This window comes from Electrophorus electricus, chromosome 25 (assembly GCF_041902795.1).
Source record: "Electrophorus electricus isolate QZ-2024a chromosome 25, ASM4190279v1, whole genome shotgun sequence".
Lineage (NCBI taxonomy): Eukaryota > Metazoa > Chordata > Actinopteri > Gymnotiformes > Gymnotidae > Electrophorus > Electrophorus electricus.
This window is the reverse complement of record NC_137521.1, coordinates 48,575-189,567: the sequence shown is the minus strand read 5'-3', so window position 1 is coordinate 189,567 and position 140,993 is coordinate 48,575. Positions and strand designations below refer to the sequence as shown.

General features: G+C 39.9%; 12 protein-coding genes across 33 annotated transcripts; 5 read left to right on the top strand and 7 right to left on the bottom strand.

Annotated features, from left to right (window-relative positions):
- Nucleotides 1–9,343: 9,343 nt before the first annotated feature.
- On the bottom strand, nt 9,344–25,845 carry kcnc4 (potassium voltage-gated channel, Shaw-related subfamily, member 4). Of its 3 annotated transcripts, none has more exons than XM_035522162.2 (5): nt 25,678–25,845; nt 24,552–24,858; nt 13,904–14,837; nt 13,524–13,718; nt 9,344–11,098 (listed from the first exon to the last, which is right to left on the bottom strand). In XM_035522162.2, exons 2-5 carry the CDS (start codon nt 24,753–24,755, stop codon nt 11,031–11,033), a joined length of 1,401 nt encoding a protein of 466 aa, XP_035378055.1. In that variant the 5' UTR covers nt 24,756–24,858; nt 25,678–25,845; the 3' UTR covers nt 9,344–11,030. The 3 variants fall into 3 exon arrangements, with proteins under 3 accessions (XP_035378055.1, XP_081563929.1, XP_035378054.1); XM_081707803.1 differs by lacking the exon at nt 25,678–25,845 and adding an exon at nt 24,951–25,059; XM_035522161.2 differs by having other exon boundaries at nt 24,552–25,845.
- A 1,126-nt stretch (nt 25,846–26,971) lies between these two features.
- Nucleotides 26,972–30,662, bottom strand: hspa1b (heat shock protein family A (Hsp70) member 1B). Its single transcript, XM_081707688.1, is given in 13 exon segments — nt 26,972–27,208; nt 27,211–27,256; nt 27,258–27,314; nt 27,316–27,569; nt 27,572–27,706; nt 27,709–27,897; nt 27,900–27,943; nt 27,945–28,180; nt 28,182–28,329; nt 28,331–28,400; nt 28,403–28,630; nt 28,633–28,849; nt 29,196–30,662. Coding segments are annotated over 13 exon segments (1,740 nt in total). The 5' UTR covers nt 29,223–30,662; the 3' UTR covers nt 26,972–27,119.
- A 432-nt stretch (nt 30,663–31,094) lies between these two features.
- ahcyl1 (adenosylhomocysteinase-like 1) lies at nt 31,095–44,932 on the bottom strand. Of its 4 annotated transcripts, none has more exons than XM_027007039.3 (17): nt 44,425–44,932; nt 38,150–38,267; nt 37,348–37,491; nt 36,367–36,467; nt 36,060–36,162; nt 35,571–35,665; nt 35,252–35,358; nt 34,813–34,929; nt 34,624–34,687; nt 34,390–34,478; nt 34,028–34,098; nt 33,487–33,581; nt 32,961–33,059; nt 32,804–32,872; nt 32,584–32,662; nt 32,363–32,483; nt 31,095–31,993 (listed from the first exon to the last, which is right to left on the bottom strand). In XM_027007039.3, exons 1-17 carry the CDS (start codon nt 44,608–44,610, stop codon nt 31,987–31,989), a joined length of 1,665 nt encoding a protein of 554 aa, XP_026862840.1. In that variant the 5' UTR covers nt 44,611–44,932; the 3' UTR covers nt 31,095–31,986. The 4 variants fall into 4 exon arrangements, with proteins under 4 accessions (XP_026862840.1, XP_026862842.1, XP_026862841.1 ...); XM_027007041.3 differs by having other exon boundaries at nt 38,150–38,264; XM_027007040.3 differs by lacking the exon at nt 31,095–31,993 and having other exon boundaries at nt 32,359–32,483.
- A 487-nt stretch (nt 44,933–45,419) lies between these two features.
- Nucleotides 45,420–53,792, bottom strand: nfyal (nuclear transcription factor Y, alpha, like). Of its 11 annotated transcripts, XM_035521965.2 has the most exons (11): nt 53,645–53,792; nt 52,681–52,777; nt 52,235–52,321; nt 50,936–51,082; nt 50,606–50,737; nt 49,330–49,432; nt 48,766–48,938; nt 48,145–48,318; nt 47,689–47,796; nt 47,424–47,466; nt 45,420–46,389 (listed from the first exon to the last, which is right to left on the bottom strand). In XM_035521965.2, exons 2-10 carry the CDS (start codon nt 52,753–52,755, stop codon nt 47,464–47,466), a joined length of 1,002 nt encoding a protein of 333 aa, XP_035377858.1. In that variant the 5' UTR covers nt 52,756–52,777; nt 53,645–53,792; the 3' UTR covers nt 45,420–46,389; nt 47,424–47,463. The 11 variants fall into 11 exon arrangements, with proteins under 11 accessions (XP_035377858.1, XP_035377854.1, XP_035377856.1 ...); XM_035521961.2 differs by lacking the exon at nt 47,424–47,466; XM_035521963.2 differs by lacking the exon at nt 47,424–47,466 and having other exon boundaries at nt 52,238–52,321.
- A 92-nt stretch (nt 53,793–53,884) lies between these two features.
- On the top strand, nt 53,885–57,315 carry ngrn (neugrin, neurite outgrowth associated). Of its 2 annotated transcripts, XM_027007103.3 has the most exons (5): nt 53,885–54,085; nt 54,444–54,550; nt 55,392–55,637; nt 55,726–55,836; nt 56,004–57,315. In XM_027007103.3, the coding sequence occupies exons 3-5, from the start codon at nt 55,432–55,434 to the stop codon at nt 56,602–56,604; spliced, it is 918 nt and encodes a 305-aa protein (XP_026862904.2). In that variant the 5' UTR covers nt 53,885–54,085; nt 54,444–54,550; nt 55,392–55,431; the 3' UTR covers nt 56,605–57,315. The 2 variants fall into 2 exon arrangements, with proteins under 2 accessions (XP_026862904.2, XP_026862903.2); XM_027007102.3 differs by lacking the exons at nt 53,885–54,085; nt 54,444–54,550 and adding an exon at nt 55,036–55,204.
- A 222-nt stretch (nt 57,316–57,537) lies between these two features.
- On the bottom strand, nt 57,538–71,163 carry sort1b (sortilin 1b). 2 transcript variants are annotated; one of them, XM_027007106.3, is made up of 20 exons: nt 70,586–71,162; nt 69,257–69,316; nt 68,335–68,408; nt 68,093–68,195; nt 67,637–67,798; nt 67,281–67,354; nt 65,742–65,791; nt 65,062–65,189; nt 64,707–64,851; nt 64,374–64,529; nt 63,895–64,001; nt 63,536–63,638; nt 62,585–62,756; nt 62,152–62,342; nt 61,705–61,894; nt 61,237–61,353; nt 60,888–60,996; nt 60,534–60,646; nt 60,297–60,426; nt 57,538–60,133 (listed from the first exon to the last, which is right to left on the bottom strand). In XM_027007106.3, the coding sequence occupies exons 1-20, from the start codon at nt 70,835–70,837 to the stop codon at nt 60,119–60,121; spliced, it is 2,451 nt and encodes an 816-aa protein (XP_026862907.3). In that variant the 5' UTR covers nt 70,838–71,162; the 3' UTR covers nt 57,538–60,118. The 2 variants fall into 2 exon arrangements, with proteins under 2 accessions (XP_026862907.3, XP_081563606.1); XM_081707480.1 differs by lacking the exon at nt 57,538–60,133 and having other exon boundaries at nt 60,534–60,642; nt 70,586–71,163.
- Nucleotides 71,164–73,326: 2,163 nt separating this feature from the next.
- On the top strand, nt 73,327–78,663 carry sypl2b (synaptophysin-like 2b). Its single transcript, XM_027007084.3, has 5 exons — nt 73,327–73,505; nt 74,344–74,459; nt 74,604–74,805; nt 76,680–76,868; nt 77,428–78,663. The coding sequence occupies exons 1-5, from the start codon at nt 73,437–73,439 to the stop codon at nt 77,548–77,550; spliced, it is 699 nt and encodes a 232-aa protein (XP_026862885.1). The 5' UTR covers nt 73,327–73,436; the 3' UTR covers nt 77,551–78,663.
- A 115-nt stretch (nt 78,664–78,778) lies between these two features.
- On the top strand, nt 78,779–85,657 carry atxn7l2b (ataxin 7-like 2b). 2 transcript variants are annotated; one of them, XM_027007074.3, is made up of 10 exons: nt 78,779–79,448; nt 80,571–80,639; nt 80,838–81,156; nt 81,533–81,741; nt 81,889–81,971; nt 82,426–82,637; nt 83,003–83,186; nt 83,407–83,528; nt 83,827–84,658; nt 84,767–85,657. In XM_027007074.3, the coding sequence occupies exons 1-10, from the start codon at nt 79,352–79,354 to the stop codon at nt 84,782–84,784; spliced, it is 2,145 nt and encodes a 714-aa protein (XP_026862875.2). In that variant the 5' UTR covers nt 78,779–79,351; the 3' UTR covers nt 84,785–85,657. The 2 variants fall into 2 exon arrangements, with proteins under 2 accessions (XP_026862875.2, XP_026862876.2); XM_027007075.3 differs by lacking the exon at nt 78,779–79,448 and adding an exon at nt 79,469–80,430.
- A 175-nt stretch (nt 85,658–85,832) lies between these two features.
- amigo1 (adhesion molecule with Ig-like domain 1) lies at nt 85,833–92,573 on the bottom strand. 2 transcript variants are annotated; one of them, XM_027007076.3, is made up of 2 exons: nt 91,777–92,573; nt 85,833–91,341 (listed from the first exon to the last, which is right to left on the bottom strand). In XM_027007076.3, exon 2 carries the CDS (start codon nt 91,224–91,226, stop codon nt 89,745–89,747), a length of 1,482 nt encoding a protein of 493 aa, XP_026862877.2. In that variant the 5' UTR covers nt 91,227–91,341; nt 91,777–92,573; the 3' UTR covers nt 85,833–89,744. The 2 variants fall into 2 exon arrangements, with proteins under 2 accessions (XP_026862877.2, XP_026862878.2); XM_027007077.3 differs by having other exon boundaries at nt 91,782–92,573.
- A 16,761-nt stretch (nt 92,574–109,334) lies between these two features.
- Nucleotides 109,335–115,521, top strand: gpr61 (G protein-coupled receptor 61). Its single transcript, XM_027007038.3, has 2 exons — nt 109,335–109,506; nt 112,237–115,521. The coding sequence occupies exon 2, from the start codon at nt 112,534–112,536 to the stop codon at nt 113,899–113,901; it is 1,368 nt and encodes a 455-aa protein (XP_026862839.2). The 5' UTR covers nt 109,335–109,506; nt 112,237–112,533; the 3' UTR covers nt 113,902–115,521.
- Nucleotides 115,522–118,723: 3,202 nt separating this feature from the next.
- gnai3 (guanine nucleotide binding protein (G protein), alpha inhibiting activity polypeptide 3) lies at nt 118,724–132,889 on the top strand. 2 transcript variants are annotated; one of them, XM_081707357.1, is made up of 9 exons: nt 118,724–119,410; nt 124,758–124,800; nt 124,951–125,092; nt 125,190–125,347; nt 126,473–126,601; nt 126,725–126,854; nt 127,331–127,484; nt 128,859–129,071; nt 130,139–132,889. In XM_081707357.1, the coding sequence occupies exons 1-8, from the start codon at nt 119,263–119,265 to the stop codon at nt 129,047–129,049; spliced, it is 1,095 nt and encodes a 364-aa protein (XP_081563483.1). In that variant the 5' UTR covers nt 118,724–119,262; the 3' UTR covers nt 129,050–129,071; nt 130,139–132,889. The 2 variants fall into 2 exon arrangements, with proteins under 2 accessions (XP_081563483.1, XP_026862864.1); XM_027007063.3 differs by having other exon boundaries at nt 118,725–119,380.
- Nucleotides 132,890–133,133: 244 nt separating this feature from the next.
- Nucleotides 133,134–139,543, bottom strand: gnat2 (guanine nucleotide binding protein (G protein), alpha transducing activity polypeptide 2). Of its 2 annotated transcripts, none has more exons than XM_027007066.3 (8): nt 139,245–139,543; nt 136,682–136,724; nt 136,180–136,321; nt 135,819–135,976; nt 135,480–135,608; nt 135,130–135,259; nt 134,660–134,813; nt 133,134–134,353 (listed from the first exon to the last, which is right to left on the bottom strand). In XM_027007066.3, exons 1-8 carry the CDS (start codon nt 139,360–139,362, stop codon nt 134,163–134,165), a joined length of 1,065 nt encoding a protein of 354 aa, XP_026862867.3. In that variant the 5' UTR covers nt 139,363–139,543; the 3' UTR covers nt 133,134–134,162. The 2 variants fall into 2 exon arrangements, with proteins under 2 accessions (XP_026862867.3, XP_081563484.1); XM_081707358.1 differs by lacking the exon at nt 139,245–139,543 and adding an exon at nt 137,148–137,785.
- Nucleotides 139,544–140,993: the final 1,450 nt, after the last annotated feature.

Here is a 140,993-nt window from a genome sequence, read left to right as displayed (position 1 = left end):
TAATTAAATCAAAATATGAAAAATTCAAATAGAACAATAGTAAATAAATAGTAAGTAGTAAATAAACAAATAAGTATTTAATTAAAAGTAGTAATAGCAAAGATGTAAGTGCATAGAAATATGAAAAATTAAAATAGAATGATATAAACAAAATTATAATCAAAATAGGAACAATAGAATTAATAAGATAATTTTAAATAAAAACAAACATAATAAAACAGTAGCTAAGAGAATTATAAGCTACATAAAAATGTTTTCAGCTGCTTTTTAAAGCTGGTAACATGGTGCCTGATGAATATTCATTGGTACCATACTTTTGGTGTGTAAGTCGCTTCAACAGTCCTAGTCATTACAGGAATTTTCAATAAAGCATTTGAGCATGATTTGGAGCATATTCTGTCAGGCATGTAGGTGCTAATCCATTAAGAAGTTTATAAACCAGTAAAAGAATTTTAAAATCAATGCTAAACAATAGAGGCAGCTTGTGTACTGAAGTTAATACATGCGTTATAGGTTCTCTATTTTTCTGTGCGCTTGTGCTCTAAACCGTTCTGAACCAGTTAAACTTGGTCAGTTGTGGTCTTAGGTAATCCAGTGCATTACATATTACAGTCGTTTAGTTATGATATTTTGGTGAATAAACAAGTGGTGTGAGCTGAGTATCAGTTCACCTCTCTTCAGCCCAAGTGCATGGCTTTCTCAACACTTTGCATGTGCCTTTTAGGACCATCGGAGTAATTGAATTAAATTGCCACAGGTTTGCCAGTCGGGACTGAACCTCCAACTTGGACATATAGTTTTCAGGGGCATTTGTCCACATATAACTGTCACATGGGGCAATTTCAGCTCCCCACCGCCAGCACGGAACCCGGCATTAGCGAGGCTCAATATCTCAGCTCTGACACAAATTACCCTGCATGAGTGTGATGAAGGCAAGTGACCCTCACTCAGCATCAGCCAGCATTATCCACTCTGGCTGACCATGGGACATAGACAGCAGTATGAGCTGTTTAGTGCTGACACTCTCCTGTGTAGGCAAAAGCATGGGGACTGACTAAAGAGCAGAGGAAATCTGAACAGCTTTAGGAAAAGCTTCACACAACAGAATCAAAATGTCAACAGAATGAAAATGGCAAAAGGAGCAGTTATGGCCCTGTAGAGGAGTTTTATTTTAATCTCCTGGAAGACCCTGAGTGATTGATTGGTTTCTGTGTTTTATTATTATTATTATTATTATTATTATTATTATTATTATCATTATTTATTGTTTTCACAGGTCCATCTAGAGAACTTCGACCGTTCTCTGTTCAAAAAGACACATATCCATGATCACCTGTGTAAAGTATGCCTATTTTTCCTCCATTGCAAAAACAGAGATTGTCAGAACCATAAAGGATATAAGAGACATTCTTGACATGGCTTATGGGCACATTTCTGTTTTTCACTGTAGGTGCGTCATGCCTGAACTTTCACATGCTGTCCTGTGTTCTCTTTGAACTGCATCCTTCTCATCTGTATCCTGTAAAAACACCTTGGTCTCCTAGTGCTTCTCTCACATACACAAGCATACACATACACACATATACACACGCATCCTCTGTCTCTCAATCTCACACAAACAAAACACACAAACACACACACACACACACACACACACACTAATGCATCCTCTGTCTGTCACTTTCACACACACACATGCTCTGTTTCGCACTCACATAAGCACACACCCACACACACACACAAAACACTGTCAAACACAATCACACAACCACAGACATCCTCTCTCTCTATTTCTCACACACACACACACGTTACAGCTGGGACTGACATCCTGATATGCTAATTAAAGAAGAGGATGCGCTGGATTGCAGGTTCCTCTGTAGATGTTTACTTGGCTGAAGGGCCAGTGGCTGTTTCCCCTTTTCCCACCACTGGGACACCTGATTTAGCCACAGTCTCTCAGAAGCATCTGTCTGATTCCCATGATTCTTCACAACAAAATATTCCTAGCAAACATCACTCGTCACCTTTTCCTTTACTCCAACAATACCCTCACCTCATGTAAGACAAATCCATCAGTCTGCCACTCCTTTTCTACCACTACACCCTCACCACAAATAAGCAATGGTAGAAAAATGACACTTCAAAATCTTATACAACCTAATTAATGGAATACTTTATATGTATATCTAATTGTACATATATGCAAGATCCTATGTAAAATTAATTACTATATAGGTTTTGTGATGGCTATTTTTTAGAAAGAGAGACGCGAGAGAGAGAGAGAGAGAGAGAGAGAGAGAGAGAGAGAGAGAGAGAGAGAGAGAGAGAGAAATCTCATGAGAATAATTTGTATCTTTGAAGGGGAACAGGTAGAACAGAGATGTGAACGGAACACATACTAATTTTGTTTTTTCCTGTTGGCGGTGCAGAGCAGTGCGTGACTTTTCCTCCATAAGATAGCTAGATATGTTTCCCACAACCCATGGGGAGTGGGGCATGTGAGGGTGTGCTGGACCGGGAGAAGGAGCTGCGACCTAGGCTGCGCTGATGGCCTCTCGCCTGCTGCCTCCCACCTCCAGTGCTTATCATCCACTCACACCAGACGCGCTCGGAGAGGGCTGAGCTCCTGCAAGCCAAATAAACTCAAAACCCAGTTTATGGAAAGGTTCTTATACAGAGCTGTGGCATTACTGTGTTTCTAGGGTTGCTGTTGTGGAAGATGTTCTGAAAGAAGTAATCGCATCAGAGGCAAAACCACTTGATTCTCGATTGAAGGGAAGTATAACGCAATCACAAAGGATGCACCAAATCTACTTACTGACTGTCCCAACTACCACTCTGTTTTATCAAAATAACTGCAGAACTAAGGAAATTTTGATAATTGCAACGACATATGTTCTTCTGGCACACCCCAGCATTAATGTTTATGAAAGCCACCTTCTCATTTTATGTTGTTTTTCAACTGCTAGAGCAGTTGCTACAGCATGGTGCTGACATGTCATGATTTCAATTTCCAGGCAACGCATATACTGTCATACTGATAAATAAGTCGGTCTGGACAAGAGTGCATTTACGTCAGGGACATTTGTAATTTCAAAACTTTCCATATCAGCAGAAGGAGAAAGAGGACACTCACTCTACACTTCACAGTTAAGTAATGAGGACCCAGTCAATGTGTCTTCTTAGTATAAATATCTCAGTTTACTCAGCTGGTTGACAAAAAAAAATTGCATTTGCTTATTTCAGTTGCCCCTTTTTAATTGTGCCATGCATATTAAGAAATACTACATATATAGAAATACTAACAAATTAAATTATTTTGCTTCATCAACAGGTAGCAACATATTTAATTATTAGTTAAATAAAAGCGGTTTTATTGAAATACAGTGGCCAAAACAATCACTATGAACGCATACTGAGATGTACTTTAAAAGAAAATGAATTTTAGATGTCATTAGGATGGTGGATTTCATAATGGTCTCCTGACCACTGGCTATGTGTCACACTCCTGACCTCAAAAAGTGCATTAGAGGAGTTGAAAGCAGCAGGACCCAGACTGCAGCCATTATCCCCCTGTCACTTACCTCCCACAAAGCACCATTAAGAACTGCTGCTTTAGCCATCTTATGTGCTGCTAGCCACCGTTCTAGTGGCTGCACTACAGCCAAGGAACTTCACAAAGAAATGTAATATAGAATTTAATTACATAACCAGAGAAACGGTCTTTTCTCTTCAAAATGAACCACAATGTTCTGGTTGAAAGGAAAATTAAAACATTTCATAGACCACATTGCCTTAAAATTTCTTTTTGTGTATATGCATGCTTCTAAATCCAAATACAATGAAATAATTACCTTTTTGAAGTACAGTGCAAATTACCTTTCTAAAGTATTTATTTCTAAGCTTCCACTGGGCATAAAATAAGACAACAGACATGCTCTTTTAAATGTATATTGCTAGTGCACTGGTGCATTATTCTCCAACAGTCCTGCTGTCTTAATATGACTTATGACTTATGACTTAAAGTCTAGTAGCACTGTACTGCTTGATTTGACTGTTATGGATAATTATGAGTCATCTTTTTTGTCTGAGCGTGTGAAGCTCAGAGTTTATCAGCAAGAGTTTACAAGCTCAGGGAGCAGGTAAACAGGTTACAGGTAACAGATAACAATTAAGCAGTTAAACAGGTTACATATAACAGATAACAGGTTACAGATAACAACAAAAAGATTTTAACCCCAAAAATCGACGCATTTCAAAATGTTTATTTATTGTATTTTTATTTATTGCATTTTTTAAAAACCATTAGAATTTCCTACAAGGAGAATTCTTTTCATGTAGATAAATATTTTCTATGCAGCTGCATCAAAGATCTATCCTCTGTCATGTCTATTTTTAGGTAGGAGAACAGCTATATCAGATATGATCTGAGTTAGCAACAAATGTCTGTCTTACTTCAGATACTGTACATCCTATCATGTCTGAACATGTTGCACCTGCTATATAATTTACATATTTTCACTTAGTCGTCTGCTCTGCTATCTACATATACTCATGCAACTCTGAATAAAGTGAGTGTGCTTCTCAGCATAGACTCTGTGTCACTTATTCTGAGAACTGAACAAGAGTATGTTGCCTGTTATTAAGATGTGCATGCGTTTCCGTGTGTGTGTGTGTGTGTGTGTGTGTGTGTGTGTGTGTGTGTGTGTGCGCGCGTATTTATGTGCATGCTTTTGCATTTGCAGTAAGTGTGTGTTGCCATGGACATTCCCTTGGCTTGTCTGGATGCAGGCTAGATTGGAGTGAGCACTGATTAAATGATTAAACCATAAGCAGCTCTGCTCCATCCTCTCCATCATTAATTTTAAAATTACTGGGATCTTTTCAGCTCCCATAGTGGAAATGGGTCTACCTGTGCTGTGCAGTATATCAGTCACCAATGCTACAAACTTCAAGTTTCTGCACTCATAAAAGCTATTAATGTTGCAGCTGTACTGGTGAAAGTAAATATCTAGACCACATAATCATAGCCCTTTAGTACTGCATCTGTCCATATGCATCATATTGGCATCCAATTAGGCTGTACTGATTTATGTGAAGCACTTGTACACCAAGTAAAAGTCAAATTTGCTAATGGCTCTCTGTTCACCTATAAAGGTCAAGATCCCAGGACAGAATGCATGCAACATGCAGAACTTGAACAACCAAAATGAGATTAATTTCTCTAGAACCAATGTTATGATGTTCTTTTATTTGGTTTGGTAATTCAAATCAGAATCAAATCTGGGCAGTTTTTCTTCCTTTTTTAGAACTGAGAGAAAGGTTCATGCCAGATGTTTTTATAACAGAGCAGACTGGGCTAAAGACACCAGCTAGTAGTGCAAAAGAATAAAAGAACTGGCAGCTATGCAGACCCTTCAAACCTTACACTGAATGGGGCAAAATACAAACAACTCATTAGCTTTATTCTTGTGGTACAAGATAAAGATGATGTTCTGTATGTCAATGTGTGTATACAGGCCATGTGCAGGTGTGTATGCTTGTCACAGTCCAAATGACAGCTAATGAACAACATGCATCTCAATTTGAATTTCTGTTGTTGAGCTATTAAAAGAACTTTGCTCACTTTCATTATTTGGCAACCTGTCAGTTTACATTTTAATGTCATGTTCGTCACACGAGTTTGAGAAAGCCTATCACCTGCAAAACAGACTCCATCACAATAGAAACTGTAAGTCCGAGTCCTGCCTCTTTTTGGCAGGCATGCAGTCTTTGATATCCAGCCACACCCGCAAACTTCTCCACCCAAATGGGGTCATTATTTTGTGGTTTGCTCAGTTTGTTATGTGTATATGAGGGACCTTTCATGCACATTTCCATATTGTCCCAGGTTTGGCTTTCATCTGTTATATCTCTGTTGTACCTGGGCCTTCAGCCAAGGTAATTGGCTCATGTGCTGTCATTGGCAGCAGTGGGCAGGCCTTCTCTTCCAAACCTGGTACCCAGCAGAAATGTAATGCAGTTGGATCTGTAGGTGACATTTCACAATGCATAGATACATGCACAGAAATACAGGGTTGTCAATACCTACAATAAATCTGTTGTCAGGACACAGCAATAGCTTCTGTTCTTTTTAACATAATTCAACACAATACAGTTTGATTGATCACATGTAAACGTTAACCATATTTTTACTATATATTATAAAGTACTGCCTTTTTTTACTGGAATATCTAACCGAAACATTTTAGCTTTAAGAACATATGAGGAATGCAGTGTATAGGAGGTAATCAGCAAGTGCACACACATACGAGCACAAATACATGTACACACACACACACACACACACACACACACACACACGTGCACACACAAGCAGCAGGGCATAAACACATGAAACACATTTGTTTATTCACCAAAATTTTAACGTTTGGGTTCAGAGCTGAGCTGTACGTTAGCGCTGAAATAGAAGTGACGGCACATTTTTCATTTATATAGTTTTATTTTGCAGAAGCATGCGTGCACACACGTGCACACACACACACACACACACACACAGAAACACACACACACACACACACACACACACAGGAGCTGGGCTACAAGGTAACACATAAGGTAGACAACAAAAGCAGAGTTGTGTCTATTAACCAGCTGGGGGGGAGGTGGGGCTTTGTCTCAGTCAGCAGTCTGTAGCTGATGATATTTTCCCACTGGCTCTGTAATGCAATTCAACAGTAAAGAGCATGTTGGCCTAGCTCCTAACATCCCCATAACAACTGTAGACTAGCACTCCCTGGCTCTGCTTCAAGTAGCACCCATTCACCACTGTGATTTAGATTTTAAATCCAGCAGTGCCATGTGCTGTCCATGGACAGGACTGCTTGAGAAAGTTCTCAGGTTTAGTTTCCTTCTGGAGAATTTAAAAACTCTTCAGAGAAAAACAGTATTTAGGACTATGAGCTATCGGTTGGAAGGCTGTGGATTTAAATCCTGGTTCTGCCATGCTGTCACTCTTGGGCCCTTGAGCACGGCCCTTAACCGTCTCATCTCTAGGAGCGCTGTACAATGGCTGACACTATGCTCTGTCCCCAGCTCACAAAGAAGCTGGGATATGTGAATAGAAACATTTAATTGTACTGTACACAAATAAAGGCATTCTATCTGGCCTAGATCATAATCATCATTACTTGTGCTGCACATAATGAATGAGGTTTAGTTATTCACAGCTGTTTACACACAAAAGGCCAAATCTAAGAAGACTTCTGCCTTTTATGTTTATGTGCTATATATATATATATATATATATATATATATATATATATATATATATATATATATATATATATAATATATATCTTCAAACTAAAATACAATAATAAGAAACTGATATGAAATATGAGTCCATATGTGGCGTTAACAAGGGAGTTAACTTGTCCATGAAACATTCCAAAACAAGATATACTGTGAGAGAAACAGTTGAGATTAGGTGACTCCACCTGATTTGAGATTAGGTGACTCCACCTGATTTGAGATTAGGTGACTCCACCTGACTCTTGAAGGTGGTGGCCAGAGTTGTCACTCTTGACTTACATTGCGAGGACAAGGAAAAAGTGAAAGAAAGAATGGAGTGGAAAAAAGATGCCTCAGAGCACTGTTACCATGACAACTTCTTTGTGCCACATGGAGCATGTGTGTGTGTGTGTGTGTGTGTGTGTGTGTTTAAGTTGGTGGGTGTTTGTGTATGCATGTGTGTAGTTGATTAGCCACATAAATAGGCTAAGGGTAAGAGAATAACCTGAAGACACTCTGCTGCCATGTCACATGCATCAATTCACAGAGGCCAGTACTCGCAGTCTGTCTGTCATGTCAATATCTACCAACAAGCAGCTCAGCAAAGCTCATAACTATCCAATAACCAATAAATGTTTATGGTACAGTCATAAAAGAAGCATTGCGATAATGGTGTATTTAAATGTTGAGAGAATAGAATAAAATGATTATAACAGACAGGTATGGTGGAGACAAAACTGAGGTGAATAAGGCTGGTCTTTAGTCTGGAACTCTGCGCCGTAACAGGCACAAGTGCAGAGCCGGGTCTTCCGCCTGGCTGCCCTGGATCTCTGCTGTGAAAACCTTCCACTTTCTCTCCTGAGCTTACAAACATCTACCCACTTTTTCATTGGAAATGTCTTTTCTTTTTTTATTTCCAATTGGCCACTTTTGCGACCTGGCCGAAGCAGCAGATGAGCATCTCCCCATGGCAACCATGTTCACTATTGCCATGACAACTAGTTTTGAGGGGTAAAAAAAAAAACAAAAAAAAAACAAAGGTTGAACGAGGGCACACCAAAATGAAATGGTGAGGGGATGACAGCTGATGTTTCTGACAGATATTACAACATCTCTCAAAAGCAGAAAGCCCTTTTCTCTGAAAGCTCTTTTGAGCAAAGTGGACTAAAATGGACAAGTTATGCTGTCATGCAGCTGGTGAATCACTGGAAAAAAGTGAGTTATCCACTTAATTATCCACAACTACTGTGTCCTTAGTGGTGTGTATACTGGTAGTGTTAAGAAGTATCCCAAATAATGCAAAGAATTTAGACTAGCAAAAATCATCAGTACAGATAACATCAATATAGAAACACTGTAACTGCATAATTAGTGTAATATACTGAGTTGCAATGTGTGACACAGTGATGCTGTACTTAATATGTACAATGAGATAATTTTGATATTTTGTTTTTGATTATGTAAATAAAGAGTTATGTAAATAAAGCCAATGCATTACTCACAAAGATTATTTTGAAGAACAGAATAGAGTAATTTAATAACTAAAGTGTACCAATTGCTAATACTTAGATTGCTTTATTTGAATTGCTATATGACAGATAGTGTTCCTAAATACTCCTGAAAAGCAGCTCACTATCATCAATCTCTATATAGGACAGAATGCTAAATAAAAGAGATAGACCACGCAATGAGAGCAAGGGGGAGAGACAGAGAGAGGGAGAAAGAGCAAAAAAAGAAGGGAGAGGCAAGGAGAAAGATGGAGGGAATACAATAATTAGAAAGGCTTATCTGTCCTGATCACCATGGCGACGTGTGTATTCTGCCGCAGTTAGTGTTTAGCATTTGGCAGCTGAGGTCGACAGGCAGGCAGACAGAGGGAGGATTTGGCATCGCTCTCATTTTACACGTTCAAGTCACAGCAACATACCAAAATACACACTGTCGCCAGGGTGCAACTCCTGCCTCTGAGCTACAGGAGGAGGAGCTTCATGAGGAATTGGAAACACAAGTGAAGATTTTGGATTAAGAACAACATTCCATCTTTCAGTACTGGGAATATTTTATTTATTTGTCTTTCTGCAGAGGTGCATAGAAACACATGCCTACATGATACAATATATTAACAGCATTACCATAGACAAACATGATACAATTTCATTAACAGTTACTGAACTGTACCCTACAATCCTATATGAGGAAAATTCCATTTATGTGTTGTCTTCCCTGATACACACAGATGTTTGGGAGAGGCAGCAATAAAAGTAAATACAATATAAAAAATAATCTCTGTTAATTTCATATATAGTTACTGTAATAGCAGATAATGCATTTTGTGGCAAGATTATGCTATCTCTATAATATATGCAATGAACTAACATATTGTGCTACATATGACTGTGTTTTTATTTACAAATTACACTTCCTATTTAAATGCGGGGTTGTACATTAAAACTAACATTCTGTTTGTTTCTTAAACATAAGGCAACTATGGCAGACTATATACTGGAAAGAGCAAACAAACAAAAAAACAAAAGCTAAACTCCCACTTGCATGAGACTATATTCTATATTCAACTGTTCATGAAGGACATTTTGATCACATTCACAGAGAACAATGGACAGTTGTGCATTTTTTTTCTCTGTTACCTTACAGGTACAACTGGGACAGATTATAACATGGATATCCATTAAAGAGGTTCAGGTAGTTCTCTTAGATAACGAACACACACTTTACCAATGCTTGGTCCCCTTTTAACCAGTAACAATAGAAATGGTCAACGAAAATTAAGATAAGTGATGCAAGGTTCTTTTATGATAAACTGATTGGTGGACATTTGATTTAAATCCATAAAAATTAGCCTGCTTACACATTCTACACTTAATAAAGGTGCATCAAAGAACCTTTTTTAATCTCTAAAATAACCCCTTTCAAATGGTTCTTCGAAAAAAAGAAAAAAAAAACCTTTTATGAATCAAAATGCCTTTGGAAAATGGTTCTTCAAAGCAGTTGTCTGAAAAGGTTTTCCCAGAAACAAAAGGCTTCTTAGAAGGCTTCTTTAGTTCAGAGAGCGGCTGTCTCTGTAGCGTAGCTCCGCTCTGATGCTGATCAGACCCAGACCCGCTCCCACTGTCATACTTTAGTCAAAACAAAGCCGGCCTCCCAGTCTGCATTGCAAGGAGACTGATGAGCCATGGTTCTAGACCAGTCCAATACTAGTACACAACTCCATACAGTAATTACCAAGCACAGGTTTTGTTGTACTCCACTACGTTCCATTTTCATGAGTTGCATTCATTTTTAGAAAACACTACTCTGACATCTGATATTGCACGCCTCAGAAAATGCTGCCCCTCGCAAATGTGTTGACAGTTTTAGCAACACCCTGAGGAGTCACTTCAGGAAAGACGACAAATAGAGTACACTCAGGGTCTGATGTGCCCTACACATTATGTATATCAATGTTATGTGTTGACCAAGGTTATACAGTGCTAGGTCACTCAAAGACATGCTGGGATACACAACAGACAGATGTGTATGGGGAGACGCCATTGGAAGCTTTACATATACTACCAGCACACAAATGTGTCGTCCTTTAAGGGACACGGAATTGGATTTATTTTGTGGGTGTGACTGCTAGAAGAGAGACTGACTGCCCCTGACCACCACACACACCCCTACACAGACAGTGACATAACCCTCTCGACCACTTATCCGGCCATGCTGCATGTGCCTCTTCAGGTCAGGGTAGTCACTTCAGGCTGGGTGTAGGTGGCTGCAGCTGTAAGGGCATCTTTGCAGCTCTCTGCAACCAACAAAAGGAACGATTGAAAGAGGTGAGACAGTCAGTGCACTGATGCATGCACACACAAACACACACACACACACACACAGAAGAGCTGGAGACCACAGCAACATTTTGTTTGTTGAACTGAACACCTAGCAGCCCCAGAGGCATTTATATAGTAATGTACACAGAGGTACACTCCTGTATTGCAGTGCAGGGCTGATTTAAGCCAGACCACATTTGGCCCTTGTAGACACCAAGCATTCTCTCAAAATGCACACAGCTGGGAAGCCATAAGGTTCACACGTAACGCTCGTGGAAACCTATTAAAGCAATTAAAATGGAGCTCTCACTCGGGACCAATGGCACATCCATAACTTGTGTCTTGCCTGCTGCTGTTGCTTTTCACAAGAGGCTGACATCTCTGCTGCACCATTACACACCCATCAGAAAAGATCCAGCTGCCATGCTAATCAGACAGAGAGCTGATGGGTGAACAGCAGCTTTCTGCCATTCATGGCTGTGCCATACTAGACGGTCATCATTTCTTTGTTGTTTTTTTGTAGGAGAGCAAATATCTGCAGCATCTGTTGCAAGACTAAAAAAGATGTTTTAGTCAACAGTGAAACTTAAGCAAAGGAAATAACTACTGTCTTTTGCACAATGTTAGGTGCTACCAAAATTTTAGGCCTCATCAAATCGCACAAGATCCAATAGCTAACATTTATTATAAATAAGAAATAAGAAACACACATAATAATATGTTTTCCGACTGGCAGGATAGCACAGATAAGTACATCTGTGTAAGGACAGAGCAGCGGTCATGGACTGTGTCACTAATCACAGCTCATCCTCTGACAAGGCCACAGCTGCCAATGTTGCCAATGCCCAGCCTCTTACAGATTCCCACAGTGCATCTGTCTCATCGCCATGTGGGGAAATTACACGGCATCTCAAACAGTCCATTGTGGCATGTCTGCCTGGTAAATTTGACTGAAATGTAGACTAAAATTATAATAAATATTTAGAAGTGAGAGAGGTTTTGGTGCAGCCTGACTGCAGCCCAGTGCAATACTGAGATGTCATGAGTGTGGGGTGTGATACAATACAGGTATTTAGTTGTTTGTAGAGAATTGTCACCCATGTGTATTTCAGATCAGTTTCTGTGTCAATCCGGCACACTTTTATGTATTTGTTTAAAAGTAATGTATAATCTAAGATCAGCCTTGTTAACACAACCTATTTCAGAAATAATCAAATGACAAATTGTCTAGCTAACAAACTGTCTATATCAATGCAGAGATAGAAAAAAAATTGCCATTGAAATAGAATGTTTAAGACCGAGATTGTTCATCAACTCTGCACGCTGTGCAAGCCAAGTACTTCACTGCCTGCACAGCTGAGATATATATATATATATCTCAGTTAATTAAAGTTGTAATCTGGGTTTCAATGAGTGTTTCTCACTTACTGGCTTGCTGTTTTCAAAAGAAATGTGTTAATGACTTTCTGCCATTTATCAGCCTTTAGGTTCCCTGTCCAGTCTCCAAGGAATTCCAGTTACCACCCATCTGATACAAGATAATCAACCTTCTATATACCATGTCTCAGGTGTGTTGAGGAGAAGAATGTGATTGTTTTCAAGCACTGGATTGGAAAACTTCAAGCACTGGAACCTGGAAACTCATCAATCAGTCAAAAACCTTCTAGGATTTAGTGGGGTAGTGCAAACTCCAGCAGTGTGCTGTAGGGCTCATTATTTGCAGTTAATCTGGCCACTATCTGTCAGAGCAGAGTGAAATTTCAGGCCTAAGAGGAAAATTAGGCCCTCATTAAGAACAATTTCAGGATTTGAAAAACATATGAGTAGACCCAGGAGTGGCTCTTATAGTGCAGTGCTAAAGGCACTGCTTGATCTTTGTCAGTTTTATTTTTTTCAAATCCAAAAGCAGGAGTTGAAATAAGATTTTGGATATTAAGAGAAGCATCTTACATCTGTGATCCATTTATTGCATTTACAGAGTAACAAGGTTTCCTGGTCTGGAGCAATAACAAAGAGACAAGTTGGAAGTGCTGACGAAACCAAAGAGAAGAGAAAAATACCACCTCTACTAATTCTGAGAGCTGATGCCCTAGCCAAAGGTAACCAACAGAATCCAGTCTCCCATTCTTTTTTGACATAGCAGACTGATGGTTTGAACAGAAACACTCTTAGCTGTAAGAGTCTGCAATCGTTGCTCTCAAGCCATGCATTTGTATCCAACCACACAATAAATCATGAATCATCCTCATATTGAGGGTAATGCAGTTAAAAGTCCCAAATGGGTTCGGCTCAGACTGACCTTTCCTTTTTGCTTTAAACTGTGCTGCTTTCTGTATCTTCTAATGACAGCATAAAATTACTGTAGATGCCTGATTTGTGGTTCTGGTCTGGCTTCTGTACCTGTGCGGATGGTGGGATCAGCTGCACAGGAGAAGTCCCCGGAGGTCAGGAGGAAGCACATGCCCTCTTTCTTGCCCTTCTCCCGGTTGCGTGAGCGGCAGAGGGACCACCTCTCACTGGGGGAGAGCGGCTGGGTCAGGCTGCAGCCCTCTTCCTCCACCAGGGCTGTATTGGCATCCCCGTTCTGCTTTGAGTCTAACATGAGAACCAAGGATAAAAGGACACAGACATCAGCACTAATGGCTATGCTTAATTCAGTTTCACACTTACGGTTTGGTTTTGTTTCCCACACATGTGTTTAGCTATGTTTACTGTTGTCCATTTGCCTATTTTAGTGCAGTTTCATTCTAGTTCAGGAACTGAGGGGACAGTGTTTTTACCTGACCGATTCCTCACAATGTTTTCCTCAGCTGCAAGAGGGCACGTGTCACTCTGCGTGCTGTTCCTGTGCGAGTTGCTCTCCGATTTTCCAAATGAAGCTGAGTCCAATGCCATGTCTGGGTTTGGGTGGTGCCTCTTCTTTTTGGGCAGCTTCTGCTTGGCCATGGCCAGAGAGTAGTACATCCCAAAATTGTTGACAATAACGGGTACAGGCATGGCAATGGTCAGCACGCCAGCTAAAGCACAAAGAGCCCCAACCATCATACCCAGCCAGGTCTGAGGATACATGTCCCCATAACCCAGCGTTGTCATAGTAACCACAGCCCACCAGAAGCTGATGGGAATGTTCTTGAAATGAGTGTGGTTGCTTCCACTGGGGTCGGTCGGGTCAGCACCAATGCGTTCAGCATAGTAGATCATGGTGGCAAAGATGAGGACACCGAGGGCGAGGAAGATGATGAGGAGGCAAAATTCATTTACACTGGCACGCAGAGTGTGGCCCAGCACCCTTAACCCCACAAAGTGTCGGGTCAGCTTGAAGATGCGCAAAATACGTACAAAACGGACCACCCGCAAGAAGCCAAGCACATCTGTGGCAGCTTTGGAGGACAGCCCGCTCAGACTCATCTCCAGGTAGAAGGGCAGAATGGCCACAAAGTCAATGATGTTCAGAAGGTTCTTAATAAAGAGCAGCTTGTTGGGACAGCAGATGATGCGCACCAGGAACTCAAAGGTAAACCACACCACGCAGATGCCCTCCACCAAGGTGAGCACAGGCTTGGTGACCACCTCCAGCGTGAACGTCACCTTCGTGATGTTGCCATCAGAAATCACACTGGTGCGGTTCTGGAGCTCATTGAAAGCCTCGTGCGTCTCGAGGCAGAAGTTGGTGATTGAGACCAAGATGAAGAAAAGAGAGACAAAGGCAATGATCTGCAAGACACATAACCATCATGTTTAGCTAATAAAACATCTGGATTGAGATATTACATACTTTGATTATTTCTCAAATTCCTTTGTTATGATAATGTTATGCCAAGCCATTTTAATGAGTCAAATTTTAATGGGATTACATGTCAGGAGTAGGAAACAATAAACAGTTTTATTACTGATTTACCAATTCGCATAATGTGTTTAGGAGCCTGCCAAAGTTACATATTCTGTTAACTGTAGCTATTTACATACTAACCTTCACAAATATATAGTGTACAGTATATAATCTATGTAGGTTATATAAGGTATGTGTAATGTTAGAATTACTACATATTAAAAGTTACAGTATCTTGTCCATTATCTGAGCCCAACCCTGAAACCCAATAACAGAAATATCATGGGAGCAAAAACTCTATTTTATTATTCATAATACTGAAACTTATACATCTCCCTTCAAAATGTGGCTTTCAATTTATCTCGTCAAACTCTTTATTTAGCAATAACAATTAAACAGCTTTCAGAAAATTGTCTCTTCATTTAAACTAATCAAAGCAATAAACCACAATAACGCACACTGAGACGCTGTGTGAAATAATTTTTCCATTAGCTCAAACAATTATGGCCTCCTCAGTTCTAACAGGCACAGTGGGTGGGTCTTCATATCAACTGAAACAGTAATAAGTAACACAGAGAAATGAAGACAGAACACCATCTGACATCAGAGGGAAGCTTTTCTCAATGATTGTTATAATTGGTGGGCTATGATGTGAAGAAACAAGAATCTATGTTGTCACTAAAATGTTCAGTAATAAATTATTTTATTAATCCAAAAGTTCAAGCTTCAAACTCAAGCTTCAAATGTACCTAAGAGTACATTTGACTTATTTTATTTTAATAATCAATTTGACAAGAATATAGGATTTAAAGATGTCATCAACACAACTATGAGTTTATATTTAACATTAGTATTGGTTAAGTATATTTCAGTGTTTGGTGGTGACAAAAGTTGAGAGTAGAACAAGGAATAAAACAAGTGAAGGTCTTTAGATGCTGCTGCTGCAGCATTGAAGACAATCGTCTAAATGAGACTCTGCTACAAAACCTGCAAACAATATAGACAATAAAAATTTGGCTATTGCAATGACTGATGTGCTTTACCAAATTTAGACTCGTAAAATCACAGCTATTCACAAATAAGAAGAGTAAACAATTGGAATATTGCTGGATTTGTCAAGCCAGGAATACTGGAAGGAAGATGATAGCTTGAGGAAAAAGCACTCATTATTCATAGAGCACAAATCTCTAAGCAGGTTAGCCATGCCACTGGTAGCCCTCTGAATGATGCTGTTAGCTGTAGTCGCAACCAACTAAGTGAATTTTGAGGGGAGAGAGAGGGAGATGGAATGAATGAATAGAGACTACGGACAGGAAGAGGAGGACGAGCAAAGTGACCATGACGACTGTGCCTTGCTTGGGTTTCACAATAGGAGACATGCATCCTATGGTTGAGCTCAACACGATCAGGTCTGCTCATGTTTACACGCATGCTCATGGTGGACGTGGCCCACATGACTAAATGAAAACCTTGGTGACAAAGGTACTTTAAGCCAGTTGACTTTTTGACAAAGGTACTTTAAGCCAGTTGACTTTTTGACAAAGGTACTTTAAGCCAGTTGACTTTTTGCTGCCTTCACAGCCAGCAGAATATAACTATAGACAGCCTTGATTCAAGCACATTCTGGATTTGCTTTGAAACAGATAGTCCAATAAAGCGTCCGTCATTCTGTTATTGACCTTGTCAGGAACACAATACCTGCACCACTATTCGTTCCTCACTCAGCAGTTGTTTAAATATACACGTGGGTAGAGTACAATGAAAATATTTTATTAGCATTAAACATTTTTGCTTTAGACCCCAGAATCCACTCCAATCATCCAATTATTAAACTGTAATTGCAAGACATTGGATAACAGGAAATCCCCCCCAAAAAAATGGGGATAAAAGCTTGTTTTTGTTAGGGTCAAGGACATTTAAAAAGGGCATAATTTAGAAAGTGTTTTTTTACTCATCTGCAATCATCATACTGTATCATTATTTTAAAACAGAAAAATGTACTTAGCAAGGCACTTTTATCTGCAGATATGCAACTTGAACCATGACCTTTAATCAGTCCAGTACTGGGCTTCATCAGATGTTATATTGTAGCCCTACAAGTTTTTCATGGAGATTTAACGTCACTTGTTCAAATGATATTGATTGTTTAATGAGTTAAAGTTTCCTGCGGTCAATTACCTGACAAAATGATTTGATTATAGGAGTACTTGATTATGATCATATTTGAGATCATTACATTAGCTCCAAATTTAATATTTGTTGTTCTGGTGGCCAGAATTAATCTTAGAATACAGAATGTAGTTATCAATTCTAAAACATGATGAATGAATAGGAAAATAACGCTAAGTTTAAAATTTTCTCATACTGTTATACCTATAGCCACTATAGTCCAGGGTAACTTTAGCCTTTTCAGATGGGGCAGAAGTGAGCTGTGAGAATTCTGGCCAAGATGATTTTTCCAACTTTTAAACAATATATTAATCTAAACTTACTGAAACTTAATTCAATTAAACTACATAACAATTACACTGGATAAAGCCACTACATGGGGTTTTTTTCATATCTTATCATATCTTATTATACTTTCATATCTTCTGTCATACTGTCCTAGCTTTACATGAAAAAGAAATACAGGATATCTGGCAGAATCAGCAGCTGTTTATCCTTCGAATGAACTGACAAGCACACATACACACATATATGAGAGGTATGAAAAGGCATTTGGGCTATTATTAAAACTTACCTCTCACACACTATCACCCTCTTACACTCACCATCATACTCTCACACACACACTATCAAAACCTCTTACACTCACCAAGAGGTTTGATAGTGTGAGAGAGAGAGAGAGTATGATGGTGAGTGTGAAAGGTACGTTTGAATAATGGCCTAAACGGCCTGTCATAGCCTGTGTGTCTATCTGTGTGTCTATGTGCTGTGTGTCTGTGTGTGTATGACCGTGTGACCGTCTGTCTGTGTGTGCATCTATGTGTGTGTCTATCTGTGTATGTGTATGCATCTATGTCTCTGTGTGTGTGTGTGTGTGTGTGTGTGTGTGTGTGTATGTGTGTGTGTGTGTGACTGGATGTATGTGTCTGTATACGGGCACAGCTGTAAGTGTCTGCTAAAGGCAACATGCTGTTTTCCTTGCCAGCAGTTCATTATTGGCAGCCCTCTACCTCAGTGCTATCTCATCTTACAGGGAGATCATACAACAGGTTATGCACCTGTTGCTCATTCTGTGGTTCCTGTTCCATTAACAAACCTGCCTGGAAAGCATTTTTTTTAAAATCTATCTGAAGCAAAATATTTATTATTTAAACACTGAGCTAAATTAAGCTTTGGATAGTTTTCAAGTGGAATCTACTGGATCAAGCCATTCTTGAATGTTAGAACAACACAATAGGACATATTTAGGAAGGTCTTACAAAATGCCCAGTGAACCATGAGCTTTTATACCAGTCAAAACCAGGGTTGAAATCCTGCTGTGAATTTACACCATCTAATATTATACCTTTCTGAAACTTGAGTGGGTGAGCAAGGAGTGCAGTAAACCCATAGGATTCACTGCAATAAGCACTAAGCGATCCACTATAACAAAAAATGTTTTGTCCCATTACCCTACTATATACTGACAAAAATAAACTTTTACAATTATGTTAAAAAAAGAAAACTCAATCAAGATAGAATAACATTGTCTAAATCCTTTCCACATGATTAATAAAAAAGATCAATTTGGTTGATGATTAAATATTTTGAATTTCAAACCTAAATCTGTTGCCTACATTAAGTAGCATTCAGTATGCATTATGCACTGTAATACCACATTGATATAGCACATTGTTTTATCTTTCCGAATTGCATTTATGCACATATCTGCATGTATCTGCATGCATCTGCATGTAGTTGTTACATTGATATGGGCATGTTGGATACACCTGCTGGAAAGAAATTAGTCCACTGGGGACTGAGGAAAGGCTGAGCAAGTTTCAAATATAGCCATTTTCCAGCTACTCAAATAACCCCAGAGGCAGGATGAGGTGTGAGTTAATGAAGTCAGCCAAGGCTTTCCATCCTCCAGTTGAATCTACTGGATCCAAAACTCAACATAGTTACATTTAAGATTGTTTAATGTCTTTTGAGAAAAATTATAACCAATTATGAAGAATATGATCATGTGGCTAGCACATGATGACATGTTATACGGTCATAGCCTATAATTCTGCATGATCTAACAGCGCACCTGTAATTAGTGTGCAAGCAAAGGCCGCAATAAACATGGGGGCTATATTAACTTGCTGGTATTTTGGATATCAAATAACACGTGTTCAGTGTGTTCTGAACCAGAAGTCAATGAGTTATGGAGCCAAGCATTTCTGAGGATATGTTCACTGGTAGGCCTCCATCCTCATGTGAGTAAACAATGACCCCAAAGCCCACATAGTCAGTGTTTTAATATGTCTTTGGACAAGAACATAGGCATTGTCATTGACAATGGCAATAGTATGTGCCGTTGTTTTACCCTAGTACAATTAGCTAATATTATCAGACGGAACAAAAACGTAAATGTTAAGAATAAATAAAACCCTGTCACTGCTGTAACATGTAAAGATGCAAGTTATGCTTAAACGAAGAATACTGTGAGAAACTGAGAATGGATAGTGAAGGAATCGGAAGAGTAATGCTCTGTTGCTCTGCTTTTGTGAATAAATTAGTCTTTTATCCTTCCATTGTGACAGCTAGATAATTACAAAAAAGCTATTAGTTCAGAGATATCTCAATTATGTTTTCAATATTTATACTCATTATATATATATATACACACACTCTTTTAATATTTATAATCATATCTTATAATCTTGTCATTGTTAAGATTTCATTTTCATGACATTTAATTTATTGCAGGTCTCTGTGTCAGTTTTCTGATTAATTAATTGTTTGATTACTTCATTGATTGACACTTTGTAACTCACTTATTCCCTCAGCCAAACCCTGGTTCAGTAATAAATGTACAGCACAGACCTGAATTCCATAGAAGGCACTGCCTATTAATTATGTATATAACTAAAATAAGTGTTTTTTCATCACAAGCTAAATAATCAGTCCCTCACGTACAGCACCAGTATGCAGAAAAGGAATGGTAGTGTCTGAAAGAGCAAATGTAGACCTTCAAGTTCAATTACCGCCAGAAAGGCAGAGCAGTCGGCCTCTGCGTTTGGTTTATCTAAACGCCAAATGGTTTATCCAAGCATTAAACAAAAAGAAGAAATAAGCACTTTGGTAATGACAACGAAAAAACGCCTGGCACACCAAGAAGACACCATCATCATGCTCATAAAAGGCTCCTAAGAGAACTAATTATAACACCCTGTACTCCCTAGGGGCTTGACAAGCTGCATATGGAGTGTGTGCACCTGTGTGTGTCCTCATATATAACGATAACTGAAAGATGTCAGTATAATATTTCAAGAGGCTTACAAAGACATTAAGTTTACAATTAAAAATTATGTTTTTCTAAACACTGTCACTATGTGTGAACCCTTTCCAGTGGTTGCAGTAGCTTTCTGACATACTGAAGTTCTAGCTAGGCCTGTTGGAAGTCAGTTCATGCTGATTCTGTCACCAGATGTTGCAATATGAGGGAAAAATGAAATTACTACTGTATAAATGTAATACTAACATTACTAATATCTGTATACTTCAGAAGACCATGACTTTTTAGATTAGGGTGAGAAGATTATGTTGATATATGAACAAGAATAGCACCAAGTACTCTTGCGCTATACATTACTAACTGTAGTAGTGTGTATGCTTAGGGTAAAATAATAGTTATACTCACAGAACCATGGCTAATCTCAATTTGAACAAAAAAAAGTTATCAGAAATTCATAAATGTGACTCAACACATTCCTGAGTGCTCTGACTTCTCCAAATGGTATCTATTTACACCTATTTTAAATAACAACAAGTTAAACTTATAAGGCACCTTTCACATACCCAAAGGTCACTTTACAATTTCAAAAAACTATTAAAAAAATGTTTTTAATTCCCTAGTCAGAAATAGAAGTAGTTAAGAGGCATCGGAAGGTTTCTGAGAAAATAAAAAGGGTAAAGGGTAAAGGGTAAAAGGATTTTTAAGGGTAAAAGCAGTGAAAGACTCTAAAAGACCAACCAGCCATAGTGGACAGCCTGAACCTACGAACAGCTAGCAGACCAGAGTCAGAGGACCTGAGACTGTGAGAAAAGACATATGGGTTAGTAGTTGTTCAGGTGGGTGCAAGGCCATCCAGGGCGTTGACGACTAACAGCAGGATTTTATACCGCACACACACTGAAACTGGTAACCAGTGTAAATGGTAAAGTATGGAAGTAATATAAGCAAAGTGTACGCTAATGTTTTCTCTTGAAGCCTAAGTGGCTGTTAATGACCAGAAATGGACTTATGATATACCATGCATTACTATTTGTCTGCCTACATTCATGAGAGCATTATCCACTTATTCTCCTGGGTGTCAAAAAGCACCTGGACTGTGCACTATGGACAGGGAAAGTGCCCCAGCTCAGAAAGCTCATTCGCACTGTGGTTATGTACACCAGATTGCAAATCCTATCTTTCACCACGCTACTTGTTTTGTTGTAATCCAACAGTTGAGCTGTAAAAATGGCCATCAAGGTAGATGCTGTGTGTTTCTTGAAGATGAAACAGAAGAATCAAACATACATACAAATACATAAAGTACTAAGGAAAGCAAGAGAAACTAACCTAAGCTTCTGGCATGTTTAATAAAAGCAGCCTAAAACAGTTATACAGAGCTGACATATTCATTTGGATTCATGTTAATAAGAGATAAAAGGAGCTTTGATAACATGAGATGAAATGTAATAGGCGGTTTATTCTGCTGTTCAAGGCATCGGTGCGTTGTGTGCCAACACCTGGTTCGGGCTGCTTTCAGCACAGCGTCAGAGGAGCAAGCCAGCGTAGCCTGAGAGAGCGCACTCGTCACGCCTTACCCAATTACCCAGCCAGTGATTAATTACTGCTGAGCCCAGCCACGAACTCAGTAATGATGAGGTAGGATGAAAACAACAACACCACCACATAGATGATCATGCAGTGTTCTTCTAAAGCCGCTGCTCCAGTTATCAAGGTGGATCCAATTCACAAGCTATATACTGACTCACAGAACATTAAAAATTACATATATTACAGTTATTGTGAGTATCAGTGTTTTTGAGCAATAGCATTTTTCATACCCTAAAGCATATTAAGGTGAATGTACTCTCTATAAGAGGTGTACACACAGCCCTGACACAGTAAGTGTTGGAATGGGCATTTGTCCTGTGTATGGATGAGATTACAGGGGCAATCTATCAGTTTTTAGCATGGTCCTGGTCTAACATGCATGTGGAAAAATATCCTGTTTTTTCACCAAGCAATCCTCACCTGACCCCCCCACCCCCACCCAAACATTTTTGCTACAGTTTTACAGAACGAGTAACCACCTAAATTCTATTCCTAATAGCATTAGCCAGACAGAGAAGCATCAATTCAGGAAACATGAGCCCTCTGGCTTATAATGCACCCAGCAATGAATTGGAGAGGGCAAAAGACCTCAGGAGGTGAAGCACCCAGAAGTGACCAAGTCACACATATGCTCTATGATGTAACTGAGAGATAGCAATGGTGTTTTACATGCTTTAAGAGCTGTGTGGGTAGAGTGTACCTGCTCTGCATACCACTTCCTCATTACCTGTTTTTCAGGAGGAGTTAAACCTGTTGTAGAGTGCCATGCCTGCTCACTCATTGCTCATCTAAATTAAAAACAGAAGGAGGTGTGTGTGTCTCTGTGTGTGTGGGTGCTGTATAACTGCATACATGTGGTTGAGATGTATGTGGTACATACATGTGGTACATACATGTGGACCAAATATATCATCTATCCTTTGTAAAATTAGGGAACGATATAAATATAAAAATATACAAATTAAATACATGATTTTAATATTTAGTATTATTAATATTATGATATTTTAATATGATATTTAACCGATTTTCACACTCAGACTTTGAAATTCAATATCTAATCTAAGAATTAGTCTTTTGTGCGCAAGCCTGATAAAGTGCAATCTGATGCAACTGAATTCGACCGCGAAATCATGTATTCTCAAAGTGGTGAAAGTTAAAAGAATAATAGAGCATGCTAACAACTGTGAGGAAATCTGGAATGCTGATTTGGAGTTCAGAAACCAAAACACTAACTCATCCAATCACAGTAATACATGAAATACTTTCATAAAGGCATCTTTTGGGTCTTACAGTAGTATTCATAAGCCTTTCATGACTTAATTTAGGAGAGGGAGCATACAGGTATTATATATCAAACAAAAAGACAAAGGTTTGACTGTTTTTTATCTGTATATGTGTGTCTATAACTCTGTGGCTGGAGGTACATTATGTACATTATATTAATGTATTAGCAGTTGTACTATAGTTAATCATGTGACTTAGGTTGCTGGTAAACACAGGATGTTGACAGAGTTATAGGCATATAGAAAGGCAATGATTTATAACAACACAATGTAGATGTCATTGTGTGTTACAGCTCTGGCATGCCTCAATCCGATAAACCCAAAAGGTGGCAGTACAAACAAATTACCTGCATTATTGGTTATATCTTTCTTGGCTTTCTTGTTCTCTAACAGCTGCCTTTTGATAGCATATATTGAAAATCAATTGAAACCCTTTAAGCCAATGTAATGGCTTTTCCATGTATGTCTATATAGTAACACCAGTTTTCTTTGTAGATCACGCAATAGGATCCATTTGCTAAATAGATCATTCACTAGTTAATTTGAAGTTTGTTTTTAAGGCTGTGGTGATGTGAGTGGACAGTTTATAGGAGCCAATCAATATGGTTACTTTTCTCCATTTATGTGATCGACCAGTATAAATATTTCATGTTCAATTAACCATCTTTTCATGAAAATAATCACTATCTAGTATAAAGTACGATTTCCTAGTTTTCAAGAAAGATATCTTAAGCAATTGTATTTCTGAGTGTGGTTATAACCTAATGCTGAACAAACCAATCTAGTAGTTTTAAGCCATCATCAGGTAGGATCTACTGAAGCAAATATGTAATTTTCATTTAATGATGAAAGCATATTGGAAAGTATTACTCAGTAATCTTTCAGTGCTATGTTTTAAGGTACCTCAATATACAATACAGTTATTTGGAAGGCTGATTTTTACAGCTGTGAACACCGTATGAGAGTGCATCTGTGTCTGCTATTCATCCACTGTGGCAGAGATGCAGGTGCAGCTAATGCAAATAATCGGTGCCGAACGTGTTTCCATTGGTAACCGTGGTACCAAATCCCCGATACTTCGTATGTTGTCATTACGCACAAAGCTCAAAACAAAGGTCTGAATAGTAAAACCTCTGCAAATTACGTCATTTATAATGTTGTCAATTCGATCAAACTACAGTGACAGCACCTGTTGACTGCGACGCTTCACGTGCTTCGTACGTCATTTTAAGATGTTTTGTCTGTATTTAATTTATGTACTCACTAAATGTAAAATTATGCTATCTTACCCTGGCAGCACGGGAGGAGTAGGGATCCTCGAAGAGGGCCCATATCTTTGGTTGCCAAACTTCAAAGCAGCCTCTAGACCGGTCTGGACCGTCCTCGATACCAAAGCGTCGCGGCAGGTCTCGATCATCTTCGGTATCCTCGGGATCTGGTGGTTCGAAAATATCGAGGGCTTCCTCTGCATCTCGGTGCTGGCGATAAGTCATCCAGCAACAAGGTTCCACATCGGTCTCATCAATGCCCCAAAATGCCAGCTCTTCTTCAAACAGTGGGCCGCATACATCAGCAGGGCAGTGAAGCTTGCCAGTTCTGTAATAGTTCAACACATATGCGAATATGCCTGGGTGTCGATCAAAAAAAAATTCATTCGTGGTCTGTCCCGTGTCTGCGTCTGGGTTGACCTGGGTTTCCGGGTCGGCTAACCAGGCGAGTCGGGTGCCCGGTATGGTCCTAAGGGTGCTCTTGTAAGTTTCGTGACGCGTGCCACCAACGTTGATTATTATTTTGTCCGAATCTTCCCCCCTGGCCATCTCTTCCTTTAGACATGTTTTAGACGGAGGTTTGTTGCCTGATTTGCGCCCACGATAAGACGAAACACACACCGAGCTAATCATAGATTTAAATGGAGAGGCTACCCGTGGTAACTCCCTTAGTTGATAAATCTCTGTGTTTTATAACATGTATCATCTGCGCAAGGAAGCAAAACTAGTGGAGGGAGTTTCCGTTATTATCAACATAGTATCATCAGGGCAACGTCGGTCGCTAAGGCCTTGGAGACATGACAAACCACCTGTTATACGAGTACTCTGCCTGATACTCGATTTAACTGCATTAAAAATTGTTAGGTCAGGTAGGAAACTTGCGTTTTTTGGCTGTGATCGTTAATTTCTACGTATAGTGACAAAATAAGAACAAAAAGATAGTTAAGTAAATATATCATTTCAGTCGGTTGTTTCAAAGGTCCATACACCTTCAGCTCTAAGGCTCCATCATGTATTTTGAAGTACAGAATAAACGTCGGTGCGTGGAAACTGCAGCTTTGGTCATACATTTATCAGTTAAGTTCCATGCTTGTTGCTAAAGCCTCAGTTGAACTTCAAAAATTACAAAAATGTAAAGGATTCTCACCTGCGCTTGCATTATCTCTAAATCCCCCAAAATATGTCAAAGTTTCAAGAAGTACAGTGTTTTTACTACAGTAAAAAAAAATAGAGCCTTGACAGACTTCGTTATTTTAAAAAAATCTATTTTAATGTTCAGAATCCAAGCGCTGACAAAGGATGAGTCGAAGTCAGTTTGTTGAGAAAGATCTGTTGCATCTCTTCAAGTATCCTCCCTTACCAGCCAGTCGACGAACCACAACCCAGGGGGATGGATTGAGCGCCGGCAACGGCAGATTAACTCTTTCCTTTCTGTATAGAAATTGAAGAAGCAGATCCTGTCTAAGAATGTTGCGTGTTTATAAACTGCTGACTTTAGACATTTTTGAGATGAAAACTTACATTTACTTTTATACTAACAAGAGTTTTAAAATCATAAATTTACAAGAATACCAAGATAAAATGACTGCTTGCGCTGTGTATATTTTTGTTAAATATTATGTTAATGTTTTTGCAAACCAAAAACCAGTTTAGTATGTAAGGTTTATTGTTGATTAGTGCAATGAACGTGAAATAGCCTAAATATTCTAATAACTTGTCGATTGACCAATATTGACCCGTATTGGTTCCAGTAAACAATATCAATATGTAGCTTTTTACTTCAGCTGATGTTATTTTGTGCTATAGCATATTTCCACAACAAATTGTTAAAAATATTGAATGCGGATAGGTACTCTAGAAACTAACTACCATTATTTGTATATCAGTAATGAAAGGCATATCTGCTGAAGCATCCTCCTCCGATCGTTTCCATTTTCAAACGCAGTTGTTGACCTACAATGCCATCTAGTGTGCAAAGTAAAGAGCAAATGCAAGTTTTATTTTCAGAGAAGTAATTTTAGACTTGTAATACATAATGAATATAGACTATTTTAGTATAATTATTATTATTTCATCTATATATATATATATATACTGTCTCCTTATTAACTCTTTAATAACTATAATTAGAATTATGTAATTGCCTTTGATGCTTTCTTAAATAATTTGCAGATGTAGACTATAGCTTGTTATGTCTATGTAGAAAATATAAAAGTATTACATGTTTACATTATACATATAATAGCTAAGATATTACGCATATATATATATATATATATATATATATATATATATATATATATATATGTGTGTGTGTGTGTGTGTGTGTGTGTGTGTGTGTGTGTGTGTGTGTGTTTGTGTGTGTGTATGTATGTATAAAAACAAGACTTTACAAAGGCATGTTAGGATGCAAAACATGTTCACTTATACACTTCAAAAACAGATCACATCACTTAGTATGGCACTTATCCTTTTTATGTGATATGAATGTGTTTAATCGATCGGTCTACTCTGTCTTCAAACCACTTCACACAGTGTGTTGGACTGTGCCTGGGCTCCATAGCATCCCATGGCAGGTATCCTCCCTGATTACAGTTTATAGATGATGGGATTCAGCACAATCTTCAGTTCCTTCTGCTAATGTACATGGTCCTCCTTCTCAGCCAGCCTATTATTCTCCAACTGATTACCTCTTTGTACTTGTCAATGACCTTCTTGTCAATGACCTTCATCCTCACTAATCTTCCCTTTTAGGTTTTCATGCACAATGCTGTTTTTTTTGTGTATAGGCATAGGAATTCCAGGTTAATCTTGGCAGCAACTTTTCTCTCTGTATTTTAACCTTGCCTCTTTATTTCATTCCCTCTCACACCATTCTCTCAGTCTCCTCTTTGCTCAAACAACCTTTGGCATTGGTGATGGTGATCTTATTCTCTTTGCTGGTGCTCTTGTCCATAGAGGACACATTCAGGATTCAATAGGAATCGATATCATAGGTCACTTAAATTTTCAGAACTATGCAGGGAGTTGCGGAGATCAAAAATGGAACTTTCTGAGCAAGTCATTGTCTTTGGTCATGGCTCTCTCACCTTCAGTCACTTGGATTTGCACACCTGGCTGGTTATCAGAATAGGTGGAGAAGACCTGGGTTTGCTTGGTGGGGATGGTGGTGTTACATTAATGAAGGTGGACATGATTTCTATGGCAGCCTCTATGCCGAGTGTCAACAGAGCTACATGCAGCAGCAGCAAATCCAGGACATTTTTAAAGGTGTCGCCCATGAGGGCAACAGCTTGTACTGCTGCACCATAAGATACCATTTAATCTGGGTTGATGCTCTTTTTGAGGTCTCTGCCATTGAAGAATCCTGCAGAAACTTCTGGATTTTCAGGATTCTTGTGAAAACACCAACTGACATAGTCATGATTGCGGAACTTGTCCATTTTGGCATCTCTCAGTGCCTTTTCTGCTGGTTCCAAGGTGCCTCTAAAAAGCTCGGTATTTAGCTCTTCGAAGCAAGCTCTAGTGATGGATATGTAGAAGTCCGTGCCATCTAACAGAGAGTTGATCTCAGTGTTGGCCTGAGTGCTAGATGATGGGCTCTCTTTGCTTTCACAAGCTGAGTATAGTATGTATAGTATTTTCACAAGCTGCCTTTTTATTGTGGCTGATGTCTTCCTTGTGCTCTCGCTTGAACTCCTCCACAAAATTACTGACAATGTGGTTGTCAAAATGCTCCCCACACAAGTGAGTGTCGCTATCTCTTAACTTAACCTCATAGATACCATCCTCAATGGTTTCCCTCCAGGTCAAAGATCAGAATGTTCCTCTCCCCTCTCTTACCCTTGACCAGCCCATAGGCAATAGCTTTGGATCATTTATTATTCTCAGTACATTCCAACCAGGAATGATGCTAGCATCCTTAGTAGCTTACCTCTGGGAGTCATTGAAATAAGATGGAACTGTGATGATGGAATTGGTGACTCACTGACCCAAATAGGCCCTGGAAAATTTCTCTCATTTTCACCAGGACCACTCAGAGTAGAGTGTCTTCATCTCCCCTTTGTACTCCATTTGGATTTTTGATTTGCCGCTGTGCAGGTCACTTTAAAGAGCCAGAGCTTCATGTCAGACTGAATCACAGGATTGTCCAATTTTCTACTAATTAGGCGTATGGAACTAAATATTAAGTTGTTTGGCTTCATGGCAGCCTGGTTTTTGGCAGCATCTCCGATGAGTCTCTCAGTGCCTGTAAAGTCCATATAGTTTGGTATTGTTCTGTTGCCTTGATCATTGGTGATAATTTCAACTTTACCATTCTGAAATACACAAGCACAACAATATGTAGTTTCCAGCTAAATTCCAATAGCTACTCCTTTTCTCATTCTAGTATTCTTGGTGTTAAGTGTTGATTAACTGCCATAACAAAACATGGTTTTAGTGCTTAATACTACAATACATACTGTTTGATATTTGACATTAAAACAACTTCTCATGATGTAGAACAAAAACTACATTTTGTATAACACATAATCATAATTTCTTGTTTTATTCTGTGTTAATATGCAACACTATTCGGCAACTTTAAAATTTTTTCATAGTGGCTCTTTTTTTCTGACCATTTGGAACAATTACAAATGCAACGAAAAGATAAAGGAGACTTACGGACTGGCTTAGGTGGATTTCTTGCATTTCTCAGAATGTACAGTCTTCCAGTCTTTATCTGTGTTTGTATGTCTCGCAGTTTGAAGATCCATTACTTTTTATACTACCCAAGTTGGTTCTAAAAAAAACTACATTTTCTCTGGTCTGACGAAGATGTAATTAAAGAGAAGAATTTGTCTTGTGAATAATACTTGCCTGAAGCCAAACGGATAAAAATTACAACGGGCGGAAGGTTTCAATTATCGTCCAACCACAAATTGGAGATCAGCTCCCTATAAGGAGATAAATTCACACTTTAATATTAAACTGGATTAGTTACATTTATGGCATTTGGCTGACACTTTTAAGCAAAGCAACTTACAATTATGACTGAACACAATTAGAGCAACTGAGGGTTAAGGGCCTTGCTCAAGGGCCCTTAACACTGAGAAACATGGCAGTGGTGGAGCTTGAACCAGCACCCTTCTGATTACTGCTCAAGACCATTAACCACTGAGCCACCACCGTCCCGCTGGTTATTTACTAGTTTCAGTACTCAATTTTATCCATGACCCACATAGTAATAATAATTGTTGCTCCAGTTTAATAGTAACAATTAAAATAACAATTCTTTTTTTCCCCTTCAATTATTTTATTAAGATTTCCAGTCATGGTTACAAACAAGTGACAAAATAAAATACAAAAAATAAAAAATAAAATAAAATAAAAAAAACTGCAAGAAAATGAAAACAAAACACACAAAAAAGGCTATATAGAATGACGTTAGAATTAATTTGGGTGGAAATTTTTTTTTTAAAAAAAGGAATTTTACGCTAATTCAGAAGCACTTTGCTTGCACAGACCTCTGTCTGAAACGTTCTTACTTTACTATAATTTTGAATATATATATATATATATATATATATATATATATAGAGAGAGAGAGAGAGAGAGAGAGAGAGAGAGAGAGAGAGAGAGAGAGAGAGAGAGAGAGAGACACAGACACACACAAATATATAATTTGATTCTTTATAAGTAATCGGACCATCTGTACTGACGTATTGTTAACCTCCTAGTTGGCTGTGTTAGTGGTAGCTTCAAGTATTTTTGCTGATGCTACATCAACAGGCTCCTTGCTGCTAGGAGTGGTGCTAACGTTAGCTTGCTGCTTCCGGCTTGCATTTGCTTCTGGCGGAAGCTTGTTGTGTCATTCTCTTTGTGCCATTTTGAAGCCAGGTCAACATAGTTATCTGGCATTATCATTATTTAGACTAGAATTACGTTGTTTTGAAGCAGGGTTGTAGAGAGGAAAAACATGTACGAAAACGTTATATGGAGAGAGAAGAAAAGAGTACGCTGAGCTTGTGAAAGGTGCGCAAGACTAAAACGTAGGAGTCCTGCGTACCGTGTACATCCCAGTTCAATCTGATAATCCTGACCTTGGCAGCCCAATAATAGAATCTAAAGTTTGGTAAGTCCAACCCTCCTCCCCACTCTAAACGCTTTTAGCCTTTGTAATAACTGTTTACAAATCCGAGGTGGTTTTCCAGCCGAAATAAACTCAAGGATAAAGGAGTCCAGTTGATTGGTAAAAGTTATAAGGAGTTTTCTACAGGCATACACAAGTATATGAATTTTTCTTATCCATATTTCCAGCAATAACCCAATCCACTTTTTGAACAGATCAGACATTTAATGATGATAACATGGCAGGGAATGTGTCATTTGAACATTTGAGGTTTGTTAACAAATAGAATTTAGTTCAGTTAAGATAAATAGGTACACCTATTCAATGCATTCACAGTGATATTTGTTTGAGACTTTTTCACTGATTTTGATATATTAAGCAAAGGTTGTGTGCCTGGAGCCAGGCATGTGCTGGGGAAACTGCTGTTAATAAAAAGAATCATGGAACTCACATCAAAAGCAAAATGTTTAATCTCTTATCTGATTGTTGGATGAAGTCCATTTGACCCATCTATTACTTTGCACATACAGCTCTGGGTGAATTTCTGAAGTCATGTAAAATACCGCCGAAGGACACTGATAAAATGAGTAGAGAGGGTGGGAGAAGAGCTGTCACTATTTGTACAAATTCTTGCAGGCAACTTTCTGTCCTGGTACTCCCAGTTTATACTGAGTATCTAACTCTAGAACACTCTAGCCCTTGGGAGTAATATACATATTGCATAACAGCAGACAAAGTTACTTTCTTCTGGAGAACTGACATGTATACTTATGATAACTTCTTACTCAGGAAAGAAATTGAATTCTTACAATGTAATGTGATGTCTGCTAAATTCCATAAATGTAACACTGACGTATGCGCGTACAAGCACACTTCAGTTTAAGTGTGTCATGAACCAAATTATTGAGAGCATAATTCAGTGCTTTGACTATCTTGTTTCTGTTGAGTTTCGTGCAGACGGGTCTATGTAATATTGAAAGCCAAAATGAGTGCTAAAATGCGTAAAAAAAAAAAAAGGGGGACAGAATGTACCCCTTAGACTCTTCACCACCACCAAAATATGGCACAATGTTAGGCCTACAGACCATGGTCCCCTCATAATATGATTGGAAGATATGCATACAGTATAATATAATCTAATGAAATGCTAGGTGATTATAGTTTACATGTGGAAAACATAAATTTGGTCACTATATGTTAATAACACTATAAATAAGAATAACATTCACTTTGAATCAAGTATTCCTTTTAGAAATGTACAGTAAATAGAAAATAAATCTCTTGGTTTGCTTGGCTAATGCAGGTCTCTCCTTCCCTGATGAAGGTCACTGTGATTCATACATACTAATATCTGTGAAAGTAAACATACATGATTATGCGCAATATACTATATAGCATGTCAGAAAGAAATCATGCACTTATGTTGCATCTATTATATCAATTAATTTTTTATGATTCAACTTGTCTCAGGTACGAATAATATAACCTAGAATGTTCTAGGTCTTCTACAAATGCTGAAGGTAAAACTGACCTTTTCTTTGGAAACAGTAGCGGGTGACAAATATATTTTATTCTTAATCATGTACACTGTCAGTGAGATGGAGTGCTTATTCTATTATTCAAAGAATCTAATAGCTGTGACACCAATCTTGAATTGAAAATTGCTACAAAAATGTTGTACAGCCTAGTAGTTCTACATTACTTCATGTGATGCTACTACCTGTAGTAGTTTGGCTTGAATGGTCCATTCTTATTGAGGCCCATATATTTAGCTTGCTCATCTGACAGCTCCGTGAGATGGGCATCAAAGTTGGGCAGATGCAAACTTGCCACATATTCATCTTAAACACACATTCATATTTTGTCATGGTCAGTGTTTGATCATTTTGATACTGTTTATTATGAGCCATTTTGTGCAGCTTCCCCATAATGCAGTATTACCCATCTTTTTGGGCAACAGGTACACATCCTGTCGGTAACGCCCATCTGGTGCATTGTACAGCTCTATAAGGGCTAGGGCCTAAAATACAAAAAGACAGACAGATAAATAGGACTGAAAACGCAGAGCAGCAAAATGTATACTGATGTTTTTTTTAATAATGCAAAACTGTATTATTTAAAAAAAAAAGAAAGATTAAACTCAAGAGCACAGTACACTCGCCTGTGTGGTGGCTGTGATGGATAGCACAAAAGAGGGCACTGTGGAGCAGCTCAAGTTCAGAAGGCGCCCCTGAAACCATAACACAAGCAGCTATTGCATCCCATCATGCATATTATGGGACCAACATTCAAAAGATGAAAGAGAAGCAGTGAAGCACCTCTGCCAGCAGGATGACTCTCTTCCCATCAGGCCAGATGACATGGTCTACCTGGGAGCGCACCCTCTCCCAGGTCAGCTCTGGGGTCCGCAGACTTGCCTATGCATGGAGAACATCAGCAACAATGTGAGCACCATACAAACACACACACACACACACACACACACACACACCTTCATTTCAACTCAGCTCAAATACAGAACATCCACACATCCTCACCATGTTGAGTAATAGGCGGATCAGAGGCTTTCTGATGGTTTACGCCATTCAGTCTCACATTCTCACAGCCACGTTTAACTCCTAATGCGGATTTCATTAAAATAGTATGACCAAACGAGGGAGGATCCATTTCATACATTGTTCAAATTCAGTCATCCCAACACATCAGGATAAGAGTAAAGTTGCTTTTACACAAGGTATAACTGGAGATGGGAGGTACAACGAGAGAAAAAAAAGAAAATAGAGAAACAATATGGGTAGAGGGAGTTCAAGAGTAGACTGGTTCATAAGTTTCTCCAAAACTCACCACATCAATCTCTGTGTTGGAGTGGCCCATGTTGCATACAATGCAGCCATTCTTCATACGATCCAACTGCTCACGGGTAACCACGTTTTTGTTCCCTGTGAACACAGATTCATGCCAACCTTCATGACCCTAGAGAACAGCATCAGGTCTATGCAGTTAGGTACAAGTGAACAGTCATTAATGTTTAGGAAATTAACGACGCATTTATAGTAATTCTTTCCTCAAATGGCTTTAGCGAATACAAAGTATTTCACTGGCAAAGCGAGACCGAACACCCTAAGACTACAAAAGCAGTCACCCTTTTCTGCCTCCTTCTCAGTCTACATCCCACTGTGATTTACGGCACTTTGAGTGCAAACATTGGTTTTCCCCCAGGCAGTTCAAACAAACCCTGCACCCAGTGGGAACTGCTAAGAGGCTGGAAACTAGGGCATCAGGTGGCATGTTTGAGTGCTGATTAGAGTTGGAGAATAGCTTTCGAAGTGGGAGTGGGGCGACATGGAAAAAACACAAGCTGGTAATAAAACATCAGGATGGCTACCTGTGCAGGTTATAACCATGTCCACTTGGCGAACTACCTCATTGAGTTTGACCACTTTGAAACCATCCATACTGTGGAAAAACATTAGACATATTGTTTAAGTTAACTGTGATAGTTAAAATATTCTAAAAAAAAAATAAAAAAAAAATTACAGGTTGAAATTTTCCAGATTACCTATGCAAATATAAATATTAAACTAAAACAGCTGCTAAAATGAAAGGGGCTCCAATAAAAAATCACTCATGGTGTGTTTATTTATATGTATTTTTAAACATATATATAAAACTGTATTTACTTTACATCAGGTTTCATTGCAAGTTGACAAGTAATTATAATGTAGATGGTGTGTGTGTGTGTCTCACCAGGCCTGGAGAGCACAAATAGGGTCAATCTCTGTTACACATACAATGGCTCCCAATGCTTTCAGAGCAGTGCAGCATCCTTTGCCCACCTGCACGACAGCAAACACCAAAATTCAAACCTCAGCACAATTGGGCCTTATGTATTCAACACTTTAAAAAAAAACACAATCTGGGGACATTTTTAAAACAGTATACTGTTGTATCACTCCTTGAAATGAGCTGGTGCTGACTCACCTCTCCATAGCCACAAACCACCACCTGCTTCCCGCCAAACATCACATCTGTGGTCCTCTTAAGACTGAAAAGGGAACAGAAACAGGTCACAATAACATACTGTCAGAACAGGGCTTTAACTAAGAAAGCACTTCAGAAAGAGATGACACACCAAGCTACAAATTTCAGCAAAGCATCAAAGGGTCTTACCCATCCAGTATGGATTCCCTGCAGCAGTAGAGGTTGTCAAACTTTTGTTTGGTGACAGAGTCATTGACGTTCATGGCAGGGACACAGAGTTTTCCAGCTTTAGACAGCTGGTACAGTCTGAAGCCATGAGGGAGTCATATCAAAGGAAATGTGTAAGTTGCATCCCCAGTGACACTGCTCAATGTGTGATTTATTATGTAGCTGATGCTTCAAAATACACTATATGTAGCTGATGATTCAGCGTACAACATATTATAAAGCTGTCATGCCAGTCCATATTTTTGATCATATCTTAGCTCCCCACACAACTGTAACTAGCATTAGTGTTCTTGATTGCTTATCTCAGGTATGTTGCAAACTGGGTACACACTGCTATAAGAGACACCTCACTCTAGAGTGTGTGGCACAGTGTAGAGTATATTAGTGATACCCGTCTCACCTATGAACTCCAGTGACACTCTCCTCCACAATTCCTCGCACCTTTTTAAACACACTGGGATACTTTTTATATACCCAATGAGTCAGATCACCACCATCATCCAAGATCTGTCATTGAGAAAGCAATGACAATTAAATATGGGTGGAAACTGTAATTCAGTATAGGGTGGGAACAAAAAGGTTTGCTAGTAACACTATGCAGCTGCCAGTTAGTAGCTACTAATCTGATGTTCTTGCGCAAACTCAACATCAGTATTCCAGTGCAGTGGGATTGGATAACGGAATTGTTATGATTGGGCGAAATGAGACGATGCGCATACCATGTTAGCCTGCCAGCATTCCGTGTTGACACAACGGTCGATGCACCACCAGAAGTCATCCTCAGATTCTCCCTTCCAGGCAAACACTGCCACTCCTTTTAAAACACAAATGCTGGCATGATAGGGAAGTGTTATCTCATCTGGCACATGCACATATGAGGGTGATTGGTGATGTGTGGGCACAAACATATTCTTTAATACATGGTCCACATGATTTTGACCATCACTTGCATTCCATAGATGTTTAGATGAATTTGGAGTGGGCCTAACTATAGATGATTTCAAGGGTTTATTGCAGTAGGGTCACTGAGGGTCATAACACAGCAGACATTAGTTGTTCCCATGCTTTCTGAGCTCCAAGTCAACTATTGGGTTTGATAATCAAGTGACAAGTTGAAACATGATAAATTAGGCACAACACTCAAATCTGCAGTGATGTGGCCCTTGAGGACTAGACACTAGACAAATTTGGTTTGTGGTTCATTTTACCAGTCTCTGCCAGGGCAGCCGCCACCTCATTCTGAGTAGAGTAGATGTTGCATGCAGCCCAGCGGCACTGAGCGCCCAGGGCAACCAGCGTCTCAATCAGGACCTGCATGATACCGGCACAAACAGGCAAATGACCAGAGGCACACATAAAACCATTCGTAGACATAGATGCGTACGTGCACTCTGGGTAGCATGCGCATTTACAGAAGTGGCAGCTGGACAGTTTATTACAGCAGGCCTAAAGAAATTAAACATCTCTGTTAGATTTCAGAATAAGAGAAGATCACATGGGCTTTGCAAAACATACTGCGGTCTGTGCAGTGATGTGGGTGCAGCCAACCACTTTGGCCCCAGCAAGTGGCTTCTCCCCCTGGGCGCGCTTCCTCAGGGAGATCAGAGCAGACATGTCTGTGAGCAAATTGAAAAGATGAATAGGCTTAACACTGACCACTAGGTCCAAAAACAAGAACAAGAAAAGTTGCCAAAAATATTTTGTATACACAGCAAAATCCCCAGGCCTGAATTAACTCCTGCAGTATGTGTTTGTGTTCAGCTGTATTTCACATGAAACACCAGAGATGTTATTCAGCACTGCAGGAGTCAAAACCAGGGATTTATCTGCCTATTAAACAGAACCATGATTCTAACTTTAATCCTGAAATTCCAAAAAAAACTGGAGCAATAAAAATGTGAAATGTCTTGTTTCATTCCAAACAGATGTATGGTGACAAACAGCTGAAAAAAAAAAAACACAACAAACAATAGCAGCTGAGTAATGCTGCCAGGAACTGCTGTTAACCAGTTCTGGTAATCCATCAGAAAGCATTTTCCACCTCTATACAAGCAACTATAAACTGAAGTAGATTTTTGTAATTTTCTCATCTTTTTCTTGGCAGTGTAAGAATTACTGAGGCTGTTATGCATTTATAGAATTATAAGTGGCCCAAGTACAGTATAAAGGTTATAAATTAGTTAATCCGTTAAGGAGTGTGAATCATGACCAAAAATAGCCATCTTTATGTAAGACATTATTGATAAGCCACAGCAATCGAACTGCAATTGAAACTAGTTACTGCACACTAAAAAACTATCACCATGAAAATACAACACAATTTACCTCAGGTTTACCACGAAGTTTTGCAGTATTTCATAATAACATATACAAATATTACCAACTTACAGCTATTGCACATAGAGTACATTTTTAAGGACAGGTGGAAGTAATTGGGACCAAGGAATGAGACATTTTACATGTATTATTTGTCCCCCAGAAAGCTAAATCCCTCACCTTGCTCTGCAATCTCAATCTCGCGCCGACCGAACTCCGCCTGTTTTACGTTCTTGACGCAAAAGTCGCTGCTGCCTTTGGAGTTCACCTGAGTCTTCTCTCGAGGAGATGTCTCATCGTCCGAGCTGTCCGTGTAGGAAGCAGCTGTGAAATCAGCACACAGAGATAGAATGACCAGTGGCTACAACTGCAAACAACACTGCAGCAAATACTACTCACATACGCTGCACACATAGATACTGTTTCTTTAAAAATCTCTACATTTTTCAAATACCTAACTGACTTTTTCCCCATTGTCATGTACAAAATTAGACAGTTTAATTGTAAACACTGTACACTGCTGCTGGGGTTGGTGCTTCTGCCATCAGTCATGCTATAATGTAAAAGATTTTATTAGAGGAATGAATACCTCATCGACATGTTAGAAATACCATCAGGCACATTAAACACATGTATCATTGTCTCTCTCTAACTAGCAGCAGAGTAAACCATCGCCAAACATTAACAGTCATAGCAAGGGTTTCTTTATCAATGTGCATTTTCTACAAAAAGATTCACGTTTCACAAATAATAATTTTTAATATACATATAAAATGTGTATAATATCAAATACCATATTCTATGTCAGGGGTTCTGCAGTTTTAGGGGTTCTGCTACTAGCACACCAGTCCTACCTCATTAACTAAATATCAAACAGTTTATCAGTTGCATCAGGTGTATTGGGAACAGGGAAAAAGAACCCTTGCTCTGTGGGACCTATTAACAATTCTGAGTGGTTGTAGAAGCAGTGGGCAGGACAGACCGGAGCTGTAGCTGTCGGTGGACGACTGCGAGATGGAGCGGGACAGGGAGCGGCGGCCTGTCTTCGTGGGGAACTTGCTGAACTCCTGCTTCTCTTCCTGGCTGGCAAACTGGAGCTGCTGCAAGCTCAGAAAAGAAAGCGGACTTAATTTTTGACCACACAGCATGTGGAACTATAAACAAGAGTTTAAGTACCAAGAGTCAGAAAATACTACAGCTAATGAAGTTATCCATTGACAGACAGTAAATTAACTACAGGGCATAACTGCATCTTCCATTACGTCACCTTTTGTTCTTAATCTTTGTTCCATCTGTTCACTATATTATAATAAAAATATTACAATCTAAAATAAAATCTGCACACAGAACATTCCCATCTCTTTGCATTACAGTCTGTAAGTCTATTCTACTAAATTTTTATGGCCACCTTGAAATTTTATATGATTATGTAATTGACAAAAAAACAAAAATGTGACTTCAGCCACTCCTATAATAACACCCAACCCAGTTTCACAAACAATGAGACCTTTGGTTACGCTGAATGCTGTTTTCTGAGTATTGCATTGGGAGGCGAAAGTGCATGTCCTGTAAATGGTGTCAACTGTCATTAGTGGTGTCATTGGCTTGCCTTGGGCAGTTCAAATGCCTACCCCAGATACATCAGGATCTGTTGGCACGTGAAAACGTAGGCTAGAAAGGAACTTCTTATGCATCTCTGCCAGACCACAAACACTGAAATACTTCCGAGACAGACAATGCAACAGCTGTGAGCTACTGAGACTCTAGAAACATTTCAAACACACACCACAAAAGCACCTTTGGAATTCCACTCATGATGCACTACCTCATTTAAATTTACTCCATGTTAATATAGTAAATGTATACTGTAAATATTTGATATCGTAAATAGCAATGAAATAGTTGTCATTACTATTAATATTCAATAGTGGTCAAGTCTTTTCATGTGAATGATAATGCAATCAACAAAACAGAGATCAGAGTTTTACATGTTATTTATATATTTGTGTGGGTTTATGCGACTAAGGCTTTGGCCGATATTTGAGAGGTCACAAGTGTAAATCCCATAGCCATCCATGGCCAGAGTTCAAAAGAACCTAATCAAGCATGCTATCTAGGAGAAAAGCATAACCCTGTTTTCTTCTTTGTGTGTCATTCAGGGTGATTCTAGCCAAACGTGAGGCATCTGTAATTCAAGAATCACACTAGAGAACTATGCATTTCCTTATATTGCATAATTCCAGCTAAACCAAACCATGTAGCGCGCGCACACACACACACAGAGTGAGAGAGAAAGAGAAAGAGAGAGAGAGAGAGAAAGAGAGAAGCCAATTTACAGAGTGGTGTGATAAGTCACTGGAACAGGGATTGCTTTTAGAACAACCTTGCTCCTTAGGCCTGATTTGAGTTTCTTTTAACGTATGGAGGCCATTTTGAGTGTCACTTTTGAGTGTTGACACAGATCACAAAGAGGAAAGATGCTAGAAACATTTGATTATAGTATCTATGCTTTATAATATGCACTAAAAAACACAAAAAAAATCTTAATAATAACAGCAATCTATATGTCATGCAGTACAGTACTCTGAATATCAAGCAAAACCTGTACTTCACTCTGTCTGTGACCTTACATTTTGATATCCACCTTAACATGTCTTGCAGAAAGGAAAGAGCTGATAAGATGTGCATGTGGTTTTCCTGGGCCAGTGGTTCATATCTTATCAAATACAATATACCTCAAAACAAGTGTAAACTCTGTATTGCCTAGAAGAGCAATGACTACTCAATTAAATGGAACTGTGGTTCAGTAAATTAAGCCCTTTATAGCAGCGAAAGAAACTACATGTTGGGGAGATGTAAATGAGGAAGAGAAAGCATGTCTGTCCTCTCCGTCTTAGATTATTAGTGCTGACAATTTTTTTAAAAGGACCAAAATCACAATGTGTACTATAAATAAGGCTCCTAACATTTAATAAGCTTTCCAGTAAGAGACTAGAAGTGTGTTTTGAGTAAAAACTGCAGGATATAGCCATACATAGTTGACAAAACATAGTTACAGCTGGTGGTATGCAGTTACTGAAGAGGTAAATAAATTTTAAAATAAATTAAAAAAATAAAAATTTAAAATACATTTTTTAAATAGATGTATAAATAAGAATGGAATAGAAGTTTTCAGGGTAGTTCTAATGGTTAAAGTCACTATTGCTATGAAGTTGAAGAGCAGAGCTATCATTTCCCACCCTTTAAGGATGAACAAAAATGTCAAACCAGTGGACGATAACACTGAGCTAAATGTATTCTCATTTGCTCTGTTCAGTTCTAAATATATCACTGAAAATCATGTTTTGTATAAAACAATTTTAAGAGGAACTTGACAGCAATGCCTTTATAGATAGTTAGTGAACACTGAAATACTAGTTTTAAAATATTCCAAAGAGGAACCACAGAATTCATAAATAAAAGTAACAAAGTTGAGGTTGGTTCTAATCACCGTCATCTAAAGATGTAATGTGTCCAAAGTTCCTGATAAAGGGCACCTTTCTTTAGACTTATCTAACACAAAAGAGCCACATACTCACTTTGCATACATACAGTAAAACCTTTTTTTTAACCCTGTTTTGGTGAGCTGTGCTCAACAACATGCATAAAAAAGATGTCCCAACACTTACCCCTGAACAGTCACTAGCATCCATGGTCCCTACCTCTAGCTCCAGGGCATCACTATTGTGAAATGCTACCCCTGTTTGTGCCATTAGATGTAGTCATCCTCATCAAAGGGGGAGGTTCTTGAGAATGGATACGATCCTCATGGCTGACATGCAGCTGACAGAGGTGAGTGGTGGAGGTATACCACAACAACAACAACAACAACAACAACAACAAAACAACACCCTCCCCCTTTCACCTTCTTCTTCCCAGTAACCTTCTCTTCTTCCTATTTACACTCAATGTTTTAGGCATGCAAGTTTGTGGTGGTTATACAGACCAAAAGGGCATTTTGCTATATCAGGAAGGGAAGCTATATTGTAAATGGTGAACACTGATTTTTTTTTAAATTCTTACACTACAGTCTTGCACCATAACTTTGTGTATCTAAATAAAATTTGATGGCTTTTCCCCCCAAAAAGAGGTAATTCCCATCCAGTGAAGGCCCCATTCTATGCACTAGAGAATTTGTTAATACCTAACCACTCTTTAAAAATGTATTGGGCTTACTTGCAATAATGACAATTGCCATCAGAGCCTACATGGGCAGATCATTTTATTCCTCTACATTCAACTGTTCTTTAAAAATAAAATAAGTACATTTTAAAAACACAGATATTTTTTTGCCAGGTGTCAATCTTGTCTAATACAGCCATTAATGCATCTACTTCTAATATATCCATTTTAGATCTGTAAGTCCCAGCCAAACACATTTTTCAGGTCCCCAAAAAAAGACACATTTTCTGGGGAAAGAGGATGTATCCTGTGTAAATTAACATGTATACTCTTACTCTTTCCATAAACATGTTCAAATTTTTTACCTGTGCATGCATGATTCACATACGTATGTACAAATATTTCACATACAAGTGTATGTTTTTAAGATGTGTACATGTAAGAAAAATCTGAAAAAAGGCCTAAAGCACACTTCAGAATTAATAAAAAAGGAATTAGGCTAAACTTTATTTGCAAAAAGCCCCTTAAGCATCTAATAGGGGTCAACCACATTTACCTGATGGTTTTATCCAAAGCAACTTACAATTATGACTGAGTACAACTTGAGCATTTGAGGGTTAAGGGCCTTGCTCAGGGGCCCAACAGTGGCAACTTGGCAGAGGTGGGGCTTGAACCAGCAACCATCCAATCCAAGTCAAGTACCTTAACCACTGAGCTACCTAAACCCTAACCCCACCCCCAGAGAGCGAGAGAGCGAGAGCGAGAGCTGCCCCCAGAGGTTTATGTACAGGTACTCCAGAGTTGTTTACTGATACCCTGCTAATCCATACTCCAATACTAGTGTTTCTGTCCTAGTGTACTGCTATTCCCCATAATTCCAAGGCTAGGGAATTCCATGCCAACACCATGTTGGTCTACAAAATTGGAAACTTTGGAATCCAGAAACCTTGGACACAGCAGACCTCCCAGAATTAAGCAGTCCTGACAAACCATGAACAAATGAAAGGTCATGCTCCCTATCTAGGCTCTCTCAAATGCCAGCTTTTAACATAAACAGTTAGTATTAACGTGGTAAAGCATGGGTTTTAAAGCAAACATAACTTTAAACTTAAATAAACATATTGTTTTTGTGAATTTAATACAGATACTACTTCTCTAGCCCTCAAACTGCTGAGATTTATCTATTGCTAAAAAAACTTCTGAAATTTTCTAAGAAGAAAATGTAAAAATTAATATTATCTAATCAAAAATGAAAAGTAAATTATCTTATCAATAATTAATTAAATTAATTAATTAATTAAATCAATTGTTCATTTCACAGTGACCAAAGAAAACCCTAATTACCCCAAAACATACAACCCATAGGTTTTGAGAAAGACAGACAAGCTTAATGAAATCACATCAAACGTCCCAAGAAGAGCAGCTCCAATTGAATAAGAAAACAAAGACTGAATTTTTGTGTTAGTACAAAACTCCAAACCCCAGGCCTATGTGAATTCTGACAAAAAAGAAAAAGAAAGAAAGAATGGGGAAAAAACAACAGAGGAGCATGATGAGAAGGAGAAAGTAAGGCCAGAGCCAAGCTCTCAGCAGGTGGGGCAGAGCCGTGGCCATACGCCAGCTCTCAGCCGGAGAAGTTCAAGGGACAACGGTCCCAAGCTAATCGCTAGAAATGCATCATATTTCTCTGCTCTAAGCGAGTTCTCCTGGTGTTACCAAAACTTCACCCTTACTGGGATTCAAGTCATCTGAGCCATGACAATACTGTGTATACAGAGAGAGAAATGTTCTCCCACATTTAGGTGATGAAAGGGAATAGGGCCAGTGCTTGCAAAGTAAACAGTGTATATTTTGTTTGGCTTTGTATTTTTATTTATATTTTTAGAACAGTAACATGGACAATTTTGACCCATTACTTCATTAAATGGATTATTTGATGTCCGTCACTGGTCATTTAAAGAGAGGCAACAAAAGGCCTTTCTTTATGCAATGGTACCGTTTAGCGGCCCTACCAATTAAGAGAAAACACCAAACATCTACTAAGGGCAAACCATTACCAGAATCTACCAGGGAAATCACAACCTCTATATTGTTCATCCAGGCAGTCATGGCAAAACAGTGATTCAGCTAAGTCTCCATTATACACACTGCTGTGAGTGTCTAGGCAAAGTGCTATACCAATACATAAATCATATAACATACAATATATAAAAGTGTCTCCACATACTCCAGAATGAAAGATTACAAATTAAACACCTTAAATTCAAAATACATAAATCAACTCAGGTTACGGAACATATGGCACTGAGATACAGTAGAAATCTGCTGTAAGATCTATTGCATAACTCAACTGGGTTGAGTGGGTTGAGAACGGGGGCTACTTCGCCCACACACACACACACACACACACACACACACACACACACACACTTTTGGCAGAGTCATTTCATAGATTTATACACTATGATCAAAAAGGATTTTTCCCCGAGGTTTGATTTTTCTAATATACTCACACAGTGATTTGCATTACTGATCTTTTAGTCTATAGAGATTTGCTAATTGAAAAAAGAGGCCATAATGAGTGTCTGTTTGCGTAGCCTTAGGCTAGCATAGAGATATCAGGGTTAAGGTCAGTTCTGAATAGAATCAAGAATTGATGGCTATTTCCACTGCAGTTCTTGGAATGTTTCAGTTGCTTGATATCACACAGAAAAAGGTGGGAAACGGGCCACCAAATAAAAATAATTAAAATGTCAAATTCACAGGATGCACAGGATCCCCTTGCACTTGGTTCTGGTACGAGGTGAAACTGTCCTAGTTTGTGACGCTGGCTTGAAAACGCCGGGGAAAAAATATTTTCGTAAAAATGCTCTTCACTCAAAGCAACGATACGTAAATGTAGCACTCCAGCTAACCTGCCTGAGACAACCTATCCAGGATTACTTGAATTCTGATCCCAATTTTGCGCTCCGTAGGATGTGGCACTAGCCTATTTAAGAGAGTGCCTGTCCCAATCTGACAGCAGCCATATTCTGTTTTGAACGAACATGCATATTTATCCCATAACAATTCGCTTTAGGGTGAAAAAGATCTTACCTTCTTGACAGATTTGTGAGTAGGGACCGCAGTGAATGCGGCGGAGAGTTCGCCGACGTTCATGTTCACGTCGCTGTTCTTTGACACTGTCATCGCGGAATACTTCTCTGCTACATTCTCGCTCTCTTTGAATTCTTTACTGGCCTGCTTCAACTCCAACTTTGCATCGACGATGGAATCGGTCATTGTATTTGAAGGCTAAACCTAAAACGAACAGCTATTTACAATTAATTTTTCCCCTTCGCCGGTATATAACGATTAAATCGGCTTGTTTCGCTGGGATACTGTAACCTTTTGCGTCGTCCTCTAGCCTATGGTGCTTGTAGCAGTTAAAGAGAAATAGCCGAATGCAAGCTTACACTAAAATCTCCGTAATAACACAACTTGGAGTGAAAATTAGAAGAAAAAAAAAAGAATAGCAGCGTGCATCGACGTATCGACAAAGTGATTTGACTTATAAAGAGGGGCTCATCAGAGATTTCAATTTTACTGCCCAACCCGCAATAGACAGTATTAACAGTGGGCGGGGCCTAAGCTCAGGCACCTGCCCGCAGCAGCAATAAGTGGGAGGCGCGTTTTCACACCATCTCAAACAATGCAGACGAAATTGCCTACTTTCTTTTAAATGCCCACAAATATAACTTACAAAGTAATGCAATAACAATAAAAAGTCTAGTCTACACAATTTAAGTGTTGCCAAACTGAAGACTTCTATGTTCTAGTGGCACTTTATCTCTAGGCATATTGAGATACACAACACAACTTCATACAGTAAACTAGGGACGCAGTGGAGTAGCAATGAGTGGTAAGTATGAAGAAACTGGCCTGAACATTAGGGATTTAAAAACTCTGACTTCATTCCACAGAGCTAAGAGGATTAAAGGACAGAATGCAACTTATGCAACTTGATAGAATGAGGATCATTTACAGTCTCAAAACAGTATTGTGTTGAAAAGACACATTACACTGAAAATGAAAAAAACCATCACAAAATGTTAAAATCTTCATTGATTAGACAAAATTTAATCAAAACAGATCATGTTTAAAGACTTCAAATGTCTAACAATCAGAATTCATCAGTTGTATCTACACGTTCCTGCCATGACAGTACAGCAGGTTTTGAGGAGAGGAGTTAATAATGGCCATTTCAAATTAAACAGAAAAATATGTACTGCAGAAATTACAATCAGTGGGCACAAAGAGATGAAATGAAACTTGGAAAAAAGTTTCTCCAATTACAAAACCTCATATCAAAATTTAAATGCAAAAAGGTATTCATGTTACAAATCAGTAATGTACAAGGCAGAGGCCCAGAGAGAGCTCCTCTGGAACAGGTTAAACTCCAAAAGCCCTTGCTTTGGCCCATTGAAAAAGAAAAATAAATCACTGAGAATGTCACAGCACACTGACACTAATCTCGAGTTAATACCAGACAAAGGTAACTGCACTAAATAGGTCACATGGTTCTACAAATCGTACTTTTAAACAAAATCACTTTTTAGATGCAAAAGAGCCACATAAAGCCTCCAAAAATTAAAATCAATCTTTGTACACTAGCTACCTAGACAGCTGTCACTATAGATTTCTACGGCCTGTTTTGAGGAACAGATCACAGTAACAATGCCCACATCTTCCCGTTAGTCTCATGCTTTATGAACGCAACAAACTAACCACTAGAGGTAATGCAATTTTCCAACCTTATGCTTGTCACTACTGGTATGAGCACGCCCTAGAGATTAAAGCCAGGCCCTTGCTGGCAGCAGGGGAGAGGGACATTGTAACTCAAAACGCTATACAATCGCATTAAGGGCTAGGTCTAACCATATTCATATGGTCTTATTTATTTTGGGGCACTTGGTTGTGTAGGGCTTCCGAAGTCACTCAAGAACGAGGAGGCTCTCGAACCTGGTGCTACGACACCCGGATCATCTGAGCCACTGTTTCCTCTCCAGCCTGATTCTGCTCCTACGGAGAAGGAGGGAGGAGGGACCGAGTTAAGCAGGTGGATCAATTATTATATACATAATCCACGCACAAAATACTCCACTCAGTAGCCTGAGAAGTCATTGTTTGCTTTTTACTAGTTAACGTGGAAAGAGCTCCATGAATGAAGTGATTTAGGCAGAGAGGGAAGAGAGAAAGCACACCCTTAGCAAAAACAAAATTATGAAGCCTAATAATTAACAAAATGGTTTAGCCTATACATGCTTATGGGAGTCTGTCAGGTCCTGACCCTATGTACACATTACTTTTTGGTTTATGAGTGAATGTATGTATAACCTGTGATGGATAAAATGCTCCATCAGGAATATATGAAGAAACACAAGGCCATGGAAAGCAGCAACACAGACAGAAGCAAGAAAAGAAGGGGGTAAAAAAGCAAGTTTTCAATGGTTCTTTTTGCTACTAAATGTTTACCTTTTTTTTGTTGTGTTTTTATTTAAAAAAACAAAAACAAAAACAAAACAACAATCATGTAACAACGATGGGGCAGAGAATACACTAAAGCAAGCAAACACAGGGAGGAAAAAGGACAACCACAAAGAGAGCCATGGATCATGAGGGAGATTTAAATAAAAATAAAAATTAAGACATTGGGGGGGGGGGTTATTGAAAGCAAAATTCTCTGACTGCCAAATTTTCTTTCAAAATGCAATAGAATCCCGGCTAGTTTAATTCAAAATTTCACATTAAGTTTATTTCCTGCATATACAATATAATTTCTTTCAAGTCAAAAAAGTAACACTTGAGCAACTGAATGTTCTATTTCTGTTCAAAGGCAAATGGATTGGTCACACTTGCAATAGTGCTTTTGCAAAGTAGCATTTTCTTTCTTTTAACAAATTTTTCAGTAGTCACTGTATACCAACCTAAGATGATATAATTTTACATTACAGTGTATTCTGATAAAGTTACATACAGTTCCTTGGCTACAGCAGTGCTTGTTCGAGTAGTATGTGAGGTATGCAAGAAAAGCGCTAAAGCCTTTAGCTTATTACCTTTGGTTTAGTCCAGTGTTAAATTGCTGATGAAGCACACTCACTGCATTGAAAAGAACAAAACAAAAATCAAACATCATACCATAAGCCACAAGGGAAACAGCTTTAGAAAGCATGCTAACTTGATGCTTGCTGAGCGGCCAATAGAAGCAGTTAGTGGCTAAGCGAGAGGAGTTGTGTGCTCGGACAGCCAGCGGGAGCCTGGGATGTTGGCAGGCCTAGGGAAGTCTTCCTGTTTCACCCCGGCATGCTCCTGTGTGCTCACCTGCACCGCTAGGCCCACCTCCTCTTTGTCCTTGGGCGAGAAGAAGCGGCCACCGTCGCCCCGCTTCCGCTGCATGGCGTGCCGATGACGTGACTCGTGCAGGTATTTCTGTGCAAACCCAAAGGGGGGGGATTAGGATTCATATAGAAGGGAGAGGATAAAGGGGGGGGGGGGGATCATTTTTTTATTTTATGCATGGTTAGTAGTTCCAGTTGTCCAGACTTACATTAATAATCAGATCTGAAAGACTACTCAGAAAGTCTATTATAAACAAGGCTTGGGATTCACACAAGACTTCAAAACATTATTTGGTGAGGAGAAACTAGGCATGTGGCCTCAGGAAAGCCATATTCCTCACCCTGTCAAAGTTTGAACAAGTACGCTTTATGTTTCTGGAAGCGGTTATTATGCAGACTGGCCGCACTGGCGGGGAACTGGTGGCTGTCCTTCACTCACCCTGCGCTCTTTGGGGATCTTGCCCTCGGCCTCCAGCTTGGCGCGAGCTTGCCGTCTCTTGAGGATGCGATGGTACTGCTTGGCATTGACATAAAGCGGCTCCTCTTCCAGCATTTCGGCGCCAGGCAGAGGGATGCGCTGGATGGTGGGCACCGTGCCTCCTCCCGGCACCATCTGACATGCCAGCCCGAGCGGGCCAGAACCATGTTAATTCAATTCGGTGGCAGTTAATGTGATTTATGTGGAATTTTGGCAAGGTCACTAAAAGAAAGCGTCACCTTGTGGCAAGGACACCCACAGAGCAGTTGTGTGTATAATTTGCTGGGAGGATTGGCAGCCTCTACTTTCAGTTTATAATTCATACCATTAGTCCAGTGACATGCAAGCCAGAGTGAGTGCAAACACCAATAGAATTCCACACTACAGATTTCCCACAAAGAAGAATTGCTTGATTTGCTCAAAAGCATTTCAATTAATGAGTTCACCACTGACATTAGAGTGCTTGAATTTGTTCAGAAGGGCAAGGTTTTTGGATCCAATACACAGGGTAATGGAAAAAGAAAGCATGTCACCCCCAACCACTGTGACTGATGAAAAAGTATATTCAAGCTGGTTATGTACCTCGTTGGAAGCTCTTACCATGACCATCCCTCCAGTATTGACCACATTGCCAGACACTGGCAGGGTTACTGTAACTGTTCCTTGCCCACTATTGGTGGTGGAGGTATTGGTGCCCCCTGCGGCCTGAACAATCTGCGTGCCAGCCAGAGTGCCTGCTGGGATGGTGATCATGCCTGTGGATGTAGAGAAGCGTCACATTTAAAAGTCACAATAATAGCAAAATTCCTTTTTTTGCTTGCAATGCACCAATGCTGTCAATAAGTGTTGGCAATAATAAAAGCTTAACTTTACACAAATTAACATTTTGACGCAATAAGACATACTGTCCTATACTGATGAGGCAGGTTGGCAAAGACTTGCGACAGGCTGAGTAAATAACATTTAGAAGTGCAGCAGCGTGCCAATAGGATGCTCTCTCTCTCTCACACACACACACACACACACACACTATATATATATTTTTTTTAACAAAGGATCACTAAATGAAATGTAAACATGAAAATCATATGCAGCTCCAAAGGGGGTGGGGGGTGGGGGTGGGGTGAGAGGCTCTGTAGGTCATACCCTGCTGCAGCACGGTGCCATCTGCATTCACAGGCTGGTACACAATAGTCTGCCCTTCAGCAGTCTGTGCAAGCTGCTGTCCCTGTACTGTGATCTGTTGGCCCTATCACACAAACAGACAGGTTTTATTAGCACACAGGGAGAAAAAAAACTAGGAGACATTTTAGAAAATAAACCTGTGTCAAACAGCCTTGGGCCAATACACAATATTATTGAACACAACAATAAAATAAAGAAGTAACAATCTTAAGCAGGTTTTGCTTTTGGTCACATTCCACTGCCACATTATTTTTTTTACTGGCTTTACCTTTGTTTAACCTTTCCCTTTGTTCGAGAATTCTAATCTATAGGTAGTTAAATATTCATACAACAAAAATGACTGCATTTAATTGAAAACAACAAAATATCAATTAACTACAAATATAAAATTTTACAATGCCACTTGAAAAGACTAACAGATTATCTGTATGGAGCAAGGAATGCTGTGAAATGAAAAAATAAACTCAAATGAAAAAATAAACTCCCAAACACAATCTACTCTGCATTAGAGGAAAAAATGGGCGAGCACGTCTAGAAGAAGGGTGCCAGTGTGCCATCTAGGCAATATTTTGGTTTCCAACTAAACACACAGAGAACTTTATATGTCAACATTATAACAAAGTAATACATCTGCTTTGGCCAATGGCAACTGAATTTAAATTTCTGTGGCTGTGAATACAAAAAATGCTCGCTAGTATGAATGGCTGAAAGTTAAAAAGATTATAAGCATTGCAGTATGTTCAAGCCCAAATCTGTCTACTATACATGAACCAAAACATGCTATTTATTTCTTTAACATAGCATTGTTTTTCCAGAATTAAGGTTCTTGTAAATCTCTGTGTTAATTCTCTGTTGCTCACCCACTGAGGGGCAACACATCATTTGCATAGCTGCTCCAAGAAAAGCATCAAACAATAGGAACAGATGAAAGGCCCTGTAATACTCACATGGGGTATGTCAAACTGAATTCACAACTCAGTAGTGTTTATCGCTATAATTGTGGACATGATAATCAGTTGTCAAAATTTACATCACCACCCAAGCCTAGTACCAAATAGTATGCACACACTCCTGGCTACTTACAATACTACTCCACATGAGCCCATCAGATCCACACTCCAAATACAGAAAGTCTATGTCTGGGTAATTACCATTACTGCTAACATATCACTACGGAAACACTAAATCATAGAATGACAGCAGGTGATTGAGAGAAGAGATGGTGAGGAGGCTTGACCTGGTTTTGGCCTGCAGTAATGGCAGTCTGGGGCTGTTGGATGATGATCTGCTGGGTCTGGCCCTGCTGCCCCTGCAGCTGCAGTGTCTGCCCCCCCTGTAGCTGGATTTGCCCTGGCTGCACTAACTGGATCTGAACACACAAAGGAAAAACCAAGGAGGTAACAAGTGTGTGTTTAAACAGGTGCAACCATTAGGCTAGTTATACTAGAAGTATTCTAGCTTGGTAAAAATAGAAGTTCTCCATCTTATCAATAGTACAAATATTGCTTCACAATGACTGTATAAATAACTCATTATAAAACCCATAGGTCAATTTGTGCTCGCTTACCTGCTGTAGGCCCTGAGCTCCAGAAACAGGCACCTGCATAATGGTCTGGCCCTGCCCTCCCGACATGGCCTGTACCATGATGGGCTGCCCGGAGGAGGTGATCAGCTGACCTCCACTCACCTGCACCATCAGTGGTTGGCCTTGGACCTACACACATGCACAAGATTAGTTTGAGGTTGTACTGAGATGGGGAAGGAAAGGGGGGGGGGTTTAATGGGAGGAGATTTCTGCATGCAGCTTCAGGCTTGTGACATATGACCAAAAACATATCGAGGCTGTGCATTTCGACTGAATATGGCTTATCAGACAAGTCCACAGCAAAGGTATGCAAGCAAATTAAATGACTATTTTCTAACTTTAAAAAACACACAAAGTAAATATCACAACACTGTGAATGCAACATCACTGATGCACCTCGCCTATTCTATATAATATTCAAGAGAACAGAAATAAGAAGGTATTTTGTGTAGTTATGTGAAAACCCATTCTGAAGTGGACTGGTCTGACAATGGCTGTTTTCACTGAAGTGGGTTTTGTTGTCCCTTTTTTTTTTTTTTTTTTTTTTTTTACAAAAATTGCTTTCATGCTTACAATGTTTGTTGATACAGTGGAAATGGAAATTGTAAAATACTAGCTTAAAATGTTACAAATGTAGTTTATATTGAAAAGTTTTTAAGGGCTAAGCAATTTACATTTATATATATATAAAGCTTGAATGGAAATGTTTTGAGTCAAATATGGTTAATAATAGAACATGCTGAAATAAAATGCATCAGAAAACCTTTCAGTGCAACTCCACTATACACCTACAACTCACTCTTGCATGGTATATCTAAACCAGTGTTCTGCAGAATGTGTAATTATGATTATGGCTCATATTGCAGATGAAGCCGCATGCAACATACTGCAAACATAGAAGCACTCAACAATGGCATGTGCAGGCTCTTCGCATCCTCTAATGACCTTTTTAAGGGCACATTCTATGCATCCCGTTTTAAACATATCTGAAGTGAACCAATTGTCAAAAGAAACAGTCAAAAAGAAAAATGATTCAGTCAACAGATCAGGGCTGAGCTTCCAAAAAGCACTGTTCTTCACAATACCAATAAAACTACACATCAAACTGTTGTGAATCCAACATCTACCTCTGTAATCAAAGATCACCATAGGTACACGTGGCTTTGGAAACTCCACCCTGGCCCATTATGGATTGAAGCAGGGCATGCTCGTCAGTCCACGGCGTCACGGATACAGGCTGCATGCGAAAGGTTAAGGCTACAAGCTCAGAGGTCTCACAACTACCTGGAGCGTTTGCACTTGTTGACCCGTCGCCGTGGCGACGGGCGCTTCGGTCTGCAGCTGTACAGCTGTTACCGTGCCCTGTGCCTGTGAATAAGCCCATATAACGCCATCACTCCTTTTTGTTGGTGTCTGAAAACGTATGTACTGACATAAAATCCGGTTTTGATTAAATGCTTGAATCTGGCCTGTGCTAGTAGCTCCCTGATAAGTTATGACGACACTTAGCTAGCTAGCTTACTATATGGTATACTAATAGTGAAAGGGTAGATTACTGGGTAATGACCACGCATCCAAAACTAAAACACAAATCAGTTCGGTTATTGACATAATCCCCATAATCAGTTTGCTTGATATAAATGTACCTAGCTAAAATCTCTGTCATTTTATTATGGTACACGCCCTCCCTCTAAGACTGAGTATTTCCCTCCGGTCACTTAACTTACCTGCTGTTGGATCGGGCCATTAGCCGCCTGAACGACTATCTGCTCTCCACTGGTTGTGGAGGTGTATTGCTCCATTTTCTTCGCAGACTTCACTATTCTGGGGAGGAAGCAACAAGTTTTCAGTGATGTCCGAGACTATTATTGTCGACATATACAGGGCTTGTTTTATCATAGCTAGCTATTTCGGTGCTGCATCACTATTGGCGCGTAAATATGATGACATTTGTAAGATAACATTTTACAAGGCAAAAGTCCCTGGCGAGTGATGGAGGACTAGCTAGCACAGCTGACTTACGTGTTATTTTGTAATCACAGATCTAACTAGGTTAGCTAAACCAAGCCAGTAAACAAAGTAGACTAGTTAGCAAGCAAGCTGTATGGTAATTTAGCTAGCGTTGGGTTAGCTAGAACTCAGTAAATTCTTAGATGAAGGCTATAAAACCTCAAGCAATTGTTTGTCACACAGGTTTGGCTAGTACGTTGACATGTTAGGTTAGTTAACTGAGTTTATCTTGGCTACAAATATGCTGATGGTCATTTTTTAACGTTCGCCAGCTAACTGCTGTTTAGTTTATCCAGCTAGCACCATCCCCATCTATGGCTATCCTACTACGGGAAATTTAATGTCTGAACCACTCAGTTTATTTGCTAACCTAGCTAAGATACCTAGATGCCTGCTTGGTTAGCTAGTCACACTGTCATCCAATTAATTCGCTAGTAAATTACGTGGGGGCGGGGAACTGTTACGCTGCACTAGCTGTCCAGCCAAGCTGACTCCTTTGTTGTTTGTTGGGTAGCTGTTAGTTAACTACAGCGCTGACTGCAACAAAGCGGCGTCCATTTTAACCGTTCTCACGTTACAGAATTTGATTTCTGTATTTTGCAGAATTAGTAATTTGGTTGGTCAACGATAAACCAATCCGTGTTGTCTGCTACCATTCCCCTCGAGCTGCGCACTCTTTACCGTTTCTCAGTTGTCCGGTACCCTTCTGATTGGCTCCAGTACAGCTCTCAAAAACCCAATCACCACAGCGACTGGACAAAATGGCGCAAATGAGCCGCGCGGGCAAGCGCGGGGCCGGGGCTCGTGATAAGCGAACAGAACTGTGGAACGCCAAAGTAGTCAAAATTCGCCTCGATCGAAACGCGTTTTATTTGCAACACGGCGGCGTTTAGAACGTTTTTACGCCGCTATTGTTCACTTCGCCGCAAATTATGCCGCAAAAACCATCAAAACCGCTTTAAGTGCTCCAAAATGGCGTTTTTCTTTTTTTGTTGTTTTTTTACGCCGCTGTCCCTCCAACGGTGTTAAAAGCGCCACTTTATAGAAAAATAATGAGCGCCACCTACCGGTTTTGACAACCAGTACGGTTGAACTTTCTTAGCCTAATCGCTCACGAACAAGGTCAGTCCAGTTCACTACAGATCTTGTGAGCTGATAAACTAGTACTTTATTCATACAGTTCGTAGTTAGCTAGCTAGAAGTTTAGTAGACCTAGCAGTAGTGACCATGCCTACCACAAGTGGAAGATGGTGAATAGAAACTTCATCTTGCGTTGTTGATGGACACATAATAGCTGCACTTGACTAGTAATAACAGCCGATATATTTTAGAGTTCAACCTTGATATGGATGCAGTGGAGGCCAAATTGGAGTCTCTTTTGAAGTAAAACCCTTTCGTGTATATTTAGGGCAGTAATCTTAAGAATCATCCTTTACTCAATTTCGTACTCTGCGTACTCTGATGTCTTATTACCCTGCAGAAAGGAGAAAAAAAGATGGAAAGCTACCAAATTTCACAAGATCAGACAACAGCTGAGCACTCGGCCCCAGAGAGGAGACTGACCTGGGCTGCCTTTGAGCAAATAAGGTACTGTCCTCTAAATAACTAGCTAGAGGTCAGACAAGGTAGAACTGTCAACAATACAAAATGTACACTCAAGCACTATGTATTGCTAATTTGAGTGTTAGGCTACTTAAATGAGTCTATTTTATATATCAAAGAGTAATCAAGACGATATGATGTAATCTTGCCAAGATTCACATCTACTTTAGATTATTAAGAATGCATAGCTTTTGCTTAAGTGTTTGGAAATTAGAATATAAAAGCTGCTGTGACATTCAGCCTTGGGTGTAACACATGATATTTGTTTTGTCTCTGAAAACATTTTATTTAAATTGATGTTTTATAAGATGCTCCCCATATGAGCACATAATCTGTTTGCAGATACCTAAAGCAGGAGTGCACAGTTTTACAAATAAAACGCGTTTAGTGTGAGACGAATTTTGACCAATTTAGTGTTCCATACATCCGCGACTGATCGCACGACACTAATGGAGTACTTCCGGAGCGGCGTCAGTACGCAACAGTCGTACGCTATTGATTTGCTAGCTAGATGTCCTAACCTCCTTCCCATGTGTTATTTAGCTAGCTAGCTAGCGTGCGAGTGAAATGTTAAAATTATTTAGCTAAACACATCCCTCGAATATTCTGAAGCTTTGGTTTGCCGGATCTTTTTGTGCCGTATGTTTGAATAACTCCAATCACTCATGATTTTTAAAGGTCCTAGTTAGCTGGCTGGCTAGCTAGTTTGTTTTGGTGTAACTTGGCTGGTTAGAAAGGACACCAGTGTTATTTCTGCTCAAGTCTGTTTATTTTTAATGAGAGTGTAATGTTCCACTTTTACTTTTTTTTTCCCCACAAAAAATAGGTGACTCGTCTCCACTACAATCCTTTATTTGCTGATCAATATGTTCAGCACTTTAAGGGTTGCCAGCATGGTGGCGTTGAAAGTAGCTTTTCCAGTGCCTACGACCGCACAGATTTGTCGCCATGCTAACCAGGATGTCCGTGTTTGGATGGGGTCAACTCGTTCTGACTCGGACAACAGAAAGAAAGACCATGAGGATGACCTTGATATGGATGCAGTGGAGGCCAAACTGGAGTCGCTTTTTAAGTAAAACCCTGTCGTGTATGTTTAGGACAGTAATCTTAAGAAACATCCTTTACTCAATTTCTTACTCTGATTTCTTATTTCCCTGCAGAGAGGAGAAGAAAAGATGGAAAGCTACCAAATTTCACAAGATCAGACGACAGCTGAGAACTCGTGGAGCCCCAGAGAGGAGACTGACCTGGGATGCCATTGAGCAGATAAGGTACTGTGGCATTCAATATTGGACAATACTTGCGGTACAACACATGAAATTTGTTTTGTCTCTGAAAACATGGTATGAGTGCTTTTTATGTTTTACATTTTATTTAAATTGATGTTTTATAAGCTGCTCCCAAAATGAGCACTTACTTAAACATAACCTGTTTGCAGATACCTAAAGCAGGAGTGCACACAGGAATGGACAGTGCAAAAATTAGCAGACAGTTACTGCGTCAGTCCTGACGTTATCTCCAGAATCCTCCGCAGCAAGTTCACTCCTACCCTAGAGAGAAAGCTCAAACAGGACTGTAAAGCTATGGCCAGGCAGCAATCTCTTGGACATGGTGAAATGGAAGGGTCGAATAAGGGTCAGTCAAGACTGCCTGTGCTTGGCAGCACTAAGCCAGCCAGGCAGTTGTTTGGTAATACGCATGCCTTGACATGTCAGAGTAGAGGAGCCCTGGCTAAGATGGAGTTTGAGACAGGACTGGCTGTTACTGATGATAATGTTACATTACTGTTAAGAGGGACATCTCAAATATCAGATGGTCTGCCTGTGGCACAGAGAAAGTCACAGGAGAGGCTTATTGAACAAGAAGGGCCAGTGGACTTTGAGGAGGACTGGGGGGAGGAGGAGAACTGGGATGGAGTATTTTTCACCGAAGAACAACTTGAGGACCTTATCTACACTCTGTGTGCAAAGCCCAGTACAGTGAAACAAAAGGGTAGGGAGTTCTTTGACAGTGAAGGCAACTTCTTATATAGAATTTGAAGAAACCATTAGTACTCCACCATGTTGTAAAAGTTGCTTAAAATGCCACTGTATTAAGAGGAATGTCTGTTCATATATACTGTTGGAATAAAAATATCTATATATGTCACAGAATTTAATCAAACCATTGTATATTGTAAAAAGATCAATATTAACTTGTCCATTCCAGTTTGTTTTTTTTTTATGCTAACACATATTGCACTAATGACGTATTGGTTTGCATTACCAGTTTCTGCTATGGTAGCAATGAAGTTATGAAATGATGTTATGGTTCAAACATCTACAGTGTTGAATGTAATTGTGCTTCCACCTTCCTCCTCGAACTGATAAAGCAGGTAGAGCAAGATGCTAGCAACACCAAGATCATGGGATTTATTCCCAGGGAGTACTGCTATCTATTGTTTGTAGAGTGTAAAGTCCATATGGAACTAGTGGCACTGGGCCTGTATTAATTGGGGCTGGGTATAGCCTTAGTCACCAGGGAGGCCAGTGTTTGTTCATCTTTAAAGAAGTTTGGAAAGTGATGGGTCTGTGCCTTCTGGAGGTGTTGTGGGTTTAATTCAATGAAAACTTGGATTTGTCAAATATTTTTTGAAGAAGATACTGGACTGGATGACATTTTTGTAACTGCTATATGTTATGAGGATAACATTTCTTGTATGTTTAAATCTGAGAATTCTGTCTTAAATAAAGCCATTTATTATAAATCTACACTCATTCTAATTTGCAATACAGATCTACATTCCAAGGCCTGCAAAACTCAATTCATACAACTATTCAGGTTTACACATGAGAAATGTGAGTGAAGACTTCTTCCAGAAAAGTATGGAGATCTGTTAATAATTTTATATTTCTGGATTTCCTAAGGAAGATGTAGATGATGCTTTTGTATTTTATCTGTTCTGAGAACATGCATTAACCAATAAAACAAAGTTAGTGTTAAATGAGAACTGTATGAATTCTTGTTATCATCCTACAAATGAAATGATACTTTAGCTAACATTTCAAACATTTCAGAATCCTCCAAGATGACACAGTCTACTTCTTAACGAGCTTCCACAACTGACCTACATCCTAGAAAAAACAAACATCAAAGGTTAGATAAATGATCAGACATCTGGTACTGTAACCACTCTAGATGTCCTACATAACACCCCCCCCCCCCCCAAAAAAAGTTATTTTATTAGTCAAAGCAGTTCTTTCACCAAACATACAGAGCCAAAACAACTAAAAAGGCAATGCAAATTTATTTACAGAGCCAATATATACACTGATTTTCAACTGCAAGAAAAAATTATGAAAGCAGAAAACTTCAAGTAGAAAACTCATCTAGATTTTATGCTCTAGGCACCATTCCCCCTTTAAGCCCTCAGTGTAACAGAAGTAGGAAGTGACCTGTTTGCTAAAATAACATACACAAGATTACAGCTTCAAAGTGGAATCTAGAAGAGGAGTGAGAAAATGTAATTTTGCCAAAATCTCAAATGTGTAAATCTTAGCAGTTGCCAGGTAAAACACAGCCTTTTGAAAATTGGAGTCCTTTGGTCTTCATACATGAAAGACCTTCACTCAGACTAACTAAATGACAGGTTAATCAGTCCCAACACCTCTGTGGACCAAGTAATTCTTCAAGAAATTAGATACTCATATCAGCTTTCTTGCTGTAAATTATTTAAGATAAACCTTTGGGGTCTTTCTGAAGCCACACACACGCACATGCATGCATGCATGCACGCACGCACATAACTTTCACAGTAGGCACTTCACTGAAGTATACACCAGTGATATAAAAAACAAAAACAATTACTTTGATCTGTGCAATCGAGACTTAACTCTCACATATAAAAGATTATCGTTATAACTAATCAGAAGGGATAACTGAAAAATCCTTGTTTTGGGGTGCTGGAGTTTGGATGTGTAATTTTTTTTCTTTGGGATTTGTTACAGAACTGTGACACTGTAAAGCTATGGAAAGCTTTATCTACAAACACTGACTACATCAGAACTCAAAACCTAGTAAAAATTGTAAATCTTTCTAAAAATGTGTACTCTTGCATTTAGACAGTCAAACTCAAATAATAAAAGTGGGAGCCAACTATCTGCGTTTAAGGTAAGCAGCACACAATGGGGCAAATATACACACACTGATCACACATACCTGCACTTAATTATAATATGAAACACTTATGTCTAATCTTATGTTGGAATTAATGTAGCTTCCAGTTGGAAAATTAAATCTGAACAGCTGGACTCAAAAACTCAAAATGTAAAAGTCAGACACTATTATTGCTTCTGCCTTAAAGCGTTACCAGAAACTCCATAATTTCCAATTACCATCACATTAATGCTGTAAAGGGCCATTAATTATTTATGAACATGCCACCAGCAGTCCCAATTCTGAATGTCATTCCTGCATTCATGGCTTGTGCTGGTGCTTGTAACTGCAATATTTCCAACAGTTTTCCAAAGGGTGAAGTAGGCTTTGAATATCTGCCTCATATTTCACAGTGCAAAAACCACCAAATGTCATAAAACCTAAGAATGATTTGAGTCTTCTATAAAACTACCATTACAGTAAAAGTTATCATCTGGACATGTACAGTATTTTTTTGGACAACTGCAACTATTCTTTACACATTTATCATAATTACCTTTCTCATTCCACCACATAAAATAAATAAACCTTAAAATAATGGCAGCCTATGACCTATAAACATAGTAGCATTGTTTTAGGTAAATTCAATATTCTTTCATTTCTCTCTTTGGAGAAAGTTAAAAAGGTATAATCTGTATAGTTGCCAACACATGCGGATGTGCTGTATATTGTGACATCAAGTCACTAAGCAAAGTTGTTTTGTTTGTTTTTTCTCCACAAAAACAAAATGAGGAAATATTTTTCAACAAGATATTCACAAGAATGTGGGAGATGGCGGCAGTATAGGTCAAAATATATCTATTTTCAGAAAGCCATAGTTAATGCTACAGTCTAATTTTGATGTGACTGAATCATTGGTTGTATGTATTAACTTCATATGTTGTACCCAAATATGTATTAACTTCATATGTTGTACCCAAACCATGTTGTCTAAATGTAGAGAACTGTCTACCTTTCTAAAAGAGGTGAAGAATTCTGTATATATGTGCCTTGATAGTATCCCACTCTCACTTGCATCAAATGACAGCGTATCCTTCAAATAAACCAACAAGATTCCCATTGCTCAGGTGACATGAATTTAAAGTTATCTACATTCTAGCCATTTAAACACTGGCCTGCCACACTGCACTAGACTGGTTCTGCCAGTTGCTAAAACAGCTACATTCACAAGATACCTTTAAAATGGGCAAAGCAAAACTCATGTCACTTCTACTATGAGAGAAGCAGAACTGGAGCACAATGGAGGCCAGAAAAGGCTGGAGGCTGGGTTGTGCTTTCTAACCAGAACAAAAACAGCAGCAAATATGCCTGAAGGAAAGAGGAGACCTCCCTCTTCCTACTGAGGCTGCATCAGCACTCTTAATCCAGGAGATCCTACAGAGGAACAAAAACACAGCAAAGTGGCAAATCTCATCCAACTGGAACAGTACATGTTGAGAAAGCAAAGCTGAAGCAGTTCTTCCTAGCATCCTTGAAACAATGCTCTGCATAGCCTTAGGTGATACTTAGATGTCAGACGAGCAAACAATCACTGTACCTCGTCTGAGTCCTCGTGGAAGGTGTTCTTGGCACTTCTGGCCACATCCGTATCCAGAGGCTCATCCACTCCCTCTATGCCATTAGCCTCTGCATTGTGCTGCAGAACTGAGTACCTGTGCACCAGGAACCTGCAGAAACACCAGAAAGTCAGATGCCAACTATTACAGGCATTCACAACCAAATAGTAGCCAGTAAAAATGACAACAGGTTTGTTTAAGCAGGTGAACTAGCTAACCTTCCACCACAGATGTATTTCTTAACGAAAAGACCCCCAGCTACACAGCTGATAAGCAAGATGGCGATGAGTGTTGCAATAATAGGGGCAGAGTGTGATGGTGTCCCATCTTCCTGTGTATAAAAGACAGAAGATTAAACATATATAGCTCACTTATAAACCGCACGCACGCACACGCGCGCACGCACGCACGCTCAATGCTTCTCAGCCAATATGGGAAATACCCATTTGTCACAACATGTACCCGGTACAAGTTATTTATTCAGCAACACATCAATTTTCTAAACAATTCACTTGACTTGATTCACTCAATCTGTCACTCTATTGCTTTTCTCACTGTCACCATGTCCTCACCTGCAGCTGTCGGTCTATCAAATTGCTGATACATTTCTCACTCATATCAGTTTCTCTTCTTTCTGGTTGTCTGCCTCCCTCACACTTATCCCCTGGAATCTTCCGGTACCTGAAGGTAAGATCAGCATTAAAATGACTCATGAGATGTCCTCATCATCACCACAGAGACCTGAGAATAGGATCAAGAGTTATAACTGCCACTATCCATTCTGTCTGTCTGTTGTTAGTACATTTTGCACAAGACAAAGAAGGATGCATCACTCTTCACTGCATTTCCATTAGCCAGTACTGTGGATACAGCAGCTAATAGGTTATGCAATGACACCACAGATATGGAGAGGAATGATACCCATTGGTCTGCAGATGTTCTTTCTTTCCATGAATACAGAACTCTAGGTCGTGGTCTTTCAGCTCAGCCTGCTCCAAACACACTGAGCTGTTCTCATTGCGATAGTATCCAAAGTCACTATGATAAAGAAAGTGAGAGTGAGGCATATTTTTCCAGACACTTGTATCCTAAATAAGTTATCTACAAGAAGTGTTTGTTTGGTTTACATAAGCCTCCATGAAGGTAGTTTACAACAAGGCTGTTGCTCTTGCCTACACAATAACATCTCTTTAGGTAAATTAAATACTATTTAACGCTACTATCTAAGGATTCACATACAGGTCTTATAATGCAGTGAAACTGCTGTCCAATGCATGCAAAGCTAGCTTTGCAGACTAGACACAGAACAAGGTTGAAATGATTTTCCAAGAGTGGTTCTATGTGATGCATGCCTTGAAAATGTACAGTTTAGTCAGTGTGAGCACTAACCACAGGAAGTCGTCCAGTGTGCAAGGGCACGGGGTGTGCTGCTTGGTTATTGCATATTCATGCCCGTTCATGCACACCGAGTCCTTCCTGAGACGCCGGAACCGCTCCTTATAACCTAGCATACAGCCGTCATTAGGGTCGCTTATGTCATCCGAATGTGCCAGCCACTGCACATAGTCATCGTCACCACCTGACAAGAACAAACAGGAGCATACCGATGGAAGGTCTTATAATGACTCATCCAAAGAGGCACTGTAAGCATTAAAAAGACAAAAACCATTTACATTCACTCCCTTTACTCGAGACTGTTCATGATCGGTTTTGATGGGTTCAGACTGATGTTATACATCGACACTTTATAAACAATCACTGTGTGAACACACTCCATGAAGCAACCATTTGTCTGAAACATATAGAAACTAGATCCCACTACTTGGAGACACGTACAGTCACGGGTGAGCAGTTCTTTAAAATCAATAGTGATGGAGACCCAGTTCTGTGTGAATATGTTGTCTCTGTAGCCCCAGATGCTGACATTCATGGAGCGCGCCCCTGGCTCTGACGCCAGCCCTGTGAAGTAGAGTGGCTCCGTCGTGAAGTTGTACGTGTGCCAGCACTGACCCTCATCTGTGGAAAACCTGACAAATGAGGAATTGTCAGAGGACAATTCAGGGAGAGAGAAAAGGGCCCAAGACCTTCTTTACCATTACCAATGTTACTAACAAAAGTTATTTACTTTTTATCTGTTTTTTTTTTCTCTCTGCCAAGGTCTCCACACTTTCCAAGTCTGAGTAAGCATACTGATGGCGAAGTACTAAAGCTGGTCTGACTGACTAACCTTAAATAGTTTCTCTTCAGGCGAGCATGTGAGGGCACTCACTTGACCTGAGCAATGGGTGCGTTGAGGTTCTGCTCCACGGCAACCAGCAGGCCTCCTGAGTCCAGGATGGCATAATGGTGTGGGCCTGTCAACGCACGCAGCCATGTGTACCCGCCATCGTCAGACACATACACATCTGGGGTCAGTACCGAGATGGCATCGCCCACACTCCCTGAGAGGGTAATGAGAAGGAAAACATCAGTCTAAGCACAAGCTGTACCATTCACGATACCCTATTTGTATCAGCCATATGGTTATTGGTAATATATACTAATACCATGATGCAGGCTTGTAAAATGTCATCAGTAGGTCAAAGATGTCTCAAATTGTGTAGTAATTTTATATGGACAAAACAATATTAAAAAAGCAATGATGATTGTAATGAGGATTAGGTGTGAAGAAATAATATCTATGCGTTACTAACAGCAAAATAAAAAATAAAAAGCTTAAGCATAAGCATTGGTTATCAAGGCAAGTGCTTTTGTTTGCTCAATTCACATGTCTACATAAAATTGGAGAGGCGAAACACCAATTGCCTTTTAAATATTGTGCTTTTTTAAAATGGGGGGCTCAACATCAGAGACATCATTGCAGAGCTGCCAAGAGAAAAAGGTATATGCCAACATTATTCTCCAGCATTATTCCAAAAGGTGTGGCTCTGCATTTTACTGAAGGTTAACATAGAGCAACTCCCAGAATGTACATGATCCTGAGAGAAGAGCTTCCATAAACCAGTAACAGGCCAGCTCTAGACACAAACATGTCAAAGTCTACAAACCCTGTTTGCATAAGACATGGTGAGAATTTAAACACCATGCAGTGTATCAGAAGTGCCGCTTTGATGCAGCTTGCATGTGAGAAACATTTGTGTGTGTGTGTGTGTGTGTGTGTGTGTGTGTGTGTGTGTGTGTGTGTGTGTGTATACACACATGTGTGTACTCCAGACAGTACCATGAGCAATTATCAGTCCCACAGCACTGGGCTCAGTGAGAGGTAGCATTGGAACATTCAGCTTCATGGAGATACTGTAGGACGCATGGATATGGAGACTACACTGCAGAGAACAGAAGGAAAAGCATATTAATACATGCATGCACACTCTCATACAACATACTAAAGAATGCACATGTGCAAGATTCACTTTTTAAACGGAACAGCTCTACCAAACACATTGTTAAAATCACACAAACTACATACCTTCTTGCCAAAGTCACATCTGTCCATTTTACTAATAGATGTACTGTAAAGTGGGTTTTCACTTCTGTTGAGACTGACTCCAAATTCCTCATTTCCCCAACACCAACCCTCACCTTGTCTTTGTCTATAGCTGTAGAATCACATTCGCTGTTCTCTGGCTTCTTCAGAGGCACCCACTCTCCTCCCTGGTTGAATGTTACCACGGTCTGCACAGAGCCATCTATGAGTGGACCAAGAAAACAGTGTCAGCCAACAAACTTAACATCCCACAACCAAAGGTTCCATGAAACATAAGAATGCTTGGCTTTATGGAGCATCAGGATCAGTCTACAGCTCAGAAATATCAACATTGCTATATTCTTAGCAGACTCCTAGCTGAGTTGAGACAGGATCTTAGACATCAGTTCATTGATTCTCAGTCCCGGCAGAGAAATGTGTGCTGCACAATTGTCTCTAGAGCTGTGCTTGGGAAAGGTGATTTCATAAAGCAAATGAAAAAGTTTCTAAATAGTTCTCATTACTCCATCATAAAAGGAAACAGGAACACTTTTCAATGTGTCTTGTGCCTCCATATTGAGGCAAATAACCATACCGTCAGCTAGCACACTGGTCATGAACACCCCTCGGAGAGAGGTGATGTTGGTGAAATCGTTGTCACCCCCTGTGGATGTATACAGGTGGCGCTCCAGGGACTTGGAGTACACCAAGCCCCTGTCATCTGACACATAGATGGTACCAAAACCAGTATCTGAGAAAAAGAAGACAATGAGGATTCGCTAATAACACACAAGGGGAAAAAAAAAAAAGTCATATTGATGTTACATTATTCGTACCATCAGATCCCATTTACATTATTGATTAAATATTTTCATGTTTCACATACTGCAAAACACTATCCACATCTTCCTGTTACTTAAAAACTCACCCCCTGGTTCATCCACATGCATATAGACCATTTCATCACTGGCAGCCAATATTGAGTAGAACTGCTCATGGCCTACTGGAGGAAGCTGGGCCATGTTCCACTCCTCCCCTTGGTCTGCAGACACGTGGATCATTCGCATCATACCCTGAAGAAGACAAACATCAGGCCCGAAAATCACCTTTCCACACCCACCCCCATACATGCTGTTGTGCCCACAGCCCTGATGGAAATGTATCGTGCACAGTGCTAGACCCGGGTGCTTAATAGCAAGTGGCAACATGCACAATGGCATCACAGGCCTGTGATCTACAGTGATCAAAAAGGAGCACACTGCTGCCGACAGACTAAAGCTCACCGTGCCAGTCATGATAGAGGCGAACAGGAAGCGCCCGCCGAGACCGAAGGAGTACAGCTTCTCAGCGATCATTACAGCAGTGCGGCCATAGTCTGTCGTCTTCTTCAAGACGAGCACTCCCCTTTCGGCTGAAAGAGAGAAACATACTGAGTTCCGACAGAAAAAGAAAAACTGGCCAGTCTGCAATCCTGAACCGCTGGTCTGAATTAATTAACAAGTTTGTAAACTTGGGAGCGTTTTCCTGATACGTGAATTGGATCAAGTTCAGATCACGTTCTCACCACAATGGAACCGCTCCATAGATAATTTGGTAGTGGACCAAGACCACTTCCTCTCAAGGGTCTCTGTGCTGTTTTGGTCTGCATCTGTGTGTGATTACTGTATTCACCTACCCTAATGAATTGCACCAAGGGTGAAAATTAACTAGAGTCAAATTGAGCCAGAGCACAGGTGTGAAAACAGGCTGAACTACAGTAAGGAGTATGATAAAGAAACAATAATGCATTTTTGAAAAGTAGCTTTATCACTTCTGGCAAAAATAAAGATAAGATAGTCCAACTTTAATAAATAAAAAGGCCAGATAATAAAAATGTGTACACACACACACACACACATTCACACGGTACTCATTGGCACACTCCAACCCTTCTGTCCACAATGTTGAAATAAATGTTACTCACAGCAGGACCCATTCAGGTTAGTGGAGAAAAAGAGTGTGTGATCAGTCCCCCTGGAAGCATACACATGCACAAATCAATCAGTCATGTTATAGGCATGCAATATAGTTCACCTACCCAGGATGAAAATAGCTTTATTTTAGTATAAACAACTGTCCTAAATTTTGCTGAAGCAATAAAGCTTATGTTTTGAGCAAACGTGAATGACGGTCCTTTTTCCACACCTTTTTTTTTGGTCTTGGAGCAAAGTTAAGTAGCTACATTTCCTAAATCATTTCATTTATTATCAGTTAAATTACTTTCACCAACTCATGAGGTACTACTTAGCGTGTTGCATTCTGTCCAAGTCAGCAGTATTCTTCATAATTCTGTTATTAATATTAGAATATAAAGCTTAAGAGAGCAAACTTAACAAGTCTCTCAATGTTTAAAATGAGAGCGGTTATAACAGGGAAAGCTTTAAAACTTGCAGTGCAGCAATAGGGAGGAGTTTGTCAACAACATGAATGTTACTGAAAAATATATTCAAAGTCTTGAGCATAACTAGCTACTCTTCTCTTGGTCACACATACTTTCATAGGAGCCATTTTTTTGGACTTGCTCGCTTCCCCACCTGCACCACCTGCTCATGAGGTGTGAAGAGGAGCTCGGCACCTCACACTGATGCCTGGGCAGTGAAAGGCCTGCTGGCGACATGAGGTGTCTCGCACCAGGGCATAAGTCTGCTCTTTCCTAAGGCTCAGTGCCAAGGGCGCTAATCAGTACTTTATACCCATCAGCAGGAGTTGCCCAGCACTTTCCGCTATCTGTTCCAATAGGTGAGCTACCAGTGCTCAAGACTACATTACTGACTCAGAAGTGAAATTTAGAAATTAGACTTATACAGGAGCCCCTACTCAGGCCCTGACTTGCACACCAGACAATCAACATACCACCGAACTGCTGCTAGTGCAGGAATGTGAAAGGATGCACATTTCTGGGTATACATGCATTTAGTATGGATCTGATGCATGAGTTGAGCACTGATATGGTTGTTCCAGAAGTTGAACTATTGGAGATGCTCATTTTTTTCCCCCAAAGTAAACAGTCACAGGCAACAGAGTTTCAATATTAGCGCTAAGGTTTACAAATACACTCACACACAGAGTACACCTTAAGTAAACATTCCTACTAAGCAAAACTACAACAGAGCATTCAAGCCTTCACCTGACAGAGACACCTTAGTTAAATTATAAATAGTTGTGCAGGTACATTCTTTGAAAGTCTTGATTGCCTCCTTACAAAAAACCCCCCTGCAAAAAAACCAACAACAACAAAAAAAAACAAAAAACAAAACCACACATACCAGAGAGCTAGTGAAGGCCTCAGAATGCAAATAAAGCCATTTCCAGAGGCTTCACTGAGGTCTGCTGAGCAGGAAACCAGATGACTCAGCCGAGTTTGTTACCTCAGTGCTACGGCAGCCATATTGCAATGTTTATTTTCATAATTGAAGGCAGGGCCTTGCACACTCAAAATCTGTATCAGGTGAAAGCATCTTACCATTTCACCACACACACAGTATCATGGATTTTTGTCCAATGCCCACCAAAATTCTCTGAAAGCCAGAGGTCATTCTGAAACAAAAATTAAAAAAGCTATATAAGAATGTTAAGATAGAAAGATAAATGAGGATGTAATCAGACATTGGTTTATAGTACTGATTCATTAGCATTGTTTAAGCTTTTGAAGTCCATAACCAACCCACTTATCACATTACTGTCATCGTAATACAGTGATGGCATTAATACCATCTTAAACTTTGTTATCCATCTTGTTATCCATGTTGTGGTGGTTACGCACATATATACACACACACATACATACACATACACACAGTTCCATATACCCTCTCTCACCTGAGTGCAAACAGCCACCAGAACATTAGGGTTCTGAGGGTTGTATATGATCTGCATCCGAGGATTAAAGGGCAAATCTGAGGGCATGAAGCTGTTCCCGAAATCACTGGAGAGGAAAATTCTGGAGCCAATGCTTCCTGAGATGTCTCCTGTAAGGATCACCTAGATGAAAGTCAGGAGTGGAAAGGCAGGAAATGTGGTTTTAAAAAAAATAAACATCATATCATGGCTGAAGCATCAAGTCTTTTTTTATTCATTGTGTTAAAGTTTTCTCCAAGATCTTTATGCAAACTTGAGCTGGAAGTCAGTTCTAACAAGCAAGATTGGTAATCCTGCCTGCATGTATAGTGTCTAGTGTCAAAATAAATGAATATTTGATGAATGGTTGGTGTTAATTAATCTTTAATAGTTCAGATCAGTTACTGAATGTTAGACATTACTAGAATGACCCCTCACCTTCCCTGAGTTCTCAGGCCCAATAGCGATCCCAAAGTCAGTACTGATGAAAGTATTATTGATAAGGTCTGTGACATCCTTAAATGATCTGCCATAATCCTCACTGAGGCAAAGAGAGCAATAAAGAGAAAGAAAGAAAGACAGACAGCATAAGAGAAAAAAGAAGCAATAACAGGCAGAAATATCATTAAATAGCAGATATGAAATGAAAGACATGAAAGACCAAATTGAGATGAGCTCACCTCCTGTAGAGCCTGGACTGGCCAAATCTAAGCATGAACAAAGGGACCTGAAATGTAGTCAGGGCCAGTAGAACCTGGGAAGGAGAAAAGGAGGCAATGTTATTTCCAGCCTAATACACAGTTTCAAAGTACACAAGCATGAAAAGGCCTGTATTATCTCTGGTATGGGAGTTATGATGTTACAGAATCAGACTGCCACAGAGCAAGGGAATGAGTTTCACAGCTTGCAGAAGTAGATTACAGCAACGTTGTGGTTTATTGACTGTAGCCATCTACTACTCGCACCTTAATTAAGAAGGATGTATGAATCTTTCAAGGCCTGCATATCACCAACAATAGATTTAGACATCTACTTGTCTACACTATTTTCTACACTAATGTCTATAATAAGTAAAATTTAGAATGTCCTCTCTCTAGCTAATATTTTCACCATTTGCTTCTACCATTCACGATGATGAGTTTGAACACCCTGTCAGCTCTGTCTCTATGGCCTTTTCTCCAGGATTCTTACTCTGGATCCAAGACAGGAGTGTATGTGTCACACAGTACTCCAGTCCAAGTTTTTTGGCCTTCCAGCTACTGTTTTACAATTGGTCCTCAAATTACAATCCATTAAAAGTGTGGTTTGTACTCTTGACACCATAATAACACCAATCAAGATTTCTGACTTGTGATTTCCTAGTGGAATTAGATGATGTTCCAATTATAACACTAGGAGACATTTTCATTCTGATTTGTTATCCTCACAGTTGCTGTTAAAAGCACAGCTAAGATGAATGAAAATTAAACTTAAAATGTGCAGAAAGTTGATAAATCGGCTAATACTGACACATCACTGATGTCTTCTTGAAACATGCTGAATGTCAGACTTATTAATACAAAATAAGGTGGTAGAATGATACGAATGTAAAAGCCCACTCACCCCTGTGCCGTCTCCTATCCAGGCCAGAGCCACAGATCCACCAAGATCATTAAAGATATGCTAGAAGAATTAATGAAATGAATAACATGACTCTACACTCACTTTAAGATGTTAGGATAGGCAAATGCAAAATAAAACAAACAAAATCATATGAACAAACCACTACACAACTTTCATATTTTTGAAAGTTCAAACATATTTAAGGTAGAAAGTTAAAAAATGTGTTACAATAATTTGGCTTAATTAAACTTAGGTTAAGTGCTAACATTTAGGGTGACGTGTTCAGTATTTTTTTCAGTAAGCAAATGTGTTATAGGCATTACATGATTTTACAACACCAGTTAATTACAGTAGGTCTTCACAGTTTAAATGTCTAAAGGCATCCCAACACCATAAGACTACTTTATCGGGTGTCTACCACATCATTTGATCACACATTACACAAACTACACTAAAGATAAAGAGGAGATGATACGAGGCTTTCAACAGACATGTCGATATGTTGGTGAAACACATTCCAGCTTTCTCAATTTATTTATTTATTTATTTTTAAACTGTGACTGATGAATAGAGTTAATGGTGAACTGATCACTTTAGACATAAATGAACAGGTTTGGCGACTTGCAGGGCAGGTTGAGCAAGAAGGGCGTTTCACACTAAATGAAAGGTGTAATGCAAAACTTTAAAAATACTAGTTGTACATCAGGGTGAATTAAAATACTCCATGATTGCTCCCTCAACCTTTTAAAAAAAACCTTTTTTAAAGTTAAAAGGGGTAAGAATGAAAGAAAGTGGTCCTTTGTAGTGGGGTCTTTCCAGCTGGAAATACTCTTGCTCTGGTGCTTAGTACTACGGCTCTGCAAAAGCCCAGCTTTTTTTCTGAATCACCTGAATCGCCGCTCACCATACAACCTCAAAACCTTAGGCCTGCTCGCTTATATATGTATGTATGACTGATGCAACTTTATAACAAAATATAGGCCATATATATAGCTATAACGATGAACAAACAGTAAAACAGACTATAACGTTTTACATAAACAGCAAAACAGACAAAATGCTTATACTGAAGGCTGTTACAGGAGAAAACACTGGGGTAGACCGAGAGAAGGATATTGCGACAACGAAATGATGATTGCATGCAGAGACGCTCAGGAAGTCTTTCTTCGCACTTTCATTCTAGCGCTGCCTCATACAATTCAAAGCCACAGTCTTTGTCTTATTAGTACTGACTGTGAAAGTGTATGACAACAGGTTTTTACAAATGAAAAAATAACGTGACAAGCCAAGTCATAACGACGGGCAACTGGGGCCACCAGTTTAACTTACTGTGTAAGTGTTGTTGAGTAATTTCGTGTCATATCCCTGAAGAGCATTGCAGGTGTCTTGTCTTCTTTTTCTAATTCTGTCCTGAGAAAAAAGATCTGGAGCGGATTTGATGGGACTTTTTGCGGATAAAAGAGTCCTCATATAAACCGAGTGCGCGTTACGTGATCCTCTCATTCCGCGGAAATCCAAACTGAACACCACGGCAAAAAATAAAACTAATATAAAGTGCTGGATTTGTCCCATTTTCAGCATACAACGCGTTCAACGATCCGTTAAATGTGTATATAATCCTCGTGAATTTCGATTCCTTCCAGTGCAGCCGCAGACGACATCAACAACAACAAAGTAGCTCTGACAGTAAGCTCCAGCTCCTCACCGCCACTCTGAGCAGAGGCGGCGCGTCCCTATATAAACGCCATGTTCTTTTACTCAAATTAAGTTGCTTTTAAAAGACCACAGTTAAAAATAAATCAAAATCAATGTAGGAATAATAATATAGATTCATATATATCACAAAAAATATTAATCCCTATGTAATAACGGACCTCAAAATTGGTATTGAAATTTTACAACGATAAAAAAAGGATGCACCTTGCAAAGAGCAAGCACAGATTGGCTGACAATTGGGATTGGAATTTCCTGATTGGTTATTCTTGAGACTTGGAGGTGAGTCATGTTTGCTTGAGACGTCTCTCCTTGGTACGGAGAAATGCGTCGTTTGTGAACGATTCCTCGCTCGCCGGGAATTCCGGCACTCTCTGTGTTAAGATAAAACAGCTAGCTTTATTTATTTCGTATAAAAGCGTAGATAATTAAGATGCATGATCAGTTTCAGCTACGCCATTGTGAAAAAAAAACGGCTGCCTCTTGAACAAAAACAGTATTCCTTTTTTCTGCATTCTAAATAGTTTAGATTCGGTGGAACTGGTCATACAGGTTTCAGCTTTACCATTTGTTGAAGGAAGTCTATTAATATTCGATGTTAATGAAATTACTTTTGTATATGTGTGTGTGTGTGTGTGTGTGAGAGAGAGAGAGAGAGAGAGAGAAACGGAGAGATTCGATGGATAACCTATGACTGGAAATCATGTGATAAAAGACCGTGTGTGACTCCCACTCTGAAGCATGAGTTCCAAACCTACACCCAACAAAATTAGACAAGTTCTTTCTAATGAGTATCACAGACATATATTTGCGTGTAACTGTACGCAAATCACATCACTAATTCTGCAGTATCTATATAGTGGCTTTCATAAGACCCAAGGTTATCTGACAATAGAACAAATATAAAACAAAAACAAGTGAACTATCAAAAAGAAAAAAAAAAGTTATTAAATAGCAGGAGAGTAAAGTTAAGAGTAAAGTTTTTAGATGTGTTTATAGCAGTCACAAAGATATGAGTTTTAAGGTTTCATGTCCTTTGGCACTGAACAACATACCATCCATATAGGGGAACCTGGTGTGTGGGTACCACTAAAAAAACACTACCAGATGACCTAAGGAAGGACAGAGGAGTGCCGGAAGTTTACTGAGATGTACGGGAGTAAGACCAAGAAGGTCTCTGAAAGTAGTGAGTCAATGCAAATGCATTTAATATGTGAAGAGACAGGTAACCAGTGCAACTGACTTTGTGAAATCTGCTTAAAGGACTTAAAAGAAGAATATTACAACAACCAAGACAGGAGCTGATAAGAGCATGGAGCATTAATTCTAAGCAAAGTCCTGCAATATTTCAGAGCTGTTTGACATGCTGCCATCTCTCACCCTGCTCTGTTTGAGATATGTGCTGTATATGTGTCGCCCTCTAATGGCTATAATCAATCCTCAGTGATGCTAGGTGAGCTCCCCATGGTGTCAAGAAAGCGGTAAATGTAAAAGTAAGTCTCCCTGAGACAGGAGTTGTTAGTAATATTTAGTGGATTTATATGGAACTTTTTTATGTTGTGCATCGCATTCTCAACGATGTAGGCTAGCAATGAAGAAATAGCAGACATGTCAGTTATGTCTTATCCCTGAGAAGTCTTCTGTTACTTCACTGTTAGCCTACTTCTCTATTATAAACATACAGACTCTCATTCCTATATGAATTCCAATTCTTCACATCCCAAGGCCAGCAAAAAAAAAAAGAAAAACCCATCCCTTACTCACAGCTAATTAGACTTAAACACATTCGCCGTGAGAAGGAAGACTTCCGCCAGAAAAGCATGGAAATGTGTAAAAATCGTCAAAACTGTGGGTTTCCCGAGGAAGTCGTAGATGACACCTTTGCTCGTGTTTTACCTGTTCAGAGAGTGTACGCGCTGTAAGGCGCTGTACGCGCGAACCTACAAACAATCTGCTGTTAAGACTACAAGAATTCCCTTGGTGCTAACTTAATATCTTACAAATAAAACAGTGGCTGATATACTTAATGATATATTTAGAATCCTCCAGGACGATGAGGAGACCTACAGATGAGACAAAAATATCAACGACATGACCATTCAAATAATGGCTGTGGTACTGTAGCCTGTATTGGAGAAATCAAGAGAAGGCTTTCTTATCGATTTGTTGAACACCTTCGGAGCATCAGAATTAAGAATTTGTAATTTCCCAGGATTTCTGTCCTAAATTATTTTTGCGGCGAAATACCGTAATATCGCATATAGGCGCATTCAGATTTAAAGCACAGATGGCTTGAACACAACGTAGTGGATTACGTGAATTCCGTCTTGCCAAAAGACAAAACTCGGGGGGGGGGCGCTAAAAGTTTGACAAGTTTTCTAGCTAGCTAACATCTCTTATAGAAGTGTCGACGTCCAGTCTTTCGTGTCCGTCACCGTTGAACTGCTGTGCAAATAATCAGAAATCAATGACCGTATTCGGTTTAGATATGGTTCTGCTGAAAGAACCACTGGGATTTATACGCGTCCTAGAATGGGTGAGTTTACTTTTTCATTACGTTAACCGCTTCGAAAAACGGAGTGATGCCCGCACCGGACTAGGTTACTCCGTTGTTGACTGTAAAGTAAGCAACAGCAAAAAACAAACAAACAAACAAACAAACAAACAAAAACCCAAATTAATACTTATAGTATATATCTAAGTTTTGTTGAACACAAGTGAAGACAACAAGAGATGGGCCTAAGTCAACATTCCAGGTCTTGATTCAAACCGTTTTTGTGCATGGATGTCAGATGATTTTAATTCCTTTACATTTTATTTGGTAGCACTTGATATTCTTATCAAATTTGTTGTCACATTTTTAAGCATCGGAAATTATTTTTTGAGCCATTTATTTGTAGAATGTCTTCAAACTGTCAAAAATGATGAGCAATATCTTTCTTCCCCATCAAAGATTGTTTCCCTGAGCTAGAACTGAGGCTGTACAGGAATTAATATGTAATGTACTACAGCACCCATCTTTGCAGCCTAATACTGACTTCTCAGTTTAACTTTGTATAAAGTGCTTGTTAACACCCCAAAATAACAACTTCCTCTTCGGAAGGATGTCGTTGAAGAGAGGAAACGAATGAGTATTAAAATGAGTGTAAATACGTTTTTGGTGTCGGTATTGGGTCCACGGTCTATTTTTTAATGGCAGTTTAAAAAAATCCCTATGTTGTTACCCTTTCGTCTCTATGCCCTCAAACATATTTTATTATCGACAGGACCTTAAAAGGCCTAGAACATATTTTTCTGCAAGTAATAAATTACTTTCATTTTAAGACATCACCTCTCTTTTATTATTCATCTGATCTTATGGATTGCATCCTCAGGTTTTTGCCATATTTGCATTTGCATCAACTGGCAGTTATTCTGGCACAACAAACATTAATATCCAGTGCCAAGGACTTATCCACGAGATCTCAATCAGTTTTGGATATCCTTTTAGGTAAATGTAATTCATATTTTTATTAAACATTATTAAGTGATTTCACACTACCATATTATCATTCTGTTGAATTAATTTGGCCTTATTTTTATTTTGCAATACACAAATTCTGCTTTTCTTCCATCACTGTGTTTTCTCACATAGACTCAATAAACAGGCATTCCAGGTCCCGGTGTGCTCAGTCAATGGTACAAAAACTGAGTACAACCTGATTGGAAATCATGCCTCTTCAGCAGAGTTCTTTGTCACTGTTGGAGTTCTGGCCTTCCTCTACTGCACCGGTACTCTCATACTGTACACAGGCTACCTGCACCAGTATCGCGAGTCAAACCGTGGACCTGTTGTGGTGAGTAAGTTTTAGCTCACTATCTACTTGTGTAAATTGAAATCTACTTTGGGCTTGATGTTATGCTTTCCATAATAATACTTGTTTTTTTTAAGAAAAGCAAAATGTGTGATGTTTAACTTTCTGAGCATTACACTGTTCTCTGTTGAAGTGCATTAAAATGATTTTACTTGACTTCAACCAACAAAAACACAAGATAAGAAACCACAGATATCAAGACAAGACAGAGCAACAGATCCTCACAATCCTAGCACTCCTGCTTAAATAAATAGGTTTATGGGAGTAAATAGTCTTTCATTCTATGCTACTACACAGTGTTTGTCATAATTGCTTTGTAGATTTACTGATTTTAACCATGGTGGGAAATTTCTGGTATGTTTGATTCTAAGTATGGTAAGCTCAGTGTCTTCCTTTTTAAGATGTGTAGTAGTTGTTTTTCACTTTTATTGTTAAACTGTTTTCTTTCTTTTCCTTTCTGGGTCCAGGGGTAAGTGTTGAAGTGTTGTCCTCTGAGCCATTTAAAGAAAGAATGTCCTACCAGACAATAGCTGAAACCTTTCACAGCTAAGGAACAGCTATATGCTCTTTAGTAGCGTTGGCTGAATTAAATGAGTTGTGCATTCTGACGTGATGCTGAGGTAGCAGTTAGCTGTCCTCACACGTTTGTGTAAATGAAAAACAGCAGGTTGTGTTTTACAGTCAGCAGCAGCAAATGCAGGCCTGACAGATCAGAAGTCAAAGCAAGGGCATTTTTTTCAGCCCTGTTAAAATATATATATATATAATATAAGTATTCACTCCAAATCATTAAATTCAGGTGTTACAATTACTTCCATGGCCATGGGTGTATAAAACCAAGGACCTAGGCATGCTGACTGCTCCTACAAACATTTGTGAAATGTGTCGCTCTCAGGAGCTCAGTGAATTCCAGCATGCTAGGCATCATGATAGGATGCCACCTGTGCATCAAGTCATCATGAAATTTCCTTGTTACTAAATATTCCAGAGTCAACTGTCAGTGGTATTATAACAAAGTGGAAGAGATTGGGAACAACAGCAACTCAGCCACGAAGTTGTGGGCCATGTGATGCAGTAGTCTAAAGCACGCCGCCACTGGACTCTAGAGCAGTGGAGACGTGTTCTCTGGAGTGACGAATCGCGCTTCTCTGTCTGGCAATCCGATAGACGAGTCTGGGTTTGGCAGTTGTCAGGAGAACGGTACTTGTCTGACTGCATTATGCCAAGTTTGGTGGAGGGGAGGAGGGATTATGGTGTGAGGTTGTTTTTCAGGAGTTGGGCTCAGCCCCTTAGTTACAGGGAAAGGAACTGTTAATGCTTTAGCATACCAAGAGCTTTTTGACAATTGTATGCTCCCAACTTTATGGGAATAGTTTGGGAATGGCCCCTTCCTGTTCCAACGTGACTGTGCTTCAGTACACAAAGCAAGGTCCACATGGATGAGCAAGTTTAGTGTGGAAGAACTTGACTAACCTGCACAGAGTCCTGACCTCAATCCAATAGAACACGTTTGGGATGAATTAGAGCAAAGACTGCGAGCCAGGCCTTCTCGGCCAACATCAGTGTCTGACCTCACAAATGCGCTTTTGGACGAATGGTCAAAAATTCCCCTAAACATACTCCTAAACCTTGTGGAAAGCCCACAAGAGTTGAAGCTGTTATAGCTGCAATGGGTGGACTGACATCATATTAAACCCTGTGGATTAAGATTGGGATGTCACTACAATTCATATGCATGTGAAGGCAGATGAACGAATACCTTTGGCAATTGAATTCTGCATGGCAAGAGTCCTTGATGTGTGCAGTTCATTTTTAGCAAGGCATGTACAGGAACAATGAAACCCTTTATTTTACAGGATCTGCTGCTTACTGTAGCCTTCACGTTCCTGTGGCTGGTGTCCTCTTGTGCATGGGGAAAAGGCCTTACTGATGTGAAAAGTGCAACAAGTCCAACTGTGCTGGTTTCCTACATTCGTGCTTGTAAGGAACTTGTAAAATGCTCGCCTGGTGCCCTTCCCAGGTTTGGCCCCCTCAATTCCTCTGTGGTAAGATGTCTTAAAATTTTGTAATATTCCAAACCACTTTTTTTCTTCTACAAACCTGTGTTTGTAGTGATGTACAAACTCTGCAATACTGTTATATTTCCCAGTTCCATGGTATTTTGTATTTTTTAGCCATGACATTATACTAACATTAAAGATAGCATCTTCAAAAGACACAGCCAACAACCTATCATCTGAAATGTGACACATTATAAATGAAAATATAATATTTTGATAACTATTAAACAACAATCCCTCTAATATTTTTATACTGATGTTGTTCTGTACTAACTGTACATTTTATTATAAAGTCAGAAGTCAGAGTCATATTCAACATCTAATCCTCAGTTTGTGTGGGAGGCTCACTTATTTGCTTGATCAGTTGCTATAGCAATGACATTTTGCATCAAAACAGATGTGACTAAAGTGTTCAATCCAAACAGACACTTCAGCTGTTATAATTTGCCAAGAACCTGAATTTAAAAGCTGAATATTGTAAAGTGGATCTATTATAATTAGGCCATTTCAATCATGTTTTTCTCAATACTTTTTTCTATTATAGATTTCTGGGTTCCTCAATCTTATTTTATGGGGAGGGAACTGCTGGTTCATCTTTAAGGAGACACCATTCCACAAATCATCAGCTTTTTCTGTCACTCAGCAAGAAGGAACAAGGCAGCCTTGACAAATGACGTTCTGTTTATATTTATAAAGCAGGTGTTGTCTGCTTCCATTTCCGATATGGTAGAGCTCAGGAACTCAACTTTGTACTTTACTGCAGCAGAGGTTTCAGTCTGAATTTTTCAGAATGTCAGTTGAAATTATTTTCCTGTCTCAATCTTGGTACCGAAGTCTTTCCTAATGGTATCAGTAAGACAGATATCTGAAATACAGATACTGTGGTGTCATATTCCTTTTTTTAATGTCATGTGAATTAGCAAAATTAGTCTTTTTTTTTTTGGTAGATTAACATTTCTTAACTTGAGCATAGATGTTTCAGATGGACAAGTATGCTGCAAAACACATTCAGATGTAGGGGCTGTTTAAAGCTTCAAAGCTGTCAGGGTTTACCATCAGCACGAAAACCATCACTGGCCAGCAAATAGAAAACATACATTCCTGAATACAAGTCTGAATACCGAAAACTATAGGATTTTTTTAAGAAGTCACACTTAATAGGAGAGATCTTGTAAGAAGGAAAGACCATTTTGGTTGTCAGATAGTTGTATTTGGGTAGCTCTGTGCCTGAGGTACTCTGACTACAATATGAATTTGTTAGAAGTAATCATTCTATTAGTAATAGTTTGGGTTTTGCTCTTGAAGTAGCCCATTTCTAGAAATTAAATATTTTTGTTCCATGAAACAGTAATGCCTCCTTTATAGACTTGATTGAGGTCACATAATCAATGTGTTGTAAGTTTTCCAATTATCTTAAGGGTCCATTTTAGTAATAATTTAGCAGCAGCAGCATCTCAAGCAATATCATCACTATGATGTTGTTGAATGTAGTTCTGTTCATACATTTATACACAAGGACATATTGAAACAATCAGATATAATGCAATGGAAGAATGTTTACCTACCACTTAGCTTGTGCAAACTTTTGAATAGCTATGGCTGCAAAACTCTAGCACAGGATGTTTTATTTTAAAAGTACAAATTTACAGTGTTTTGTCAAAAAAGGCTTGTTTTAGTCTTAGCTCTTGTAATGTTAAGCATGCAATGTAAAGTACATTTTGGTAAGTTTTTAATGTGTTACCTTAAAATGAATCCAGGTTAATAAAATGTGTTGGGGTTTTTTTTGTTTGTTTTTTTAAAGTTATTTCAATTTTTCATACTTAAGGAATGGAACACAATTAAGATTATGAACTCTAATGTTGGTAAATGTTAAAAAGGCTAAGCTATATCAAGTGAAATTTGAAAATGATTTCTTCGAAGGTTTTATTTGTCAGCAGTATTTCTAAATTTGACTTTTAAAGCTTTTTTTTTCTTTTCTTTTACTGTGAATCTGGTGTTATACATTATATGGGTACTGGTTGTGAAAGCTTTTAATGTAGGCAGGCCCAATCTGATGTATTCCTATGTTCAGATAAACATTCCTATTGGTGCAGTTTTCAGACATTAAGGTGAAGTTATGTCACAATTTCGGGGATATGGCCTTTTTCTATATATGTAAAGGCGTTAACAGGCAACCACATTTCTGAGCAGTGCAGATCTCAACACAAAGTGGCTAGTGGTCTGGTTATACATGGAGCAGCAAAGGGATACTGGTTGCCACGAAAAGGTTACTGTTTTTATTTCTCCTCGAGTTTAATGATATCCTTGCGTATTGCTCTATTTGGAGGGGAAAGCTATTTGTATACTTGAGCGTAAGGACGTTGCAGATGCATGCCCGAGCACAAGTCTGTCTATCGCGAACGCGCGGAATGACGTCGAATACGCGCTCGTGTAGTGATGGTGGCGGGCTGTGCGCGCGCTAAACAGTAATGGCTGCCCTAGATCGGCGTATTTCCATCCTTGATGAATTTGTAGGGCAAAGTTGGAACTCTTGGATAGATAAAGCCGACGTTTCCACACCGGAGGGTGAGTGACAGAATCGCCCTAATCATTATCTTGGCTGACACTATGTCTACCAGTCACAGTAAAAATAATTTATTTAAAATGGACACACCGTTCACCATAACCCAAACAAAAGACCCACTGGGTCCTAGCGCGGCATAGGTTTGAAGTCAGCACCGTACTTTGGAAAATCTCCCAGGTCCTAGCGCTCAGTTAAGTGATTGACAGACAAACGACAAATTTTTCCAAAGGTTCACTTCGCTATACGAGTTTGAAAAGAATTGTGCTTAAAGTTGTCGTATATTTATTAGCTTTTATATTACAGAAAAGCTTTATGATCCGGTTTCAGTTGTCAGGCTAGCTAGCCAACATGCTAACCAAGCTTAGGTGGGTTATGGCAGATAGCTTAGCAATCTATCTTAACATTCACTTCCCGTTGTCTAGAATTCATTTAGCTAGCTTGCTAAGCTAAATGAATTATAGACAACAGGAAGTGAATGTGGAGCTCATCTTCAGTCCCCAAAACTATCATGGCAAATATGCTAGCAAACTACTGCGCTCAATTCAACAACAGCACACAGCCCACTGACTGTCCTGTTGACAGGCCAGTGGTTTGGGTTACGAGTGCCTTAATCATTGGCTCGTACTGATTTGCCAGTAGTATAACCATTCTTCTAATGCTGTGTACACTAATGTTCACTAGAAGTTGGTGAAATCAAATTGCCCTTTCTTCCTGTATTTGCCTGGGACAATGTGAGGCGCATTTTGATTTCCTTGTGATACTCTCAAGTTGTGTTATGTCGCGCCTTCTTTGACTTATGGCATCTTAAATTAGGTCCAAGCTGATACACCCTTAACAACAATATCTTTACAAAGATCTATGCGCTACCACGAATAAATATCTACATTAAAATCAGTATTGTGTGATAGTATGCTTTAAAGTAAATGGGCCACCTATTCTGACGGCGGAAAACATCGATAAGCCTCTCAATCTGCGACCAGTGGTGTAAGTGTGCCAAATAAGTTACACCCAGCTCACTTGATAAAGGAGCACGAATTTTATTTTAAGAACAAAACATGTAACAGCTTTTTGCCTTCTAATTGTTTTGTATATTATCTGTTATTTCATTTGACTGTACTTTTTAGGGTCCTCTGGAGAAGAGTGCAGCAAGAATGTGAAAAAAAGGATGGAAACCATGACTCTTAGAAAAGAGGGTGAGCAGGTCTTGCTGTCCCACTGTCCTGAAAGATGTTACTTTTGTCAGCAGCACTTGATGCCTGACACTGCCCATAGTGTGCTGTAATTAAGAAGGAGTGGCACATGGCATAATCGAAAACAACTGCAATTTACTTGTAGTTGACACAAATATGTTCAGCCACTTTGGCATTAAAAATATAATTTCCTGTTCACAGATATGTGCATATACGGCCACTGCCCTGCGCATGACGAATTCTACCTGGTGGTGTGCAGTCACTGTGGGCAGGTAGTGAAACCCCAAGCTTTTGAAAAACACTGCGAGCATCGGCATGGCCCAATCAGCAAGCTCTATGGCCCCCACGCGTCCCTCTCATTGCCACAGTCACACTGGCTACACATCGGCCGGCCCCCTGCTCAGCACGGTGGCCTCCGTGAGGCACATGACGGGAAACAGCAAGCTGCCGGACCCCTCAGGGTCCCACAGTTCCAGTCCCCCATCCACAAAGCACCCAAAGCCCAGAAGGACAGGACCAGGTAAGCAACAAATAATTGCTGTTTGTTTCTTTAGTTATGTATATGTATATGTGTGCATGCATATATGTATATATGTATATATCTCCTCTGGATGTTCTTTTTCTTTCAATCTCAGTTCCTTTACCAGAGGATGTATGAAATCTTATAGTTTGTCCAAAAATTAAACATTTGCATACATACATATTTAACAACTTGCATAATTATCAGTATGACAGTACGTGTGCTTCCTGAGAATTGAACCCGTGACTCGTGTTACTAACACCATGCTCTACCTGCTCTACCAGCCTTTCTTTGCTTTTGCTATTTTCGTTTTGTCATTAACCCTTTCCTCACCACAAAGTTCAGCAAAGTTTCACTTTCCTGTTATATCTTTCAGCGTATTGCAGCTAGATCAGTACCCCCATGGGAACCCACCGTCACCTCCATGCTTGTCCATGCCGACTCCCCGAGACCCACCGTGGCATCGAGGGCCCGCCTCACCCAGGATGCCTCCCCCAGCAGAAAAGGCGCTGCAGAAGGGGACGCACATGCCCCGGGCCCTGCACGGCCCCAGGACCTACAGCAGGACTTATAAGAAAGTCCCCAGTATGATTGCAATTTCTGAATTCTTATGAAAATGGCTGTGGCTGTCTAAAATAAAGCTTCTTATTTGGACCAGAACAGATGTTAAAAAACAACAACAAAAAATTGTGAAAAAGTTCACATATAAAAAAATGTCTTTGTTTTATCCAGAGAAAGAATGTGATTTGGACAAGCACTGTGGAGTACTTGATCCTGAAAGGAAAAAACTCTGCACCAGACTGCTCACATGTAATGTACGTATAAAATTAATATATGTAAAGTGCATTAGAACATTTCTAGATTACTTGCTTGGAGCAAAACCTATGAGTCTATGAAAGGTTTGTGGTTGGTTTTGTCATTTTCAGGGTATTTCTATGTTCATGATGTTCTGCTTATAAACGTATGATATTGCCAACAATTAACATTGTTTAATACTACACCAATGATTATAATACAAGTTAAATATAATATAATACAATTATATATAATACAAGTGTGATGCAAGTTCATGTTGCCACCTCTCTGCATGGAGATGGTGGCATTAGTATGGATTAAGAAGTTGCGGGACGTAAGACGAAAATTCCTTCATATGCTTGCACTGAAACTTCTAAAATACATGAACTATAAAATTTAACATTTATAAGCCTGCTTTCAGAACACTGTTAAAAAATGAACCAATATCTCCGCTTATCGTCTCGTGTCCTTCAGATTCACTCTATCCACCAGCGCAGGCAAGTCGAAGGGAGGAGTAAGAGCTTTGATCAGCTGGTTCTGGAGCTGAAGATGAGTGCCAAAGCTCGGGAGCGCGCTCCTCTGGCCAGAGACGCACCCACTGAAGGCTCACCCTGCCCTCAGGCCCCTACAGCAGAGCCAGGGCCCCAGGCCTGTAGGCGCCATACGGCCAGCTATGTTTCTCTCAGGTATGGAGCAGCAATGCACTTGGCAGGGTCTCTGTACATCAGATTCTGGCCATTCATGGGTTAATTTCATCTGACAAGTAAATAAAGTTCTGCAATGAATTTTACTTCTTTTTAAAGGTGCTGAACTTGCTAGTTTGAAATTCTGTCAGGACCAACTTGGAATAAAGAGAAATTGTAGTTGTATAGGAAGTACTTGACTAGATTTTATAAATGGTACTAAAGAATATAGCATGATACATTAATCACGGCAAATGGGAGCGATTTTTTTATATTGATAGTAATGATTTCTTCTGAGGTCCACTGTAAGCCTGCATAGTAACACAGCATATTGGCATCAGAATGTCTTCTGTGATCACATGTAACAGGTCTAGGACTCCATCAGAGAGTGGTGTGGAGGTGAATGAGTGGGATCCATGCTCTGAGGGGGTAGAGGGGGTGTCAACCCTGCGCCCTCCAACCCACTCAGCCTCTAGTGAGGAAAGTGATGGTGAAAACTATGAGGAATCTAAAGATCTACCCACCAGCACATGCCACCCCAAACCTCTGGGGGTGAGTGGGCCACTTTACTATGTTTCTGATTACAACCCTTTGAAACTTGAACCAGTTTGGTTTTGGGGGGAAAAAAGCATTCTAAATTGTCATTTAATGAGTGTAATGATTAATTTATTTAATTATTGTATAAACCTATTATATGTAATAATAGGTTTAATAATCATGTAAAATGTAAATGTCAATTTCTCTTCCCCTCTTGCACTTCCTCTCTCTGCAGCTGTGCACTTTTGGGGCGCGTGTGTTGGGTTGCAACATGTGGGCGTTCGATCGTAGGCTCTTCCACCTGCGTTCAGCGCTCAGTGCCATGGTGGAACAGCATCTCAGTGCCCATCTGTGGAAGTAAGTGAGCCAATTCTGCCACGTGGCTGCCATACATTAAGTGAACATCCAAATCACCCACTCTGTGTTTTAGAGAACTGAAATTGAAGGAAATTGCATAATATTGAGGGTAACTGACATTGTATTTTGTGGCAGGAAATGCCATGCAATGTGGTTTGCGTGATTTGTTGTTGTTAGTGGATAGTAGATGTGCAGTGAATAAGTTCACACTTACTAAAAATATACAGTTATACCAAATATTGAGTAATATTTTATTAAGCTGAGTTTTTTTTCTCTAAAATGTATCTGGTCTCCATAGGAAAATCCCTCAGGTGTCTGAGCTGCGCTCTCATCACACTTCATCAGCCTACACATCTGCTTTGCAGTCTGCTTACATTTCCCATGATGCCATGTACAGCCCACCTAGCAGGGTCCCCACCCCCAGTGCCTCCTCACTTAGGACTAGCACCTCCTCTGTCCCCAAGCGGCCTCCTGGGGATATTAGTACCTCAGGACAATCAGAAGCCAGGGCCTCTAGCTTAACACACCCCTCCAAAACCTTGACCAAAGCCCACATCACCTCTGCCACCAGCCAACCTCACAATTCTGTGGGCCGCCCCAGCAAGCAAGCTTTGCAGGCCAGGCTTAGGCAACTGCAGGAGAGCCCCACACCCAGAAAGCGCAGGAAGTCTCCACCAGAGGAAGAAGACTCACTGACCCAAAACAGGAACATCTCCATTCCTTGCCATAGAGATCGGCAGCCCTCCTCAGCTAGACTCTCTTTGTCCCCCTCCTATGGACCAATAAATGGCGTTCTTTTGCCAGGCAGCAAGCCACGCCCCAGGCTGCATGTTTCCGAAACAGGGGGCTTGATTTCCGGTCGCACATCTCCACTCTCTCCGCCAGAATCCTCCTCTCATGATGGTTGCGGTGCCTCAGGGCTGCACCGGAGGGCTCTTGGCCATGAGCAGAAAGGGCCCGTTAAAAAACGCCAGACCAGCAGTGCCTCTTCTCTCGAGGTACTCTCACGCCAGCCCAAACCCAACAGCCTTTCCTCCACCCACACCCCATCCAGCCTCTTCGCCTGGCGGAGAGACAGTAAGGCAGGTCCAGTCTCCCTCAGTATGGAGAAGAAACTCGAAGCACAGAAGGTGAGCTCTTTAGCTCTTCTTTTAGACAGATAAATAAACAAAATAAGATGGCAAATTAAGAGCCTATTCCTTAATTCATTAATCTTTAATTTAATCATCTTCTAACAGCCAAAGCTTCATCACTGAGGGCAGTCTGCCTTAAACCCACCAGGAGTTAGACATCTACTGCCACGTATTGCCACTAATTTTATGCACAGGACTGTCCAAACCTTTGCAATGTACCCAGGAGGATGTAAGTGTGTGTCTGTGTGTGTCTGTGTGTGTGTTCGTGAATTTTTAAAATTGAGTTTCTACATGTGTGGATGGAAATGAATTGATTATCTGTGTGTGAGTATAGAAATACCTCAAGTCCTATCTTATGCTGCTAAATAATGTCGGATGTTGAAATATAAAATAAATATCCCATACACTTGAAATACATTTCTCTATCATCATACCGTTACAAGAATGTGGTCAACCTCACCAGTAGATGGCATCGTGTCACCACTTTGTTCTTTGATAGTCAGTTAAGGCCTGGACAAATAGCTTACATAGCTATGACAACAGAGTGGTCTATGGTGTGTTCTGTAACCACTTGTTGTGTTTACAATATGCTCAGTATTTAAACAGCATAAATATGTTTTATTTGGATACTCAGAATTTATACCTGTGTGAATGGCCAGAGGTTGTTTTATTTTTTAATTTTAAGCACAAAAACATTTCCATGTATGTTAAATTTATAACTTGGTTCATATTTATTCATGATTGCTGTATTAGATTCTATTATGTGAGTTTTATTTGAGCTTTTATGGTCTTTAAAACTCAAACCTGTATAAGGACCATTAAATTATGATAATGTCATTGTATTTACCGTTCTTGTTCTCTCAAAGTAGCATCTCTAGCTATGAATGGACAGTCTGGTATTTGATGAGGTCTGCCTAGTGTTCCGGCCAAAATGTCAAGCACTGATGTTCCGCAGATAGATGGGAAATAAAAATTGCACTGCAGCGTCAGTTTAAAGGCCTGTTTGGGTGTATTATATTGCAATGTTTTGGAAGTGAACTTAACTGAAAATAGATAAGGGTCTATTTTGTATATCAAGCAATAGAATTGGAATAATTACTATATGGTTATAGAATCGAGCCAGCATTCGAAATGTACTTTTAGACTCAATAACAAATCTGATTCAAAAAAGGAAGATATAAATTTTTTATTCAGGTTCTAAAGAAGTTATAATTTGTCTATGTTAAAACCATTATAAGTCTAGCATTTGCTTTATCAAACTCCCCCATTGCAGGTATTGCAATCTGCAGACAATCTAACATACAGACCTATTACAGTGAAACATCTCTAATTCCTAATAAAGAACCAGCATTATGCAGCATCTACTGGATATTGCACTTGTAATATGCTTACTGAGACATGGGCCATGTTTGCACTATGAGGTTATTACTACCCTCAAGACATTCACTTTGTATTAATGTGACTTCCAGTATCTTCCTTCTCTCACAAAACAGGACAAAATAATTTGTTAAAATTTTTTGATGTTAAAAGTTTTTGATGTGGTCAGTGTAACTGGAATATGCTTAAAAATTTTGTATGTCTAGTATCTCCATTGGCAGACTATGGACAGATGGAGCCACTTTAAATGAATTGTCTCTAATACCAAAAATTTCAGTACAATACAACATAATATTCAACACAGAGATAGTGAAATAATACATACATTACACACTTGGCACTTGACACATGAAAATGACGCTCACAGTAAGAAAATGGTAAACGGATTCACAAATTTTAGTGTGCTTACATTATACAAGCAAAGATTAGAGGCAAGCAATGTAAAGTGTAGTCGAGACAATTCTATGAATTGAAAAATGTCTCTTACATAAAACAGTGTATTCCTGAAGAAGCGTATTTTATTAGCTATTTTATAATACAGTGCTTTGTTGCCTCCAAAGGTACAGTTTGTAATGGCTTGGTAAAGTTTATTAATTAATTTCTTAATACAACTTACATATCTAAATGACAAGACATTGTAAACGTATCTTCAATATCATATGACAGACACAACCTTTACAGATAATGTTATTATAAAATGATTATCAGCATCTTGTGTCACAACTGTATAAAGAGCTCAATATTATAAAGAGTAGGGGTGGCCAACATGCTTGCGGTGATCTAGCACTCTTTAGCTCTTACCACCTAAACAGGCTCCTTACAAGCATCTGCATATTAGAGCCAGGTGTAGTAAGAACCACTCTGCAAAAGAATAGATCTCCAGAAGCAGGCTTGGTCACTCCAGTAGAAGAAGAATTTCAGCCTTTGAGACACCATGGACAAGATGGCTTGTTAGTTACAATAACACTGCCTCATAAGCGTTGTGAACAAACACGGAACCAACACACAAAAGCATGGATATGTTTTCCATAAAATGCAGCATGATGAACAGAGATTAACAAGAGAATACTGCTGCCATCTAAGAATACCCAAGGGTTAGAACTCTGAAAATACACAACAGTGGCTGTAGAGTTGCTTAGGAAAGGCTTTACTGTCGTGTCTCTTGCTAAGGTGAACTGTTTCTGAAAACGAGATACACTGACCTCTTCTCATTGATATCATGAAAGTGAGGACACCAACTCGTCACAGAATTTTGGCTTGAGCTGGAGAGACGTTTCCAAGGCCTGCACTGCTCACTGCCTGCTGCTGTCTGTCATAGCTGCTCTCATTTTTTCCATGACTTCTCCCTGAGATAATGCTGTGCCACCCAGCATTCGAAAACTGGATCTACTAAAGCCAATAATACACCAGAATTGTCCTCTGCATATTACCACAGAGATGGGTCAGACCTGGCATTCTGAATTAGCCTTCCTTCAATTTCCATTTGAAAATTCGTGTAAGATAAGAAGGGTGAAAATAAGCTTGATCTGACAGCCATTTCACTCTCATCTGCATCATGTCGCAGTCTCAGCAAATGGACAACTAGAGTGCTCTAATTATTAATGGTGTTGGAACAGAGCTATAGTGTGTCGTGCCTGAGTGCTACATAAGACTGAGAGTACGGTGTGTGCCAGTACACTGAGAATCAGGATGCGCCAATGCTGCACCTTCAAATGTGTGTGCTGCATCTGTGTGTGGCTGTTGGCAGATCTTCTCCTGTGTTATGCTGCTGATTTGGTTTATGCTATTTGTGTAAAGATTCAATTGCATCTGCCATTAGACTGTGATAATATTCAATCCGAGCTTCTAAGGAGCTCTGACCATTTTTCTGTGGATGTAACTGATCAAGGTAATACACATGCATATACAGATATAACCACTCAGAGCTAAATTTCTGTAGCTTTAATAATTATCTATAGCTATCTTAACATGTACATTTCTAACAGGTTTCCAATAAAATGACTTGAAGTTTCCAATAAATATCTTAAGAACACCCTGAAAAATACATTCAAATTACTACTGGTGATTCAGGGCCATAACAAACGATAATTTCCCCCTTTTGTCCCAGGTCCTTTTTTCTTACCGAGATTGCAAGGCACTCTGGGGGCTGGATACATAAGCGCAGCCTGGTCCAGTCATTTGTTTGACAATGGGTGACTCAGAAATGTCACCAAAATATGCAAATAAAATGAACTTGAGAACAAGCATGAGAATCAGAGATGTTTAGAAAACAAGAAAACGAGTCGGGTTTCAAATTGTGAAATGGCCTTATTTTTATATTAAAAGGCCTTGTTCTATTTTAAGAGGTAATTAGAATTCAGGTAATGTATCTTTCTCTGGTCGACATGGCAGACAGCCTCATGCAAATGATACTATGCAGATGATATTTTTTCTTAAACAGGATGACGGTCGAGCCATGAGTCATTACGAGCCATTGTTTTTGTATTCAAATTCGCTCTGTGCAGAACATACCAATTTAATTTGCTCTTAAGCGGCATATTAAAACCAGTGCTGCTGCTCACATGACATCAGTTTTCAGTGACCCTTACAGCCCCAATTAGGGATCACAGAAGATGGTGGGTCAAATCCAGGTTTTGATGCTACAACCCAAACCTTCAATAACCCACCTAGAATGGACAATACAAACCAACATCCTACTAAAAAAAATTTACATTTACCAAGCTTTTTAATTAGAAAACTCAGTGCTAGCTGTAACCCTGTTTCAGCAGTTACTGGTTGGGGATTTATTGCAAGTGTGTACGAAATTGCAATGTAATGAAATAAACTTTGGCTTCATTTCAGACAGATAACCTAATTATATTACATGTGGTTCCTTACTGTAATACAATGCTAATGACCTTTCTCTAAGATTGAAATTTGTCAGAATACCTCGTTTTCAATTATACATCTCTTGCAAAACCGATACAGGCAGAATTTTGAATTGGCATGTGCTTACACAAATTTTCGCATGTATTCCTTGATAGCTTCGAGGTGCTAAATTACTAAAAGCAGATGCAAACCTTGCTGTGTTCCTCCAAATACACTCAGCATTCATCATAATGATAGTTAACAGCATGACACTCCTGTAGCAATGACTCATGACTGAAGTCTATATATAACATGGTGATGCTGGTATGGTAGCATTTGGGAAAGGAAGAAGTAAATGTTCCAAGTACTAATAACTATAGGGTAAAAGCTATGATGTTCTTAATTAATTAGCTGTCTGTAAGAATCATGCTTATTACTTGATTATATAGTGGATGTATATTTCTTTCAACAACTTTTATTGAATAATAAGACTTCCAAGTTATACTTTCTATGCATGGAGAAATTAATCTTGTCATTTAAGCCATCTACTTTCCTGTTTCTCAACGATCACTTTTTAGAGTCCACTTACCATTTATACCATGGCAAGACCTGTTCACAGTATATACTTAGGTGCTACAGATTGAAATGCTGGAAAGGTTTTTTTTTTTTACCTTGTCCTTGTCAGACTCACAAGGGAAATTGATATAACATTCTGTTGTTTATCATACAGATCCTGAAGGGTGCAAGCTGAATTTCTGTCTGTCTCTTTATCCAGCAAGGTCACAACAGCTCAATGTGTCTAGACCAACTCTTCACAGCATCCATCCCCCACCCAATTTGAACACTGGGCTGTATTTGTTTAGACCACAATAGGTGTGTCAGAGAAGACTGAACTAATGGAGTCTGCAACAGACTTCTTCCGCATCCCTTTCCCCTGCCTGGCTTCATCATCTAGCTCCTCCACCCCGCTGGGATTCACTTTCCCGTTCTGACCCTGCAGGTCCTTGGGGTCTATGAAGGCCACATGCCTGCTGAGCTCTGCTTTGGTTGCCATGTCTTCATGCGTTGGTGTGGCACTGAGTATAGAGGAGTGGATGCTGTCCTCATGATGGTTCTTCGGCTTGCCCTGTCCTGGGCAGCAGAAGCAGCGACACGGGGTCAGGTACAGATAGATGAGCACCAACACCACGCTGGCTAAGCAACCCACTAGCGTTGTGTACCCCGTGTTGAGGGTGTCACCAGTTCCACTGACAGTGAAGTTATGTACCTTCACCCACACGTACAGGGTCTCATTAAGGTGCTCACTCACAGCAAAACAGGTGTACTGGCCAGAGTCTTCAAGTTTTACTGAGCTGATCTTCAGGATGCCATCTGGGAAGACTTCCACACTGTGGTTATTGCCAGGGGATGCTATTATGTTGCCAGGTAACATCCAAGTCTTGGACATCTCCCGATGCCGGGTGTCACAGTTGAGGACAAGAGTCTGCCCCAAAAAGGTTTCCTCCATAGACTCATTGAACGTGCTGCAGTTCATGTGAACGTTTAGCTCGAAAACACGCAGGATTTTCTTGTCAGCTCCTGGTGGAATGCACGTGTAGTCATCTCTGAAGTCCACCGCAGAGTTCAGCCGCCGTAAGAACCACTGGGTCATGAGGCTGTACAACTCGCAGTTACAGATAAGAGAGTTGTTGTGGAGGTAGAGTCCATTTTTGAGCCAGGCTGGTAGGCTCTGCAGCTCTGGGATGGGGAGGACTTTGATGCGATTGGATGACAGGTCCAGCAAGCTCAGCTTTTGCAGCCGTGTCTTGTTCTTGACCAGTTCCACGGGGAAGCGGGAGACCAGGTTCTGGCTCAGATAGAGCTTCTGCAGGCTGATCATGCCTGAGAAGGCGGTGCGATCGATCTGGGAGATATGGTTGTTGTAGAGCAGGAGCACCTCCAGGTGCTCCAGCTGCTCGAAGATGTACTCATCCAGCTGGCGCAGGTTATTGGAGGACAGGTCCAGGTAGCGCAGGTGCCTCACATAAACAAATGCCTCAGTGGAGATGAAGTGCAAGCTGTTGTGGCTCAGTAAAAGATTGTGGAGTTTAGGGAGTTTGTATGTGGTCCACTCAGCACGCAGTCTGGTGATGTCATTGTAGCTCAGATCAAGCACTGCTGTGTAATTGGGAAGGTTGACTGGAACAGTAGTTAAGTTCATTTTGGAGCAGCTGACAATGTTACTGGCACATATGCATGTTTTGTGGAAATTCAATATAGAACCATCAGTCCCTGATGCATGGATAAGGACCAGGGCCATACAGACTGCCCACTTAATGCACCGTCCTATAGGAGATAACATAACTCCCAGCTTCCAAAATATTTACTTTAAATATTTAAATTTTGCCTTTTAAATGCCTTCTCCACGTAGAATGGAGAAATCAGCTGTGCAGGTTTACGGAGTTCCAAAGTCTAAACTGAAACAGAAACAAACAAGAGGGATTAAGTATTGTTACAACAAAGAGAGTTCATTATTAGAGTGTAGCGTGGACATAAATGAGCATGAGTCATTTATTACATCGCCCGTAAAAAAGACTGGCAAGCTCTCACTCGTGCATGCATAATAACAGGTTTACAAACAAGAGGCATTCATTCACACAGTCTAAAGCAACTGGCACATCGATAGATAAATTTACATGCGCTGCCGCTAAAAGCAAAGTCATTTCACAGAGATACATCAACAGTTTTGACCAGTAAGAATCATTCCGAAAGGTGAGATGTTATGGCCTGTAGTGACCCAATACAAGTGATGTTGCATTGCACCATTTCCCATATACGCTGCCACATCTTTAATATATCCAGGTAAACAAGATTTCTAAAACATAAAAGAACAACAATGCAGGTTGTCTTACCTTACCTCCCGAATTTTTTGCCTTGGATAAATGTGCATCAAGATTTGCCTGAAAATAAATCACAAGCTTGTGTTTCTTTATCCATTGGATATCACAGTAACGTGGCATGCCCTTCCCATTAAGAAAGCCAAAGAGAAACGCCGAAGAAAATGTATTCTTCTGGACAAAACAAAACGCCCCGACAGCGTGCACACACCGAAATAATATAGCAGATGAACCAATCAAGGGTAAATGCGCAAATAGTTAGATTACGTAAAGAAAACAACGCAGTGACTGTCAATCTTGTAATAATCCTCGAAACATAACAAAGCAGGACGGAACAAATCCATTTAGAATGTACATTTCCTCCGTTCCGTGAGGCTTGTAGATATTGTGGCTATTGAGCACTGGTAAATATGCTCTCGCCCGACTCCTCAGCAGACGCAACACAGTCCGATCAGCATCGCTTCATGGTCAATCACATCAGCGCATGAGCAGTCGCGCACAGGGAATCTCGGTGGTCCCTTCTCGGATATTACAATAAGAAAGAAACACCAGATCTATGCTCCGTATAGTGGCCAATATTTAATCCACGGTCTGCTTTTAACAAACTCAAGCGCTCTTAGAATAAATAGGGTGACAGTTTAATGCTGTCCCTGTACATGTCGGCCTGTGTATTTGTACTTTATAATCCTTGGACTGTCAAAAATACATTGTCATCAACACTACAGTCCATTTTATGGCCACCAGCATCCGAAGCAAATGAAGCCCTTAAATATTTTATTTACAATAAACCGATGCAGAAGCCGATAGTCACATAGCCGGCGTGAGGAGCTTTTGTAGCAACCTAAGAGGGAGTACTTTCAGCTATATTAGACCCAGCTGGGGAACAGAGAGGAGTTCCCACAGCTTGCTTACACTGACTCTCATGGGGGTTTGTAATTACACCCTAGTAGACACATTACATTAGTCTAAATTCGGCCGTGGTCTTCATCGAGTGCACGCTCCCTTTATTCCTTCAATGTTCAAATGTTTATCTCCACCACAATGACATGGGAATTTAAAAGACACCTAATATTTTAAACATAACAGCATAAAACGCTTTTGTATTGCTGTGGGCTCTGGACTGCTTTTAAAAGTTTATACAAAAACATATGTGGCCTTTCGAATTGCTAAAGGAAAGTTGAAAGCGAAACGACACTGCCATTTTAAACATGTTTTAAAATTGTTAAACCCTTTTCAGACAGCACACTAATTCTAATCCTTCACATTAATGACTACCTGCATAGACACAGATTAGGTTTGTCAGATGAAAGCCCATTGAATTCCTCAGGGAAGCTACATTCAGCACACACTTGTAGTGTACAGTTAGAGTAGTCACATGCCATATGCAATTTTTATTAGAAATCCCCAGTCTCTTTCTCATTGATCAGGACTGCTGCTGGATGGATATTTTTGGGTGGCATACTAAACTCAGCCTAGCAGTGACATTGGCTGTGCTTGATACAATCATGCCAGTTCAATACCCTCTATCATGCCATGTCATTCCTGTGTTGAGTCTGGTCCACCACTCAAACATTTTTCAGTCAGCAATGGTCTTGTGGCGATGATGAACAAGGTATATTGTCCAGCTAAGCATAGCAAGCAAATAGGCTAGTCTTTTTGCTCAACCATAAAATGGACCTATAGAATAGGTGGACCAAATAAAGTGACCAGTGAGTGTAGATGCAAAGCAGGTTAGTAATAAATTGATTGTGTGTATGGCCAAGTTTGTGATAGTGGTGACAATAGTAAGTATCTTTGTTCTTACTGAAAAGCATTGTTCTGATTGGCTGGCTGCTAACTGGGGCCTTAGTATTTTTATGCCCTGGTTAATTTCCACATAGGCCAGTCCTTGGCTTCATTGACAGGTGAATGAGATTATATTACACCAACCATTGGGATGTATTGCGTAATTTTTGGGAAGGCCATTGAGAACGCAATGTGCTTAGTTCTTTATTTATGGTTATTCCCAGCAGGACCCTTACCTCCTGTTCATGTTCTCATTAGATGTAGAATAAATATACTGTACCTTAATTAGTGAAATTCCCCTGGATGATTCAAAGACCTTGTTGCACTGGGAATTAATTGAATGTCAAGTTGTTGCTATTAAGTCAGCTTTGACTTAAACATTCAAAAGCATGAGCAAGTATTTACAGAGCTTTCTTAGCATTTTTGGATGTGTGAAGGCACAGTCCCTTATTACTAAGTGCCATATAATTAGCATTCCTGCTCTATGATTGTCATGTACATAAACCACTCTGAAACACCCTGTCCATCATTGATAAGTCAATAACGCCAGCGTAGAACATCTTGGCCAGAATACTAACTATATACACGTCTCTTCAATTAAGGATCTACAAACACTTCATTGCCTCTTCCTGTTTTCAAAGTACTGCTGGCGCTTGTCCATGTACTGAGCATTTTCTCCTTGTTTTTTATGCCTGGTTTCCTAATCCATACCTCATTACATTTTAGTGGTTATTCAGATTGTGTTTTTGTGCTTCTGATTGCTGCCTGATTTGTCTGTATTGCTACAGATTATTAAGTGCTTTGTAATTGGATCTCTACCTGTCCTGGTTGTTCATGACAGAATACTTCGCCTGACACATGAAACCATCCAGTCCTGTTTAGAGAAGCAGGTGACTGCGATCAATGACCTTCAGCAAAAATGAGCTGAAACCACTTGGTCTCCTTCTACCAGACCAGAAAACTTAGCCCCGCATCAGTCAGTCCTGGTCATCATCCCTGAGACATATCATGGTACTCAAAATAAGTGTAAAGGTTTTCTCATTATATTGCTTGATGTATCTAGAACACCATGCTTACCACTTTCCTACCAGCCAAGCAAGAATTCAGTTTGTGGTTTCTTTGCTCTCTGGGAGAGCACATGCCCAGTTAAGTATTTTGTGGTATAGTAACCACCCAGTTCTTGAATCTGAAGCACAATTCCATGGCCTTTTTAAATCTGTTTTTGATCATCCCACTTCAGGCAGAGACCCTCTAGAGACCCAAGATCTGCCAAGGATGAAAAACAGCTTCCAATTATGTGATAGTTTCATAATATTGCGACAGGCAGTTATAGGTTAAAGTTCCGAGCACGAACAGAGATTAAGTTGCATGCAGTATGGTGAATGCAGTTTATTAGAGAACACATGTAGTTTACAGACATAATCCAAAGTACAAGCCAAGGTTGTAGATCCAAAAAAAGCATTCATTGAAGCAAACCAAAACAAACAGGGAACAGGTAAAGAGGGCAATAAAACATAAAGACTTCCAATAAACCAGAAGAAAAAAACATCATGACAAATGGTTCAGATACATAACACGAGTTGACAAGACTTTGCAAAAAAGACAAACTGAACATACAAGGCTTATATACAGAGACTAATGAGGACAAACAAGATACAGGTGAAAGCAATAACAGGTGGATATACTAACCAGGGGGCGAAACTGACAAAAACCAAAACAAGGAAGCCTGAGAAAACAAAACCTGGAAATAAACAAACAGGTAGATTTGCCATGGGAATCGCAACGCCAAGGAGGGGCAAACCACAGAGGGTACAGGGGACACTGGCATCCAGAAGGCTAACGAAGAGGCTTCAGGAGTCAATGGCTGGCTGTGGGATGTGGACAAACAAGATACAGGCGAAAGCAATAACAGGTGGGGATACTAATCAGGAGACGGAACTGACAGAAATCAAAACAAGGAAGCACGAGGAAACAAAACCAGTAAGTAAACAAACAGGTAGAGTTGCTGTGGGAACCGCAGCACCAGGAAGAGGTGAACATGACAGGTAGGAGCAGCACAGCTCTTTGATGGTCTGTTATACAGAGCTCAACCTGGCCCTCCAAACTGAACTAGCCTGCTCAAAAAAATAATATAGAAGAATTCAAATGGCCATATTGGTAGGCAAGCTCATGCCCATTGTCCAGATTGTGCCTATGCCGTCCCTTCACCCATTCCTCCTTCTGAATCTACTCCCAATGCACATTTGCATTGGGAGCTATGCATTTGTCCCCATTGCAGCCGGGGTTCGGTGTGTCAGTGTGTCTGTATGAGTACATGCATCATAATCTGTTTGTCTCCATCAGTTACAGCACCTGAGCAACTGACTCGGAACTCTGCCAGTCCTGTGTTCCTGTGATGACATCTGGCATCTTGCAATGCCACTCCTGGAATTCTGGCCACTATGAAAGAATCTTCGAAGATGCTGTTTGGGAGCCTAGAGCTTACTGTTGTTTTGTCGTTATTTTGCTTATCATTTGGTCTGTTATTTCATGCTTTGATCTTTACTGCTACTCTTTTGACTCCAGTCATTTCAGTTATACATTATTCCAGTTCTCCTTCCATCACTCCATCCTTTCTGCTAAGGCTCAACCTAGACAGTCTTTGCCACAGTAGTCGACACGTTTTCTAAAATGCAATGACTGCTACCTTTCCCAAAACTCCCTTCACTTTTGAACTGGCTCAACTACTCTTCCATTACATCTTTTGCTAATTTAGTTTGCCCAAAGATATAGGATGAGATGAGTTCATGTCTCATGTGTGGACAGCATTTTCTCTTGTAGTACCAACTGGACCGGCACCGTTTCCTACCTTAGACTTAATATGCTCAGAAAACTTTGAGCCACACCATTCCAGTGTATCTTGGGCTATCAGCCACCAATGTTTCCATGGGACACCCCACTTTCTGAAGCTCCCTTAATGTTGCTGCCTATATGCTTGTGTTTGAGAGGATTCCCATCTGAAGCTCTAAAATGCCGCACGATGCAACAAACCTTTGCTAATAGCCGACCGACTCCTCTTTTCCACCCAGTTTGGTTGTCTGCATGGGACCTTTGGCTCCACCTACCTTGTAGCAAGCTCTCCCCCATGTATGTAGACCTCATATAAAGTACCAAAGCTCATTAACCCTGTCTCTTTCCTCCCTCAGACTCTACCAAATATGTGCAACTCTCTGGTATTCCATGTTTCCCTGTTGAAACCATCACACTACAGCCTCTTCTCCTCTCATCATTAATGACCATTAATAAATTCAGGATACTTTTGACCATAACAGAACTGCTTTATACTGGATATACTATATATAATCACTTATAACCCTTAACAGAAACAAGACCAGTCAGAATACCAGTTATTATGTACAAATAATCATAGGAGACATTAAGAAGGTAAGATTCGATTCAAAGCTTGTTGTCATGGTAGCCAGGGTCATAAACTACAACTGGTGACCGATGGTGATTGGCCATGGAAGTAAGGGAGAAATGAAAATTCCAAAAATACCAAAGCAGTTACTCCTCAAGATCTTAAACCACACACCTGCTTGTGTGATTATTGTCATCTCTGTGAATTTGGAAAAAAAAACAAAAAACACCATGGTTGGTTTTGTTTGTTTTTGATCACACTTCTCACACAATTTAACTAGTAGAATTCCTGGTTGACTCAACCCTGCCAGTCCAGAACATTTGCATTTAAAATGATTAATGTTCGATTTCACTCCAACTCCTGCTGTGAACGGGATAGTGTTGCCTGGCAACTGTTTTGGTCTTCCATGTGTAGTGATGGTTGTGTGGCCTCTGACTGCTGATGGGATGTCTGCAAGGTTCACGTTAGCCAGGGGAAAAGGACATCTCATTAACAGAGATGGAAAGATGCAAAGGATGTCTTCACTTAGGTCACAATACCTAGTTAGTTCTAAAATTAATTTTACGTCCATCATTGTGCAATAGAAACATGTAAATATTTAACCATTTACACAGAGAAAGTGTGTGTTTCTATTTGATGCAAAATTATCATTAACACAGACAAACTTCTCCTCCACATGGATATTAAGCCTATTTATTGGTTGCCTAAATGATAGAGAGCTTATTTCTCATCATTTAAACTTTACTGGCCCAGCCTCCTCAATAATGCAGCACACCATTACCTCATTCTAAAATTTACCATAGCACTATCTCACCACATTTCTAATCCACCATAAAGAATAAGTTGCTTACTTGGAGACACCGAGCTAAAAATCACTTTTTGTCTTTGGAGAGGTGCTGGAGATGATGTCCAAAACAAGAAAACAATTCAAAGCACCTAATAATTTTAACAATAGAAAAATGGAATGAAAACTGGACCTTCCTGCATTTTGATTATGATTGCAATATTTCCTAAATAGTTCAAAATTATTTCCCATATCACAGGGCTTGTGTTTCTCACTTACGGGATATTAAGATGGATAAATTGCTGTTAAATTAGTCTATCCCACTGCACCTGCAAGGAAATGTAATGTGCAAGACAAAAGGCATTTATTTATAGAATAATCTGACTGACTCAGGGAACAATAGCATGGCAGATGTTTGGTTCAAAGGCAGCCCCCCTAACTTTCACGTGTATTTGATCAGGGCTCTTGGAGACAGCTGTAACTGAAAGAGAAGAGCACAGCAAACTCATGGCAAAATGAGCCAGGATTACCTGTAATCTTAGTAGGTAGATTCAAAGATTTTGAACTCTACATTGGCCTCAGTCTGAAAAAGATTAAACTCACAGACCTCTCAAAGCTGTTGGTTTACGATGTGTGGGTCTTTTTGTTGCTGTCACTCACAAAACATGTAAAACAACATGTAAAAGGCTAATGTGCTAACAACTGGAACTCTCTGTTTATGTCCCTCCACCTTCACTGCTTAGCAACAGAATTTGGCCCTCTATGCCAGACACCCTAGGCCTTTGTACTATGCCCCATAGACAGGAAGTGTCAATCTCTGTATCTGGATTCATCATCACTTTGACAAGTCTCTGGATCCGCTCTCTCACACCTGTATTAGTTATATTAATTCCACCATAAACAAAGAACTTAGAGCAGCGCCACAGTGCTGCAGCTAATTCCAGATGTAGTTGCTTGAGTTATGCTTCCACCCTCCACGCATTAATTCACCTAACACCTTGTTTGCTTTTTGTTCCAGCCGAACAGATCTGTCTCTGCCCATTAGCGCGGGCAGACAGGAAAACAGGTGCCCATATCCGGACAACCAGCCAGTCGCCCACATCCTCTCGCTAATGGATAATGTCTAAGCAAATGCAGAGTTTGACATTTGCTCTGACTTGCGGCCTGCGGTCCAAGGTAAGATTAAGCGCTTCGTTGTACTGTGCATCTTCGAAGGCACTCCAGCAATGTGTAGTCACTAAAACCCTTTGCTAGGGAGAAGCCATTTTTCGTTAGGCTGAAGCACAGACAAGGTCACTTACCGCTGAAAGCATGTATGAATATGAATAGTTTCTTCAATAGCACTTTAATGACCTACTCGTTTGTCCCCCAGGAAGATATATTCTTGACATTGACCAGTTGTGCTTTGAGTGCTTATGGTAAATAATGGCTGTGCATGATTGGAGGCACTGCACCATTTGTATCATTATGTTGGGCCTCGTGGCACTACTGCTGTCAGAAAGTCTCTCGATCGCTCTCTGCTCAACTGCCAACGTCTGTTGAAGGAGCTCATTAAGAATTTGAACTCAGGCATTTTGAGAGTTTTTTCTTTCAGACGGTAATCTCCAAAAAGTACTTACACGAGGAGCTTCGCATGGCAATCTATAGATGAATATACTGAAACTTTTGGTTTTACATTGCTGCATCAATCTTAAATTTTATGAGAAACCTGGTAGGTTGTTATCCAGATGCTTAGCTTTTATTCCACAGAGATCAAATAAATTTCAAGCACATCTGTCCATCGTAAAAAAAGCGAAAAAAGTCGTAATGACAAGGAAGCAGTTGTCTGTGTGCAAAGATTTATGAGCCTGTGCAGAGGAGCTTTACGCTCATGCCTAGTGTCACAGCCTAATGAGCCCCCCCCCCACCCCCCACCCCGAAGTCTATCTACATCTGATTCCTGGTACATATCAGTTGTTTGCATGAAACACAAGTACAAACTGCACGTAAAGATCAAATACTGTGTGTCCAAACCACAAACATTCTTTCATTATGAACATTTCATGTGTAAATATCTGCCTCTTAATGTCTGTGAGTTTGAGACAACTGTTGTAAACAGCACCACAAATAGTTAAACAATTGAAAGACTCTGACCAACTCCCACGCATACAAGCCTGTCAGGTTATGTAGTTCAGAGGTCTTGGGGATTATCCAGTGGAGGACAGGAAAATAAAGGCAGATGAGCTATGATCTGGAGTTTGCAGTTTGCAGAAAATCTACATATTTCTCCCCATCACAATGTTATTCTAGCCTGCAGCCTCCTGCTTCACCCACCTCAGCTAATGATTTGGAAAACTGAGTTATATAATTAGTCTCGCTCCTCTCTACATATTGCTGACAATGGGAAACTGTGGATTATTTAAGATTGAGAGAAAAAGTGGGAAAAAGATAAACAGAGGACATTAATAATAAATAGGAAAATGTGGTGGAATAGTTAAGAAACATAACAATAAGAGCTGTGGTTCTCTCCTTACTGCTCAGACTCTAATGGCAGCCAAACCATAATTATGATAAAGTATTCATCATTGTGATGCTGTGGCACAATGAAATATAACTGGCTTCAAGTCAGGGAGGCTGTAACGTTAACGAAGAAAAGGCATTAGCGATAATTACATTTATCATAATGATAATAATGTATGATGTAATGATGTAAAACTACACTGGTGATTTATGCTGTGCATTTGCAAGTCCAGCCTCGTACTGTAAATTGCAGCATAGGCCAAAGTTTTTAGCCGCAGATGGGGAGTTTTCTATGGTTAAAGTTTTACTTCATTCATATATCTGAATGCCCATGTCTGGTCTATTCACAATTTAAAAGTTTCTGTACATTTTAAAAGAAATTTGTGACTGGTCCATTCACATTTTAAAACTCCTGTAAACTGTTTATCTGTTTATCTATGAATGTTTTATTTGACCATTATGTGCACACCTGCAGGAACTTCCCTTGAGACAAACAAGGAGACCTTGCTGTTGGCATTGTTAATATGGTCCACCAGTAAGTAGCCAACTGAAACTGTATAAGGTTTCAGAGTCTACATGCACTATATTCCTAGATTCTCTCTCTCTCTTTTATTGAGGATGAGTTTGCAAGTTAAACACAGATATCTGTAAACATTGCAGCTCTCACTATCTAACAGGAACTTAGACATAGGAGTATTGTATACAATATGTTGATTCATATTAAATTATTGTGCATTATTAAATTTATTGTGAGACTTAAGGTCTAACCTGCTGCCACACTTGGACCTTCAGAGCAAGAGGAAATAAATGATGGGCCCATTCACAATTCACTTTTCCACTTCAGTTGCCCATTGTCTATTGTTTATTGTCCAAGTCCATAGATTGACTGTTGTTTGGATGGCTATATATATATATATTTTACACACACACAGACACACACACACACACACACACACACACACAAACCAATGATACTGTATGTATTAAAAAAAAATCTTGCCTGGGTTTTCTCTTTCAGTTTATGGCATATATCCATCCTTTCATATTCCTTCTTTGGGATGTTTCTTTGACTTTGGAATCTATTACCAGTGTTGTTTCCTTCAACTTATCAACCATCACAATGTCCAATTGGTTTGCCGCTATTTGTTTATCTGTCTGGTTCTGGAAGTCCCTCAGGATCTTAACCTTGTGGTTCTCTACCACACTCTATAAGGCCTTTAAGTCTTTTGTCCACTCTCCTGATTGTTAGATAGCAAGAAAACTGCATTAAAGTACAAAATCATCTCAGCTTCATAATGGTATTGAAACCAACCTAACATTGTTGTAGTGGTATCTTCATGGTTAAGATACTTAACTTGTAATCGGAAGGTTGCCAGTTCAAGCCCCACCACTGCCAAGCTGCCACAAAGGGCCCCTGAGCAAGGCCCTTAACCCTCAATTACTCAAGTTGTAGTCAGTTATAATTGTAACTTGCGTTGGATAAAAACGTCTACTAAATGTAAATTATGCACACTATTGGCAGAGAAGGCATCTGAGCAAGTGAATCCTTTGGTAACAAACTACAAATTAGTCCCCATTTCTATAATAGTTCACATTGTGTATTATAATTATAAAACTAAGCATTCTATACATAGAACAGAATATTTCTTAAATAGTACTGCTGTTAGAGATTTTTGCCATCTCAGTATTTGGAGTTAGTGGGTCCTGATGGTGTGTCACTGGTGTCCTCAGAAGAAATGGCTGGTTTGCTCCAGCCTCCCGTAGTCAAGTGTTATTATTAACCTGCCAACATGTGCCTGAGGTTAATACCACAGCCCTGCCCTAGACCAGAACTAACACATGTGCATATCTTACACACTAGGGATTAAGAGGGTAGTGTGTGGAAAATACAGTACAGTGCTGTTTTACAGTATGTTACACAGTAACATATTTCTATATGTTTTAGTTAGTTTTATAAGCATTAGAATATAAGCTTCGGTTTATTTATCCCATGATAAAGTTTTTCTTTCCATTTAGATCAGTTCATCTGGTTACAGGGACCATATAAAAATAACTGACTAAAGACTAATGAAATCACAATGTTGTCATCAAAGGACACAGTTTCATAACATGGCACAGAGGACAAATCCTAGCAACCTTTTTCTTTTGGGAGGCTGTGTTTGTTTGTGTGTATGCTCATGTGTATGTACGCAATGTCAAGCACTGAACACGAGACAGGCCTACATGTTTATCTTGTACCTTCCTTAATTATTGATGTGGCATAAGCCATGTTCACAAACAGAGGGAGCTGTTATTTCAGACATGTGCCAGGCACACAGAGGCTACCTGTTGGGGTGAAATATCCCACATTGCCTCCATGCACATATTTATTTAATTCTTTTTTTGGATTATTTGCTATAAAGGTGAAAAGGGAGGTTGTGGTAGACGTATAGTTAAGGCAAGTTCAATGAAGAGTTACTGGCCAAAATGTACGAATCTTTAAAAAATGTTGAATTCCTCTCTTCATAATCATAAAAACAGAACCATATTTCACACAAAAGCACAGAACACACTGCTTGTAATAGGAGGAAACAACATTCCTTAGGGCTTAAACAAGCTAAGAGAATTTTGAATTTTGACAATTTTGATTAATTAATGGGGATTATTTTAATGTCACCACATATTTCCCCTTTTTTTTTTTTTCTTAATCGTAATTCAAGAAACTGCCCTATGCTATGTCTTTAAAAATCTGCTTGCCTGAAAAAGCAGCACCCTGTGTTCAGTAGCAGACATCTTTGCCATTCAAGTGATGAAATGTTCCAGGCCTTTTAAAGGCTGCCAGTGGCCTTGAACCTTTGTGAAGAGGACTCAGTTTGTCCAAGGCTCCAGGCTCACTCATCTCCCTGATTTATGCTTCATTCTAGTGATCTGCTCTTTTCCTCTCTTTGAAAAAAGCCTTCTCCTATCCCCTCTATCTATGTATTTTTATGATAGTTTTAGGGAGCAGTCTTCTGACTTCAGTGATGGCATCTGAGTCGGATTTCCCTTATGTAGCTAAATGACTGAGACAGCTTGCTTTGAAAGCTTTGCTGTGTGAGTGCATCTTTAAAAAAAAAAAAAAAACCTAACTTGCCGACTTTTTTAAATATTCTGCTCATCTTGACCCTTGCTAGCAGCCTTTAAGAGCCTAATAGCTGCATGGTTGCTGCTTTCTTTTGGGCCAACATGACACGTTTCTATTGCACCGATGCAGAGACAGCAGGGGCCAGAATGTTTCTCCACCTACTCATTAGTCACGGAGCCCCGGGAACAGAGAAGGGCCAGGCACCCTGCCGTCTCCCTGTGAAGATCACCGATTGCCACAGTGCGATGTCAACTCTCAAGGGGACTGATCTTCATCATTCAAGGACGAAACAGCTGCAAGTGCAGAGCAAGGGCCTGCACCAAGGAAATTAGAGAAGCAAATTCTAGTAGTACCTTTTCAGGAATGTTTTGGAGTAGCATTACTGACTTTCTGTGAATTGCATGGCTGGCTGCCAAGTGCCTTGTTATAAATATGAAACTTGCTGTTCTTGAAAAAAAGAGACACCCCCACCCCCAGGCTCCTGTGTCACTGTGACCCTTTACTTAACGTTTTCTTAATGGACAGCTAATCTTATTGTATCTTTAAAGCCACTCAAACACAGTGACGCTTTTATACTTGGCATTTGCATACAACTCTTTTGTATAGTTTACCTCAACTGGTATATTAGTAGCGCTATACCAAAAGAACCAACACTTATTAACGTCTAAGAATAAAGAAGAAAGCTGCAGCAGTCCTGCATGCATGAGAAGGTCATGAACATGTGCGCCCCTATTGGTGAAAACGCTAGCTGTGATGCACGGAGACATTGAGTTAAAAACTCGTGTATTTGCTCTGTATTCACACAACCTGCTGAAAATCTTTCTTTATACTGCTGGGTTCTTTTTTAAACCAACGAGTTCACTGAGTTTCAAGCAAAAAGAAACTGATCTGGTGCAGCATCACACCTCAGTAGAGACAACCTGAGCTGGGAAACTCTATCCAGGGTTAACATATCCTTCATCTCCCTTGTGAATCCCTGAAAATGTTCTCATCATACTTAGCTTTCAGGTCTTTATATTCTTCTCATAACTGTCGTCGGGCAAGTCCGCTGTCGAATTTGAGATTACAGTACATATATTTTTTCCTGATTTTTTAAAATTCCCCAGAGAAGACTGCGGTCATAAACCTTGCTCAGGGGCAGTAAACACATCACGCTTTTACTATACAGCACCGCCCACTCATGGACACTCGCAGCTCTCCCCGCACGTTATTCGAGTCTGCACGCCAGCGCTTTCATTGATAATTGCTTGCTGGTGCCACTGTTGACTTGTAAATTGGCATGTGTGAGATGCAGGGTTTTTCGAACGCAAATCCTCCATGTTATTTTATATTGGTTGCCTATTTTGAGTGACCCCCTCACCGGATTATATGGAGAAATAAAAGAGCAACGGTTTTGTTCGTATTCTGTCCAGGCTGTTAATCTGACACCAGGCCTTGTTCTCATGCCATGTACATATTCAAATTAATCCCCACTGGCTTTGTCTGTTTGCAGTTTACAGACTAAAGTCCAATAGGCCACTAGCTATCAGTTTAGAAAAGGAAATGGAAACTTTGCTAATCATTGGTAATATGTTTCTTTTTAAAAGACTGATAAGTGGATCTCACTGATCAGTAAATTGAGCGCAGGTTGAGACAAAGGCTGGGATGAGAGACAAGTTAGGCAACAAGTGATTATCTAAAAAGCTTTTTGGCCTTTTCTGGCTCTCTCTCTAACCCTCTCTCTCTTCTCTCTCTGTCTGTCTGCCTGTGTGTGTGTAAGTATGTTTTCAGTAATGCTCTTCACTGACTCAATCATATCTCTCTCTCCTGCGGAAGCTCTAAGTGGGTCAGAGACTAGAGCTGCTCATCTCTCTGCTATCAGGGGGGAGGGCTTCAGCACCAGCAGCCCTGCAGTCCTCAGATTCAAAATGTCGGAAACGAGATGGAGGGTCCTGTGCGCTCGCAGGCAGCTCAGCTACTTGCAGTCCATGTCCAGATGTAGCGCACTTGCTTTGCTTTGGTAGCTGGGAATTAGCACAGTTTTATTGCTGTGTCATCCTATCCATTAGAGCCACTCTGAAGTAGGTTGGAGCAGTTTGAATGCCTGGAACCTATGGAATTTATTTCCATCGTTTTAGTAAAAGCGAAATAAATGTACCCTTCTTGCTTGATCATCCATGGCACACTAAAATCGACAAACACGCACAAGCCTGTGATGGTTTCACAATCCTTTTTGCTCACTCAGAAAACCAAAAGCTCATGGGTAAGAAAAGTGGACGACTATTGAGTTTTGCTCACCGATGCGTACGGACAACAAGTTTTATGTACTTTCCTTCAAATGTGAATAATACATAATCATATTATTTCAGTTCTGATTATTCTCCACAAGGACGATAGACTGTTCAGGCGTAGCTGCTCACTATTGATTATTGAGTATTACATCCCCAAACCCTTGAGACTGAATACAACTGAAAGGCTAGTGTTTAACACTGCAATACTCACTCTTAAAAAAAAAAAAACACATTTCCATTTAAAAAGCCGATAATATTTAAACAGCACAACATGTATATTTAATATGCCCTCCGTGACTGAACATAGAACCATTACTTGAAGCCATAATGCTTGACTGAGGCTTTAAGATGAATTCGGAGAGGCCACTGTGACAAGCAGCAGTGATATGTCTAACATATTTATCCACATTGTGCTACGTGATCTCAGGGGAGTACGTTCCTTCTTTAGCATGTTCATGTACTTATGTAACAGCGCCCTCCTCTGGTGGATTATGATATGGACGTTAGCTGACAAATTAAATAGTAGATGCAAGGGAGATGTAAGAAGAGAAAGTGGAGATGAGAGAAGTGCATCCCTGACTCCTAGATTGCTTGGAAGCGGTGAGTCAACAATATGTTTTGTTTTTTTTTATTCACATACAAGAAAAATGTTAAAATGGTTACTTTGTTTTTTCCCTTCTAGTAGTGTAGGCCAAAATAATGTTAATGTAAGGATGCTATAAAATTTACATGTAATTTTGTGCATATACGTTAAGCCAAGACATAAAAAATGAAAGAAAAGAACACTAGAAATTACAGCAAGTGATATATGATTAAAAGGAAATCATTAATAGAAATCATTATTGCTGCCCTAGCCTTTTATTGTGTGCCTCTGATGTAATAGGATCAAACATTATGAATCATATTTTTCTAACAGGGTTTGCGTTTGTGTGTTTATTTTGGGATTGCTACATTTATACTTGGTTATAACTGGCTGTCGCACAGGGAGATGGTTGAACTGTTATTACTCAGAGGTAGCTTAGAGTCTATGGTCTCCAAGGTTGTCATGGAGACCATTGTATTTTGCCTCTTCCATGATTGGTGCTGCTGGGGTGAGCAAGTATGTGCTATTTCTGTCTTTATTCAACATGTTCAGTGCGCTCTCTCTCTGTACCCCCCCTGCCCCACCACCCTCCTTATCACACACACAAGGAGCCATGCCAGGTGTTAGTGTTAAAATTTCTGTGTCAGATATAATAATCCCTAACTCTGTAATACACTTAACAGTCACTTCACAAAGTTCTGTGAACCTTTTGATGGAGCTGTATTGATCCACTAATAGATCAATGTTGGTTTCACATTGGCGCCGCCCTTCTCACAGTGTCCTTGCTGTTGATGACAGAGAAGGGTAATCACTAATGAATGTCTCTCTGGAGGAGTGGAACAGTGCAAGAGTGAATGGGAGGTGACTCCCTCCCCACATCCTCCAGGAGGAGTGGAACAGTGCACGGGTAGATGGGAGGTGACCCTCTCCCCATTCCCTCCAGGAGGAGTGGAACATAGCAGTGCAGGGGTAGATGGGAGGTGACCCTCTCCCCATTCCCTCCAGGAGGAGTGGAACATAGCAGTGCAGGGGTAGATGGGAGGTGACCCTCTCCCCATTCCCTCCAGGAGGAGTGGAACATAGCAGTGCAGGGGTAGATGGGAGGTGATTGACTCACTCCCAACACCCTCCAGGAGGAGTGGAACATAGCAGTGCAGGGGTAGATGGGAGGTGATTGACTCACTCCCAACACCCTCCAGGAGGAGTGGAACATTGCAGTGCAGGGGTAGATGGGAGGTGATTGACTCACTCCCAACACCCTCCAGGAGGAGTGGAACATTGCAGTGCAGGGGTAGATGGGAGGTGATTGACTCACTCCCAACACCCTCCAGGAGGAGTGGAACAGTGTAGTGGGAGATGGGAGGTGACCCACTCCCACACGAGGAGTGTGCCGCAAAGGTACAACTGACTTCTGAATAGCGTAATACACTCCATCCATCCACTCTTTCACATGACAGCACCATAGGTACACTTACACAATGTTTACATGACCTTCATATTGGAGAGGGAGCTTCTTATTTCCCCATATAGCTCATTTTTCCATCAAGTTCTGTTTTATGTATCTCTTTGAATAATAGTTTGATTTATGTTCATTCCTTTAATGAAAGTGGAAAGGTGCTCTAGTACTGTGGAAATGTTGGGACTTTAACCCAAAGTGTACTATAATACTATACGGTAATTTAAGTACAACTAGATTCTGCATTTTTATTACAATTTAAGTCTATTCATATGTTTTTACAAACTTTTCTTGTTGTCAAATAACAAACACTAATATTCTATCAAAGATAAACTATAAAAGGTTATTTATATTATAAGCTATTTAGTCATTAATGGATAAACCTTTTTGCAATGAAAATATTAAGATTTATCTAAAAGCTTCTAAGACCAGTCCGTTTATAATAAAGCTACTCTAAGAATGTACTTTTTAAATATTCAGGTAGAAGTATTGTTACAATACGTTATTTCTTTCCAGGTATGCCATTAAAGTTATTCTATTCATTTGCTAGGTTGATTGTATTTCATTTCTAATTACTAAGGAAATGCAACTTACAAAAGCTCACCAAACTGTATTGAAATTTAAACTACTCTATCAAGCACAAAACAGTACTCTTAACTATTTATTGCCACTACATGTGTGTCATATTCTTTGGAATACATCCAGACAGACATTTAGCATGAAAAATCCCACCAGTATCCAGATTCGGATCTCAAGCATCCAGCTACAAGCAAATCAAATAGAAACAAACCCCCAAACATGGAACGGCCCATTAATTTGTGACAGATTTATTTAATAGTCTTCCCTAGGACTGTGATGCAGTTGTAGACTGGATAAACCCGTTGTCATCTTGCCATGCTCCTAGCAATGCAGTCTGAGAGCACTTGGCTAATCCCATTCAATCCTGCCCTTCATTAGCATATCTGTTGTTCGTTTTCATTTATCTTTCTCTGTTGTGAAAGGGATTTGGAAGGATATGAGTATGGGCACACTTACCCAGACCTCTTTGGACACATTGAGATACACAGAAATAACGCTGTCAAGTCTTATAAATGGAATGCATTTATTTCCATTTTTTCCCCAACTTTAGCCTAGAGTGATCCCATGAGGATAAGTCTGTGTGTGTATATATGTGTGTGTGTGTGTGTGTGTGTGTGTGTCTCTGAATTAATCAGTGGCACCTAGTACAAGAAAGGGGCACTAAGACCCTGTGATAAAACAAGAGCTGCCTAACCGGCAGCATCCCTATCTCCACTGCACTCTATTCTGCAGTTGCCCTGTGTGTGTAAGGGAGAGCACATGTTTATGTGTGCATGTGTGAGTGTGCAAGAGAGAGAGTGTGTGAGGAACCGCGCACGCGTGTGTGTGTGTGTGTGTGTGTGTGTGTGTGTGTATGTGTGTGTATGTATGTGTATGTATGTGTGTGTGTGTTTGTGTGCGTGCATGAATGTGTGTGCTAGAAGCAAGTGTCTGAGGAGAGGGTTTCGCATGTCTTCCCATGTTTTTTCCTCTCATTCGCTCAAGCAGCAGCCTGACCACCTGGACCGGCCGTCTGCCTGGAGCATAGTTTACAGGGGCGGGGGGCAACGGGGAGTGTGGAATGTGAGGGTGAGTGCACGCGTGTGTGTGCACACGCGTGTGGGCGGGTGAAGGGGAAGGGCTGAGAGATGAAAGGGCCAGGTGAGGAGAAGACTCGGGTGCCTCTCTCTCTCTCTCACCGTCATTCTCTCGCTCCCTTACATTGTTTTGCGACACAAGCATTTGGAACGTTGGAGGAGACCATCCCTCTTGGAGCTGATGTACACCATAGCAACCTTTTGGAGGCTGAGGTATGTCCCCAACACTCTTGTGTCACTCACCAACCTGCTGTGTCTCTGTGCCCGCCGCCAAGAGTCCGATGGGGCAAATCTGCGCTTGCTTAAACTCACCTGTTCTTGCTCCTGCAGGATTTGCACAGTCATAGTAAGGAAATCCAGACTGTTATGAACTTGTTCCAGATACTTCTGCTAGCTGTCTGCTTGTGGAGAGGTGTTAGCTACAGACAAGATTTTGTGAAAACTGTATTTCTAAATTTATGTGAACTATATGTGAGCTCACTTTCAGTAACATTTACATTGAAGTGTTGGAAGTTGGTGTGTCCAATAAAGTACACAAACCATAGACACTTATGGCTGAGCTTGGTGACTGGTCATATAGATGGGGCTGGCAAGCACAAAGGGTGTCCATTTGTCCAGTTCGCTATTGCAGCTCAGCAGTGGTTAGAACAGTGGCAGTGGTTAGAAAAGTGCTTGGTGTGGTATCTACCATAAAAGTGTTTGGTGTGTTTGGCTTATAGAGAGTCCAGGCCTCAGACCCTTATGTCAAACACTTGCTAGACGGATTGCCCCCATGCTCACTACAAGGGCCAACGGAACTATAGGTATATGAAAATATACAGAACTGTGGTGTGGATTAGTTACCGTGACAGCCCACAATGTGCCTCTCTGTGGATGAGAATGAGGTTGAAGAGTGGGGTGAAGAAGTTGTTAAACAACATGGGTGGTTTTCATCGCTGGAATGTAGTCATGTGCATATTATGGAGTCATATGTTTCTTAGTTCATAAAAAGCTCAGAAAAGCACAACCTTTTAAGCTATTAATTTCACTGTTTTTGACTATTTCTGGGTATATATTTGAATATTTGTAAGGTTTACAAGAGGCATTGATTACTTTTAATTGACTTTATGTTAAATGCAGTTTCTCAAAGCTTTGTGACACTAACAGTGTGATATTTAACATCTTTAACATGTTCTCTAATGTCAACAAATACAAGCCACATATGGATTTACACTACTTGTTTTGAATAATAATAAGTATTGCAGGAATCTCTTGCTGTATATTATTTTGACTGATATTCCTATGGATAATTACAACAGACATTGAATAGATTATATGAGAACTCATAAAATCTAATTGTATTTATTGCATATATTTAGTGAGTATCTAATAAATGATAAGTAGTGTATTTTTTTCCTCAAATTTCAGTGTTGTTCTCCAACATTTGTACTTATCGTATGACATCAGTAAAGACAATGATTTAGAGAGGGTGAATGTTGTGAAGAACTCCACGGGCTGAAGAAATTCCACTCAAGAGGAACTCTGCCTATTGCACACTAATTATCAAAGAATCCTTGTGACGATTGGTGTATTTTCCTGGGGCTCTTCACATGCTTTACTGCTTGATATTGCTGCTTAACCTCAGGCTGCAGGTTAAAGAGCTTCTTTTGTGTCTTGACTTAGAAACAACCGTGCTGTTATGTAACCGCCGCATATTGCCATGTGAAGTCCAGGCCATGCAAGAGTTAAAAACGTACCACTGTGGGCTGATGGACAGGCTGAGGGCAGTTGGTTCACTCTAATCACCTTTTGGGAGTCAGTGCTGTGGGGCTGGCAGTCTGGGGGTCTGAGGGTAAATGCGAATGTAATAGGTTTGTGCCCATCTTTTCAAACCCAAAGTGGGTCAAAATGGCAGTCGTACTGTGTAGTGCTTTTGCCTTTAGCCTGTGATTGAACTACAGAGTTTTCTCCAGTAGTGGTCCACTTAACTACAGAAGCTGCTCCACTTTGCTGGAAAACTCTTCCAGTCACATACATTTGAGACCAGGTAGTACAGAAAATAAAGACAAAGGAGGAGAGTAGAGTGACTATTATCATTCATAACAGCATACTAATATTGTTTGTGCAAATCACCAAAAACAAACTCTAGTTTGTTCAGTTTTATGCAACACTGTAAAAACCATTCTCCTCCCAGAGTGCAGCAAGGTCATGTTCATAAAGGCCCTCAATGATCTGTGTTCTGTACATTGTCATATTCAATTAATTGCCAGATCAATGTGGTCTTTGGCCTCAGGCTGCAAAGTCTCTAACCTACTTTACTGGCTAGGATACATTCTATGAGTAAATGAATTCGAGCATCTGCCAAATGCCATAAATATAAATGTAAACATATCCTGATACATTTTCAAAGTTGGTCACATCATCAACCACATCACCTAGGAACTTGACAGTTTTAGTGAGGTGGACAGGGATGTAGAAGTGTTTCAATGAATTTTCCTACTATTTTAGTGGAGCACAGTGTGTGGAAAAGTTACACATGGAAAGTTACAGATGAACAGTTTGAGAGAGTAAATGTCAGGGCAGAGTGGTGGCTATATGTAATGATGTAATGATATGTAGTAAGGTATCAAGCAAGTTCAAGCAAGCTGGTAGCTTGCCAGAGGAATATATGGTTCATCAGAAGCTGAAGTTTGAAAAATGGTTGTGTTTCATATTTTTATGCATTAAAATTAAATGGTAATGTTCATTTTGGTCCTAGCAAGGAAAAGGAGCTAGCAAGGAAGTGTTATAAGGTTTGCAAGTGTTATCTTTAGTGACTATTAAATTATGCAAATGATAGGATAATGTCCTTCGGAATTACTGTAAAATAAAATCAATCAGTATTTGTGAAAACACACTGTAAATGAGGCAGTGCTATGACATGTTGGAGAATGGTTGTGTAACCTAACTTTGTTTCTGTGCCAGGTCTGGGGCATCGACATAAATGTCTTATCCGATTCTTCAGATGAAGCATTCTTAATCAAAGTGTACTGGATATGGAGTAGGATCGAGAGGAAGATGAGTGGGAATGACATGATTGGGCTAATGTATGGCACTGTTCAAACTATACAATGCAATCTGAATGTTAAGTGCGATTATTTTGCCATTATACTAACAATACTGACTCCAGTGAGCCCTGTAACTGGGCTGCTTTAGGTGGGAGAGAATGGGTGATAAGCCCATGAAGGCAACTTCTGCCCATTATCCATATCTCATTCTCTCATGGATCTTACTGTCTCTTTGTGGAACCATTCCCTCACTGGCCACCTGCAGCCCAACACCCCTCGGGCCAATGGCTCAGGTGTGACACCGCCCAGTGTCAGGGCTCTCTACCAAACACTGGCCCTCTGCGCTATGGTGCTGATGGACGTCCTGGCTGTGGTGGGCAACCTGGCCATCATGGCGGCAATTGCACGGGCACCGTGCCTGCACAAGTTCGTCTTCGTCTTCCATTTGTGCCTGGTGGACCTGCTGGCCGCCCTGGTGCTGATGCCCCTTGGCATGCTGACGGAGCAGGCCTTTTTCAGCGAGGCTGTCTGCCAGGCCTACCTGTGCCTGGGCATGGGCCTCGTTAGCGCCGCCATCCTCACCATCTCTGCCATCAATGTGGAGCGCTATTACTACGTCGTGCACCCCATGCGCTACGAGGTTAAAATGACCATGGGACTGGTTGTTTCAGTTCTGGTGGGTATATGGATCAAAGCCACACTCATGTCCGCCCTCCCTCTGTTGGGATGGACACTGCAGAAGGAGGAGGCTCAGCTAAGCCCGGCACTGGCACAGAGATACTGCTCTTTGCGTCTGATGAATCATGGACCCCACTTGGTGTTCATGATTCTCTTCACACTCATCTACTTCCTGTGTCCTGTCCTTATCATCCTGGTGGTGTACTGCAACATGTTCAAGGTGGCCAGGGTGGCAGCCATGCAGCAGGGCCCTGTGGCCACATGTGTGGAGACCTCACAGCCACGCTCTGAGTCCCTGAGTAGTCACTCCAGCACGGCAGCCAGCCTTGGAGGGACGCGGGACACGCCTCAGAGGAATTTCAGTGGTGGCAAAGCTGCTGTTGTGCTGGTGGCCATCGGGGGTCAGTTCCTAGCCTGCTGGCTACCTTACTTCTCATTCCACCTCTATGCTGCCATCATGTCACCCTCTCTTGCTTCCCTGGCCCAAGTGGAAGGCATGGTCACCTGGTTTGGTTACTTCTGCTTCACGTCCAACCCTGTCTTCTATGGCTGCCTGAACCGGCAGATCCGGGAGGAACTGGTGCGGAACCTGGCCCGCGTCTTCAAGTGGGGGCGGCCGCACGAGGACAACCAGCTGCCCAGCAGGGAGGCCTCCATCGAGGAGAACTTCCTGCAGTTCCTTCAGAGCACCGGATGCAGCCTGCGGCCAAGGAACTCCCACAGCATCTCTGTCCCTCAGCAGGAGCAGGATGATGCCTTCCCAGCTCACCACAGGCCCCCTGCGGATTTCCACATCCCTGGACAGATCATGGAGGAGACTTCAGAGTACACTGATCAGCAGCAGCAGAATGAGCTCAAAATACCAGACAACTGTATCAAAACAACAGCTGAGCTGCAGGGGTAATATATATTGATAATGATTTTATATATATATATATAAAACTTGTCTTTAATCATTAGATGGGGCTAATACTTGGCCACTTGGTCTGTAGAATAAAACTTTATGAAAGGCATTTTGTCTGGAAGAAATCAGCTGATAACAATTGCTATGAGTATGACTGACACAAATCTCTGATCTCTTCACCTCATCATTGCACCTAATAATCTTTTATTGGCCCACCAATTACAAGACTGTTAGAGGTCGCCTGTTACAAGATTCAGACCTTTCTAGCTTAATTATCATTTGCCATTAGGACTGTAGACTGATGGACTATCAAAGGAGACTTGTAACATGATGTATCCTTGTCTGATGCATTTTAATGCAGATTTATAAATGAAGCAAGAACTAAATATGTGCATGGATAAATATGTGTGCCTTTCTAGGTTGTCAGCGGATGGAAAGGGACAGAATAAGAGCTTTAGTGTATTTAAGCATTGGTGTATAGAAAAAACAGATGTTGATTCATATGCAACTATTGCATAAATATAATATTTTTCAAATTGTTCTAGTGGAACATCTGTTTGTTTCAGAACAACATATCGAGTCATACTTCCCACTCCTTGTGACATGGTTAACCCAGCTGAGACCCCCAGGCTCTGAGCTGATGATCAGAGCAATAGAACAATCAGATAAAAGGCTCACATTAGGTCAGCTTTGAACATGTGTCAGTACAAGATCTTATTTAGGTTGATTAGTACTGATCTGAAAGGATCAGTTCATTTTGACTCTCTCACAACACAATGCAGCTGTCAGTTTCTTCCATAGATAAAACAGAATGTCCTACCAACACTATTATTCCCATTGTAACATTTATCATTTCCAGATTTCTGGCCATAAATTATACATTTATCTCTTAAAGGGCCCCTATCCTACATTTTTGTTTTATGTTCTTCCATGATATCCACTTACAAGGTTTGTGTGACTTTACGTTCAAAAATAATTTATAATTAGTTTTTACATGACTTTCAAACTTCTCTTTATCCCTTCTAATTAAACAGGCTGTTACTGTACCATCAAGACAGATAGAAGATAAATGGGATGTATTGGTTGTCCTGTACTGCAGCTCATTCAAAAAGAGCTCAGAACTGAAACACCACTGAGAAATGCAGTGTAAGTGCTGTATGCTGAATAGGCAGGAATACATAAATGAATATGTAAATGTAAATATGATTGTTCTCATTACAGCAGAGAAACTGATTTCCAAACAGGCTGTTTCTGCAGTTTAAATTCCATATATGGACTTGGGGAATTGAACAGTTTGTTTGGAAATTTTAACAACATTTACATATTATTTCAAAATTCTTTATTTCAAAAAGTGAAAGAGATTCAGTTTTCCATGATAGAGGCTCTTTAAAATTTGAATCAAATTCATGGCCATTTCTGAACTACTGAATTCTTCAAATTGTTTTTGTTATATATTATAGGTTCAGTAATGAAAGAAAAGGAAAGTGCAAAGAAAATAAATAAATAGCTCCTAATGAAGCAAAACACCAAACTGACTGTACTTAACAGTAAAGTTTTATTTGGCAGTCTGGTTAACCTGTGATTTGTGCTATTTAAACAAATAAAAAATAATACTTGTGACATCTGAACTGCCATCAGCTTGCTTTGGAGAAAAATGTCAGTGGTCTCATAAGGTTAACCATAAGGTACTGCAGCTTGGTTTGCTCTGGAGAGATAGGGGTTCTTGTGGCTGTGAGTAGACACTGCCCACTGTCAGTATCAGTACTGTTGTTTAGGGGTAAATCCTTCTCTGTTCCCTACAGTGTAAAACTGTTTTGCCATAAGCAGTCTCAACTTGTTGCGGCTACAGCACACAATAAAGGCAATACTTATATGTGGTAAGAGTTGCTTTTTTGCATTCCCTTACCAGTAAGCTGCACAGTCCAATTTCTCCACTCCTCTCTCCTACTTCAGAGAATAGTAGGAAACTATTAAAAATTCAGAATGCATTCTTTTTTATTTCTTTGTTTCTTTTCTAAATTTAATGTTACAAATACTGTAGCTGGTTTTGGACAGAGTAAACCAATTTGTGAATTATAAAGAGTGAAAATATCAAAACAAAAATAGACAGAATTTTTAAAAACTCTTGTGCAACAACATATCAAAATGTTGAATAAAGTATCTATCACCTTAAACAATTTTCACCGAAAAACTGATAAAATACATTGACTGATGAATAATTTGTTATTAGGTTTGGAAAGCACCGATCATGAAGATAGACTTTGTTAGAATACTTGAATCACACCAGGTTCATTCACAACAAGCTGTTTCAAATGTGCAGCCATGTACTTAAGATAAGAAACTTTGGGATTTCAGCACCAAAACTCCTCTCACAAATCCACAATTTATCTACAGTGAACAAGTACAATAAACAGAAAAGTTAACCATGCTATGCTGAAGTAAGTCACCTTCTTTTCTCAGTCTTGTATCACTTCCTGCACCTCCTGTATGTCTTCTAGGCAAATCTTTTCTACATTGAAAGTGCTAAAACGTTTGGGCTCCCAAATGGCTCAGCCGTCTAGGTGCTGGCCCTATCATCAGGTGATTGTTGGCTTCCCCCATCCCCCAACATGGTGCCAACCAATCTGGATGTCTGCTTGCCTGCATAGGTGAAGCTGGTTGCTGGTGCCCTCCTCCAAACATGTGGAGCTGTCCAGTCATGTTTCGCGTGTGGCAGTGTGAAAGATGTGGTAGGTGGCTGCATGGGCATCAGAGGAAGCAAGTGCTTGCCTTCACCCTCCTGGCTTGGTGGTGTCAGGTGATGGGGAGGATTTGATTACTATGGGTGGACTCTGAGATAACTAACATTTGGAGAAACATTGGGCAAAAATGTGTACAATGTGTAGGTTTTTTTATGGCAATAAAATATTTTTAATGTAGGGGTACTAGCAGTCAACTGACATTTCTAAATGCAAATTTTACATTGTCCAAAAAGGTTAACTAAGTCTATAGCAGCTTATGAACTTCACTGAGACTGTAGTCACCACACCCCTTATGTAACTCCTTGATATCTCAAAAATGTCAAAAGCAGACACAGTGGAAGGGGAAGACACCTCCAAAAATATACTACTGCCTAAAACTTTGTTAAGACAAGTTAGGATAAAATAAGGTTGAAAATTAAGGTTAGGATTTGGACACTTAGAAGTGTTGCATTCAACATCAGTGGTTCAACTCACACCGTGGATCCATACTAAATGCATACACACTGAAAAATATGTATTCATTCAAATTCCTCTGTACCCATCGTGGTCCAGTGGTATGTTATTTGCCTGGTGTGCAAACTAGCTAACTTCTAAATTTTACTGTGTCAGTAATATAGTTTTGAGCTCCTGCTCCTGTATAGCGTGCAGCTAGCAATACCAAGATCATGAGTTCCATTATTAAAAAGAGCACACGTACTGTTAAAAAATAAGTAAGGCTGGATAAGCTCTCTGAAATTGTATTTTTAGACCCTCCACTTGTTATCCTCCCAGAGACGCCATCTCCAAACAAACACATCAAGACTGATTTGCATTGTTGTGCTTTGATGTTTAGTATGAGTAGGTGAGAAGGTGGCCCCTAGTGGTTAAGTTCAAACACTTTGACCTTTTAGCTGAGCCAAGGGATAAAGATGATCAGTGAGCTTTGTGAGTCATTTAGTATTGGTTCAGAATTGGTTAAAATTGCAACTGATTAAAAAAAAAAAAAAACACATAGAAAGAACATCTGATTATCTCCTTAAGTCAACCTAAATCAAAGGATATTTGCAATTCTTCTATATTTTTGTAGGTTTTGATTAGATTAAATACTATCCAGGAAAAACTGGTCATATAATGCATGTATACAATCACTTTAGTATATACTATAACATGGCATGGCAATGATTTCTATCTGTTTTTACTGAACTGAATACTTGGGTATCTCAAAACATTCACAGTATTGTAAGCATTGCATTGTATATACTTACCGAATATACTTGCCTTTGCAGCATAATTTAAAAACACATGAAATTTGGCTATTTGTAACAGTTCAGACTATGCATTCATCCCATTCTACAATGCATGGACAGGCCAGACCAATCCAGCCTTAGCTGAACTGAAGTCCAGATTTATTTCAAACCACAGAGGAGCTTGGTGTTTCCATGGTAACTTATCCTCAGCACCATTTGTTTGGCTGAGGGACCGTTTGTATGCAGGATATATGTAGAGACCATCATGAATAAGCTACTTCCTCCAGAATTCATCAACAATAGTTGTGACTTATAATAAAGTATTATTTTGTGGTTTATTTCTAGCTGGTTTGTTAAAAAAAAATATATATATATACATGTTACATGTTTTAGCCATAAAATAAAACATGTTAAAACATGTTACATTTACAGGCTATAATACAATAGTCTGAGGAGTGATTCAAGATGACATTACAAAGAAGAACTAGGAATTAGTTTGTCAATTAGTGAATAAGTACGTTTAAAAATGTTCTTGCTATTGCCTGTGCTGTTTGCCAAATAGTATACCTAATAATGTCATCAAAATTGGTTATTATTTCTGATCTGCTATTTCTGAACAACGATGAAATCTGCGTCGCGTAGTAGCTGTTTTCATGTCTATATCATGTTTTATAGCGTCAAAATAGCAGTGCCAGCAAGCAGTGCATTTTGTTAATTAAAAGAACAGAGTACTGAATATCTGAACGATAACTACTTATAAAGACAACGCAAAAATGTATAGCTTGTACTCACGGGGACTACATTTCCCAGCATTCGGTCAAAAGGATTTTTGCCATGCATTTTTTTCTGCATTTTTCCAAGCGACCACGACTGAACATTGAGCGCACGGTCTTAAGTCGAACTCATCTAAGGCTTACGACTAACTTTCTTCAGTAATTATGTTAAACATGCTTGAGTAACCTAAACTCTTATGCGTGGTATTTTTGGCGGGGTACATGGTTAGATTAGACATTCTCATCTGTCGTAAACAGCTCTGACCGTACTAATTGTAAGCACTTTTTACTAAGCGGAATATTTTGCAAGCTAGGCTGCCGTGTTTACGAAGGAACAAATGCCGTTTCATCGGAGCTGTCTGCCTCGCGGATGATTTAGCTGCGTGTTGTTTACAGCTGCTGTTTTGATTTGTTTTTAAAAGACAGCTGTTTCCTTTCGCTGCACGGCAAGTCGTCTCGCAGCTCTCCTTTCCATGTGAGAACCAGTGCCAACGCCTTTTCTCGGTCACACGTTTCGCTTTTCAGAAAACTAGGCGAAGGTCGTCGCTGCATCGCACTTTGTAGTTATTGTTTCGTTTGTTGGCTGACTTACGCAAAGAAAAGGACGACTGGGAAGTCAAGATGGGCTGCACGCTAAGCGCAGAAGATAAGGCTGCGGTGGAGAGGAGCAAAATGATTGATCGGAATCTGCGGGAAGATGGAGAGAAAGCATCCAGAGAAGTAAAACTACTGCTGCTTGGTAAGGGCGCCAGTAAATGTATCAAGACAGGTGTGTTTCGTTACAGTGGTGATGTTAAGTCGTGTTGACGTTAGGTGTTGACATATTTGAGCTGATGGTGATGAACTATGTCTGAAGGCACTGTTTGGTGTACGGATAAAGGTGTTGGCGACTAGGCTAGTGAATTTTGTCAACAAAGCTTGTGGCTGTCGAGTTTCTGAATGAATAAGCAAGTTCGTCGTCGAATGTGAACAGAGTGTTTCTGAAGAGCAGGTCTTTGTTTTGTATTTTAAAAACATGCTCTTAACACCTATGATTCCTTGGAACTACTGTGCTGTTCTGCTATTAACTCTTGAGTTACAAACGAGAACGGTAAGTTCGCTCAAAATTCAGGCGGGGGTGGGGGGGTGGGGGTAATTGTACCGTTGCCAGGGGTGTGAGTGAATGATTTAATAAGCCTGACAGTTTAATGTGATCTAAATCAGGTTTTTTGTTTGTTTGTTTGTTTTTTAAATGTCTGCATGTTTCAGCTATATATAATATTCACAAACTAGTAACATCTGTAGTGTTCTCAGGGATATAACTATTCTGTGCTGTCTAAATTACAGTAAAGGGTTGCCTGTGAGGAGACACCATAATTTGAGAACCACAAAATAGAAGTCTTTCCCTTGCTTGGTTAACTGTGAAGCTTGGAAGATTGGTATGGCTGGAATTGCCTCTCTTGACTTGTTTGACAGAGTAAACTTAGTGTTCTGTAAAAATATTCAGAATGTGTTATTACTTTCCTTGTAAGCAAAAAGTTATCAAATGTTTAGATGTATAATGTTTAGATGAAATGGAGCTACAAAAGTCAGCTCTGTTGTAACTTGTTGGGATTGTAATATGACAAAAACAGTTGCAAGACTATGAATTTCTGAGGACGGCTTTATCTGAGTTTGGTTTGTTAATTCATGGCATGAAAATTTGTAGTTCTATTTTTTGTTGGTATGCTCATATGCTGAGTAGTATTGGCACAAGCAGGAATGGTTAGTTTTAAAATAGCCCAGTGACCTGTGATGTCATATCACTAAGATCACAGTGGCAAATATGCCAACATTGCAGGAACTAGTGGCCCCCATTCAGCTTTGGGCTTCATTATTCACGTAAAGGCCATTTTGGCAGCTCTGCCTGGTCATGTCTTTTGTGACTTTGTACATTATCCTCCTTCATCTTCAGTTGAGATGAGCTGTGAGAGGCTGAAGCTGCTCTCTTGTGGTATGCAGACTATGTAAAGACTACCTTACCCCACAGGAGCTACTCTGGGTTTATGATGTCATGTTCAGCAATGGTTAGCCTCATTATTACATTGTCCTGTTCTCTGTTCTGCTGCCTTTCATAGTTTATTCTATAATATCCTGGATACAAAGGTCTTACTTCTGAATCAACATTGAACAGTTCTGCAACATTGAAAAGACTTACAGATTTAGTTATTGGTCAGAAAAATTGCAACATTGGGATTCCTTTTTTTTTTTTTTTTTTTTTTTAACCTCCCCCAGATCCAGGCTTTCTCTGCTCTTTTTTGAACTGTGTGGCTCGCTGGAGTGTGCAAGGGCTGCTCGACTTATGCTCTGAATGCTTGAGAGCGGGTGAGTGTGTGGTTTGCTGCAATTGGTGTGAGCTTTTCACTGAGCCCCAAATGGTGTTCAAAAACGATAGCTGAAAAAAAGCTCCTACTCCTCATAAAGCTTTTTTTAAATCAGTAAAACATAAGAAACAAAATATTCCTTCCATATATTAGTGCAGTATACAGTACACAGTACACACTATAAAGTATAAAAATGAAATATTTCAAATGCACAGACAAAGACTTAATATATTATTTTGCCACAACAAATACAGACCAGTGTAAATCCATATTATTCCACTGTAATATCAGATAATGGTATACAGTGTCCTTACACCTTAGTTTTGTCTGACAGTAATTGACTATGCCATCCAACAATGATAGGTGGAAGACTTTTAGCTGTGCTTTACAAATTCCCTGACAATTCAGGTTCATTGCTACACAGAGTGTTCCAAGCAAAGAGAACAGGCTTGCTCAGAATTTTGGGTATCTTTGTGGACATTGAGACAATCTCTGAGCACTCGGACTAAAGGCTGAGGTTTATCCTGCCCAGTCTCTGTTCTCCCATGGGCTCAGCAGACAACACTGTCCTGGGAGCAGGTCCAACTGCAGATCATGTCATTAGTTAACTGTGGTGCATCGTTGGAACCTCTTAACGCCAGCTGATGTCCACTGGCAGCAAGTAAAGTGAGGCAAATTCACAGTGCTTGAAGCACTGGTAGCTCAAGGAGCTGAGCTCATGGGCTTTCAGTGCAGTGTTGCAGGAAGTGTGTTTCTTCTCCTGACTCTTGGGGAGGGCTTGTCTCCAGTCTTCTCCTGACATCAGCAATTCCAGGTCCATTTCTGCCACTCCACTCTTACCGCTGGGTGGGAATTAATGGGCTGTGCCCAATGGTTTGTAGGCTGGTTTGCAAATCCATCCAGCTTTTTGCTAAAATCCAATCCCCGACTCACCCCAGCTTCATTATCACTAGCACGTTTCGACAAAGCTTTCTTCTTAATGCCCTTTTCTTATAAACACACAGTATCTAATGCAGAAGCTTTGCTCAGTGATTAACCTTCTATGTCAGCTATATAAACTGTGTGTGTGTGTGTGTGTGTGTGTGTGTGTGTGTGTGTGTGTGTGTGTGTGTGTGTGTGTGTGTGTGAACAGTGGATGTACTTAGCAGAAATACAGATGTGTCATAATACTGCTCGCTTGCAGCAGTGGAGAATGGATTGAACACCGCTGTTTAACTCAACTTCCGTGGCTAATGGAAGGATATTGCCCTCTTGTTGTTAATAGGAAGATATGACCAGGCCTAGGGTTGTGTCCTGCTCCACTGTAGAACGTGTCGCTGTAACAGAGCCCCATAAATCAACCTGAGTTGAATTCTTCAGCTGATCTCTGTAATCGCTGGGGCCTCAACCACAGCGCAAATGCTACTGCCTCTTGCCGTGTAATTACCGGGGCCACGAGGCTATTCACACACCCATTCAAACCATTCACAGATGTTTATGGAAATTAGTGTGCTGTGACCACTGCACTCACTTCCAGTAAGAGACCTCTGTGTCGTGTGCATGCCAGGACCCTGGTAGTCGAGCTCAAGCTACCAGTCACCTACACAAAAATGGAGACATTAAATTATGCCTTCCTGATGCGCAGTTATACTGATGTATCATAGGTTTGATGTGTGCTGTCCAACTCCATAACCTTGGTGTGAGCCATTGCAAAACTGGGTAAACAAACCACAAACACTCTGTCATCAGTGTAGCTGAACCAGTAAGGGAATTTGCCACTTACAAGTTTATGTAATGAGAAAAAGAATGCTGTAATAAAACTTGCAATGGCATTTTGGCCTCCAGGTATGCTGGGATACTGTTTGTGTTTTGTTTCCCCTCCAAATTTTGGGAAGAGCTTATATATTGCTTGTGTTGCTCGTTAATTTTGGTAGGTTATGCCCTGATGTGGTTACATTCCATGATACTGAGAGAAAATGCAGGGAAATTCTCTAAAGATGTAGTTACACTCTGCTCTAGTCTTTCTTTTCTAATAATAGAGTAGTGATGGAAAATGGTTGCAATGTAATAAACTAGTGGCTTAGGATTGACATTTTCCAGAGTGTAGAATAAACAATGAATCTGCTATTTCCCTGCTCATTGCTTTTGCAGCATTGTTGAGCTCCATGAAAATGACTGGGTCTGGATAGGGCCTTGCTCAAACTGATAGTGCAGCTTAGCTTAGTGAATGATATTTTTGTTGGTTTATGTATCAATACATTTTTGCATTCACCTTTAACTGAATTAACATACTTAATTGCTGTATTTTGAATATCTGAGGTTTGAGTTAAATGGTTTGAATGAGAGCAATTAGGTTCACAATGTCACATCACTACCTATTAAGATCTCTACCTATTAGGTTATGTACTTCACATACTTAATCAGACCACATTCTTTTTCAAACACATGCAGCATAGCAAGTATACGCCTTTTCACGTAGCTGTAACGTCTTTTATTTTCTCACCGTTTCATGCCGATTTCTCTTTCGGTAGCAAACTTGCTGCCTGTCTACTTTTAATTTCTCCACATATGACCCATAGTCATGTTTTGCCAAAGCCTCACTGGATGTGGTGGTGAGTTTGGCTAATATACTCTCCGTGTAGCGTGCTTGTGGTGTGGCTTCTTTCTGAGGAATTTTCCATGGTCCATGGTCTCAGCGGTCGGCTCCTGGTCTGCAGGATATGTGGTTCAGCAGAGCTGCTGTGTCGCTAGTGATATCGCTGTTTTTTGCACCGGTACAGAAATATCCCGTGTGTCTCGCAGTTAACCATGTGATACATGCCAAGGTAGCACTACGTGCCGCTATTAATAAACTACGCTTCACAGGTATGATGTTTTCTAGTGTTCCTGTACAGCCATTCCTAAACAGACAAATTTTGACTGTATACTGCTAGATAGATTTCAAAGAACGTTAATGTCTAGTTCAGGGCAATTTGCTAGTATTCTGCATTAAATGCATTACACTGTAAACATCAAAGTGTGGAGTTTACTACCATGAGCTTCTGTACCATCATTTTCAATTATACATAATGAACAGTTATTAAGAAAAAGCAGTGATTTATGAACTGATTCCTCAAGTTGAATAATGTCATAATACATGCAAAATTAACATGTGCTATTAAATGTACCTTAAAACTAGTATAGAACCAAGTCATTCTTTTTAGCAAACTAGCCACCAGAACACAAACCTTGAGGGAAAAAAAAAAGCCTGTGCAGTTGGATACTCCATTTCTTTTTATGCCTTGATAATGCTATTTTCTCAGATAATTATGCCATGCCTGTGCAGACATCTAAATTTCAGTGTCAACTCTCTATATGGATAAAAAGCTTGTTTATGTCAAATATCACTTTTCTTCCTCCACAGTAAATGTGAAATTGGCTTTCAGAGTGAGTCATTAGCTGTGTTTATAAAGGGCTCATGTACAGTGTAGCGTGTCTCTGTCATATCCTGAGGAGCAATGGGGTTCAGGATATTCACATCAGACAAAGCTTTCATGTGCCTGGCATTTAATCTCCGCAACTGGCAAATCACGACCCAAAATAGACCACCTCGTTCTCCTGCTCACACTGGGCTTGTGATGTCAGAGATTCCACTGAACTTCAGCCAGGGAGAGCTGCGGCCTGAAAAATTTCTAATCATTTTCAGCAGACCTTACCCTGAGTGTGCGATCCAGGCCAGAGGGGATGTATTTATTTACTGAGCCAGATTGCTAATCCTTTGTGTGACCACTCATTTCTTCTTCTTTTTTTCTCTAGGTGCTGGTGAATCAGGAAAAAGCACAATAGTCAAGCAGATGAAGTATGTTTGATGTATTCTTTGTTTGTTTGTTTGTTTTTTGAATGGAACTCTAAAATGAATTTCATATCTAAGAATAAGGATTAGGTCTTAGTACCTGCTAAAACTTGCTTTAGGATTATATGATGGTTATATGACTGGTTTTTGTTTTAGAATCATCCATGAAGACGGCTACTCCGAGGAAGAGTGTAAGCAGTACAAGGTGGTGGTGTACAGTAACACCATCCAGTCTATCATTGCCATCATTAGAGCCATGGGTCGTTTAAAGATTGACTTTGGTGACCCCTCGAGGGCGGTGAGTTTTTCCTTCTGGAAATGGATGCCTACCTCAGCATAGCTACTACTTAGCATGTCCCAAACTTCCATGTTCCTTTCTTATGCTTTCCCTCCAGGATGACGCGAGGCAGTTGTTTGTGCTAGCCGGGACAGCAGAGGAAGGGGTCATGACCCCCGACCTGGCTGGGGTCATCCGTAGACTGTGGAAGGATGGGGGTGTGCAGAGCTGCTTCACCCGGTCCAGGGAGTACCAACTCAATGACTCCGCTGCTTAGTAAGAGAGCTCTCTCTGCTGTGCTCAAAAAACAGCAGATCTGCTCTGTACTTTTACAGGGAACGATAACTGTGGGGCGGTAAAAGACTGCTGATGGTCTAACTTGAGACAGGATTAATATTTTTCCTTTCAGGCTTAGCTAAAATAAACTAAGTATCTGTATATTTAGCCGTGTACTTCTGTAAGTTCTGCATTAAAAAACCTTCAAAAGGTCATTTATGCTGGAGTTAGTTTGCTTGATGAGATGGAGATTATACTGTCTTGATTGTTCCAGCAGTTGTCTGCTTACCACGGGTATCTTGATTTGAGAATAAGACTTGTGAGCGAATGGAAACATTTCTCATGTCAAGTTGAGACACATCCCTGTAGTCGATAAGGAGTTCTTCAGGTCGACCGAGACAAGATTCATCTTGTCCTACTGAGTCCCAAGTGCTGTGGCTTAGAATATTAGGAGGCTTGGGAGGCTCCAACTAACTGCTTCGGAGGGGGGACGTGAGCTTGGAGGGCTGCATTCCAGGCCTGCTGTCTTCCTGTTCAGCCCTCACTGCTCCAATTCTGCTCAGTTTGGTTTCGCCTTGCCCTGGTTTTGGCTTTGTAATAGCCAAATAATGTTTCCAGTGATAATAGTCAGAGGAGAACAGTATTGACCGCTGACTGAAACCATGCGTTCTTTCGCATTTACATGCTGAGTTCATCTCGGAGACCTAATGTGTCTTGCAGAAGCAAGAGCTAAGAACTGTAGTGAATAGTTGGTCTTTATTTTGGCCAAACACCAGTGCAGCTTTGGTTTGTGGTGACTGGGCAAATTAGGCTTTTAGCAGTGACGTGTTCTCTCCCCATTCTCTCATCTTTGTCTTCGGAAGGTTGGATAAGGCTTTATATAACAGAAACATAACGGAATACTAGCTGTCACTGTATTGAAGTCATTGTTATAGCACCAACAATAATGCCTTGCTCTTCATCAGAGTAGTTTTCTGATATGGCAGAAAAACAATGGGTGTAATATTAATATTCTATTCTCAGCTATAATGTGATCATTTACCATCAGTTTTTTTTTTTAAGCCATTAAATTGTATTTTGATAAGGCATCTAAGCTTGGTGATAAGTCTTTTCTGTCTCCGTCAGTTATCTGAATGATCTGGAGAGGATATCCCAGCAAGGCTACATGCCCACGCAGCAAGATGTACTGAGGACTCGTGTGAAGACCACAGGCATTGTGGAGACCCACTTTACCTTCAAAGAGCTCTATTTCAAGTTAGTCACTGTTTGCAGCTCCTTCATAGTGCTGTTCACTCTTTAACTTGCAAATAACTTGCATGTGAACTAATACCCATACACTTGTGCATATTTGTACTTTGCATGTTTGTGTGTGAACAGGATGTTCGACGTGGGTGGCCAGCGGTCAGAGAGGAAGAAGTGGATCCACTGCTTTGAGGGCGTCACAGCCATCATCTTCTGTGTGGCCCTGAGTGACTACGACCTGGTGCTGGCTGAGGATGAGGAGATGGTACGCCCACCTTAGCCCCCCGCCCCACCAACCCACCCAAACTACTAGCTCCACCTCCCCAATCTCAGAGCAGTACTAATTAAAAGACTGACGACTGCAGAGATCGGTTCACAACCAGTTAGACGATGACAGTTAGACAGTCAGCCAATGTGTTTGACAGTGTGGGTCTAACACAAACCCAAACACTGACAAACCTTCCATAGTTATGTGGCTTGCCTTTGAATAACTGGATTATTGGAAGGTTTGTGATTAGGTTGGTGTGCCATTGTCTGGCTTACTTGCTAATTATGATCATTAGGAGCACACTAAGTAATTAGCTGCAGCTGTGAGTCTCCTTCCGGGACTGTCCTGGAAGTGTGAGACAGAGTCCTCCCGGGGCTGTCCCGGAAGTATCTGAAGCAGTCTCCTCCCTGGACTCAATGTTTTCTACATCTCATTCATCCTTTGCTTACAAAAATGTATTTGTCTGTCCTCAGAACCGTATGCATGAGAGCATGAAGCTGTTTGACAGCATCTGCAATAACAAGTGGTTCACAGATACGTCAATCATCCTCTTCCTCAATAAGAAGGACCTGTTTGAGGAGAAAATTAAAAAGAGCCCTCTCACAATCTGCTACCCTGAATACTCTGGTGAGAAAAGACTTTCCAAGCATTGCTGAGCTTGTTCTCAGCCATTCGGTACATGCTACAATGTAACCCAGGGTAACTAACCAGTGAAGGCAAGCCTCAGCAAAGTTTAATTATAACCTGTTTTTTACAACCCATCCCATTTGTTTAGAACTTGATGACCAAAGTGAGTTGCAAAAATGAGACTGAACTGAATGAGAGCAATTTCCAAATTGATATTTTGTTTGGGAAGGGGAAAGAAGAAATTATTTTATTATAATATATTCCTATGGCATCTAAATACATTTTGTAATGAATTTCTATGCAATGTGTTTGCTAATTCTTGCAGCGACTTTTTATGCACAGATTATTTTCTCTAACACAATTATACATTTTGTTAGTAGCAACACAATTTATAACGTATATAAATTTATAATGTACTCTAATACTTTGTGATAATTCTGCAGATGTAGATTTAATAGAGCAAGTAAATTCCAACTAAAATATACTGAACTGAAATTGACTATAAAATGTACAAAAATAAAATAAAATTGTCTGCACAGCATGTCCTGTGATCTGCTTACGCACATGCAAACCTCAGACCGTGTCCCAGACTTTGTGGTCTTAGTGCATTCTGACTAAGTATGAATACTCAGACTTTGTTCCATTTACTGTTATATAAACCAAATTTTAAAAAAATCATTCAGTTGATGGAACTGAAGAAAAATTATTGCTTGTTGAGACTAATAAAAAGGGGTCGCATATGTGGAGTCAGACTTTTACCCTACACTGCTAAAGGGCAGATCTGGGACCTGCTTCATGCTGTGGAAAAATCTCTGTTTGTGTCTGCAAGTCGTCATCCTTCATTTCTGACTGGAAGCTGTTACTTGTTGTATTTTACTGCTGGGATGGTTTAGTGTTTCACTCTATCTTTGTAAACATCAAAGATTTATTGTGGTTTACCTGGCTTGATGTATTTCTAAGTGGACTGTCGAGGCTTCTGCTGCCTGTTTGTCTAAGAAGGCATGTGCAGATATTTTTACAAACGTATTTTTAAAAGTTCTCAATCCTTAGATAGTTCAATGCTCATTGCTCAGATTATCGTATTGTTAGAGCTTTTGGTTGGAATAGTGGTTAGAGGAATGCAGTGACAATTCAGTTGAGGGAAAGGAGAAATGTGAACTAGATGTATGAGAGCTTTTTTTTCTTTGGCTATTTCACCAAGGCCAATATTTCTTTGGCCTTTGGCTTTGTTATTGTTACCTGCATCAATACCTGTGGTTTTGCAGTAATGACCACTCATTCTGGAATGTTGTTTCAGTGCGTTGTAATTGCTACTTCATGCATTGTATTTCCTGTTGTGACGCTGACTCTGATCTCCTGGGCGTCTCTGGTCAGGTTCCAACACGTACGAGGAGGCGGCAGCCTACATCCAGTGCCAGTTTGAGGACCTGAACAGGCGGAAGGACACTAAGGAAATCTACACCCACTTTACATGTGCCACGGACACCAAGAATGTGCAGTTTGTCTTTGATGCAGTCACTGATGTCATCATCAAGAATAACCTGATCGAGTGTGGACTCTACTAAAGTGTGAAGCTTTGTTGCCAAGGTAGGCCTGACACTTGGTAGAATAAGCACTTTCAGCTAATATGGAAAAATATTTTATATATATTTTCAGCCTAAACAGCAAAATAAAGTTTGCGTAATAATTTACTGAAAAACATTTAATTTAAAGAAGTATTTCTCTACTACTTTCTACTACTTTAATGAAACTACTGCACTAAAGTCTAAATGTAGTCTGAAAATGTTTAGTATTACTTGTAAGTCTCTTTAGATACAGTGTAATTGGAATCAGTGAGTAACTGTTTTTGAAGGCCCTGCTGTCAGTAACACTGTAGCATGTGGTCAAGCATAGCCTACTAATCTGTCTAATAGGAGTGGAAATCAGCAGGGGATCTGCGATGTGATAGATCGCAGTACTGCGGTCATATCATTGAGGGTTTTTTTTTTATAGTATCTTGCAATACACTTATTATTTTGATTCAAGTCTTTGACATATTGCAACTTATTATTACATTTTATTACTTTAATTACCACACATACAAATGCAAGAGCCCTCTGGTCTTTAAAATCTGAAATATTTTTCAGCCATTGTGGAAAACAAATCTGTACAGCCTATTCCCATTAAATGTAAAAATCCATTTTTGGCATCAGAATATTGGTGCAATATTGTGATTTAAAATACACTGTATCTAGTTTCGCCCCGAACGCATGTCAAGTCTGATGTCATGGACCGTGTTTCCTACCTCTTCTGTTCCTCCTTATTTTGAAGGAGGATCCTCTACCCTGCCTCACTGGGTCTTGCTCTAAAATATTTCCTCAATTGCTTGCAACAGCAAATGACTTTATGCTACATGCATGGTTCATTCCTGATGGATTATAGGGAACATATGGATTGGACTCTAATGGTTATTGTGCTTCATGAAGCACCATTAAGTAGATATCTGGGAGAAAGTGCAAGAACCATTAGGACATGCATATGTGTAACATACACACAAGAGCACTGAACTGCATTGTCTGTAGCTTCAGCATAGCTTTGCTAGCCCTGTATACGTGTGTCCATGCGTAGGCTCTCACCATGGAATGACAGTCCCTCCCCTCCTCTCACCACTTTAGTGATTTTGAATATGGTGGCAGAAAACGAAGCAGGCCTCACTGGTTGGATGTCACTGGTGCTGTCTGTAGCGGACTCCGGCTGGCGGGGGGACGTTGACACGATCCGGACTGCTGCCATTGCCAAGCTGTGTGTCCACCATAGTTCTTACTGTGCGTTTTTGGAGCAGCTTTCTCAAACAGCCCACATTGACAGTCCTATCAGTTTTTTCTTCAACTCCAAGGTGCAATGTAGTGAGAGCAGGATGAATGTTTTCTGTCTATGTTGAGAATGCAGTCCACATCAGCCGTTGTTTCACTGGCAGTGACTTTCAATGGGTTTCACAGTATATGGAGTAGTACTGTGCACACATTAACCAAACGAAATGGATGGAATCAGCTTATAGTGTATTAAACATTTGTTAGGCTGTTAGCAGACCATTTTGGATGACAATGCATCAGCTCTTTTGCCAAAAAGAGAAGTATCTTAATATTATCTGCCACATAACTGTGACTTCCGCAGCTTGCCAGATTTTTCTTAGCTCTTTTTTTCTTATTAGTTTTATGGGTACATTTATTGACAATTAGATTTTTCTCATCTTTCATTTATTAGGGCCAGGTTTCATATAAAAATCAGTGATAAGACACATGAAGGCATATACTTTTATAGTTATTTTAGATTTTAAGTTTAAAGTTTCGTATAAATAATGTCTCAGTGCTTCATGAGCAAAAATGAACTGTTAGTTATTAAAATTTAATCATTTATTTCTTTTCCTTTTGCTAAATAAAACTAGACCATTTCATAGACCATTTTATAATTATTACTCGGAGTGGTTTCACTGCAAGTGTGTATTGATCATTTAAATAATACATTTTTAAATAAAGTTTGCATGGTAATGGCATTTTAATGAGCAGATAGAGAACACTGTTATAATAAAATTCTAAGTAATTATGACTAATTACATGGCAGCAAAGTATGCATTCACTGCTTGATATCCTAGAGGCGAATTCTGCTTTTTGACTTCTGGGCCCTTTATAACCTAGCTGAGGATGTCAAAGCTCAGCTCCTCAGACATGCACTTACATTTTACATTTGGCAGACACGCTTATCCAGAGCAACTTACAATTTCAATCATGTTCCAGAGGTAGGTGAATGTTGTGTTAGGAGTCTTGCCCACAGACTCGTATTGGTTTAGCACAGAGCACTTACCCAGATGGGGGATTAATCTGCATTCCTCTGTAGAAGAAGTAGAAATGTTACCCACTACACTACACCAACCACTCACATCACCCACTTTATTAGAAACACCTGCCTTGCTGCTGCACTCGCTGACCAGTTTATTAGGTAGGCATTTTATAGGTGACAAATCACAGACCATACCTAGCTGTTGCAGTGCACCCCATTTGTAAGCCTGCTCAGTTTCAACATTTCAACATTCAACACTGGTCAGTTTCCAATGAATATTTCTGAGCAGATTATCTGGTAGAAGACCAGAAAACAGCGACATGGACACAGTTGTGGTAGTGTAGCAGGCACAGCAGTGCTGCTGAAGTCATGTGTTAGTTTCATTGCTGGGTTGAGAGTGATTTGCCACCAAAACATGTCTATTATACAGCAGTTCTGTGGTCATTAAACTGAGCATTGATTGAGTTGAAGGATGGATACAAATTGTAGAGTAGCCTCTAACTACATCTGTAAGAGGTTTCTAATAAAATGAGTGGTATGTACATATGTATGTTTTTGTTTCTAAAGAGAGATTTTTTGTTTTTTATAGACTAATTTTCCTTAATTTTTAGCTGTCAGAGTTTTTCCTGAAACTCCTCATACTAGCTAATTTTCTACCACCAACTTCCGAAACCAAGTAAACTTAAAGGGGTCTATGGGTCATCAGTTTAGAGTTATCTAGGGCCCAAAAGGGAAAAACATAATTCTCCTTAAAGGTCTTGCAAATTACTGGATACTGGTACTATTGGATGTGCTTTGTTTAGTACTGTGGATTTTGTTTTGTGAAACTAAACATCATAGACTGTTTTTGCAATTGGTTAACATGTTTCTTCATTTTATTCGATTAAACCTGTAGCTTGCCTTTTACTTTTCACATTCATTCTTACTAAAAAAAAACACATACACAGAATAATGCAGTGTGTAAGAGTATCCTTATTCGTCTTCAGAATTGGGCATCATTTTTGTGGTTCATTGTCTTAAGCACTGGTGCCTCTGTCCTCTATGGTATAGCACTTGTCGTTTTCTGCTACAGTATTAAACAAAGTGCTTGTTGTCTCCTTTTTCTATAATGGGCCACTAATATATATTTTAACACCAAATTACAATATTCTTTGTCAAGGTTGTTGTTTGTTTTTAAATCCAGTGTACTGTGTGGGGATGGACCAGTGGTCAACAACTACCTGTATGCTTGTTAATGTTAGACCAAACCGGAAATATATGTGTAATTTATAAATCTCAACAACATGGGGTTATCACAACAATACGTAATCTTGTGCCTGGTCAATGAAAATGTTATTGTTTTGTTATACCTGTAAAATATGAATATTCATAAGCAGATGTTTTATGGTGGAATAAGGGTGGATCATTTCCTAGTGACCCTGGCAACCCTGTATGAGGTTTTGGAGTTGTTTTTTTTTTTTTAATGATTTGTTTTTGTTAAAATATTTTGTGTAGTGCATAAAGGATTCTGTAAAAGTGCTATAGACTAGAGCAGAATAAATGGTAATCAATACATGTTTTGATATACATGTTAATAAAAATCAATATGACCCATTGACATTTTGTGGTAATTGGTCAGAAACAAAGTCTGACCTTTTCTGGAGGTCTGGTAAACCTTGGGTGGTCTTCTGCTAATCAGTGTCTGTAATACTGTGCAGTCATAAATGTTTGAATATTTTATTTGTAATAAAAACCTTTTTTGTCACTGCTTTTAAAAAATAATTGTAATTAACTGAAAATAAGAATGATTGATTGATTGATTAGATATTACGATGACACTAACACCTATTGAAACTGTTGCAAGTCTTTATTTCATGTTCTTAGTCCATAACACATTAGATTTAATCCTCAAATTCAGAACAAAGCAAGAGGTCACTATAGTATTTGTCACATGTTACTGGCTTTCATAGATACAGTTATTTCTTCAAATATCCTCTCTGGATGAGTCCTCTTTGAAACAATCTTGTCTGAAACGGATACAGGGGATATTCTCTGAAATACAAATTTATTTACTGCTCTTACTTGCAAAATACACTCTACTACAAAGCTTTATTCTTGAGGGGGAAAAGTATTTCATTTATTCTACAGCATGCTGATTACATTAAAAACAATTATGTTTAATTTCATAATCTGAGTCATATATGCAGGTGTGTGTATATTACATGTCACCTTCCTCAAAAGCAGTGGTAATCCTAAACACTATATTGAATAAAACAAAGTACGTAAAGTCAAAGTAGAGTCTTGTACAGAAACCTCATTACCACATGTCCGTATTTGGGTCAGATTATCATTTCTTACGCAGACACAGGAAGGAAAAATCCCAGGCTGGCAGTGCTACAGATTGTAACCCTAAAAGGGAGGAAAACCTCTAATCCCAGACTGAACCAGCAACTTTGATCATTTTTTTTTGTTTTGTTTTGGGTTTTTTTGTTTGTTTTTTAAGATCACTACGTCAGGAGGACTCCTGAGAGTTTGGATTGACTTTCACTTGCAAGTACCGTATGATTACGATGATGATAAAGATCATCACTGTGTATACCATTTAGGCAGGAGAGGCACCTGATCTCTGTAGGCCCTAGTAGTGATCCATTGCTTTGGCAAAATCACCAATGCAATTCAAATTCAGGCAAACGGGTGAGGGGATTCTAGAAGAATATTACAGAAATTTACATTTTTGAATTGTGAATAAGATGAAAAAGAGCAGTGTATAGTTATTGAGTCTTAGCTTTAATATATAATGTAATATATCTGTTGACGGTGGGGGTTAATATATTAAAAAACCTCTGCTGTACTTTATCTCTACCTACCGTAAAAAGTGGAGTTTTAGAACAGACCACAGTCTTTGAGATTCTCTTTGATGATTATGTCAGTCACAGCATTGAACACAATTTCAACATTCTTTGTGTCAGTAGCACAGGTCATGTGTGAGTAAATTTCTTTAATCCCTTTCTTCATGTTCAACTCTTCAAACTGTTTCCTGATGTAGAGGCCGGCATCATCATATGTGTTTGGACCTGCATGGAAAGATGAGTCCATTCAGTGAAGTCTGGTTGTGACTCTACAGGTAACATGTTAGATTCTAGCTGGTGTCTGCTACTACTTATCCCCAAAATGTTCCCGCTTGACTGTCCCTGCCTTTGCCTATTGCAAGTTGCTTTAAACAAAACCCCTAGCTAAATGACTAAACATCAGAAGTTGGATTTTCTCAGCAAGGTAATTGTGGTCAAAAAAGAAAGGATTCAAAAAGGCTGGCGATCCAAGAGACCTCAATCAAAGATAATTAAACAAAAGAGCCAGAACACCGAGAGGTCTGTATTTACCATCGTATTCAGGGAAGCAGATGCTGAGGTGAACTTTCTTGATCTTCTCTTCAAAGAGATCTTTCTTGTTGAGGAACAGCACGATTGAGGTTGTCGCAAAGAACCTGTGGTTGCAGATGTTGTTGAATAGATGGAGACTCTCATGCATGCGGTTCTGGAAATTGAAAGACAAAATTGGAGTCAGTAAATCCTGCTTTGGCAAAGCATGTCAGAACAGGTTCGGGTGCCATTGGCTTGAAGTAAGTCATTTTCAGCCTTTTATATGGTCCTCTACATGCAAACATGCTTAATGATGTTTCAGATATTTGGTGATCAGTGCATGAAAGATGACAGAGAACTATATTTCTCCCCCCTTCTCCCAAAAGGAGGTTATATCAGGCTAGACCTGAGCTACGTTTGTTTGTCTTATAGTGTGTAAGGGCATGCACCCAAACGTTGACCTGAGACATGTGACAAGTAAATGTACGCACCACCTCGTCATCCTCTACTAACACCATGTCATAAGCGCTCAAAGCTCCACAGAAGATAATACAGGTCACACCCTCGAAACAGTGGATCCATTTCTTTCTCTCCGACCTCTGGCCACCCACATCGAACATCCTGGAGTGAAAAGAAGGCAATTGGCAGTGCATAAAATTGTTACTTGTAGGAGTTAGCTGGGAAACAGCATATTATCAGCATGTACTCAATTTTTTGATGAGGTATTTCTTTTAGGAAAGCTCACTCGATGCTGCATCACCTTACTCCATATGTGGCCAGAACTATTTCCTTAAGAAGATTAGGCAGGTGATGCTATTCTGAAGATGTCCATCTGGCCCACCTGAAGTGCAACTCTTTGCAGGAGAATTGCTCCTCGATGATGCCAGTGGTCTTGACTCGAGACCTCAGCACATCCTGCTCTGTGGGGATGTAGTCAGGTTTACACAGTCTGTCCATGTCACTCAGGTAGCTGGAGGGTGGTCATCTGAGTTAGTCAATAGACCCTTTGTACCACAACACTGATTTACAAACCTGTTAGTGAGCTTGCGTGCTGTAGGAATGTCATTAGCATGACAGGAGAGGTCTTTCCAATTAGGATGTCATAAGAAGCCATGTGGCTAAACATTTTACCAGCAGCAAGCCAATAATAAATCTCCATGACAGCATGCTTGTCACTCACTAGCCAGCGGAGTCGTTGAGCTGGTACTCGGCGGATCTCTCGAAGGCCGCCTGCACTCCTGTGTCCTTCCACAGCCTCTTGATGACCTCTGCAAGATCATTCGGCATGGTGCCATCTTCAGTGGAGTCCGCCAGGTTCTGCAGTTTCTGCCCATCTTCCTATGCAGTGGTAAAGCTGGTGTAAAGCTTCATGAAAGAATTGCATGCAAGGTTATTACCATTTGGTAATACCTTGCTTGATATGTGTGCATACCTATTCATCAGCATTGTTTCTTTGTATTTTATCACACAGTGTGTCTGTCCACTGCATTCACGGGTGGTGGTGGATGTTTCTGTATGTGTGTTGGAGTTGAGAGGCAGACCTGTGAGGCTGGAGACCCGTAGTTGATGCCCAGCATGTCCATGCCTCTGTTGAGGGCCAGAGCAGACTGCAAAATGTTCCCGTATATGATTGCTTTAAACGCAATTTGTTCTTCTTTCGTGTAACCACCTTGATGGAGGATTCTGAAGAAGAGCAAAAATGAGCATCAGCTTCCACAGGTCAACTTAATTCAATCCTTGTTATCAGAATGTTTCACTCCCACTTACTGGCATATGTATAAAATGGAGCAAGTGGTCTTTTACATGGAAATGAGGAAAAGTTAAGAGTAATAATTCTGAAAAGTGAGCAATGCTGTTAAATTCTAGATTCAGGAATAAAGCTAGTGTTACTAATTTATTGCCATCTGGTGGCCTTGGCTGATAATACACGAACTTCAGTAGCAAGCCGGATGTGTTTTTTGGTATAATTACAATGTCTAATGCCTGCAGAGAATGTGCTGCTCATAAGTACATTATATATAATTTTCAGTATTTTCTACGCACTTCATCTGCTTTACAATGGTGCTCTTCCCTGACTCACCAGCACCTGCAGAAAATAGAATTAGACATGAGTCAGCAAAATCCCATAATGCAGTGTCAGAATTTTCTTTTTTTTTTATTCATGCCTTTCATAAGATAAGACCTTTATATATATATATATATATATATATATATATATATATATATATATATATATATATATATATATATATAAGACCTCTGACATTACATATGTATGTGTGTATATATATATATATATATATATATATATATATATATATATATATATATATATATATATATATATATATATATATAAAAAATATATACACATGTGAATATATAATGTATGTATGTAATGATCAGTAATGACAATAGTAAGGTCAGATGTAATTTCTCATTAAGCCTTTAAAGGAAAAGGAAGCTTCTATAGCCTGCCAGATGTAGGTCCGGAGAAAGATTCGCTAACCTGCTTATTAAATGCCCTAATTGGATTTATGTTATAAAAAGCCTCTCAGGAGATCAGTGGCATTCTGATTCTTTTGGGCACCTCTGTCAGGCCAGGTCAGGGGTGGGGCATCTCCCAGGTAACTGTCACTCCAAGATGACGATAGCCGTGGTGCTAAGAGGACCTGCGTCACTGCAGGTGCGACTCTGACTGCTCATCGGCTTACTTCACCATCCAGATTAGCTGGGAAATGGCTTCCCACAGCCTGACTTGCATACACAAAGACCCAATACTGTAGCTCTTGAATATGTCTTAATTAAGAAAAAACTTGGCATTTCAACTGTTGCATATCAGCTGTGTGTAACGAGTGTACCTTGTTGTTGTTTTTTTATTGTGAAGTGCTGAAGTTAGATATGGCCTATTTAAAGCCATTAAGTCACAGACAAAGCCTAGGCTTTAAAATGATCTGATGCACAGATGGCTCACTTGCATGTAATAAGGCAGATGTGCAAATACTCAGACTTTTGTTGTGGATTACACCATTGAGACCGCAAGGCTGAATTTTTCTTCTTACTAGTAAACACATGTTGATGGATACAAATGCTAAAGTGTGTGTTCCTCTTTCTTTCTTGCTCAGTTGCTTGTGCACTGGTGGTCCAATCGTCTCTTTTGCCAAATAAGGCTGTATAGTTTTTTCCCCCTTCTTTGTTCAGCAAGGGCTTGAAAACTGCAAGATGCAGAAATGCAATCACAGCCAGTGAAATGGGTGTCAGAGAGCATATAGTCATGTAGAGAGCAGGTAGATCCTCACCTTGGGCTTCTCTGTCCTGCATGCTTTCTTCTTTTTTCTTAACACTCCTCTGCACATTGCTTAATACATTGCCTTTTGTATCCAGACTGATATCTTGAACACTATTTTCATTATCTACCTGACCGGAAAGGATGCGGTTTACCTATATGAGCTTTCTGATCACTCTGTTCTTTTCTCCATTTTTTTCCCCCCAAGAATGTTTATTTGATAAACAAATTGATTTTAAGTAGGAAAGTAGACCAGTATTAATTTTAATTGATATTGGGTTTGTGGGATCGGGGCTAAACACGATCTTAAGAGGATCTTGTCTTAAATCATCTTGAGTAATTGGATTCTCTTCTCGCTGACAAAATGCCATGGGCCTTCAGGTTGTGATCTCCTAAGCAGACATCAATTAAATTGCAACACCAAGGTGCCTTGCTATCTGTGGCCTTAAGTCAGTCAAGACCTCAAAAATCTTGGAAACCAGTCACAGCACACTGTGAACCAAAGAATTTGAAGTATAATTTTTATGCTCATAAAATTGGTGCATTATGTAGATATAAAATGTATACCAAATTCCTTAATTACTGACCTAAAAATTGTAAATATTAGTTAATGTGATAGTAGGTTACAAGACAAAAAACAACAACAACAACAAAACACACCTTTGAGGTCTGCCCAGAGTAAAACGTTCATGTGTAGTTGCTGTGTTATAACATCTCTCAAAGGAATAACAGATCCTCTCTAAAAATGCCAGATGTGATTAAAAATATCAAAATTAGGTGACATCTAGGTGTCTTAAATTCTCACTGGAAGCAGATTGGGTGACTAATAAATCTCTTAAACCTCAGTCTGTGGCACTGGTGCATGTTTCACTAGTCCTTCAGATATGGATTACTCCAAAACTAAACTATGCTTTTTGATGTCCCTTTATTGAAAATCCTATGTAATCCAGGGCTGAAACCAGTCTGTTTGTGCTTGGAAAAAGGTGAAATCTTAATACAAAAATCAAGCATCTTGGAACTTTCAATGTAGCTTCAGTTGTTATCTAGACTAAACAATTAAATAGTGATTATCTCCAAACATTTTGGTTAATCAATTTTTAGTTTGAATTCATCAGGCCTCAGATCTCTATTGTACTCAATTTCATTGTTTTCTTATGCAAATCTTACTTGATAACAACATTTCTAAATGACGCTCACTGATGCCTCAGCACTGAGAATGTGTCAAGCTATACTTAAGAAAATTTCCAAGTCTCATACAGCCGTGACTTCAGAAGAAATTTGCTAGTGGCTGTCCTAACAGTTGTTGTGACACGCTCTTACCCAGGAGCAGCAGCTTGACCGTCCTCGCCTCCTTGTCTGCATCCTCCTGGAGCTGCTTCTCCAGCTCTTTGGATCTTTTTGTCATCTCCTTTTCCTCAGCACTCGCTCCGCTACCCATGTCTCTTCCACTACCCCTTTGCTGTCTAGCACCCGCAAATGAGGAATTTTGCTGGCTTGCTCTGTGTTCTACCGACCGCACAATGCCACCGCAATCTCCTCTGCACTCCCAATCACTCGATGGAGGGAGGATTGTGCAAAGTGTCTGTAACCTGCTTTTGGTGTGGCTAACTCACCCTCGAATCCCCTTGAGATGAACAGCTGTATAGAGAGTGATTGTAAAGGGATGAAGTGAACTGCAAGACCATCCTTCCTAATTCCTCCCTGTCAAGCCTAATGCATTGGTTCACGGTTTTGCTGACCTTCTTGTCTAAAGCAGCCAATCCAATTAGCTTGACTACCAAGGGAATGAGTGAAAGAAAGAAGTAAAAAGCCATTGTGTTTTGCATGAATGATATTGTGGAAGACCTTGTGCTCAATACCTTTGATAAATGATGGTAACTTTCATAGGTCAGTGAAAATTGTTTTATCCTAATGAGGACATACAAGGAAGTCTGACCCTAAGTATCTCAGACCTTCACAGAGCTCTATAGCTTTGAGGAACAGCAGTGGTACAACCAGGGCAGTTTGTGGGTGGTAAAGACTTTTGCAGGTCAGATGTTCAGAAGACGGAAGAAACACTATCCAAAACGCAGGATGTGACCAATATGGCAGGTCATGTTCTAAATATACTCAGCCTGAACTTCTCATGTAAACATTAGAAATACGGCTGCTGTCCACTAATACAGACAAATAATTGTACCATTCCCCTAATCAGAAATTATATCCTTTTGTCTTAGTTTCAGAACAGTGTCAAGAATAAGGGATAAATTATATTTTTATATCCATAATTATAATTATATCCGTTTCTTGTTCCCAGCCAATCTTATTAAGGTTCTCTGGTATGGACCTCAGCTCCAGAACGTATCCTTTCAGGACTGCCAAGGTCTAGGACTTTCTAAGACTGTAGTTTGCATTCCAAACTGCTATGCTTGCAATAGACAGAGGTTTCTGCAGTCTTTAAAGTCACCTTGCAAATGATGGCTACTAGAGTAACATAACTTTATTTGTTCAGCTACGTGCAGGTAAAGCAGACTGTGACCTGATGTCCAAGTACTCTGCAGGATGTCAGTGTGTGATGGCTGCAGATACCATGGTTGGGCCAGACGGCAAGTTCAAATCAACTGAGAACTGAAGTCTGGTGAGGCAGTCTACACTCAGCACTGATGCTCCCTATTGACCATATTCAGCCCCACCCAATTTAAGGACGTGGCTCTTCTGCATTTTTGTCTCGTAACTTCCTGCTGACGTTACTCATTAATAGAAACCAGTTTCCAAAATGGGATCAATGAGGGAGCACTCATATTTTATTTTACAGGAAAATGGTTTAACATAACAGCTTCTCTCTAGCTGTGTACACAACATGAAAAAGTGGCCAGAAACATACAGTGACTGATTGGTGTCAGTGAACTGAAACACCCTTTTAAAAATAAATTAATTTATTAAATAGTATCTATTCATGTTATCGTATTATAGCATCAGGAAAAAGAGTCGCAAGACTGCTTTAGAAGGCTCTTTATAAAAACGTATCCAGTAACAAAGATCACATGCAGCAAAAATCAGAAACTGGCAACCAAGGGAATGGGTATGCAT

Excerpts from the sequence above, each read along its gene's own strand:
- kcnc4 (XM_035522161.2), bottom strand. The coding sequence starts at position 25,163 with ATGATTAGCTCGGTGTGTGTTTCGTCTTATCGTGGGCGCAAATCAGGC. Across the intron at positions 14,838-24,551 it reads ACTCCTCCCGTGCTGCCAGG|ATCATTGCCTTTGTCTCTCT; the intron begins GTAAGATAGCAT and ends TGTGTCTTGCAG. Across the intron at positions 11,099-13,523 it reads TGATCCCACCATCCGCACAG|AGAGCTGCAAAGATGCCCTT; the intron begins GTACAGAAGCCA and ends TGTTGGTTGCAG.
- ahcyl1 (XM_027007039.3), bottom strand. The coding sequence starts at position 44,610 with ATGACCGATTCCATCGTCGATGCAAAGTTGGAGTTGAAGCAGGCCAGT. Across the intron at positions 36,468-37,347 it reads GATTGAGATTGCAGAGCAAG|ACATGTCTGCTCTGATCTCC; the intron begins GTGAGGGATTTA and ends ATTTGCTCACAG. Across the intron at positions 35,666-36,059 it reads GGCTGCCCTGGCAGAGACTG|GAGTGGCAGTGTTTGCCTGG; the intron begins GTAAAATGAACC and ends GTGTTTTAAAAG.
- nfyal (XM_035521961.2), bottom strand. The coding sequence starts at position 52,755 with ATGGAGCAATACACCTCCACAACCAGTGGAGAGCAGATAGTCGTTCAG. Across the intron at positions 51,083-52,234 it reads AAGTGCAAACGCTCCAGGTA|GTCCAAGGCCAACCACTGAT; the intron begins GTTGTGAGACCT and ends GCATGTGTGTAG. Across the intron at positions 49,433-50,605 it reads TTACTGCAGGCCAAAACCAG|GGCCAACAGATCACAGTACA; the intron begins GTCAAGCCTCCT and ends TTTGTGTGATAG.
- ngrn (XM_027007103.3), top strand. The coding sequence starts at position 55,432 with ATGTTCAGCACTTTAAGGGTTGCCAGCATGGTGGCGTTGAAAGTAGCT. Across the intron at positions 55,638-55,725 it reads AAACTGGAGTCGCTTTTTAA|AGAGGAGAAGAAAAGATGGA; the intron begins GTAAAACCCTGT and ends ATTTCCCTGCAG. Across the intron at positions 55,837-56,003 it reads GATGCCATTGAGCAGATAAG|ATACCTAAAGCAGGAGTGCA; the intron begins GTACTGTGGCAT and ends ACCTGTTTGCAG.
- sort1b (XM_027007106.3), bottom strand. The coding sequence starts at position 70,837 with ATGCTGAAAATGGGACAAATCCAGCACTTTATATTAGTTTTATTTTTT. Across the intron at positions 64,852-65,061 it reads CCTCTATCATGACTGGCACG|GGTATGATGCGAATGATCCA; the intron begins GTGAGCTTTAGT and ends TGTCTTCTTCAG. Across the intron at positions 61,895-62,151 it reads AGAACTGCTCACCCGTGACT|GTGGTGACGATGACTATGTG; the intron begins GTACGTGTCTCC and ends TGTTCTTGTCAG.
- sypl2b (XM_027007084.3), top strand. The coding sequence starts at position 73,437 with ATGACCGTATTCGGTTTAGATATGGTTCTGCTGAAAGAACCACTGGGA. Across the intron at positions 73,506-74,343 it reads TTATACGCGTCCTAGAATGG|GTTTTTGCCATATTTGCATT; the intron begins GTGAGTTTACTT and ends TTGCATCCTCAG. Across the intron at positions 74,460-74,603 it reads AGTTTTGGATATCCTTTTAG|ACTCAATAAACAGGCATTCC; the intron begins GTAAATGTAATT and ends TTTCTCACATAG.
- atxn7l2b (XM_027007074.3), top strand. The coding sequence starts at position 79,352 with ATGGCTGCCCTAGATCGGCGTATTTCCATCCTTGATGAATTTGTAGGG. Across the intron at positions 79,449-80,570 it reads CGACGTTTCCACACCGGAGG|GGTCCTCTGGAGAAGAGTGC; the intron begins GTGAGTGACAGA and ends TGTACTTTTTAG. Across the intron at positions 81,157-81,532 it reads GCCCAGAAGGACAGGACCAG|CGTATTGCAGCTAGATCAGT; the intron begins GTAAGCAACAAA and ends TATATCTTTCAG.
- amigo1 (XM_027007076.3), bottom strand. The coding sequence starts at position 91,226 with ATGTTATCTCCTATAGGACGGTGCATTAAGTGGGCAGTCTGTATGGCC.
- gpr61 (XM_027007038.3), top strand. The coding sequence starts at position 112,534 with ATGGATCTTACTGTCTCTTTGTGGAACCATTCCCTCACTGGCCACCTG.
- gnai3 (XM_081707357.1), top strand. The coding sequence starts at position 119,263 with ATGGGCTGCACGCTAAGCGCAGAAGATAAGGCTGCGGTGGAGAGGAGC. Across the intron at positions 119,411-124,757 it reads CAGTAAATGTATCAAGACAG|GTGCTGGTGAATCAGGAAAA; the intron begins GTGTGTTTCGTT and ends TTTTTTCTCTAG. Across the intron at positions 127,485-128,858 it reads CTGCTACCCTGAATACTCTG|GTTCCAACACGTACGAGGAG; the intron begins GTGAGAAAAGAC and ends GTCTCTGGTCAG.
- gnat2 (XM_027007066.3), bottom strand. The coding sequence starts at position 139,362 with ATGGGTAGCGGAGCGAGTGCTGAGGAAAAGGAGATGACAAAAAGATCC. Across the intron at positions 136,725-139,244 it reads GGTCAAGCTGCTGCTCCTGG|GTGCTGGTGAGTCAGGGAAG; the intron begins GTAAGAGCGTGT and ends TATTTTCTGCAG. Across the intron at positions 135,260-135,479 it reads TGCAAAGAGTTGCACTTCAG|GATGTTCGATGTGGGTGGCC; the intron begins GTGGGCCAGATG and ends TTTTCACTCCAG.